The 138,597-nt window shown below is 56.4% G+C and overlaps 5 protein-coding genes across 5 annotated transcripts; 2 read left to right on the top strand and 3 right to left on the bottom strand.

The window, feature by feature from the left end:
• Positions 1-16,142: 16,142 nt before the first annotated feature.
• On the bottom strand, positions 16,143-17,594 carry LOC130476175 (avidin-related protein 4/5-like). Its single transcript, XM_056848053.1, has 4 exons — positions 17,484-17,594; positions 16,922-17,150; positions 16,598-16,718; positions 16,143-16,186 (listed from the first exon to the last, which is right to left on the bottom strand). The coding sequence occupies exons 1-4, from the start codon at positions 17,592-17,594 to the stop codon at positions 16,153-16,155; spliced, it is 495 nt and encodes a 164-aa protein (XP_056704031.1). The 3' UTR covers positions 16,143-16,152.
• Positions 17,595-23,088: 5,494 nt separating this feature from the next.
• GBA2 (glucosylceramidase beta 2) lies at positions 23,089-52,604 on the bottom strand. Its single transcript, XM_056848051.1, has 17 exons — positions 52,426-52,604; positions 52,155-52,246; positions 51,915-52,030; positions 51,573-51,791; positions 36,909-37,148; positions 34,449-34,551; positions 34,211-34,364; positions 30,774-30,899; positions 29,903-30,078; positions 29,633-29,737; positions 28,242-28,349; positions 27,487-27,638; positions 27,047-27,153; positions 24,042-24,184; positions 23,821-23,936; positions 23,396-23,587; positions 23,089-23,307 (listed from the first exon to the last, which is right to left on the bottom strand). Exons 1-17 carry the CDS (start codon positions 52,602-52,604, stop codon positions 23,089-23,091), a joined length of 2,547 nt encoding a protein of 848 aa, XP_056704029.1.
• Positions 52,605-52,898: 294 nt separating this feature from the next.
• On the top strand, positions 52,899-65,236 carry RGP1 (RGP1 homolog, RAB6A GEF complex partner 1). Its single transcript, XM_056848652.1, has 8 exons — positions 52,899-53,014; positions 54,557-54,693; positions 56,682-56,765; positions 60,055-60,204; positions 60,284-60,433; positions 62,543-62,670; positions 62,772-62,949; positions 65,007-65,236. The coding sequence occupies exons 1-8, from the start codon at positions 52,899-52,901 to the stop codon at positions 65,234-65,236; spliced, it is 1,173 nt and encodes a 390-aa protein (XP_056704630.1).
• A 1,139-nt stretch (positions 65,237-66,375) lies between these two features.
• On the bottom strand, positions 66,376-68,055 carry MSMP (microseminoprotein, prostate associated). Its single transcript, XM_056849110.1, has 4 exons — positions 67,941-68,055; positions 67,564-67,672; positions 66,702-66,711; positions 66,376-66,528 (listed from the first exon to the last, which is right to left on the bottom strand). Exons 1-4 carry the CDS (start codon positions 68,053-68,055, stop codon positions 66,376-66,378), a joined length of 387 nt encoding a protein of 128 aa, XP_056705088.1.
• Positions 68,056-75,862: 7,807 nt separating this feature from the next.
• On the top strand, positions 75,863-130,796 carry NPR2 (natriuretic peptide receptor 2). The gene is made up of 24 exons (XM_056849109.1): positions 75,863-76,341; positions 76,738-76,897; positions 94,071-95,421; positions 115,526-115,728; positions 115,948-116,061; positions 121,397-121,532; positions 121,937-122,031; positions 122,549-122,678; positions 123,182-123,266; positions 124,013-124,133; positions 124,333-124,407; positions 124,499-124,576; positions 124,875-124,979; positions 125,215-125,286; positions 125,610-125,769; positions 126,000-126,155; positions 127,536-127,704; positions 128,694-128,840; positions 128,963-129,086; positions 129,746-129,814; positions 129,908-130,082; positions 130,179-130,277; positions 130,420-130,511; positions 130,737-130,796. Exons 1-24 carry the CDS (start codon positions 75,863-75,865, stop codon positions 130,794-130,796), a joined length of 4,455 nt encoding a protein of 1,484 aa, XP_056705087.1.
• The last annotated feature ends 7,801 nt before the right edge of the window (positions 130,797-138,597 follow it).

Below are 138,597 nucleotides of genomic sequence, written 5' to 3'. Positions count from 1 at the left end.
AGTCCCATCGCTCCTGCAGATGATGTAGAGGGGGAGGGGAACCCCGACATTGCCTCCTGGGCACACGCCCTCCGTACCACTTGGCCCTGGCTCGTTAGCAACCTCGACCGGGCCAAACGTAAATACAAAGCGCAAGCTGACAAACATCGCTCCCCCGGGGGTGATCTGCAAGTGGGTGCTTTGGTTTACCTTTCCACCAAAAATCTCCGTTCCACCCAACCGTGCCATAAGCTCAGTGCTAAATACATTGGCCCTTTCCCCATCACCCGGGTCATAAACCCTGTCACGGTGGAACTGGCTCTCCCCAAATCCTTGAGGCGTGTGCATCCTGTTTTCCACATTAGCCTCCTCAAACCCCATGTTGCTTCTCCACAGTGGCATCCGGACCCACCTCCTGCGCAACCCATCATGGTGGGGGGGGAGGAACACTTCGAAGTCTCCAAGATCCTTGACTCCCGTGTTCACCATGGCAACCTGCAATATTTAGTCCGTTGGAAACATTTCCCCCCTGCCTATGACGAATGGGTGCGCGCACGGGATGTCTCCGCCCCCGACCTCGTCGACGCCTTTCACATTGCTTACCCAGATAGGCCAGCCCCCTTGCGAACTGGGAGGGGGCCTTGAGGGGAGCAGAATGTCAGGCTGCTATCTCGGTTTCGTTATTGCCTCTGTCTCTGCGCTGTATTGTCTGCCCCCCAAGGTCGCATACCTAGGCCTGGGAACTCAGCTCCTGGGAAACTGTATTCAGCCTGTGCGTGTAATCTCCCGCCTTTCCTGCCTTATAATATCTCCCAGCTAGTGAGTCTCTCATAGCTGTCATTTTATTCGTTTGCACTGTATGCCTATTTGACCAGTAAAAGCCATCTGTTTGGACTCTATCTGACTTTGTGGTGATTTCTGGTTCTGTGGGCCAAGGGCTGACAGGTTCCCATCTCCGAGTCTTTCTTAAACTCCCTTCGGGCACAATGCCTAATGGAACGCTCCGCTCAAACCCTGCCTCCCGATATAATCGAACAAGGAGGTTGTTGGTACAAAGACTCGAAATTGTAAGTGCCCAAAACACTCCGAAAAGAAGTCTTACATTTGGCTCATGGAGTAAAAACAGCTGGACACTTTGGGTTCCTAAAGACCCTTCACCTGTTGCGCAGGCAGTTCTGGTGGGGGGGAATGCGCTCTGACATTGACTCTTTCATTCGCAGCTGTCCTGTTTGCGCCACGGTCAAACGTTCTCAAGGCAAACCTCCAGGACTACTGCAACCACTTGAAACACCCAGCAAACCTTGGGAAGTGATTGCTATGGATTTTATGACGGATCTCCCTCTCAGCGGGGGAAAAACTGTGTTATGGGTTATCACTGACTTATTTTCTAAGCAAATACATTTGGTTCCATGTGCGGGGATCCCCTCCGCTCAGAAGTTGGCCCGCCTCTTCGTGTCACATGTCTTTAGACTACATTCGTTTCCGCGCAAGATAATCTGCGACCGCGGAAGTAGTTTCTTTGCTAAGTTTTTGGAAAGCTTTTCTTAAATTGATGGGGGTGGAACAAGGGTTGTCTAGTGCATACCATCCCCAAACGGATGGTCAAACCGAACGTGTCAATGCTGTACTTGAATGTTATTTGCGCTGTTATGTCAATTACCACCAAGATGACTGGGTAGAACTGTTGCCTTTTGCAGAATATGCCTACAATAATGCTGTACATCAATCCACAGGTTTCAGCCCGTTTTATGCGGTGTATGGACAGGACTTCGGTCCTATCTCCCCTGTAGAAGGGTCAGAGGGGGAGGGGGATGCCGACATTGCCTCATGGGCTCACACCCTCCGTACAACATGGCCCTGGCTGATTAGCAATCTGGACCAAGCCAAGCGCAAATACAAAGCGCAGGCTGACAAGCATCGTTCCCCAAATATGGACCTACAAGTGGGTGACCTGGTATACCTTTCCACCAAAAACCTGCGCTCCACCCGTCCTTGCCATAAGCTCAGTGCTAGATACATCGGCCCATTTCCCATCACCCGCCTCATAAATCCCGTCACGGTGGAATTGTCTCTTCCCAAAACTCTGAGGCGTGTACACCCCGTTTTCCATGTCAGCCTTCTCAAGCCCCATGTTGCTTCCCCTCAATGGCACCCGGAGCCCAAAATCCTGGATTCCCGCATACACCATGGGGCCTTGCAATACCTGATCCGCTGGAAACACTTCCCCCCTGCCTATGACGAGTGGGTTCGCGCGCGGGATGTCTCCGCCCCCAAACTCGTCAGCACCTTTCACGATGCCTACCCGGACAAACCAGCCCCCTTGCCGGATGGGAGGGGGACTTAAGGGGAGCAGGATGTCAGGCTGTTATCTCGGTTTAGATGTTTCCTTTTGTTTCTCTGCTGCACCGTCCAGACTCAAGGACGGCTACACATACCAAAGCCTGGGAACGCCACTCCTGGGAAATAATGCTCTGTTTATGCTTTGTAATCTCCCGCCGTTTCTCTGCCTTATATTTCCAAATAACGGGCAAGACAAGCCATAGCTGTCATCTTTCTTTCAATGCACTGTATTGCCTATTTGACCAGTAAAGCCATCTGCTTGGAACCTGATTGTCTCTGTGGTGATTTCTGGTTCGATGGGTCAAGAGCTCACACCGCATCAGTACGATGTAGTTCAGCTATAACGTCCCGTACGAGCTCGGGGTCGTCAGCCGCTGTTCCTAAGGGAAGGGACCAAGGATGGAATCCTTCCAGGGCTCCTAGCAGGAACCCACCACCCGTGGCGCAGATCCGCTCTCACCCGAGCAAACCGCACGGGGCTGCAGCCACGGGTAGGTAACTCGGAGAGCACCGTTCTAGCTCCAATCCGAGTGGCAGGTGAACCCTCCAGGGCTCTAGCCTGACAGATGAGAGAGGTGAGATTGCTGTATTAATGTAAGCACTTGTTCCATTGAAAACCAAAAGCCACACCAGGAGACTTAGTAGTCCAAAAGAGTTGGTTTAATGGTATCACAGGCAAGCAGAGCTTAGAAGTCCAAAGACAGCAATGGGGGGAAATGGCATGCACTTGATAATATAAAAACATTAGAAAAAAGCGTTTAGCAATACAGTCTCATGAGATCACTTTCAACAGTCTAGAGGCACCACAGCTCCCACGGGCACCTGCTAGCTTCAAAGGGAACAGGAATGCAGTATTGGGAAAACAGTCCTTGAACAGTCAGGGAAGGAAAGTCTGTGAGAAAACGAAACTATCTGAGACACAGCGAGTAGGCCTGACAGCAGCGTCTGGAGTGAAGTTTATATTACTGGAATCCAACGAGGTACTGAAGCCTGACATAATGGCAGCAGAACTATGGCACAGTCCGTTGTGCGATGGGGGGGCAACAAGTCACAGTCCGTCCCCTCAAATACATCCGCAAAGTCACTGTACTCTGGGGGTAGCGTGTGTGCCTCCAACGCGGCAGCATTCCCCCCTCGCTTTTGGGTAAGTTGTCTCGGCCGTGCATCTCACACTGGGGAGCTCCAAATACCACCCGCCTTTGATCCCAATCAATGCTCAGGTTGTGCCCCGCCAGCCAGTTGCTACCGAGAACCACCGGATAGGAAATCTTAGAGACCACTGTGAAATGGATCTGTTCCCAGTGGTCTCCCACCCCCAACAACTCCTTGCGAGTGCGCAAATGGACCGGACCCCCCCCCCGCAGATCACTCCCATCCATCTGATGGAAATGTAAAGGCTGGTCCAGTTCTCGAATCCCAATTTTCAGGTGTTCTACCACAGCCTGATCAATCAAGGTCCGGGAACACCCGGAACCCAGGATAGCCACCACAGCCACCGGTTCCCCTCCGTGGGGACTCCGTAACACAACAGGTAGTAGCAGCGTATCTCCCTGGTCACTCACCCTACTTGGAGCTGGTCTGGTTTCTTCCGAGGGTGCCCTCCGTGCCGGTTCTCTCACAGAAGGCCGTCCTCGTTTTTTGCCGGCGAGGAATTTCTGGAGCGATCCCGAGGGCTAAGGCTGCTTGGATCATCTGTCGTTTCTGCATGTAGGGCTGCCATCCCGCGCCGGGTAGCAGTCCCCTCCGCTCTTCTCCGATCCAGGGTCCCCGTTGGGGTGCTCTCCCGCTCCCTGGGCGCTCAGGTACTTGACGACTCCGCCGATGAGCTGGTGCATTTCGCTGCGAAATGGCTTATCTTCCCGCACTGGAGACATGCTCCTTCCTTGAAACGGCGTGCCTTTTCCAGGCTGAAGGCCCCGCGGTTCCTTCCCTCACGCCGTGGTTCTGTCGCATTATCCCCCTTGGCGGGAGACGCGGGGGATACCTTTGATGAACGATCCTTGGCAAACTGGAGGGTTAGCTTACGGTTCTCCACCAAGGCCGCCAGTTTGATCCAGTCCTCAACCGCCTCTGGATCTCCCAGGGTTAAACAGCCGTCCAGCACTTCCCAACGCAATCCTTCGCGGAAGTGCTGGACCTTAGTGGCCTCACTCCATTCCCTTATCTTGCAGGATAGGGATCAAAACTCCTGAGCGTACTCACTTACAGAGCGGGGCCCTTGTTTCAAACGACGCATGGCAATCTTTGCCTTCTCCCCACTGTGGGGATCCTCAAAACGGCGCCGCAATGCAGACATAAATTCCGGCAGGGATTTCAAAACCCTGGGCATAGTCTCTGTCGCCGTTACTGCCCACTCCACCGCCTCCTTCTCCAGTAGGCTGATCACGTATCTAACCTGGTCCTCCTCCGAAGGAAAGGTTTCCCCTTGATCCTTCATGAACCCGGACACGTGAAGTAGAAAGTGGGGTAGCTGAATGCTGGATCTGTCAAAGGACACTTTCAGATCCCTGGCGGTAGGGCGCCTGGGTGAGGATGCCTCTCTCCCGGTGGGTGGTTCCACGACGGCTCTGGGTTGCTGTGAGGGCTTTCTGAGCTCTCTCACTGCCCCCAAAACCGCAGCCAAGTCCTTCCACAGAGCGTCCAGCTGCGCCTGCATGTCCCGGTTCTGTAGAACCAACGTCTGGTTCTGTCCACGTAGCAGGGCAACTTCCTCTGTGGTGATGGTGACTAGGGTGACCAGAGTCTGAGCAATCAAGGGTCCTTCCCCCCCCCCTTCTCCAGGAACGGCCTCCTGGTTTCGCTCTCCCCCTTCTCTGTACCAAGCGGTTAGCGGACCCCGGTAAAATCCGCCCCATGGTTCAGATGCCGCCCTTCCGTTGGTCCCGATTCTCCGTTGTTGCTCGGCTTGCATAGGCAAGGAGGACCACGCCGGGCGCTGCTCCGGGGTTATGGCAGGCCCTGACGTGATCATGGTATCTTGTGAACATGTGCAGAATTAATTCCATATAGAGCTTAAACACATCATACACATACAGAGGTTTGTGTAATGTATAATGAAAGTCTGTGTCATGCTGACAGGCAACTCTGTGTCATGCTGACAGGCTAGCTCAAGGTTAGCTCTAATCAAAGCTAACTACTAAAGTTACTCTGGCTTGCCCTTGAAGGGGCAGCGTGAAAGTCATCTTTCTGACTTAGCTGCCAGATGTCAGAATCTTAAATGGCCTTTTCAAGGTCTTAAGATATCTTAATGTACTAAGAGTGCATTAATAGTTGGAATTGTGCTTAAAATATAGCCTAAAGGCATTATAAGTTCTCTCAAGATAAGAGTAATATGCTTCCTTGTTCTACTGTAATCTTGCCAGATGCAAACCTGCTAACTAATGTAAACAAAACACTTTGCAAAGTGACAGTGTCAGCTATAATTGTGTTCTGTTAGTTATATAGTTAAACGTTGTGCTACAGATTTCTAAGTAGTCTCATTTAATGCGTATAGTCCTAACGAAGAGGATGGTATAGAAATTAAATATGTAACTTGATCATGTAACTCAGAAATGAGTATTTATACTTTAGGCACAGAGGACTGAAAGAAAAGGAAATCCATATAAGGACATAAGACAGGAGCAGAAGCCACTAAGCTCCTGGTATCGGATAAGAAAGGGGAATAAAGGTACCCTTTTGAAGACTAAGGAAGAGGGGAAAAGGAACACTCTTCACTCTTAATGGGTCTAGAAAAAGTATAAATAACAGCCACAGTCCAGCTGGCACTTTAGAGTTCTATGGCTGGCAGACTGCAGCTGTCTGGCGTAGTACCTCCATCTCAAAAGGCTTGAGATGTAAAACATTGAAACTCTGTTCTTGCGTGGACAGTAGTTATCAGAGATATCTTGAATTATCAAGATCTGGATATTTCAACATATCTTACTTACAGTCTTCTTGTGAGACTGCTCTATTCCTAGAAGAGGATAGAGACCCTTAGAATTCCTATTCTTTGAATGGGAATCTAAGTGCAGTGATCTTTCCATGTATTGGAACACTGAGAGTCCATCAGATTTATGGATTCTTACAGACTAAGCCTATTTGGCTTACCAATGCTAAGAAGCATCCTGAATACAGGGCTAATAGCTAGACCTCTGAGATTGTGTCAGAACGTCCTCTACTTAACAGAGGGACTTCTGAACCTCCTCAGAGCAAGAGACCAGAGAAGGGAAAGGAGACTTTCTGTACTCTGTGAGATATGCACAATGCACAGACACAGATTGGCACAGTCAAAGAGACTGTAAACAGCTTTAAGCTAACACATAGTATTTATATATTCAGCATTGCTGTCTAAAACTAGAAAGAGCATGCATAGCATGTACATACACAATGCCTGATCTTAATGATGATCAGTTAAGAATATTAATAGAAGTCTTTAAAGGACTCCAGGTGACACAGATGACACAGCAAGGTATAGTGTGTCTTCTGTACAGAAATGTTATGATGTTTTGAATGATTTAAGTTAGGATGCTTCTAACCAAATCTTTCTCCAAAGAATTAACCATATTTTGACAGGATTTCTGTAACCTTATATTCTGAATGAAGGTGCATTGCACTAAGGATACTTTATGAGTATATTCTGACTAAGATACTCCTTTATGGAGGCATAGAGAATGTGAATGATTACTTGTTACATAAACATGTTTAAGACTAATGATGTCTATCCTTATATGATATTTTAAGGCTTTGCAACCAGAAAGCATATATTGTATAATGTAAATAAATGTGTTTTTTATATATACTTCTACTCTTGTCCATTATTATAAATTTATTGGCGTGTTCAAGAGATGTCCTAGAAGCAATAACAAGTTTCTAGGAACCGTTGATTCCGGTCTAGTAGTGTCTCGCTGAATAGATAACTCCATTTCTCAGTAAATGGTACATTCTAAGAGTGTAGGCACTTAACGGCCCGAACCGCGACAGGGTCGCTGCTTCCAGGTCAAAATCAATGAGGGAGGTTGCCCCCCTTCTGTCGCTCTGATGGAGAGACATACTAGTACTAACTATCTGCTAACACAAAAATAAAAAAGAGAGTTAAGGACATTCTAACCTACTGTCAGGCTTCAGTACCTCTTTGCATTCCAGTAATATAAACTTCACTCCAGACGCTGCAGAGAGTTTAAAGTTTTATTTAAGAAAATGTGAACGGGATCGGTAAATCTTACAAACATCAGGTTAGAATGCCGAGGCAAAGGATATCGGCTAACTATATAGAGAACACACAAAAGAATTGATTACACGTAGGCTTTGAAATGTAAAAACATCAGGTTTCTTTGAAGCTCCTAGAGGTGCCAGGATTCTGGCAGAACTGACAACGAGAGAACCGATAGCTGTTTTATAACGGGAAGGCTTTGAAGTGGAGGTGTTACAATCTCCAGCCTACGTCCCCTTTCCCATGAGATCGTGAGGAGGGGGGAAAGAACACGGAGCGTGTTCATCCCGGGTCCGACTGGGTGTCCTCGCTGACACATTAGCAGCTTTTAATTCGTGTTGTGCTCAAGCTGTATTCCTACGTGCTCTTCAATAAACGTTTACTTGCTTCATACTTTCCTGTCTGAGCAAGCGACTTATTGGGATTGCCGAGGGCAGCTGAAGAACCTCACAGTAACAGCCTCTGAATCCCAAATAGGACCTCTCAGAGCTGGAAAAAGGACAGCAGAGAGCAACCCAGGTGGCCAAGGAGGTTGGAGCCCCTTCCCCGTGCGGAAAAGCGGGAGAGCCTGGGACTAGAGGGAGTGGCTACAGGGAGATTTTTCTCCCTCTCCCATCATATGAGACCTCGGGGGCACCCAATGGCGTTGATGGGCAAGAAGGTCAGGAAAGAGAAAGGGAGATGCCCAGTGGTGGAACTCACTGCCAGGTGGAGGTGGTGGTAGTTGCAAGCACAGGTGTTTTGTGAAAAGAGCGTTTGGCAGACTCCTGGAAGTTGATCAGAGGCTAGTAGCCATGGTGAACCTCCATGTTCAGAGGCAATCAACCTCAATCCCAGTGCCAGGGGGCAGGATGCTGCCTGGCTTCCTTTGCACCCCCTCCTTCCAGGCCAGGGGGCAGCTCTTGTCCAGGCTGACTGCCCCTCACCTCTATGGGGCGATGTTTTATCACCAGCCACCTTAAAGGTGGCGGCCAAGACCTCTGTGTCACAGCCGTCTTCTGCCAGCCCAGACAGACAGAAGCTGACGGCCACTTCACACACTCCCGGCCTGGGAGGGCCGCTGCAGGCTCCCTTGGGCGAAGTGGATCATCTCGATCCCGTTCAGAATGGGGTGGAATCGGCCTTCTCTTGGGGAGGGGAGGAGGTTTTCAGAGTCTCCGCTGCGCTAAAACCAGCATCCAAACCAGAGCATGTCTGAAAGAATTTCTCAGCAAAGAACTTTGCAACGGTGTCAGTTCCTGAGCGTTCAGAGGCTCAGTCTCCAGAGTCAATGACTGGAGAGCTACTTTAAACAGGTGAGCCAGGTGCAAACTCGATGCCGCAACAGTAGCAGCCAGGTAGGATTTCTCTGCCACCATTGCTGCCCCCTTAGAGGCTGTCACCATGTTCTCTGGCAGCAAATCCCCCACTTCCATCGCTTGCTGTGTGTGAGAGATCCCCCTCTCTGAGTTTGCTTCTCCAAATCAGTTGCTCAGACGTTGATACAGAAACAATCGATTTATTGAAGCCTTCAGGAGATGAGACAGGCACAGGTAGAAAGTTGCAAGTGAGGGGCTATACGGGTTTACAGAATATATTGACTCCAGGGCACTGGGGCACTGGGGTTCACACTTATTGTTATGGGAAGTTACAAGCTTGGCATAATACAAAACATCAGACAGATCCCAGGAAGTCTGGGCGGCTATCACACTTCCAAGGCCGCATCGGCCTGAGGGAGTACTGGCAGGAAGAACAGCGGGGGGGGGAAGATACATGGGCCATCAGGCCTGGCGCCTGAGACCAGAAGGTGTGAACTGCTTTTACGAGTTCACTGATAACACAGCAGGTGATGGAAAGCAGAGACACAAAGACAGAGACCCTCACATTCTGCCCCCCTTAAGGCCCCCCCCCGGGGTCCCCGAGAGGACGAGGCTTATCGGGATAAGCAAGGTGGAATTCCCGGACTAAGCGAGGAGCCGCCATGTGGGGTGCGGCCACCCATTCGTCATGAGCGGAGCCAAGGTTTTTCCAGCGAACAAAGTAAAACAGTTTCCCTTTCTTCCATTTGGAGTCTAAAACCTTGGATATTTCCAAATGGGTGTCCCCTCCTACTACGGTAGGAATCTCGTGTGCGGGAGGGGGGTGGAACTGGGGGGCTGCCACATAGGGTTTGAGGAGGCTTATATGAAAGACTGGATGGACTCCTTTCAGAGTTTTTGGGAGGTCCAGTTCCACAGTAACCTCGTTGATTACTCTGGTAATGGGGAAAGGTCCCACATAACGGTCGCTCAGTTTTTTGCAGGGGCGAAGAGAGCGGAGGTTTTTGGTGGACAGATAGACTTGCTCCCCCACCTTGAGTTCCCATCCCGGAGACCGGTGTTTGTCTGCTTGTTCCTTGTACTTGCTTTTTGCCCTTTCCAGATTTTTGAGCAACCATGGCCAGGTGGATTTAACCACCTGAATCCACTCCTGAAGGTCAGGGGTAGACTGGAGCTCTGGCGAGACGGGGGCAGAACCGAAAGGGCCGAAATCCGTCCCGTATATAACTTGGAAGGGACTAAAGCCGGTAGAGGAATGAGGCGCATTGTTATACGCATATTCGGCAAATGGCAGCAGGTCGACCCAGTCGTCCTGGTGGAAATTTACATAGCAACGCAAATAACATTCTACCACCGCATTTACTCGTTCTGTTTGACCATCCGTTTGGGGGTGATAGGCGGAAGAAAGGCCCTGCTCTTCCACTCCCATTAACTTTAGGAAGGCCCGCCAGAATTTGGCAACAAACTGGACCCCCCGGTCGGAGAGGACCTTCCTCGGGATCGAGTGTAGCCTGAGGACGTGTGTGATGAACAGTTTAGCTAAGCCCTGGGCTGAAGGAAGGCCTGCACATGGAACGAAGTGAACCTGTTTGGAAAAGAGGTCTGTGATAACCCAAAGAACCGTTTTTCCCCGACTCGGAGGTAGGTCGGTGATAAAATCCATGGCGATGACTTCCCAGGGACGGGAGGGGCTCTCAAGCGGTTTGAGAAGCCCTGGGGGTTTTCCCATCCGTTTCTTGGCTGTGGCGCAGGTGGGGCAGCTGCGCACATACAACTCTACATCAGATCTCATACCGGGCCACCAGAATTGTCTTCGAACCAGGTGAAGCGTTTTTATGAAACCAAAATGACCCGCTAGCCTGGCACCATGTACAAGTCCCAATACTTCCTTGCGAAGAGAGGAGGGGACGTACAGTTTCCCCCCTTGCACCCACCAAGTGTTGGTACGTTCCAGACCAGTGGGGAGGAGATGATGCTCCTCCTCCTGCAAGGAGGCGTCCCGGAGTCGCTGTTGGAAGGCTTCCGGGATGCCTTTGAGTGTAGGGGGGGTCTCCGGTGGTCGGGCTTGGGACCGGGTGGTGACGGCTAAGCTAGGAACTTCCCCTCGCTGCTCGGGAGTGAACAGGGAGTCGACTGGGCGATCGAAATCGTTGCGATACTGGGGAAGTCGTGACAAAGCGTCGGCTAGGGCATTTTCTTTGCCAGGGACATGTCTGAGAGTGAACCGGAACTTAGCGAAAAATTGGGCCCACCGAACCTGTTTGGCATTGAGTTTTCTAGCCCCCTTGAGGGCCTCAAGATTCTTGTGATCGGTACACACTTCGAATGGCAGTTCGGCCCCTTCCAAGAAGTGTCGCCATATGGTAAGGGCATGTTTGACCGCTGCTGCCTCCTTCTCCCAAATGGCCCAGTTGATTTCAGACTGGGAAAACTTCTTGGAGAAGTAGGCGCATGGTCTCAACCGTCCCCCCTCATCCCTCTGCAATAGGGCCCCGCCCATGGCTACATCCGAGGCATCCACTTGCACCACAAAAGGCTTGGTGCAATCTGGGTGAGCCAAAACGGGTTCGGATGAAAAAAGTAGCTTCAAACGTTCAAAAGCTAGCTGGCACTGGGGGGACCATTGCAAACGGGCTGAGGGAAGCGCGGCGCTAGCCCCCTTGTCCTTGGTACGCAACAGGGCAGTGAGGGGAAGCGCAACTTGGGCAAAGTTAGGAATGAAGTTCCGGTAAAAATTGGCAAACCCCAAAAACTGCTGAAGTTGGCGGCGGGTAGTGGGGGGTTCCCAGTCCCGCACTGCCTGGACCTTGGCGGGGTCCATTTCCAACCCTTGGTGGGAGATCACATACCCCAGAAATGTAATGGAGGGTTGGTGGAATTCACATTTGGACACCTTAGCATACAGTTTGTGCTCCCGCAGCCGCTGGAGCACCTCTCGCACTAGGCGCACATGGTCTTCCATGGTTTCAGAGTAAATAAGGATGTCATCGAGAAATACCACCACCCCCCGAAACAGCAAATCATGCAAAACCTCATTAATTAATTGCATAAAGACACTCGGAGCCCCCGAAAGTCCGAACGGCATGACTAGGTACTCAAACATCCCAAAACAACTGGAGAAGGCCGTTTTGGGTTCGTCTCCTTCTTTGATGCGAATGCGGTGGTAGGCTTCTACCAAGTCCAGTTTGGTGAAGATTCGGCCCTCCTTTAATTGTGCTAGAAGGTCAGGAATAAGAGGGAGGGGGTAAGCATTAGACTGGGTGACTGCGTTCAGTCTGCGAAAGTCAATACACAGTCTTAAATCTCCCGTCTTTTTCTTTACAAAGAAAGCTGGGGCTGAATAAGGAGCCTTGGAGGGGCGTATGAAACCCCTCGCCAGATTGACATCCAGATAGTCTCGCAACACTGTCTTTTCACTAGGGCTCATGGGGTAAACCTTTCCCTTAGACAGTTTGCCTTCCCCTACAATCTCGATGGCACAGTCCGTTTCTCTGTGGGGAGGCAGTTCGTCGCACTCTCTAACATCAAAAACATCAGTAAATTGCGAGTACTCAGAGGGTAATTGAGGAGAGACTGGGGCGGGGGACCCTACCAGTGCGGCGGCTGGAGTCCTGAGTACCCGTTCCTTGTCATGCAACCCACAGGGGTTTTCGGGGAAGGAAAGCACCCGTTTAACCCAATCAATGGAGGGATTGTGCCCCCTTAACCAGTTCATCCCTAACACCACAGGGGTTACAATAGGGGCGATAGTGAAATACAACCGTTCCCAATGTTCCCCCACGGACATAATCACGGCTGCAGTTCTGTGGGTCACCGGGCCCCGTTTAAAGTCACTCCCGTCCATTTGGGAAAAACGGAGGGGTCCCGGAAGCCGCTTGCGCCGGACACCCAACTTCTTGGCAGTTTCCTCATTTATCATGGTGCGGGCACACCCCGAGTCGACCAACGCGGGGACCTCTAACGGGGGACCCCCTTTGGGTAGGGACAGATGGACACGCACAAATACATTGTCCTCTTGGGCGCTTACCATCGGTGGAGCTCCTTGCACAACGATAGGGACGGTCTGCTGCGGAGCCCCCTCTACAGCAGACCGACGGCGTTTTTTGCCGGCTGTTCCCACTCTTCCTCCTCGCTGGAAGAGGGGGACGGGGTAGTGGCCTCCGGGGAGCCGTCCGAATCAAAGACGGTATTTGTAATCCGGGACCCCGATGGGACCGTAGAGTCGGATGCCCCATCCTGGGGACGTGCGTGGAGAGCGGAGGGTGCGCCGGAGCGCCGGCTCAGTGGTCCACTTCTGCGGCGAGGCTGGCTGTCGGCGGCCGGTTTCGTCGGCTCGGCCTGGGTTTGGCGGGGAGGGGTCGGACGGCCTGAGCGAGAGGGGCATTGCGATGCAAAGTGACCCTTTCCCCCGCAGATCAGGCAGACGCCGGCCTCGAACCGCTTGCGGCGTTCCGCGGCCGAGAGGACCCCGCCACCCCCTTGCCGGAGTTCCCGGCCACGGTCACCCCGGGGCCTGGGGTCTCGCCCAATCCGTTGCTTGGACAAGTTCAGGAGTTGTTTGCGATTCTCGATGTCAGCAGCATGGCGAACCCAACCTTCCACATCCGGGGGGTTCCCTTGCATGAAGGCCCAATGTTGGAGGTCTGGGTTGAGACCCTCCCTGAAACATTGTACCAAGGTAGCCTCACTCCAGTCCAGAATTCGGCTAGCCAGTGACTGGAACTCACTTGCATACTGCGCCACCGACTTAGTCCCTTGGCGCAGTTGCATCAGGGAGGCTTTAGCCCGCTCACCTAGAGTCGGGTCCTCAAAACGGTTTCGGAGTGCTACCATGAACTCGTCCAGGGTTCGCAGCACCGGCGAGCGGAGTTCATACTGCAACACCATCCAGGCAGCCGCCTCCCCTTGCAGTAAGGAAGCCACGTACTGCACCCGGGACTCCTCAGAAACGAAGGTTCGGCCTTGTTCCCGCATAAAAATGTCTACTTGGACCATAAAAAAGGTCAACTGGTCTCCCGACCCGTCATACGTGACTTTCAGGTCCCGACGGGCCGGGGGGGCAGGGGTTGCGGGCGGAACTACTGGCGCCCCGTCTGGGGGAGCACCGGCTGGAGGTTGCAATTTCAGCGCATCTAGGGTCGTGGCCATCTCACCCATTACGCGTTGCATGATCTCCATCTGTTCCTGCATAGCCCGGCGGTCTTCCTGCCACTGCTTTCGTTCTTCCTCCATGAGGGCCTCTTTGCGGGCCGGGTCCCCTTCGAGTCCCGTGCTGGGGAAGGCCAACCGGCGATCCTTCGCCGCAGTCCGCGAGAGCGACCAGCCCTTGGGAGAGTCCAGCCAATAAGTGAGCCCCCGGGGACGTCCGTCCCGATCTTGGTCGGGGGCGCGACCCTTCGGTTTCTTTGGCTTGGCTCCCTCCTCTTTAGGGTCCGGCTTCTCCGGCTCGTCCGGTTCCTTGGGGGCATCGGGGTTAGGGGTGGTGTCCTCGTCGGCTGACATTCTGTCCAAAGCGGTACAGCTGCAGTCCGAGAGGCAAGGACTTGCAACTTAATGTGAGAGATCCCCCTCTCTGAGTTTGCTTCTCCAAATCAGTTGCTCAGACGTTGATACAGAAACAATCGATTTATTGAAGCCTTCAGGAGATGAGACAGGCACAGGTAGAAAGTTGCAAGTGAGGGGCTATACGGGTTTACAGAATATATTGACTCCAGGGCACTGGGGCACTGGGGTTCACACTTATTGTTATGGGAAGTTACAAGCTTGGCATAATACAAAACATCAGACAGATCCCAGGAAGTCTGGGCGGCTATCACACTTCCAAGGCCGCATCGGCCTGAGGGAGTACTGGCAGGAAGAACAGCGGGGGGGGGAAGATACATGGGCCATCAGGCCTGGCGCCTGAGACCAGAAGGTGTGAACTGCTTTTACGAGTTCACTGATAACACAGCAGGTGATGGAAAGCAGAGACACAAAGACAGAGACCCTCACACTGTGTAAAGAAGTGCTTCCTTTTGTCCCTACTGATTCTGCTGCGCACCAGCTTCATCGGATGCCCTCCAGTTCTGGCATTTGGGTAGAGAGAAATTTGTCGACTCTCTCCGCCCTGTGCATAATTTTATAAACCTCTTTCCTTCCCTGGAGATCAGACGTGGGGGGGCTTGGTGGCTGTCTCCCATGCCATAACTGGGAAACCCAGACCCCCCCCCCCTCGGGCTCCCTTCTCCAAAGGAAACCAGCCCCAGCCGGGCTGCCCCTGGAAAGTCTCCGTGCCCGAGGGCAAGCGGGGGGGCACTTCGCAATCTCAAGAGGAAGGGGCGGTGTCAAGTTCCTCCCAGGTGAACTCCAAGCAGAAAAGAGATGGGTGTCAGTGGGGCTGGAGAACGGTCCGGGTGGCCACTGTGCAGGGGCTGAGTGGGACCCATCTCCCTGGGCGGCAGGTCTGGGCCCCTCATTGTCCATCTCCAGGAGCCATTTGAGGACAGTTTCGTTTAGGGCTGCATTTGACTGATACAGCTTTTATTATTGGCTGCCCCAACTGGAGTTTAAGCTGTGACTTTTGATGGGTTTTATCATTGTGTTTATTGAGGGCTTTTTTGCAATGCTTTATTTATATCGTAAGCTGCCTTGAGTTCTGCAAGCAAGAAACGTGGCTAATAAATAGTTTACATAAACAACACTTCACAGGAGCAGAAACCCAACACCAGCCCCTCCCCCACAAAAAGCCCAGGGGGAGGCTCCAATTTTTCACCAGAAAGATACACACCTCGATGACTATATTGTTCTATAATGCATGTGGTTTTATCATGTTTTAACTCGTTTTTATATGTATTTTTTGGGTTTGTTTGTTGTAAACGGGAGAGGTGATGTAATGTCTCTTTAAGTAGCGGCCTTCTTCCAGCACACCTGTAGAGTATGTATTACCTTAATGATGTTCGGGCACCCGGTGGTTGTAGTTGGTTGCTTGCTGGCTGATTCCCTTTGGTAGCCTTCTGTGTTGAGGCTTTCGGAGATGCCAATAAAGTAAGTTGTTTTCTTTGTGGGACACCTGATTATGTTGTGAATACCTTGGAGGCCTTTATTTGAGGTCAGAACATTACAGCAGCCCCGTGAATTTGCCCTGCAGGCTGGAATAGATGGGGGGGGGCACCTGGATGCTGGCCTCTTCCTCCCCCCCCCCCTTGGAGGCCCTGTCTTCTCCCTATCTTTAAAACAGGCCCCCCACAAACGGAGCTCCCCCCCCCCCACTGGCTGGCTGGGCCCAAGAGGAAGAAAGAGGAGAAGAGATCAGGTCTGGAAGTGCTTTATTGGTCAAGGGGGGGGGGGGTGGCGGCTTCCCGGCTCCTCTCACTTGACTCGCATGAAGACGTTCTTGCCGACCCTGCGGAGAAGCACAGAGGGGTCCGGGGGCTCAGCTGGCCAGCTCAGAGGCCCTCAGAGAACCAGGGAGGACACACCTCCTCTTCTGGCCCGAGGAGGCCCACTGCCCCACCCCACCCCTCAGGCACAGGGGTTGGGGGTCCCTCTATCCTTGGCGGAGGCCCCTTTCCCCAGCAGACATCAGTCCTCCAGGATAGCGGGATGTGGAGTCCTTGGGGGGTGGGGGGTAGGAAGAGCTCCTGCTGAGGAGGCCGTCAGCGCCCCCCCCCCCAAGGGACCCTCTCGGGCGTGGTGGGCAGAGGGCAGCCGGGTTCTGCCAGCGCCTCTTGCTCCGCGGCCGAAAGACCCCCGCCCGCCGGCCAGGCTCCCGGCCCCGCCTGCCGAGCCCCCCGCCCCCCCCCTCGGTCCTTACAGGGTGGCCTTCCAGTCTTCGGCCCGCGAGGCCACCTTCTTGCGCAGCAGCCAGAGGGTCTCCAGGGTCTCCTCGCCCTGCTCGTCGACGAAGCACTGGCCCACGAAGGCCGTCGTCGAGTCTGCGGGGAGGGGAGGGGAGGGGGCGAGCAGCGGTTGGCCACTTTCGCTTCGGGTCTGCGGGCCCAGGCGCCGCGGGTGTAGAGGGCTTCTTTCCCCGCTGAGCCCCCAGCTCCTGCGACCCTCCCCCCCCCGGAGTTCCAAGGAGAGGTCGGCATAAAAGAGGGCACCGGCACCCCCCTCCCCCCCCCCTGGGGCTACCTACCGGAGAACCGCCAGTGGACGGTGAAGGCGAAGGTGGGCTGGGCGGCCCGGGCGGGGTGGTGCTGCGCGCCCTGCAGGGGCGACTCGGTGATGGCCCCGTTGGCGTCGCTCACGGCCGTCAGGTAGGAGCCCGAGAAGACGCCCGCCTCGTTGGCGGCCGAGAGGACCATGCGGGAGCCCAGCTCGTTCACCCACATCCCGGCCAGGTGGCACGGCGGCGGCGGGGGCTGCTGCGGGGGGGGGACACACGGGGGGCGGCGTCAGAGGGCGGCGCGGGCCCGGAGCCCGGTCCGGCTGCGGGAGACCAGGCTCCTGCCGTGCCCGGGGGCGGGGGGGGCTGCCTGGGGACAGGGCGGCCCCCACAACCCCCGGCTTCACCGCGCCCAGCAGCATCTCCCCCCCCCCCAAGGGCTGCGAAAGACCGGCTGACTCGGCCTCCGACGGGACGGGGCGCCTGCCCTCCTCGCCCCGCTCTGTGGCAGGCCGGTCACAACTCAGAGTCACAACCGCCCTGCCAGGTGGGCCTTCCGAGGGGGAGAGCCGGCGTGCCCGGCGGGCCCTACCTGGCTCTTGGCCTGGTCGGCCACCGACGGGGCGTCGGCCGCGGCCGAGGCGAGCAGCAGGGCGGCCAGCAGGGCCCAGGCTGGCGACGGGAGGAGGGGCAGAGGTGCCATGCTGCCGCGGGCTGGTGGGGCTGCTGGGGCTGCTGGGCGCTCGCCCCCCTCTTATAGGCAGGCCCGGCGGCTGGTTGCGCAAGGCTCCCCCCCCCCCCGGCCCGGCCCGGCCGGCTCGCCCTTTCCAGGAATGGGATGCCCCCTCCGGGCGCTCTTCCCCAAAGCGGGCGGGCTGGGCAGCCTTCCGGGCAGTCGGCTGGCAAAGCGCCCCCCCCCACCCGCCGGGAGAGGGCCTGGAGCCTGGGCGCCAGCTCTGTGGGCAGCCGGGAGCCGCGCGCCCCCCTGCCCGCCTGCCTGCGCCCCGCCGAGGGCGAGGGCCGCGGCGCCCTCTGCTCGCCAAGCCCCCGCAGCCAGGGAGGCGGCCGCGAGTCAGCCCATCTTGGCGCTCCCCGGGGCCAGCGCCCGCCGCCGGGCTGGAGCGCCTCCGAAGCTGGCGGGGCCGGGGACAGGAGGGCGGAAAGCGCGCCCCAGTGGCAGAGCACTGCTGGCCACTCCTGGGGGATGGGGGGGTTTCAGGAGGAGGGACCCCCGGAGGCTGTTGGCCACGGCCTGCCTCCTGGACCCCCGCGGCCCACTCCCACCCCACCCAGCCAGCGCCGGCCCTGCCTGGCTTCTCAGCTGGGAGGAGGTGGGGCAAGCGTGCGCCCTCCGCACTTGTATTCCCAGCGATGTATGAAGAGTTTGGAAACGTTATAAAAACTACGGTTCACACTTTGTTTGGCCCCTTTAGCTGTGAAGACGTCTTCCAACCATTTATAAGCCTACCGCACTTTGTATTCCCAGCGATGTATTAAGAGTTTGAAAATGTTATAAAAAGCATCGCTTTAAAAGGGGTTTTGGATACTACGGCTTATAAATGGTTGGAAAACGTCTTCACAGCTAAAGGGGGCAAACAAAGTGTGAACGGTATTTTTTATAACGTTTTCAAACTCTTAATACATCGCTGGGAATACAAGCGCAGTAACCCCTCCTTTTAAAGCGTTGTTTTTTATAACGTTTTCAAACTCTTAATACATCGCTGGGAATACATAGAAAGTGCGAACAGTATTTTTAAAAATGCTTTCAAACTCTGAATACATCGCTGGGAATACAAGTGCGGTAACCCCTCCTTTTAAAGCGTTGTTTATTATAACGTTTTCAAACTCTTAATACATCGCTGGAAATACAAAGTGCGGTAACTCCCCAGGTCAGGGCAGAGGCGGGATCCGAGGCCACCACATTATGCTGGGGGTGGCGGGAGAGGGCAGAGAGGGCTTTCCCTCCCCCTGCCCAGATGCTGCAGCTGGGGGCACCCGGGGAGGCTGGTTCAGGGTGGGCAAAAGGGGAAATACTTCTCTCCTCCAGGAGAGGTGCAGAGGGCTGCGTGGTCGTCTGTGGCAGGAGGGCGAGATTGGAGTCCAGGAACACCTTGTGTGTGTGTGTGTTAAGTGCCGTCAAGTCGCTTCCGACTCATGGCGACCCTATGAATGAAAGTCCTCCAAAATGTCCTATCTTTGACAGCCTTGCTCAGATCTTGCAAATTGAAGGCTGTGGCTTCCTTTATTGAGTCAATCCATCTCTTGTTGGGTCTTCCTCTTTTCCTGCTGCCCTCAACTTTTCCTATCATGACGGTCTTTTCCAGTGACTCTTGTCGTCTCATGACGTGACCAAAATACGACAGCCTCAGTTTAGTCATTTTAGCTTCTAGGGTCAGTTCAGGCTTGATTTGATCTATAACCCACTGATTTGTTTTTTTGGCAGGAACACCTTAGCGACCAATAAGATTCGCCAGGTGTGACCTTTCCTGAGTCCAAACTCCCTTCCTCAGATACAAGCTGGAATCTAGCCGTTTTACTCAGGGAGCCATTCACAGGTGGAATTCGCTGCCAGAGAAGGCCACAGGCATGAAAGATGGCTTGAAAAGGGGCATGGGCAGAAGGGAACCTCCACCTTCAGAGGCAGTCAGCCTCTGAAACCCAGTGCCAGGAGGCGGCAGCATCAGGGGAAGGCCTCGGCCTCCGTGCCCTGTTTGTTTGGCCCTCCAGGGGAACTGGTTGGCCACTGTGTGAGAAGGCAGGATGCTGGACTTGAGGGACCCTCACTGGTCTGACCCCGCAGGGCTCTTCGTGCGTCCTTAGGGCAGTCATCGCGATGGAGGGAAGTGAGCAGTGGGGTCTCCCACAGATCAGTGTTGGGGCCGGCACTCTTTCCTTTCTTCACAAATGATCTGGAACTGGGGGTGAGCTGTGCAGCGGCCCAGGTTGCAGGCAACACCCGGTTATTCGGGATGATGAAAACCTCAACAGGTTGATCTATCAGCGTTTGGTGAGCTGGCACCAGTGTGGCAAATGAAGTTCACTGTTGGGAAGTGAAAGGTGATGCAACAAAATCCCAGCTTTAAATCTCTGCTGACCCAATATTGAGTTGGCTGAGACAAAGGAGATTTGGGGTTGTTTTGGAGAGCTCCGTGAACACGTCAACCCAGCCTGCTGCAGCGGTGGGAAAGGGGCTCCAGGCTGGGGGTTATTAGGAAAGGGACTGGAAATGAAGCAGCCAATAAGATGATGCCTTTGTAGGGATCTCTGGTGCAGCCTCATTTGGAATACTGTGCACAGTTTTGGTCTCTGGCCGTTACCGCACTAGGTATTCCCAGCGATGTATCAAGAGTTTGGAAATGTTATAAAAAACATCGCTTTAAAAGGGGTTTTGGATACTACGGCTAAAAAATGGTTGGAAGACATCTTCACAGCTAAAGGGGCCAAAGTGCAAACAGTATTTTTTATAACAGTTTCCAAGCTCTTAATACATTGCTGGGAATACCTAGTGCGGTAACTGTCAGGGTCATGACTGGGTTCTCCCTGACTTGGCAAATGTGTAACTTACGTTGCTCTGAGTGATGTCAAGCAGCCAGGCTCTTGTCATGAGTTAGGCCTCGCGCTCATTAGTGCTGCTTAATAGTTTCATTTTCATGTACCGTACAAACAGCGCAGTCCCTTATCCTCCCTCCCTGCCCCGACCTTGGGCTCTAATGAGCCCCACAGTGTTATGGCTAATCAATTGTCCCATCTCCCTGGGCGGTGGGTCCGGGCCCCTCATTGTCCATCTCCAGGAGCCATTTGAGGACAGTTTCGTTTAGGGCTGCATTTGACTGATACAGCTTTTAGTATTGGCTGTCCCAACTGGAGTTTAAGTTGTGACTTTTGATGGGTTTTATCATTGTGTTCATTGAGGGCTTTTTTGCAATGCTTTATTTATATCGTAAGCTGCCTTGAGTTCTGCAAGCAAGAAACGTGGCTAATAAATGGTTTAAATAAACAACACTTCACAGGAGCAGAAACCCCACACCAGCCCCCGCCCCCAGAAAAGGCCCAGGGGGAGGCTCCAATTCTCCCTGGTTGGCCATTACTGGTCCACAGTACTTGTGCATCCAGCCCATAACATCCATCCAAAGTATCACCTGGAGACCTGACGGGAGGAACCCTGCCCCCCGGCCCCCACTCTTCCTCCTTGGCAACAGAGCCATGAGAGTTCAGGCTGGGTGTGTGCGTGTGTGCGCTGTGCTTGATAGCGACTGGCAAGCTGAAGCCCTGTCCAGCTCAGGCACTGAAGCCACACACACACACCCCCATTCCAGCCTGGCTTCTTTCTTTGGGGAATGCCTAGGCCGCCTCTCCAGGCGGCTTGTGTTGCCTCGCCATGGCTGCACAGGCCAGCCCCTTTCCCCAGTGGTCCCTGGCTGCCTTCCAGTGAGACAGGATCTTGCGAAGCAGCAGCTTCTCCCTCTGCTCTGGCCCGGCTGCCCCACGCTGGGCTGCCTGTTCCACGCTGCACAGGTTCACAGCGCCCACCCCAGGGCCCGCTCGGCTCAGCCCAGGCTTGGAAAGAGGCTGGCTGAGAGGCCGGCTTGCCCTGTCCTCTGAGCCCCAGTGGGACCCTGCCCGAGGCCAGCCTTGCAGTGGCCCTCTGCTGCCTTCCCTGCCCGAGGTCCCCCCCCCCACCTTCTCAGCCTGGAGAGGTGGTGGAGGAGGAAGAGATTCTGGGCAACCTTTCCTGTCCTGCGCTTGGGGCTGTTTGTGCTGGCAGGGCCTCCAGGCCTGGCTGGCAGCCAACCCCGGCTCCCAACCCCTGTGAGAACGCGGGCAGTTCTTGCCTAACCCTGGGCTTTTGGAAGCAGACGGAATTTTTTTTTCTTCCATTCTTGGGCAGGAACACGGGCACGGCCCACTGTCCTCCCCATGGCACCAGGGCCCGCGCCCAACCTGGCTGGTGGAGCCAGCATGCTCCCCCCTCCCCAATTGGGCTGAGGAAGAGCAACACGGCTGGTTGGCCCCTGGCAAAAGTTCTGCCGCCAAACACAGCCGCAGGCTGGGGGAAGGGGCCTGCCAGTGAGGAAGGGCTAAGGGGGCAGTTGTGTGTGTGTCTATGTGTGTGTGGGGGAGGATTCACAGTCCAGAAAGGGAGCCTTTTCACCCTCCTCTACAATTATAAGGACTGGGGCCACCCACACGACATTCACAAGCAAGGGACACAGGTCAGACACACGTCTGCACACCACTCGAGCTCTTGGAGGACTCTCTGCCACAAGACCCAGCAGGTGCCACTCCCTGATGGGGATGAGACCCTGCAGCTCAGGGCCCCCCCCTGTTCAGAGACAGTGGCCTGGGGGGGAGCAGTTGGCGGAGGCTCCTTGGCCCCCTGTTGCAGAGAAGGCGGCCCCCGAGGCGGCCTGCCTGTGCTTGCTGGGGCCTGAGTAGGCGAAGACAGCCCCGGGTACAGCACCAGCAGAGGGGGGGGAGAAGCCCCCCAGCCAGCCACACAGAGAAGCTCCTCCACCAATTGTTCATTTATTTTAAATTAAAATGAATCCACATCTAAAAAGAACTCCGGAGCAAACCAGATTGTGCAGGGCTTGATTGACATCGAGTGCAAGTCAAGGAGGGGTGTGTGTGTGTTGTGGGGGGGGGAGAGTATTGGGAGCAGCAGAAAAGCCCCCCCCCCCACTTACTTATGCAGGGCTGGGGTTTTTTTTTGTGGGGGAGAGAGAAATGAAAGCAAACATGTGCTGCAGGCTGAGAGGCTGTGGGGGGGGGGCAGGGAACTCAGGGGTCCTTCATATGCGCCAGTTCCTTCTGAGGTTGGCCAGCCATGCAGCAGCAGCAGCCCCCTTGCCACACACCCCCAGAGGAAACGCTGAGCCATGCAGCAGCCCGTCCTTCCCTCCTTGGACAAATGGCACCAGAGGCAGGAGACAGACAGTCATGCAGCAGTCCAAGCGGAAGAGCGCTCCCCCCCAACTCGGAGACAGGGCACTCAGGCAGGCTACAGCCAGGTGGGCCAGGAAAGGGGGGGAGGGGCTTCTCCTGGCCCTGTGCCCCAGCCGCTTTCCTGGCCTCTGTGCTCCAGACGCCCTCCCCGTGCCCTCAGGACAGTGCCCAGGCAGCTGCTGAAAGGAGGCCTCTGGAAACGGCACCGCCGACTCTCCGAGCAGGACGGGGGGGGGGACGGGACCCCCAGCTCAGGAGCCGGCGGAGTTGAGCGGGGCAGGGGCCCCCTGCGCAGCCCTGCGCTCCAAAGCCAGCTGCATGCTCCAGATGCTGAGGGGACGCATGTAGGCCAGGGAGCGGAAGAGCTTCTTCTGGCAGTAGGCCTCGGGCGTCTGGAAGGCCATGCCCAGCTGCTCCCAGACGGTGCGGTAGCAGCCCTCGGCTGTGCGGAAGCCCTCCTCCACCAGGCCCTGCAGCGGGTGGGAAAGACAGTCAGCACCCGCCCTGCCCATGGGGCACCCCAGCCCGCCCCACAGCCCCTACCCGCCCCAGACCCACCTCCTGGATCATGGTGGCGGCCAGCGCATACACCACCCCGACCCACACTTCGTCGGACTGCACGCTGGAGGTGTCCGGCACCCCGGAAGGACGCATGCCGTTCACCGCGCCCATAGTCCCTTGCGAGAAGCCCATGACGTTCATCTCAAAGATGGTCTTCAGAGCACTCAGCACATGGTCCCGGGGGAAAACCTGCGGGGGGGCGGGGAGAGGGAGAAGAAGGGAGACTTCAGGACAAGCTGGCCTCCTCTGCCCAAATGGAGGCCAGCCCTCACGGGATACTCCCCAATGCCTCTGCTGTGGCTTGGGGGATGGGGAAGCAGAACATTCCTCCCCCAATGAAGACTCCTCTCCTCCGGAGCCGCTCCAGCTCCCAGGAAGGCCTTCCGGGGAAAACTCCCACCCCAACCCACCCCGTCCCTCACCTCGGTCGTCCCCTCGCCCAGGCCGCTTGCCCGGAGGAACCACTGCCCGGCCAGCTGATCCGACATGACACTGCTGGAGGAGGCCCGCTGGCTGCTGTCGTAGTTGTAGTATTTCCCTGGGTGCGAGGGGAGAGCCCGTGAGACGGCGGCCCGTGGCCCCCTGGCCACACCCACCTTTCCCAACCAGGAGCACCCCCTGCCCACCCCCAGGGGGGATGTACCATTCCAGAGCAGCCGTTCAAAGGCCTCGGTGCCCCTGGCCAGGATGGCCGCGTACTTCTGCCGGACCTCTCCCTCGCCCAGGACCTCAGCCATCCGACACATCATGCAGACGGCAGCCAGCCACAGGCCGCCACAGTAGGCACTGCCAATGCACAAGAGGAGGACCACCACGTTGGCAGTGGCAGATGGCTCCAGGCAGCCCCCCCCCCGCTGCCCTCTGGAGGAAATGTTTTCTGTGGGAGGGGGAGGCCCACAAAGGGGTCACCAGCGCAAACTAAAGCGAAGGGGTCTTTTTCGGTGGGTGCCTGGGCTCCTTCCTCCTGAGCCACGCAGAGAGAGAACAGCTCACCAGGAGATGTTCTTGCCAGGCCGGGGGAAGCTCTATCGAAGACGTGGGCTCCCATCTCGGTACACCCCCGAAGGGGGGGCTTCTTGAGCCAGGAGCCACAGCCCACCCTTCTTCTACAGGCCAGCGTTAGCCCTGCCCTTGCCACAGTCAGCCAAGGTCCCTCCTCACCCTTCCCTCGGGGGCGTGCATTCTTTGCCTAGTGTGAAAGACTGTGTGTGTGTCGGGGGGGGGGCACAGAGCAGGGCCTTCATGGGGGTAGTGCCACACTTTGTCCAGACACCCCACAGGAGGAAGCTCACCCCCCTTGCAAAGGCATCCTCGAAGTAGCCTGCTCAGGTCAGCTGTGGTTGTGGGTGTGCCGGGGGGTGCGCACTACTTTTGGCTTGAGGGGCCACGATGCTTCGTTTTAAGCTCTGGTGCGGAGACCAGTGTGTCAGCTGCAGCTTTAAGCGGCACGGTCCTTACAGCGCTTGTCAGTGGTCGTTGCAGTTAATACACACCTAACGAGGACGCGCACACACACACACACACACACACCCCTTTGAGCCCACACGCTGGCCTACCGAGGCCGGTCTTGCTTGCTCTCCTGCCTTTTCCAGCCTGCAGCACCTCTGCAGTTCTGAGAGAGGTTGGCAGGTGGCACTGCAAAACGGCAGCCACCGGGCAGGGCCAAATTATGAAAGCAGAACTTGGTGAGCTGCTTACAAGGAGGGGCTTTAAAGGGCTTAAATGCATGAATGCACCCCAGTATAACCTGAACAGAGTTATGCAACAAAATTGAAATTGTCACAGAGGACACAATCCAGCAGACGTCAGCTGCGAGTAAATCCTATTGAAACGGGGCGTCAATGAGTAATCACGGCCACATCCCATGATCCTGCCTTCACCCGGCCCTCTCAAAATCAACACATACATTCCCGTTGCTGGGTGCCTCCCAGCACATACAGGGTGGAGCCCCTTCCTGTTGCTGAAAGTGAGGCGGCCCCCTTCCGCGTCCAGCAGGGAGGGAGGGAACAGCCGGCAGGACCGAAGGGGCCGGCCTTCTGCCACGGCTCTGCCCTTCCCCCACTGCCCTTTGCCCCACTGATTTTCCCTTTCCAGCTTCTCTGTCCCAGGCTGAAGGGGGTTGAAGAGACGGTGCTTCTGAGAAAAGGGCTCTTCCCGACCCTCAGCAAAGCCCCCCCCCCCCCAGTATCCTGGACCAAGGCCAGCCCGAGAGACACAGGCGGGGGCAGCACCCACGCTCTCCAGCCCTCTTCCTCAGGCTGGATGAGGAAAACATGGAGGGGGGGATGACGACGGGGTGTGTGTGCACATGTCATCTTTCGGGCCACGAAGCCTCCGGAGATCCCGGGCTGAGGAGATGTTTTGCTGGCCTTTCCTGGAGTCATTTTGGCTGGTCTTCCTCAGGGGTGTTCCAGGAGTTTTGCTCTGGGATTTCTGCTGGTCCCCCCTCACCCCCCACTGCTCTTTCCCCACCCTTCTCTCTGAGCCAGCCCTTGACCGAGCCTCTATGGCTGCCGGCCGGCCAACTGCTACTTCCTGCTGGTCAGTGGCCTGAGGCGAGGGAGTCTATGATCCAACCCTAGGGGCTCTCTCTATGAGTCCTTGGCCCTCCCCGCACCTCCAAGGGTGTTTGAGACTGATTGGAGGGTCTCCGGGGGGTCTGCCTGCCGGACAGGTCAATCCCAGCCAGAAAAATTCACCCATCCTTGCCTGCGGGGTGGGGTGGGGGAGTAGCTGTTTCTTACTTCACCCCCACCAAATCTTGCTCCTCCCTGCCCTGCCATTTAAACGCACTCCTGATTCCCAGCTTTTGCTCACCCCAGACACACTCCACCCCCCTGACGGAGGGCAATGGTGGTGGTGGGCTGTTTACCTTCCCAACTAATCATAAAGCAAAGCAACAGGTGTGTGTGGGGGGGGCAACTCATGCCAGCCCTAGCCCTGCTAGACACCTCACCATTCCCATCTTCACCCCACAGACACCAAAAGGGAGACAACAAGAACCTTCCTAAAGAACCGCGGGGGGGGGGGGCTGCTTCAAGGCCACACAAACAGCTCAGGGTCTGCTCCATTGCAAACTGGCTCACGCCTGCCAGGACACCAAACTGCTCGGCTGCATCTTTGCCAGTGGGCACAAGACCAAGAAGAAGCAGCCGAAGAGCTGGAGGGAAAGTGGGCGCAGGTTCTTTCCCACCGCATCAGCAGAGGGGATCCCGCCTTTTGCCACCCAAGAACGGCCCGTGCGGCTTGGCCACGGCCAGAAGGGTAGGGCAGTTCCCAGAGGGAGGGAAAGGGGTGTGTGTGTCCCCCCCCTCCACACACACACACACACACACACACACACACACACACACACACACACACACACACACAACCAGTGTTCCAGGAAGAGGTGACAAGGCACTGGAGCAGCCTCCGGCACAGCCCATTTATCCCCAGAGTGAGCTCCACTCTGACCAAGGTCGCCGGAAGCCTCCTCGGGAAAACCAGCCCTTGCGGCCCAACGGCCCCGTGCGTCCAGCCGAGGGCTCCCCGCGCCACACACTGCCCAGCAGTCCCCTCGGCTGCTCCCAGGGGTGGCAAGAGGGGCAGTCCCCCAGGGCTCCAGCCAGGGGCCTCAAGGGCAGCAGGGGCAGCGCCTGCCCTCACCTGGCGCCCGTCGCCACCCAGCCATCATACGTCTGGTCAGCAAAGCCGGAGTTCTCGATCAGACCATCCCCGTCCGTGTCAAACCGGAGCTCTGACTCCATCACAGCCTGTGGGAGGGAGAGGAGGGGCCGTGGCTCAGGGGAGGGGGCCTCTCCATGGCACGCAGAAGGTCCCGGGGGGTCCAATCCTCAGCAGCATCGCCAGTTGGAAAGGCCAGGCAGGAGGGGATGCGAATAGACCCTTTTCTCTGCCTGAGACCCAGGAGAGCTGCTGCCGATATGGGTAGACAAGACTGACCTGGATGGACCGAGGGGGGGGGGGGCGACTCAGCACGAGGCAGCCTCGGGTGGTCAGGAGGGAGGCGGAGCAGACCAGTGGGTTCCAGGCTCCCTGAGGCAACCCGTCCCTCGTGCCCCCTCCCCCCTATGGCACATCTGTACCTGGCAGATGGGCCACATGTCCCGCAGGTAGGCCGAGTCCTGCATGAGGTGGTAGTTCCGAAAGACCTGCAGCACAAACTTCAGGTTCAAATCCTTCCAGTCCGCCGTGTCGTGGATGAGGTAGGCGTTCACTCGCTGCCACGGCTCATCATCTGGCAAAGGAGGGGGCAGGATCAGAGCGAGATCCTCTTGCCCCCCCCCCCCGCCCCCGGGAGGGAAACGGGAGCTCCCAGGCAGCACAGGCACACTGGCTCCCTGCCCCTCTCCAGGGGCCGGGGGTCCACCTGCTCCTTGGACTGGGGCGAAGGCTCACAGGACGGGCTCAGCAAACAGCCTTTCCAGCAGTCTCTCCCTCCATCCCCTCTACAGGCCTCCAAGCCCCACATGTGTCCCAGGCACAAATCAGCAGCCCTCCGCCCCGGGCCAGGAAGGCAGCTAGGCTGCATGAGTGACCCCAGCCACAGCTTCCCCAGCCTCTGGGAACTGCCTCAGAGGGGAAACCAAGCAGGTGGCAAAAAGGGGCTCGTGCCGTTCCGAGACCAGAGGGAGACCGAGGGCATGGCAGCGAGGGACGATCCTGCCAGCACCCAAGAGTCCTGGAAAGATTCCTCCTGGAAGAAGAAACCAAGAAGTGCCAAACTCTCCAGTCTCCCCTCTGCTCTGGTTGCAAACCGCACCTGCTGTACCACGCAGGGGGTCCCCCGGCCGCACTGGACTGCACTTGGTCCCCCTGGGATCTGCCCCCGCAGCCTTACCCGGATCTCCGATGTCATGAGGCACCATGTTGCCCAGCTTGACCTGGGCCATCTGCCCGTGCATCAGGTACATCCGTGGCTGGGGGTCCTCGTCCTGCACGGCAGCGGCTGGGAAGCACCGGAGGGAAAGCGTGAGAGAGGCTGGGGCGGAGGGGAGGTGCCAGCACCCTCTCCCCCTCCGAGGCTGCTGTGAAGCCCCACCTGGACCGACAACCAGAAGGCTGCCAGCTGGACCAGATGCAGAACTGCGCTGAGGTCACATCACATGAACACATCAAGCTGCCATATACTGAACCAGACCCCCATGGGTCCATCCAAGTCAGTATTGTCTACTCAGACTGGCAGCGGCACTCCAAGGTCTCAGGCAGAGGTCTTTCATATCACCTACTTGCCTGGTCCCTTTAACTGGAGATGCTGTGGATTGAACCTGGGACTTTCTGCATGCCAAGCAGATGCTTTGCCACTGAGCCACGGCCCCTCCTCTAAGCTTGGTCAGCTTAGCAGAGGCAAGAAGACGACACCAGAGACCCACGCAAGCTCAGCAGGCGGGGCCGTGCCAACACCCTCTGCCCACCTGCCAAAGCAACAAGAGCCCGAGACTTCCATTCCAGGCCCAAAGCAGTCCCAAGGGGTGAAGGCGCCAATGAAGGGGTGGGCAGCGACCGTGCGTGGAGGAATGAGGGGCTGCTGAGGCCGAGAGAAGGCTGAATGTGCGGGGGACGGGCACTGCCCCATGTGCTCTGGGGTGGCTGGAACAGGGAAGCGGGACTCCCTGTAGCCTCAGAAGGCAGCTATAAAAGCAGAGGAGACCTCTGGGCATCTGGGCGCCTGGCACACCCAACTCAGGGAAGCAGTCTGGCTTGATGGGAACAAGGAAGGTGCTCGGACAACCCTGGATATGACTGCCCCACTGAAAAAGAAATGGGGGGAAATGAGAAACCAAAACGCAGGGAGGGGCCTCTGGGCCAGGGGGCTCCTCTGCAGGCCCAGGGGGCCACAAAGAAGGCACAGCTCAGGACAGGCAGAACTCTTTGGTGGATCTATGGTAGGCGCCGTTCCTAAGACAAGGAGCCAAGGAAACAGCTCTTGAGGCTCCAGAAGAACTGAGAGTGCTGGGGCCGGAGGGGGGCAGGAGGCTGCAGAGAGGACGGAAGCCGACGGCTGGCTCACCCCTTTGCCACTCACCCCTCTCGACAAACAAGGCACAGTGGTCAGTTGCTCTGCCAGAGAAGCAGTTTAGGTTTTTTGCTTCGGGGTGCGTTTTTTGTCCCTGTCATTCCCTTTTTGGGGAGACCCCCCCCGCGATCGTTTTGCTTGGTTCCACCCAGAACTACCCAGCCCATGTTTCCTGGCGGGGAGGACGGACCCAGGTGACCCTAACCCTAACCCACCCATGTCGTACTGCAGGCTGAGTTCCAGCTTGGGCCACAGCATGGCCAGGGCAAAGGAGGCGTAGAAGTGGACATCGTAAGTGTTGTACATCCGGTATTCCTGACCTGGGGAGCGGCAGAGGAAAGGCAGTTAGTGGGGGGGGGGGGGGAGAGAGGGTGGGTTAGAGAGGGGCTCCCCTTCTGGGAAATGCGGCCGGAGCTCCGTCACCTCCTCTCTCGGCTGCCCCCATTGGGTCTGATGCGGGCCCAGCCCACGACTCCGCCATTTACCTTCCAGGTAGGCAAACCTGCCATACTCGCTCAGGAGGGGAAGGTACTGGGAGAGGCCTGGCCGGGTGGCCAGGGAGGCTGCGTCCTCCGGCAGCAGCTGCAGCCACACGGTCCCTCCGTCGGCCAGGAAGTACAGCTCGTTGAAGAGGGCGGACTTGTACCATGGGGGCAGCTCGCTGGATGGGTGAGAGAGGCACTCAATCACATGCCCTCGTGTCCTGGGAGGGCCTCCACCGGACCTGCCACCCCCCTTGGGATTCTGGCTTCCATCAAGTGTGTGTGCGTGTGTGTGTGGGGGGGTCTGCACCCGGTCCAAAGTGCTGCAGTTCAGCTCCCAGAAACCCAAAGACACAGAGGTGGCGTGGGGGAGGCTGCCCAGGGAGTCTTGGCAAAGGCAGAGCAGCTCCATGTAACGGCTGCCGAGCCAGGAGGGACTGTGACTTGTGGGGGGGGGGGACCTGCTGCACACAGAGAAGGCCCCCAGGCCAAGCCCAGCCAGAGACCTCAGCAAGCAGACACGGGGGAGGGAGTCAGCACAAGCCCCTCTTCACAGGAGGAGGGCAGGGCTGCCGCCAGGGAGCCTTCAAGGGAGAGCGGACTCCTCTCCCAGCAACCAGGCACAAACAAACGCCCCAGGAAACTTTTTGCTCTGTGGCAACCTAACGTTTCCCAGGTTGGCCTGGGACTAGCAGTGCAGATTTTGTGGGGTTCCAGAAAGCCCCCCACCCCATGCAAGAACATAACAAGTGAACAGAGCTGCCCTGGCTCACGGCGGCCCACAAAGGCAACCACAGCCGTCTTCCAGCTCTGCCCCCTTGGAGGGGGACGGGGGCATGGCCAGGGGGCCGCTCAGAAGGGGCCCCAGCGGTACCTGTCCTCCAAGATGGGTCTCTGCCAGGCCTCAATCTTCTCTTCCCACTCCTCATAGTGTGTGAGCAGGTAGTGGGAGAGGGCCGGCCCGGCCTCCCCGTCGCTGCCGAAGAACTGCGTGTACCGCCTGCGGGGGGGGGGGGGAGCAAAACAAGCCTCCAGAGCTGGCCACAGAGAGGGGCTCAGCACCACACAGCACCACCTTGGCGGGGGTGGGGGGAGGAAAAGGTGAGAGAAGGTTTGATCTCACTTTTGGGAGAAGTGGAGGAGAGGGGGCACCGGAGGGACCCTCAGAGGCAGTCTTTGGGAGCCCCCCTCCCCCAGTGCCCCAAAGCAGGAGGAGAAAGCTGTATACCCTCCTCTCTGGAAACACACCAAGCCTGGCCAGCCTTCCTATCTGAGGCATGGTCACCGGGGGGGGGGGGGCAGCTCACCATCTGCCTGACCCCCATGCATGACTGCAGGGGCGGAGAGCAGATTCTGCATGCGAAGGCCACCTCCCCAAAGGGAGGGGCGCTCGGGGGGGGGCTGTTTGCTTCACAGCAGCTCAACCTTGCTGCTTAACAGCCAGAGAGGTGGGCGAAGGGCCGGTCCGGTCCGTCCACGCTCTCACTCCATCAAGAGCCCCCTGGACTGGCGCATATGAAGACTGCGGAGGATTCTGCCCCTGCCTGGAGACTGTACCCTGGGCTCGCGGGCACACACTTCTGGGCAAGAGCACACTGACAGACAGCTAATTTACAGGCCAGCATTTTCTGTTTAATGCCCCCTCCCTAAATCAGGTGTCTGAACTACGGAGAAGTGGTCCGTTCTACTCTCCACTCTCTGCTGCTGGGCAGCACTTCCAAGGCTCCCTAAGGTGTGTTTGCAGCACACGGATGCCCGGGAGGGGGGGAGGAGGCTGCCTCCACCCAAGGCTGGTGGGAGGTTGGCGTGTCAACTGGGGGGGGGGGTGCCTGGCTATGGCAGGAAGCACTGTGGGGCCAAGAGCATCTGAAACAGTGGCTGCCTTAGGTTTTAGGTGGCGAGCGGCAGCCAAAGTCATGCCACGCAGGGGGGTCCACAAGAGAGGGGAGGGGCTCTGGGATCTCCTGTGGCAGGCTGTTGCCAGCTTCCAGCGCACCTCAAAAAAAATGACCTGGCCGCAGTGACCCGGTCTGCAAACGCATCCGGTTTAGATTGCTGTCATGCGCTTCGCATAGGGCTGCCTCTGGAAACTCTTCAAAAACCTCAGCTGGCCAAGAATGCAGCAGCCGGGCGACTCAAAGATCCACACTAGCTGCCCGTTTGTTTCCAGGCACAAGCCAAAGTGTGGTGAAGGCCCTCGATGGCTTGTGGCCAGGGCACCTGAGGAATGCCTCCGCCTGCCTGCCTGCCTGCCAGTTCAGATGCAGTTCCTAGGCCCCGCTCTCCGGGCCCCCACCTGCAGAGGTGACTAGAAACAGGGCTTTCTCAGTGGTGGCCCCCGTGGAATACCCTCTCCCTTGAGGCTCACCCGGCACCCACATTACCATCTTCTAGGTGCCAGGCCGAAATATTTCTTTCCCCCCAGGCTTTTAAGGGAGAGGGTTCATCTTTTTAAAGCTGCTCTAAGGGGTGCTCCCAGCCTGAGGACACCATTTCCTGCCACCCACGCTGGCTGTTGAGGCTGGCTTTAATCTTGACTCGGGAAGGTGGGCACCCCCTCGGGCCAGAAAAAGAACAGACTAGAACTGAGTCCAGTACGGAGCTCTCCTGCGGTGTAGGAGGGGTCCTTTGTGTGGGACGCCCAGTAGGACCCATCCCCAATGAGAGGGTCATTCCCAATGATAAAAGGGTCAAAGAATAAGCGGAACAGGTGAGGCCCCTCGGGGACACGTTCTCAGGAAAGATTATCCCAAGTCTGCTAGGCAGACGGCGGCATGCTGGAGGGGGCCCCAGAAAGATACCCAGAGAGCTGCCCCTAATGGGAAGGGCTCGCTTCACTGATTCCCCCTGGACAGTTAGTGTCCACCCCCCACCCACCCCCCTGCACTCCCTGCCTCTGGGGGAAGCAGCCCCTCTGCTGCGTGTGCGTGTGTGTGTGTGGGGGGGAGAGAATGGTTCTCTGCTGCCCTCTTGTGGCTCCGGTCTGGAAGGGAAAGTTCTACGTGGGACTCCCTTTCCCTCCCTGCCCTCGGAGATCTCTATCCCGTCTAAAGGAGGGAGGGGGAGGAACGCACCGCCCAAAAGAGGAGCAGCGAGCCGTCTTGTGAGGGGTGGGGGAGGGGGGGAAAGCACCCTCCCTCACGAGGCTCATGCCCAGCAGCTGAAGCGAGTGGGAGCCCCCCACCCACCCGCCAGCCTAGCAAGGAGGCCCCTCCCTCTGGCAGCTCTCGGGCACTTATGGAGCCCCACAGTCCTGGAGTCCACATGCCCTGCACCAGGCCTTCCAGCAGAGTCCCTGGAGAAGCACATGCAAGCCTCCAAGTGTGCGTGTGTGTGTGTGTGGGGGCTGTTGTTTCAATAACAATCCCCCCCCCCCCTCTGTAAGGGGCCACTAGACTTGTGTTCAGTTCTGCTGCCTCTGCTCCTCCTCCCTTGGACTTTGACCCGGGCTTCTTGCTCGGCTCCTTCTACTTTCTGCTCCTGGGAGGGAGGGAAGGGCCCCTTCCGCACCTGAGAGCAGCAGCAGTAGCGCCTAATGGTGCCACCGGGAGTGAGCAAGGACCTTTGTGCCCCACTGCTGTTGGGAGGGGGGCTGTCCTGCTGGCTTCTTCTAGGGGGATGGAGAAGGAGGGCTTGGGGGACCAGAACGTCTCCAGCTGCCGGCAGCCCGGACCTTGGCACTGCAGAAGGGGGGGTTATCAGTGGATTGTGCCAAGTCCCCAATTGGCTCTGTACTGCTGAAGGGGGGGGGCACCATGCAGAACAGCCCAAGGTAGGGATGACTCCGGGGGAGAACCGGCTGGCTGCCAAGATCTGGAGGCCAGCTCCCGGAAGAGAAAGAACTGGAAGGGTCTCCTATGTCCTGCTCTGGCAGAGCACCCTTGGGTGGGGTGTCCCACAAAGCCTTGGCCTAGCCTGGACACAGGACAGGCTCCCGGGGGTACAGGGGGCATCCCCCGCCCTAGAGAAAAGGAACAGGTGGGGGACACAGAGGAGTGGGTAGAGCCTCACAATCCTCAGCATCCCTCTTGGGGTGGTCAAAGGGGACCCTTCCTCTTTTTCCGGAAAAAAAAGCCAGTTGGATCCACCCCAGAAGTCTGCATAAAACCTCCAGCTCAGAGGCCTGATCCTGGCCCGCAGCCCCCACTTGAACCCCTGGGCTCATGGGCCAAGCCTTCTGCAAGGAATGCCAGGCTGAGCCAGCACTAAGTAACTCCCTGCCGGGGTGCATGTGTGCGTGCATGTGTGTTTGTGTGCTTGGGGGCAGCAGCAGCAGTAGAGAACCCAGCCCACTGCAAGATAGGCACTCACCTGTGGTGCTCCCGCTCTTTGGATCCAAAGCGAACGAGAGGCATGTCCCAGGCCAAGCCAAACTCCAGCTTCCCTTGCCCGTGCGCTGGCACCGTGCAGCTGGCACACACGGCTGCTGCACAAGCCGTCCCCTTCTCTGTAGGCTTGCTTTTCCCTGCAAGGCAGAGAGCACCAATCGGAGACCTGAGCCTCTGCCCCCCCCCCCAGTGCACGGCCCTCCTGGGGGACTGGGGCTTACCTGGCGGAGATGCCAGCTTGCCATCTGCCAGGAGGTCATCCCACACTTCTTGCCCAGTGCCAGTAGGGTTGAACGTTGTCAAGTGGGTAACTGTGGTGCCCACCTAGAGATGGGAGTGAGAGCAACAGATCAACTCCTGCCTGCGGTCAGAGACCAAACTCCCAAGGGCACTCCCACATGCAGTGCACGCGGACACTGAGGGGGCACAAGGAGCAGACACCCCCCCACACACACACTCACGGACTACCCCAACCTGCCGTGTCAGGCAGAGCACAAAGAGAAGAAAGCAAAAGGGGGGGGATCAAAGTATGTGAGAGACTGGAATGGGACAGGTGCGCCGGGGCGGGGGGTTCCATCCACCCCCTCTTGGTGGAAAGGAAGTGGAAGAAGGCCACAGCCTGATTCTTCCAACTCAGCTGTCCAAACAGAAGCCGGAGCAGGAACTAGAATCATAGAGTTGGAAGAGACCACCAGGGTCATCTAGTCCAACCCCCTGCACAATGAAGGAAATTCACAACTACCTCCCCCCTCACACCCCCAGTGACCAGAAGAGGCCAAGATGCCCTCCCTCTCATCATCTGCCAAAGGTCACAGAATCAGCATTGCTGACAGATGGCCATCTAACCTCTTCTTAAAAACCTCCAGGGAAGGAGAGCTTACCACCTCTCAAGGAAGCCTGTTCCACTGAGGAACAGCTCTAAATGTTAGAAAATTCTTCCTAATGTCTAGATGGAAGCTCTTTCGATTTAACTTCAACCCATTGTTTCTGGTCCGACCTTCTTGCAATAGAAAACAACTTGGCACCCTCCTCTATATGACAGCCCCTCAAGTACTTGAAGATGGTTATCAAATCCCCTCTCAGTCTTCTCCTCTTCAGGCTAAACATACCCAGCTCCTTCAACCTTTCCTCATAGGACTTGGTCTCCAGACCCCTCACCATCTTTGCTGCCCTCCTCTGGACACGTTCCAACTTGTCTACATCCTTCTTAAATTGTGCCCCAAACTGAACACGATACTCTAGGTGAGGTCTAACCAGAGCAGAGTAAAGCGATACCGTCATTTCGCGTGATCTGGACACTATACTTCTGTTGATGCAGCCCAAGACCGCATTTGCCTTTTTAACTACCACATCACGCTGCTGGCTCATGTTCAGTGTTTGGTCTACTAAGACCCCAAGATCCTTTTCACACACACTACTGCTCAGACATGACTCCCCCATCCTATAATTATGCCTTTGATTTTTCCTACCTAAATGCAGAACTTTACATATCTGTTAAAATGCATTTTATTGGTTTTAGACCAATTCTCCAGCCTGTCAAGATCATTCTGTATCCTGGCTCTGTCTTCTACTGTATTTGCTACCCCTCCCAATTTAGTATCATCTGCAAATTTAATAAGCGTCCCCTCTATTCCTTCATCTAAATCATTTATAAAGATTTTGAGCAACAAAGGGCCCAGCACAGATCCCTGAGGAACTCCACTAGTCACTTCTCTCCAAGTGGATGAGGAACCATTAACTAGCACTCTCTGGGTGTGATCTGTCAACCAGCTGCAGATCCACCTAACAGCAACAGGGTCTAAACCACATTTTCCCAGTTTGTCAACAAGAATATTATGCCGAATCTTATTAAAAGCCTTACTGAAATCCAGATAAACTATGTCTACAGCATTCTCCTGATCCAGCAAGGTAGTAACTTTCTCAAAAAAGGAGATAAGATTAGTCTAACATGACTTGTTCTTGAGAAATCCGTGCTGGCTCTTGGTGATCAGATCCATCCTTTCTAAATGCTCAAGGACCGACTGATGATTTGTTTGAAAAGTTTCCCCGGTACAGAAGTCAAGTTGATGGGTCGGTAATTACCCAGATCCTCCTTTTTCCCCTTCTTGAACATGGGGACAACATTTGCCCGCCTGCAGTCTTCTGGCACCTCACCTGTTCTACACAGACCTGACCCCATCACAGGGACAAAAAGGCAGCGAACTGGGGGAGACCTCCCCCTCCCAAGCAGACCCCCACCCCCTGCTCAGCAAGGACCAGGACGCAGCCCGGCTCCCAGGTGCAGCAAGGAGACTCTACTCAGCTTCCCAAGCAAGCCTCATGCACCCCAGATGCTTCGGATGGCTCCCCTGCCTTTGGGAGGCGGCAGCCCTTGGACGGCCCACCTAGCTGGCTGCTCCAGACAGTCTCCTGGACTGGAGAGGCCAGGTGGCAGAGCCTGCTGTTGGGAGTATAAAGATGCAGGAGGGGAGAATGATTTCCCATGCCACTTTGGGTGCCCACTGATGTAGGGCACCCGTTCACCATCACCCCTCGGCCAGACTCCACCTGGGTGTAGGTCCCTGGGTGCAGGTTACCTGCCCCACAGTGCTCAGGGGGTTCCTCCGCACCCTCCCTGGCAGGGCGACAGGGGCACAGCTGAGGGGCTGCAGTCCCCACCTGGGCCTGGCCCCACCTCGTACCTTCTCCCGGGCGGAGATCGCCAGAGTGTAGGAGTTGACCGGGAGGCAGTGATGCAGCAGCACCCCCTGGACGCAGTGGCCGTCTCTCTCCAGGCTGAAGGGCTCGTTCCAGTGGCCCCCGGCCCAGTCCTCCTTGGTTTCCATGCCGTTCCGAAAGGTGAACATGATGGAGATGTCCAGGTCCTCATTACTGTTATTCTCCACCTCCCAGACAAAGGCCCCCACAGGCAGGCTGGTATCCTGGGCATAGGGCAGAGAGAGAAGGAAGAGTCAGGGCCTAACACAGGGCAGGCAGATTGGTGGGGGGCATGCCACTCTACGCCAGCCACCGAGGCCTTTGGAAAGGGAAAGGGGGACCAAGAGGAGAGGCCGTGGGCCCACGCAACAGAACGGGCAGCCTGGGAGCTGCCAACCAGGCTCAAGACAGATGCCTCACAGGACGGCGCTGGAGGAGTACTCGGATGGGAGACCGCCTCGGAAACCCCAGGCCGCTAAGTAGAGGCAGCCGATGGCCAACCACCTCTGGACATCCCTTGCCTGGAAAACCCTCCAGGGGCTCAGCACTTTTCACCCCCACCACAGAAACCAATCTCTCCCTCTCAAGCAAGACTTCCAGCTGGGTGCCAGCACTTGCCCTATCGAGAACTACTAGCCACAGCAGGAGACGTAGTTGTCCAAAGCAGTTGGTTTAATGGTAACAAAGGCAAACAGAGCATAGAGCCCAAGACAGCAATGGAGGGAACTGGCATGCACTTGATAATATAAAAGCATTGAAAAAAGCACTCAGCAGTACAGTCTCATGAGATTATTTCGAACACATTACAAACAGTACAGAGGCGCCGCTGCTCCCATGGACATCTGCAAGCTTCAAAGGGAACAGGAACGGGGTTTTGGGAAAACAGTCCTTGAAGGAGAGTCTGTGAGAAAACGAAACTGAGACACAGGCCTGACATTCTGCTCTCCTTAGGGCCCCCTCTCGTTCTGCAAGGGGGACGGTTTATGGGGGTAGGTGGTGTGGAAGGCGTGCACTAAGTGTGGGGCTGAGACATCTCGTGCACGAACCCATTCATCGTAGGCAGGGGGGAAGTGTTTCCAACGAACCAGGTACAGCAGAGAGCCGTGACGTACACGAGAGTCCAGGATCTTTGACACTTCAAAATGCTCCTCCCCCCCCCCACCATCACAGGCTGCTCAGGAGGCGGTTCCGGGTACCAATCTGAGGAGGCAACATGAGGCTTGAGGAGACTGACATGGAAGACAGGGTGGATACGCCTCAAGGTTTTAGGAAGAGTCAGTTCCACAGTGACGGGGTTAATTATTCGGCCAACAGGTTATGGCCCCACGTACTTGGCACTGAGCTTATCACATGGTCGGGTGGACCGCAGATTCTTGGTGGAAAAGTACACTAAGTCACCAACCTGAAAGTCTTTGCTGGGAGAGCGATGCTTATCTGCTTGAGCTTTATATTTGCGTTTGGCCCTGTCTAAGTTCTTTACTAGCCAGGGCCAGGTGGTGTGGATAGCTCGAGTCCAAGAGGCCACATCAACATTTCCCTCCTCCCCCGTCATATCTACATGACCAATAGGACCAAAATCCTGACCATACACAGCATAGAAAGGACTAAAGCCTGTAGACTGATGCACAGCATTATTGTAAGCATATTCAGCAAAAGGCAATAGTTCAACCCAACCATCTTGGTGATAATTGACATAACGTAAATAACACTCCAATACAGCATTTACACGTTCAGTTTGCCCATCCGTTTGGGGGTGATAAGCACTAGACAAACCCTGTTCCACCCCCACCAACTTGAGAAAGGTTTTCCAAAATTTAGTTACGTAGGTACTTCCGCGGTCGCAAATTATCTTACGTGGAAAGGAATGTAGACGGAAAACATGTGACACAAAAAGGCGGGCCATCTTGAGGGCGGAGGGTATACCCGCACACGGAACCAAATGTACCTGTTTGGAAAACAAGTCAGTAATAACCCATAGCACAGTTTTCCCTTCACTGAGTGGGAGGTAGGTCATGAAATTCATGGCAATCACTTCCCAGGGTCTGGTGGGAATTTCCAGTGGTTGTAACAGTCCCAGGGGTTTACCTTGGGAACGTTTGACAGTGGCACAAATGGGACAGCTGCGAACAAAGGAATCTACATCAGTATGCATGCCCGCCCACCAAAACTGCCTGCGCAATAAGTGAAGGGTTTTTAGGAAACCAAAGTGTCCTGCCATTTTAGCTCCATGGGCCGATTGCAGGATCTCTCTCAGAAGTATCTTAGGCATGTACAATTTCGAGTCTTTGTACCAACAACCACCCCGTTCTAGCAGGCCTGAAGGTAGTGCCTGAGCAGAGTGCTCGGCTAGGCACTGAGTACGAAGGGAGTCCAGGAAGGAGTCGGGCAAGATCACCTCCCCTGCAGAGGGTGAAACAGGAGCCGTCGGCGGTGGCGACCGGGTGGCCCGGGTGATGTGGAGCGCTAGGTGGCGCAGGTGGGCCTGGGGAGGGTGTTGGTTCCCTTTGGACAGATGCTCTGCTGTCCGCTGCTTGGGTTTGGGACTGGAGCAGAGTTTGGGACCGTGTTTTTACAGATAGAACTGGTAGAGCTCCCTGTGAGGGTCTGGATGCTTGGCCTTTGGTAGGCCTTTGCCTTGTATGCTTCCCCCCCCCCCCCTGGGCTCGTAAAAGCAGTCCAGGTCTCTTGACTTTCCTTGGTTCAGGCGCAGCGTCTGATGGGCCCCAGGTTGGAATGTCTCTCCCCTCTTCCCACGTCCCTCCCTTGCTCTTACTGACTCCCTTCCACCACTGTGGCCTTGGTGGGTAGATAGTACTAACAAGCTCTGAGTTCTTTGATGTTTTGTACCATGCACAATTATCTCGTAGATTCCCATAATACACGTTTGACATCTGCTTCCCTGTAGGGGTTATAATTCTGTCTTTGTGAATCTGGATTCACTTGCAACTTTACCAGTGTAAGGCCTGTACTTCTCTGAAGCTTCCAATAAAGTTTCTTGTTTCTGCATGACCGTCTGAGCAAGTGATTTTATGGAGTTTGCACAGGGAGGTTGGGAACCCTCACATTAAGTTGCAAGTCTACCGCCTCGTTGACCTGCTCCTGTACCGTTCCTGGACAGCTATGGCAGGCAACGGGGATGACAATGGCAAGCCAGACGACGGCAACAAGGAGGACAACGCTGTACCCAAAAAGCCTGACCTACCCCCTTCGGAAGGGAAGTCGACTGGGAAGACGCCCAGTGGAACTGACTCAGGGTTAGGTTTGGGTGCAAAGTCCATGCAAACTCGCTTGGAGAGCTGGCTGGAATCTCCCTGGCATTGGTCGCTCCCGAAGAGCGACGCGCAGTCAAGACGGACGGTGGTTCACGGGTTGGGGCTCGAGGACGATCCCGCCTGAAAGGAAGCCCTGCTACTTCACCAGATGGATGAGGAGCGGCAGCGCTGGCAGACAGAGTGCCAGGATTTACTGGACAGGATGGATACCATGCAAGCAGTGATGCTGGACATGGCCCAAGCCATGGACGAACTGAGGGTTCAGACTCCACCCGTGGCTCCGCCGGACGGAGGACAACAGCCACCCGTGGCCCCCGCACCTCCCATCCGTCCCACTCCACCGGCCCGTCAAGATTTGAAAATCACGTATGACGGGTCGAGTGACCAGCTGACGTTTTTTATGGTGCAAGTGGACATTTTTATGCGTGAACAGGCCCGGATGTTTACCTCGGAAGACTCCCGGATCCAATACGTGGCGTCCCTCCTACAAGGTGAGGGGGCCGCCTGGATGGTACAGCAGTATGAGCTCCGCTCCCCGGTCTTGCGAAGTCTCGATGACTTCATGGTCGCCCTTCGACACCGTTTCGAGGACCCGCATTTGGGTGAGAGAGCAAAAACTGCCTTACAACAACTGCGCCAAGGGACTAAATCTGTCACGCAGTATGCAAGCGAATTTCAGCCGCTCTCGAGTCGAATTTTGGATTGGAGTGAAGCTACCAGGGTGCAATGTTTCCGCGAAGGTTTGAACCCGGAATTGCAACACTGGGCTTTCATGCAAGGTAACCCTCCTGATGTGGAAGGGTGGGTCCGTCACGCCGCGGACATCGGAAACCGAAAGCAACTGTTGCTCCTGTCCCGACAACGCACCGGACGGGAGACCAAGACCCGTGGAGACAAGCCCGGCGGTCCGAGGGACTCTCGTCCCCCCTCGGGGGGAGGACCCTCCGCGACCGAACGCCGTAAACGCTTTGAGAGCGGGGTCTGTCTCGTTTGCGGGGGGAAAGGACATTTTGCTTCTCAATGCCCTTCACGACCCGGACGTCCGGGACCGTCTCGTCTGGCAACGGCCGAACCTGAGAAGCCCCCTCCCGAGGGGCAACCTCGCCGCCGGAGCGGCGCACCAAGCCGACGGTGCACACCCTCGGCCTTGCATGCACGCGCCAAAGTCGAAGCCTCGGGCTCTCCTGGCCCATCGGGGCCACGGATTACAAATGAAGCCTTTGACTCATCGGAGTCACGGGTTACAAATACCGCAGCTGCTTCCTCCAGTGAGGAGGAAGACTGGGAACTGCCAGCAAAAAACGCCGTCGGTCTGCTGTAAAGGGGGCTCCTCAGCAGACCGCCCCGAACGTTGTGCAAGGAGCTCCATTGATGGTAAGCGCTCAGGAAGACAATGTTTATGTAAAAGTCAATCTCTCGCTGCCCAAAGGGGGGCCCACATTAGAATTTACGGCCCTAGTTGACTCGGGTTGTGCCTGCACCCTGATAAGCGAAGAGACTGCCTGACAATTGCGCATTAAGCGAAAGCGGCTACCTGAACCCATCTGTTTTGCCCAGATGGATGGCAGTGACTTTAAAAAAGGACCTGTAACTCACCGCACTGCCGCGGTCGTCATGGCTATAGGGGAGCATTGGGAACGGCTTTATTTTACCATTGCCCCCATCACCGCGCCCGTTGTGTTAGGGATGAATTGGTTGCTGGGGCACAATCCCTCCATAGACTGGGTTGAGCGGACGCTCACCTTTCCCCGCAACCCATGTGAACTTCATGATAAAGACCGAGTACTGCACACTCCTGCAGCCGCCCTCGTAGGGGCCCCTTCTATCGAGCTTCCACTGCCCCAGCTTCCCAAAGAGTATTCCCAGTTTGCCGATGTGTTTGATGTGCGGGAATGCGACGAACTACCCCCCCACCGGGAAACGGACTGTGCTATCGAGATAGTGGGGGACGGCAAATTGTCCAAGGGGAAGGTCTACCCCATGAGTCCTAATGAAAAGGCGGTGTTGCGAGACTATTTGGACACCAATTTGGCACGGGGCTTTATCCGCCCGTCTAAGGCTCCATACTCAGCTCCCGCCTTCTTTGTCAAGAAAAAGACGGGAGACTTAAGGCTGTGTATTGATTTCCGTAGACTGAATGCTGTCACTCAGTCTAATGCATACCCCCTCCCTCTCATTCCAGACCTTCTCGCACAATTGAAAGAGGGCCGAATCTTCACCAAATTGGATTTGGTGGAGGCTTACCACCGAGTCCGCATACGAGAAGGGGACGAACCAAAGACTGCCTTCTCCAGTTGTTTTGGAATGTTTGAGTACTTAGTGATGCCGTTCGGACTTTTGGGGGCTCCGAGTGTGTTCATGCAATTAATTAATGAAGTGCTTCATGATTTGTTGTTCCGCGGGTAGGTGGTTTTCTTGGACGACATCCTCATTTATACGAAAACCATGGAAGAGCACGTATAACTGGTACGCGAGGTGCTGCAGCGGCTGCGCGAGCACAAACTGTTTGCTAAGGTTTCTAAATGTGATTTCCATCAACCCTCCATCACCTTCCTGGGGTATGTGATTTCCCATCAAGGCTTAGAGATGGATCCCGAGAAGGTTCGGGCGGTAATGGAGTGGGACCCCCCCACCACGCGCAGACATTTACAGCAGTTTTTGGGCTTTGCTAACTTTTACCAAAACTTCATCCCTAATTTTGCCCAGGTAGCGCTCCCTCTTACTTCACTCCTGCGCACAAAAGGGAAAGGGGCGGGAGCCGCCTTGCCCTCTGCTCGGTTGCAATGGACTTCGGACTGCCAACAAGCTTTTAATACGCTCAAGCTGCTTTTCTCGTCCGAACCCGTTCTTGCGCACCCTGATTGTGAAAAACCTTTCGTGGTCCAGGTCGATGCCTCTGACGTCGCCATGGGGGGGGGGGGGCTCTCTTGCAACGGGACGAGAACGGTCGGCTGAAACCTTGTGCCTATTTTTCTAAAAAATTCTCCCAATCTGAAATCAACTGGGCCATTTGGGAGAAAGAAGCCGCTGCTGTTAAACATGCCCTCACCATTTGGAGGCATTTTCTGGAAGGGGCAGAGATCCCTTTTGAGGTTTGCAGCGATCACAAGAATCTAGAGGCTTTAAAGGGGGCTAGAAAGCTCACCGCGAAACAAATTCGTTGGGCACAGTTTTTTGCCAAATTCCGCCTTGTCCTGAAACATGTGCCAGGGAAGGACAATGCGTTAGCGGATGCTCTTTCTAGGCTCCCCCAATACCGCAATGACTTTGACCGGCCGGTGGATTCCCTGTTTACCCCTGAACAGAGAGGCGAAGTCTTGGGACTCGCAGTAACCACCCGGTCCCAGTCCCACCGCCAGGATGTTCCCCTCCTCAAGGGAATCCCGGAGGCCTTCCAACAGCGGCTCCGGGACGCTTCTCTGAGGGAGGCGGATCAGCAGGCGCTCCCCGCACATCTCGACCAACAGGGCTCCTTGTGGTTGCAGGGAGGTAAGCTTTATGTCCCCGAGGTACTCCGAAAAGAGGTGCTGGGACTAGTTCACGGGGCCAAACTTGCGGGGCATTTTGGGTTTGTAAAGACTTTGCATTTATTGTGGCGTCAATTTTGGTGGCCAGGTATGAGGGCCGATGTGGAGTTGTAGGTGCGCAGCTGCCCTGTTTGCGCCACGGCCAAAAAACGGATGGGAAAGCCTCCCGGACTCTTAAAGCCTCTGGAGACCCCGACCATGCCCTGGGAAGTGATCGCCATGGATTTTATCACGGATTTGCCCCCAAGTCGGGGAAAAACTGTATTGTGGGTGATAACAGACTTATTCTCCAAACAGGTTCATTTTGTTCCTTGTACGGGACTACCATCGGCCCAGAAGTTGGCTAAACTGTTTATTAATCACGTGCTGAAGCATCATTCGATTCCGAGGAAGGTCCTCTCTGACAGAGGGGCTCAGTTCGTGGCCAAATTCTGGAGGGCCTTCCTGAAAGTCATGGGGGTGGAAGAGCAAGGACTCTCTTCAGCCTACCACCCCCAGACCGATGGTCAGACCGAACGTGTCAATGCTGTAGTAGAATGCTACCTAAGGTGTTATGTCAATTACCACCAGGACGATTGGGTAGACCTACTGCCTTTTGCTGAATATGCCTACAATAACGCCCCCCATTCCTCCACAGGTTTTAGTCCTTTTCACGTGGTTTATGGAAAGGACTTTAGACCCTTTGGTTCTCCTAACATCACTCCTGAACTTGAGGGGGTGCAGGAGGTTCAGGATTGGATTCAAGTAGTGCAGACCACTTGGCCCTGGCTGCAAAAGAACCTGGAAAGGGCCAAGCGCAAGTACAAAGACCAGGCCGATAAACATCGGTCTCCGGGGTGGGAACTCAAGGTGGGAGGGCAGGTTTACCTTTCCACAAAAAACCTACGATCACTTCGGCCTTGTAAAAAGCTTAGTGACAAGTATGTAGGACCTTTCCCCATCACCCGGGTGATCAATTACGTCACGGTAGAGTTGGAACTTCCCAAGTCTCTTCGAGGGGTGCATCCGGTGTTCCATATCAGCCTACTTAAGCCGTACGTCGCTGCCCCTCAGTTCCACCCCTTCCCTAAATCTGAAGTTCCTACAGTTGTGGGAGGGGAATCGCATCTTGAAGTTTCTAAAGTGTTGGACTCTAAACTGAAAAAGGGAAAACTGTTCTATTTGGTCCGCTGGAAGCACCTGGGGTCCGGCCAGGATGAGTGGGTGGCCGCCCCCCATGTGGCGGCTCCCCGTCTGGTTCGAGAGTTTCACTCTGCCTATCCTGACAAGCCTCGTCCTCCCGGACTCGGGGGAGGGGGGCCTTAAGGGGGGCAGAATGTGAGGGTCTGGATGCTTGGCCTTTGGTAGGCCTTTGCCTTGTATGCTTCCCCCCCCCCCCGGACTCGTAAAAGCAGTCCAGGTCTCTTGACTTTCCTTGGTTCAGGCGCAGCGTCTGACGGGCCCCAGGTTGGAATGTCTCTCCCCTCTTCCCACGTCCCTCCCTTGCTCTTACTGACTCCCTTCCACCACTGTGGCCTTGGTGGGTAGATAGTACTAACAAGCTCTGAGTTCTTTGATGTTTTGTACCATGCACAATTATCTCATAGATTCCCATAATACACGTTTGACATCTGCTTCCCTGTAGGGGTTATAATTCTGTCTTTGTGAATCTGGATTCACTTGCAACTTTACCAGTGTAAGGCCTGTACTTCTCTGAAGCTTCCAATAAAGTTTCTTGTTTCTGCATGACCGTCTGAGCAAGTGATTTTATGGAGTTTGCACAGGGAGGTTGGGAACCCTCACACTCCCCTGTGTGCTGGGGTGAATAAAGAGTCCGTAGGACGGTCGATTTTCACTGGATATTGGGGAAGCCTGGAAAGAGCATCAGCTAGCACCTTTTGCTTTCCAGGTATGTGTTTGAGCACAAAACGGAACTGAGTGAAGAAGTCAGCCCAACGTTGTTGTTTTGCGGACAGTTTGTGGGTCCCCGTGAGGGCTTCTAGATTTTTGTGATCGGTCCAGACTTCAAAGGGGACTCTGGAACCTTCCAAAAATTGCCGCCACGTAGTGAGGGCATGATGGACGGCTGCAGCTTCTTTTTCCCAAATGGGCCAGTTTAGTTGAGAGTGTGCAAATTTCTTAGAAAAATAAGCACAGGGGCGAAGAAGACCGTCGGGTCCCCTTTGCAAAAGAGCCCCCCCTATGGCTACGTCCGACACATCAACTTGCACAAGAAACATGCGGTTTGGATCGGGGTGTTGCAGCACAGGTTCAGAAGTGAAAAGCTGCTTGAGAGTTACAAAGGCAGTTTGGCATTGATCAGTCCAATGTACCTTGGCGGTGGGCAACGTAGCAGACCCCCCTTTACCTTTAGTTTCAAGGAGGTCAGCGATCGGTAGGGCCACCTGAGCAAAGCTGGTAATGAAACCACGGTAAAAGTTGGCAAAGCCGAGAAACTGCTGCACCTGCTTGCGGGTGGAGGGAGGAGCCCAATCAAGTACAGATTGAATCTTAGTAGGGTCCATGGTGAGGCCCCGATGTGAAACTATGTATCCCAAGAAAGTCAATTGTTCCTGGTGGAACTCACACTTAGACAACTTAGCGTAGAGCTGATTGCTCCTGAGACGTTGCAACACTTCTCTGACCAGAGCAATATGTTCATCCATGGTATTAGAGTAAATAAGGATATCATCAAGATAAACCACCATGCCCCGATATAATAAATCATGGAGGATCTCATTAATGAGTTGCATGAAGACCCCAGGGGCCCCTTTTAACCCGAAAGGCATCACTAGAAATTCGTACATTCCGAAGCAGCTCGAGAAGGCTGTGAGGGGTTCATCCCCATCCCGAATTCGGACCCGGTAATAAGCTTCAACCAAGTCCAGTTTAGTAAAAATGCGCCCCTCTCTTAGTTGTGCTATGATGTCCGAGATCAACGGTATGGGGTAGGCGTTGGTTTGGGTGACTGCGTTGAGTTTTCGAAAGTCAATGCATAAGCGCAAGTCACCCGTCTTTTTACGTACAAAGAAAGCAGGGGCTGAGTTGGGGGCGGTTGACGGTCGAATGAACCCTCGAGCAAGATTTTTATCTAAAAAGTCTCGTAGCACGGCGCATTCGGAAACGCTCATAGGGTAAATCTTGCTTTTAGTCAGTTTACAGTCTCCCACTACCTCAATCGCACAGTCTGTGGTGCGGTGAGGGGGTAAGGCATCGCATTCTTTTACATCAAAAACGTCCTCAAAGTCTCGGTATACCTCGGGCAAAGGGGTCGGCAGTAGAGCATCGGAGGTTAAGGCTGAGGCGGGTGGAAGTACAACCGCGACCTCACGTCGATGCCGTTCACATCCAGGGTTGGTAAACGTAATAGTGTCAGCTTCTCAGTCTATGGAGGGACTGTGTCCTTTGAGCCAGTTGATCCCCAAAACGACTTCGGACAGTCTATTTGCTCCCAATGGGATCCGATACCCATCACCACCCCCCGTGTGCGACGGTCGACCGCCCCCCCCCTTAAAATGGCTACCGTCCATTTGGGCAAATTGGACGGGAGCCGGTAGCTCTTCAGACTTGACTTCTAGGGCTGCGAACGTGGCCTCATTGATTAAAGAGTGCCGGCAGCCGGAATCTATGAGCGCCTTGACACGCAACTGGGGGCTCTTTTTATAGTGTTGTAACACTACGTCCACATAAACAGTGTTTTCGACTTCACTCATCATGACAGGAGCCTTGGGCTTTGCAGGAGATTCCGCAGGGGTCTGTGGGGACGCTCCACTCACCACAGACCGTATCCGTTTTTTGACAGGTCAAGAGGCGATTCCAGATTTAGAGCTATGGAATTCCATTGATGATCTTCGTCGGAAGGAGAGCTGTCCCCCACTGGGGCACTTGTAATCCGGGACCCTACGGGGTCGATGGGTGCAGAGAGACTAGACGATTCTCCGACGTGAAGTGCAGAGGGTGTGGGTCGTCCTGGCGCTGCGCTGCAGGTGGCCGCGGTGCCTCTGCGTTGAGGTCGTCCCCGAGCTCGAGGCGGTACGCTTGGTCGAGTGGGTTCTGGACGTTGAGGGCAAGCCGCTGCAAAGTGGCCCATAACACCGCAAACGAGACAGGCTCCTCTCTGGAATCGGGACTCGTGATCCAGTGGGAGTAGGGTTGGTCTCCGCGGGTTGGGAGTCGAAGGTTTGGTGGGAGGTTTTTGCCCGCCTTTCTCCTTGGTCCTATTTCAGACTAGTGAAACGAATCGTCGGCGGCTTTCTACTTCCTCGGCCAGTAAAATCCAGTCCTCAAGGGTATCTGGGTCGCCTCGCATATAAGACCAGTTCAAAATGTCTGGGTGGCAAGGCTTCTCGAAAGTAGTGGATAAGGGTAGCTTCAGGCCAGTCCACTACCTTACTCGCGAGTCGTTGGAATTTGTCTGCAAATTCCCGAACTGGAGAGGAGCCTTGCCTGAGTTGTAAAAGTTCCGCTTTGGCTCTCTCTCCCATGAAGGGATTTTCAAAGCGCCGTCGCAAGGCGAACATAAAATTGTCGAGGGAGCGAATGGAGCAGGACCGCGTATCAAACTGGAGAATCATCCAGTCGGCCGCTTTTTCCGTTAACAGAGAGGCAACGAAATGGACGCGGCTATCTTCGGTAGGGAAGAATTGTCTTTGCTCCCTCATATAACTATCCACATGATGCAAAAAACGGGGTAAGGTTTCAACAGAGCCGTCATAAGTAACCTTCAGTTTCGACGGCTTCCATGGCATTGGGGGTACAGGCGGGTATCCAGGAACTGGGGCTCCTGGTAACCCCGGTGCACCCGGTGGCACCGGTAAAGCAGGTGCAACAGGAACTCTGCCGGGCGCTGCGGGGCCTCCGCCCAGAACTATGGGTCCTCCACCAGGAGCGACGGGGCCCCCGCCAGGAGCTGCGGGGCCTCTGTCAGGAGGAACCACCGGCGCAGCTGGTTGCTGCGGCGGTTGTTGTGGCAGCTGTTGTGGAGGCTGCTGCAGTGTCACGGGAGCGGGGGCAATGGGCGAAGCTTGAGCACGTTGTAACTGGTCGTTGTCCCTGAGTACTAAGGTCAGTTGATCCTGCAAGTGCGCCACCTGCTCCATAAGGCCCAGATTTTGGTTACGTAGCAAAAATACCTCGTCGCCAGCCTGGCGGGACTGGCTGACCCGTAAATTAGTGGCCCAGAGAGACTCACCACCATATAAGTCCTCCTCGTCGGAATTGTCTGGTCTCTCGGGCAAAGTCCCCGCCAACCTGCGGGAGCGTTGAACGATACGCGACGGGACGAAAGACGGGGAGAACAGGGGTAATTCATAGCCCCCGGGCAGTCGGGGGCAGGCACCGCTCCGCGCCCGTTCGGCGGCCAAGCGTTCTCTCTCCTCCTGCTCAGCCCGAGCTTTTGCCGCTTCAGCCGCTGTCTGTGCTTGCTCCTCCGCTCTTTTGAGCTCCGTCAGGGCCTGGTCGGCTTTCAGTTTGGCAGTCAGTGCCGTGGTAACGAGTGGAAGGGCCTCCTGTTCCAAAGTGTAGAGGAGCTCAGCGCGATCTGCCAGATCCAACATCGGCTGGATCTGTACCGCCAAGGCCGCTGCATCATGCCGAAGTCGGGGGTGAGATGTTTCGTGAATTCAGCCATTGAAATAGTGGCCGCAGTGTGGCCCTGGAAGAGGGCAGCCACCCAGGCGGCCACCGCTTTCACTTCCGCTCGGCAGAGCTCGGGGGGTGGTGTGACCGGGGTCGCCATGTCGGCAGAACGGATCGGGGCCGCGGTCAGAGTTGTTTGCATTTCACAGGCAGTAAGTCCGGCCAACAGGCTAGTCAGCAATTGTAAATCCTCAGCCGCCAACCGAGCATCTTCCACCAACCAGTCAAGGGTATGGAGGTCTTGGCTGGCGCTGGTATCCCCAACGTCAGATGTCCAGGGGACCGTCGCGGCTAGAGAACGCCACTGAGCACGAACAAGTCCAGTCAGGCGATTAACTTCCGCATCAGTTCGATGTAGCTCAGCTATAACGTCCCGTATGAGTTCGGGGTCGTCAGTCGCTGTTCCCAACGGAAGGGACCACGGATGGAAGCCTTCCAGGGCTTCTAGCAGGAACCCGTCACCCGGGGAACAGATCCGCCGGGTCCGGGCGAACCACACGGGGCTCCAGCCACGGGTAGATCACTCGGAGAGCACCGTCCCTGCTCCAATCCGAGTGGCAGGCGAACCCTCCGGGGCTCCAGCCTGACAGGTGAAAGAAATGATTGCTGTCTTAATGTCAGCACTTGCCCTATCGAGAACCACTAGCCACAGCAGGAGACGTAGTTGTCCAAAGCAGTTGGTTTAATGGTAACAAAGGCAAACAGAGCATAGAGAACCCAAGACAGCAATGGAGGGAACTGGCATGCACTTGATAATATAAAAGCATTGAAAAAAGCACTCAGCAGTACAGTCTCATGAGATTATTTCGAACACATTACAAACAGTACAGAGGCGCCGCTGCTCCCACGGACATCTGCAAGCTTCAAAGGGAACAGGAATGGGGTTTGGGGAAAACAGTCCTTGAAGGAGAGTCTGTGAGAAAACGAAACTATCTGAGACACAGGCCTGACACTGGGCCAGGAGCCCAGCTGCCCGGAGCGCCAGACTGTCTGGAGTTCCGGCTGCCCCCTACAGCTTGCGTGGCAACCGTCAACAGAAAGCCTGGCACGGGACTCTGGCACAGCACAAGGCTGCTCACATGCCACCAAGCAGAACTGTCTGTGCTGTGCCAGAGATGGTTGTTCCGTCGGCAGCACCTGAAGCCCCGTGCGAATACAAGTTTTATGCACCTGTTAACAGGTTTGCCTGCTGAGCGGTCATGAATGTGACTGCCATGTGTAGCTGACTCAAGAACCCTGTAACGAGATACAACCCTGTGTAAGAAACACGGGAAACCACACCTTGCCTCGGCCATCACGCAGCCCTCTGAGCACTGCTGATGACGTTCTGCCGGGGGTTTCCAGAGCCTCTGCCCACTTGCCCAACTGCAGGCTTGCGCTCCCAGGGGGAAGGGGCCCTGGGGCCGCCTTGGCAGGACCAGGTCTCAGACTCCAAGGGGGTGGTCCGCCAGGCGAGGGGTGCCCAGCAAGACCCCACCCGCAAGTCAGGAGGCCCCTTCCTGCAGGGCAGCATTTAGGGGAATGCGAAGAAGAGTTGGCTGTTATATGTCGACGTTCTCTACCACTTAAGGAAGAATCAAACCGGCTTATAATCACCTTCCCTCCCCCTGCCCACAACAGACACCCTGTGAGGTAGGTGGGGCTGAGAGAGCTCTAGGAGAGCTGTGACTAGCACAAGGTCGCCCAGCTGGCTTTGTGTGTAGGAGCGGGGAAACCAACCCAGTTCACCAGATTAGCATCTGCTGCTGATGTGGAGGAGTGGGGGATCAAGCCTGGTTTTCCAGATTAGAGTCCACCGCTCTAAACTGCTACACCACGCTGGCTCTGCTGCTTAGCACCACAGAAAAAGATGCAAACCCAAGCAGATCCAGGAAGTTAAGTCAGGCACACAGACTGCCCAAGGGTGGCACCTGCCAAGAAACCAGCGCGGTTTGGCTCTCCACCAGCCGCCGCCGGCCGGCTTCTCCCCAGGACCTCCGAGAACAGGTCGAGCAGCAAGCCGCTCCTGCTGCCGCCAGTCCCCTCTGGCTACGATTCTCGTCCTTCCTGCCTGGGACTCCTTACTAAGCAGAGGAGGCAGGTGGCACAGCCCCGGGCGGGCTTTGGGAGCTCTGGCAGCGGCGGCTCCACCCTGCCCCTCCCTCTTTCCTGGAGAGAGCCCGCGAAAGAAGAAGGGGAAGAAAAAGAAGCCGAGCCAGCCGGTGAGAGAGGCCTGGCAGCAGCCCCGGCTCACCCGGTAGTCGTGAGGGATGATGGGGGCAACCTGCCGGCACGTCAGCACCACGTCCTGCCCGGGCAGCTGGTAGACGGTCCAGGCCCGCGGGTAGAGGGCATGGTAGAAGGCGTAGTGGCCGCAGAAGCCCCAGTTCCAGCCCTGCAGGCTGCCCGGGCGCTCCACCGACAGCACCTGCTGGTACACCGTCCGGCCCTTCCGGCGCAGGCAGACTGTGAACTGGGGGGGGGGGGAAGAGCAGGGTGAGAGAGGGCGCCCCTCCAAGATCCCCCCACTCTGAGGCAGATGGGGGGTGGAGAGGGCTGCCCAGGGCCCCCCCCCCCCGCCCCGTGGGGCACCCACCTGGTCGGCCACCACCGCCTGGTAGTGGTAGAGGCCCGGGTTCAGCTGCCAGCGGCAGAAGTGGCCCTGCCAGCCGCGGGTGATGGTGCCGCCCCCGAAACCCCCCAGCGGGCAGCCTGCGGGCGGGGGGGGGATGGAGGGAGAGAGAAGGCGGCTGGTTAGGAGGAGGGGGAGGGGGGGAGGGAGGCAGCCCACCCCCTCCCCAGGGAGGCCCCCTCCCCTCCCCCCCGGGGGGCTGACCGTAGATCTGGCGCAGGGGCTCCGGGTTGAAGGGGTCGATGACGGGGCGCCGCTTCTCCACGCGCGTCTTGCGGTACCACCACCTGAAGTACCTGGATCGGGGCCGGCCCGGGGTGGGGGGGAGGGGGAGGGGGAGAGAAGAGAGGCAGGGGTGGGGGCCGCAACGTCAGCCGACCCCGGTCCCAGGCCGGGCCGGGCCGGGCCGGCCCCCCCCCACGCGCCCCGCCCTCCCCCCCCCTCCCTCTGAGCATGCACAGAGCGCTGCGCTCACCGCACGGCCAGGCCGAGGTGCTTGAAGACGTTGGCCGTGGAGACGTCGCCGGCGCGGAAGGGCTGCCTCTTCTCGGCGAAGCGGTGGGCCAGGCACAGGCGCCAGCCGGCCGACGGCACGCCCCGGCCCCCCGACCCGCCCTCGTAGCCCCCCATCAGGGCCCCCCCCGCCGCGCACATCGCCGCCCCCCCCCCGCACGGCGGCACAGCGGAGACGAGAGAACAGCACAGCGCAGCGCAGCACAGCGCCGCACACTGAGGGGAGGGGGGGGGCGGGGCGGGGCGCCAGGGGGCGGGGCCTCCGCCTGCCTGCCCGCCTGCCTGCCTGCGCGCGCCTCCCCCGCCCGCCCGCCGAGTCCCCGTGGGGGCGGGGCCTGGAAGAGCCCCGAGTGCTGGCGCGCGCGCGCCGGAAGTGGCCGCGGAGGCCCCGCCCCCGCCCCCTGCCCCTGCCCCTGCCCCTCCCCCGCGCGCGCCATGATCGAGGTGTGCGCGGCGCTGTCGCGGGGCCCGGCCTTCCTGGCCGGGGAGGCGCTGGAGTGCCTCGTCACCCTCCGCAACCCGCGGCCCCCCGACGCCACCCCCGACGCCAGGTGCGCCTCTCGGCCCCGGCGGGCGGGGACGCGCCCCACCGCCCCGGCCCACCTCGCAGGGCCGTTGTGGCCGCCGGGGGGAGGGGCAGGGCTGCTGCGCAAGGCGGCCCCACGGACCCCCGGCAGGAGAGCCCCCACCCCAGCCGCTGCACCCCTTCCAAAGGGCGCGGGGGGGCCACCTGCTGCAGGAGCCCCCCCTCCCTCCCTCCCTCCCAAGGCCAGCGGATGGGTCCCGAGTCCTCCATGGGCCACGCGTGGCTCTCCCGCTCAAGGGGGTGGGCGCGTGGGCGGGCGAGACGCTCCCCCTGCTGGGTGGGCGCGGGCGTGCTGCTGGCCCCTTGGGCCACCAGCGCCTGTGGTGCGTCGCCCCCCCCCCCCATTCTCACCGGCTGGGGGCAAAGGGTGGCCGAGCACTCGCCAGCTGCCCACCTGGGCCTCAGGGGGAGACTGGGCTGAGCAGTGAGTGTGTGTGCGGAAGGGATCGGGGGGGGGGGGTCCTAGTAGACCAAACACTGAACATGAGCCAGCAGTGTGATGCGCTAGCTAAAAAGGCAAATGCGGTCTTGGGCTGCATCAACCGAAGTATAGAGTCCAGATCACACAAAGTGATGGTATCGCTTTACTCTGCCCTGGTTAGACCTCAGCTAGAGTATCGTGTTCAGTTCTGGGCACCACAATTTAAGAAGGATGTAGACAAGCTGGAATGTGTCCAGAGGAGGGCAACCAAGATGGTGAGGGGTCTGGAGACCAAGTCCTATGAGGGAAGGTTGAAGGAGCTGGGTATGTTTAGCCTGAAGAGGAGAAGACTGAGAGGGGATTTGATAACCATCTTCAAGTACTTGAAGGGCTGTCATGTAGAGGAGGGTGCCGAGTTGTTTTCTATTGCAAGAAGGTCGGACCAGAAACAATGGGTTGAAGTTAAATCGAAAGAGCTTCCATCTAGACATTAGGAAGAACTTTCTAACAGAGCGGTTCCTCAGTGGAACAGGCTTCCTCGGGAGGTGGTGGGCTCTCCTTCCCTGGAGGTTTTTAAGGAGAGGCTCGATGGCCATCTGTCAGCAATGTTGATTCTATGACCTTAGGCAGATGATGAGAGGGAGGGCATCGTGGCCATCTTCTGGGCATGGAGTAGGGGTCATTGGGGGGAGGTAGTTGTGAGTTTTCTGCATTGTGCAGGGGGTTGGACTTGATGGCCCTGGTGGTCCCTTCCAACTCTATGATTCTAAGGGGAGGCATTGCTGGAAAAGGGATGCCCCAATCCCAGGCCTGCCTGCCTGCCAGGAAGTCAGGCTGGCTGACCCACTTGTGCTGGCCAGAGGGCGGGGCAGCCTTTGAAGGCCAAGCCAGGGAGCCCAGGGCTGCAGGAGGCAGCTGCCTGTTTCCTGGCCTTGTTGGGGGGGGGGTGGCGGCACCTCAGAGGAGAAAGTGGCAGCCTTTCTGAGCACCCAGGTGGCCGCCCTTCAGCTGTGGGGAGTGGGTTGCCCTCCTGCCTTCCAGCCCAGCCCCTTCTCACAGTCCCTTCTGCTTTCTTGCCCCCCCCAGTGAGATGCTGGCGTGGGCGAGCGCCCAGATCCACTGCCAGTTCCACGCCAGTGAAAGCCGAGTGGCCCTCCCCCCGCCAGACAACAGCCGCCATGACGTGCAAGCCGAGAGTGAGACTGTCTTTGTCCCCAACAGAGGTGAGCGGCCCCACCCCCCGGCTGAGATGGGGGGGCAGGGCTGAGTGGGGGAGGAAGGCTTGCTTGGGAATGAGTGGGGCTGGGCACGCCTGACAGATGCCGATGTTTCCTGTTTGCGCCTCACTGTCTAAGAGGCCCATTAGCCAACTATTAAATGAACATTCTTGATCGTAGTCCTAAAAATAATAATCCTGTTCTTAATGCCCTAACGATGGAAATAATATCATGCCAACGGAGGCTGGAATGGGAAGGTGCCCAGGCCTTTCGCATTCTTGCTGCTGAGCTATTCAAGGCCGAGATCTGCCCGCTGGCTGCGTCTTCCCCCCTCCCCCCATGGCAGTGGTTGAGAGCGGTGGCAACATAACAATTTCTCGGTTACACTGGGACCGTTCGAGCCCCCCGGGGAAGGACGGGACTGGAGAGGAAGCACCCCCCCTCAAAGGAGCGCTCCTTTTTGCGAGCGTGGGTGTTTTGGGAGGAGGCCACGTCGCCCGTTCTGCAGTTGCCGTGGCCTCTTGGTTTATGTCAGAGTAGGCCCTGGTGAGGGTGGGGTGTGACGAGAGGGGAAACCCTGCAGTTGGCTCCTGGCCTGTCGCAGTGTGTTCTCTCCGTCGGGTCCTGGCTACGCAGCTCTTTCCCCTGAAAAGCTGCTTCAGAGGGAGAGCTCAGCTGCACAGAGTGTGGACTTTGCTCTCACGGGGGGGGGGCTGTTCGTGCTCGGTGCCAGCCCCACGGTCCAGAGGTGCACTCCTGACAGACCAGGTGCCAGCCCTGTGTGCTCAATGCCAGCCCCGTGCTCCAAAGTCCTCTTTCCAAGGGCTTGCCCCACCCCCCTGTGGGCCTCCCTGCCCACGCTGAGTCCACAGGTCTGGGGCCGTGGGACAGCATCCTGGGCCACGCAACCTCCCTGCTGGGATGTGTTGTGCCCCGGCAGGTGTTTATGAAGAAGGTGGGGCCCTTATTAGCTGCCCTGGAGGGGGCTTGGCTGGCATTCCCTGTCTTCCCACCTCTTGGTTGGCTTCCAGAGCCGGCTCTGGCTGTGGGGGCAGGGCTGCGCCAAGTGGGATGGGGGCTTCTGGAACCTTCAGTGCAGCCCTATGGGCGGTGCCACAATTTTGCCAGCATAACTTCAGGATCGCTTCAGGGAGGGGTGCCCCTCCTGTGCCCCTGCTTGTTCACCAGCCGTCTTTAAACACAGCCAGGTGGGCTCCGTAGGGCTCTGAGGACTCCACGTGCCCTGGTGAGAGCCTGCATGGCTTAAAGGCACCTCGGGAACCAGGAGAGGAGGGACATCAGAGAGTCCAGCTCTGTGGGGTGGGGGGAGGGATGAGGCTTCCCCAAATCCACCTTTAGTCACCACATCCCCCACCCTTGCCTTGTTGTCGAGCAGGCCGTACTTGCCTCTGGGGTGGAGGTTGGCCTGGCCCATGGGGCAGCCATTTTGTGGCTGGTCCTGCCTCCCACGGCAGCCATTTTGGGGTGGCTGTCAGGACCCCTCCCCACCATTCCAGAATTGCCCATGGGCTCAGCGTGGGTTCAGACTTGAAAGGCTTCAACCAGAAAGCCAGTAGCCAGCGAAGGAGGCTTTTTGCCCGAGCCTCCACCTCGACCAGCCAGCGGCACTGGCCGCTTCAACCAGGGCTGCCTGAAGTCTCTGAACACGCTTCAGAGCCATCCATATTCCCGTCCTCTGCTCTGGGCGCAGCCAAAGCGTGGTGGGTGACTGTGGCGGAATGGCCAGATGGAGCTCCCCCCCACCCCGACACACCATGCATGTGACTCGAGAAAAAGGATACCGGGCATGTCCAGCACCCCCACCCCCCTGTGGGAGAGGCACTTGGTGCCCTAGAGGTTGATGGCTAGCCTTTGTGGGGCAGGCATGCCGGGTGGGGGGGCGCTTCGGGATGGAACTCCCTGGCAGCCACAAGCTAGGGTGGTGAGGGGCGCTGGCAGAGGGCACTGTATCCATGGCACTCCTCTCTCTGCAGGTGAGCGGGGCCAGTGCATCCTGTCGACGCCTCCCAAGATCCTCTTCTGTGACTTGCGGCTGGATCCTGGCGAGTCCAAAACCTGTGAGCACCATCTCCCCCTCCCCTATTTTTGGGGGTGGGAGAGGGGAGCCATAAGGGCTGGGCTGGGAGCTGCTCAGCTGGGCGCCAGGGAGCAAGCGGGGCGTTCTCGTGCCGGGGCCAGTGCCGTATTCAGGCGCTGCGTGAGAGGCAGCTGGCCTGCGGTTCCAGCACTTGCCGGAGGGGCCCTGGGAAGCAGAGGCTGAAATTTTTAATATTGGGGCAGTTTTATGTTGGGGCAGTATGATTTTATCATGAGTTGCATTGAGAGCTCAATTAAGAAAGATTTTGTCGAAGGCTTTCACGGTCAGAGTTCATTGGTTCTTGTAGGTTATCCGGGCTGTGTGAAAGAAAATAGGAAAGAAAATACCAAGACCACGGTCACACAGCCTGGATAACCTACAAGAACCTAAGAAAGATTTTCCCAAAGAAATAAAATGAATATTGTCGAAGGCTTTCACGGTCAGAGTTCATTGGTTCTTGTAGGTTATCCGGGCTGTGTAACCGTGGTCTTTGCAGTCACTCCCACCCAAATTCCAGTGGAAGACATCATTGCAAATGTAGAATCTGCCATTCGTAATCTACCTGAAGAAGATGCTGAGGAAATAAGAGGAGAGACAGCAAGAATTCTACGAAAAGCAAAGCCCCCTGCTAGCAATATAACACGCAAGGAGAGAAACGCCATCAAGACCCTCAATGCAGATCCAGAAATCATTATTCTACCAGCTGACAAAGGCAATGCCACAGTGATCATGAAAACAGAAGAATACAAAAAGAAGATTGAGGAACTTCTGGACCCTGCCACATACAAAAAACTGAAACGAGATCCAACTTGCAAAATTACCAGGAAAACTAGCATTCTGATCAAGAATTCCACTCTTCATCCCGACACACACAGAAAACTATGCAAGACTGAAGCACAACCACCACGATTATATGGACTACCTAAAATTCATAAGGATTCCGTTCCACTCCGACCCATCGTGAGTGCCATTGGTTCCCCAACATTTGAATTAGCTAAATATTTGACCACCCTCCTACAGGACCACATTGGAAAAACCACTTCTTACATCAAAGATTCAACTCACTTCATCAACAAAATCAGTCCGTTAAGACTCAATCCAAAGGATATATTAATCAGTTTTGATGTTGTATCCCTCTTTACCAAGGTTCCAGTAAAAGACACAATCTCATTGATTAACCAGATTTTTCCAGAAGATATAACAGCCTTATTTCACCATTGTTTGACAACAAGTTATTTCCTATGGGATCAAGAATTTTATGAACAGATTGATGGAGTAGCTATGGGAAGTCCACTCAGTCCAGTAATAGCAAACTTTTACATGGAATATTTTGAAAAGACAGCATTAGAATCAGCACCTTACAAACCTACAGTCTGGTTCAGGTTCGTAGATGATACATTTACCATTTGGAGCCATGGTGAAGAAAAATTAATGGACTTTCTAAACCATCTTAATAATATCCATCCAAACATTCAGTTTACCATGGAAAAGGAAATTGAGGGTAAACTCCCATTTCTTGATACCCTTGTCATCCGTAAAACAAACCTTCAGTTAGGTCACAAGGTCTACCGGAAACCAACTCACACAGATCGCTACTTACACAAAAACTCCAACCACCACCCCCGACAGAAAAGAGGAATAATCAAAACATTAATGGACCGTGCAAGACGGATCTGTGAACCACAGTTTCTCAAGGAAGAAACTAATCATCTAAATCACGCACTGCTAGCAAACGGCTACTCCAAGAATGAAATCAGAAGGGCCATTAAACCAAACAAAAATCAGAAAACTCAAGAAAAACAGTCTCCCATAGGAAAGGTATTCTTGCCATTTATTAAAGGAGTCACTGATAGGATGGAGAAACTTTTGAGAAAACATAACCTACAAACAGTGTTTAAACCCACCAAGAAAATACAACAAATGCTACGATCAGCAAAAGACAAAAGAGACCCCCTCACCTCTGCAGGAGTATATCGTATACCTTGCAGCTGTGGAGAAGTTTACATCGGGACCACAAAACGCAGCATACAAACAAGGATAAAAGAACATGAAAGATACTGCAGACTTGGCCAACCTGAGAAATCAGCAGTGGCTGAACATGGACTGACACAAACAGGACACAGGGTCTTATTCCAAGACACTGAAAGACTGGACAATTCTACCAACTATTTTGTCAGATTGCACAGAGAAGCCATTGAAATTCATAAACATCAGCACAACTTTAACAGAAAAGAGGAGAGTTTAAGAATGAATAAGGCTTGGCTTCCTGCCCTGAAAAACCTCCAGACAAAGACAACATTCAACAATAGCCATACAGATTAGCTTTGGATTACACACATTAACAGATCACTTCAGGATACAATGGTTCCATATTAACATACCATACCCTCATTAGCACATTATCTTGATACTTACAGGACAATACTTTTGCAGGACAATATTCAGCTCAAACCCAACCCCTTTCTGACTATATATTACTCTTCCTACACCCTTGACACTGAGAGACACTGTCCTTCAGTGTTACTACTCTGAAGATGCCTGCCACAGTTGCTGGCGAAACGTCAGGAAAGAAAATTCCAAGACCACGGTTACACAGCCCGGATAACCTACAAGAACCAAATAAAATGAATGTAGCGCTGATGTATGAATTCGGCCCATGGGAAGACAGAGAGAGCGCTGTGATAAAGGGGAGCAACCCCCCCCCCCGTCCCCCTGCCCTATATGCAATGCTGATTCTATGAACTTAGGCGGTTCCTGAGAGGGAGGGCATCTTGGCCATCTTCTGGGCACTGGGGGTGTTTGGGGGGGAGGTAGTTGTGAATTTCCTGCATTGTGCAGGGGGTTGGACTAGATGACCCTGGTGGTCCCTTCCCAACTCTATGATTCTATGTAGCCTTGTCATTTCAATATCTGTATCCCACCTTTCCTTCTGAGGAAAGTGTTCTGAAAGTCCCGTTCCCACCCGCTGTCTTCAGACTTGTGGGGGAACACCACACCAAGAGAGCCCCGCTGGGTCAGGCCTGGCACCTTCTTTGGCACAGGGGCCCAACAGCTGCTGCTGACGGCGCCGAGGCCACCTCCTCGCACTGGCATCCAGAGGTGGGGGTTTCCTTTAGTCACCGTGGCCAGCAGCTTCCTCTCGGGTGCAGAGAGTCACTGCTGAGCGCCGTTTGGCTTGCTGGAAGACCTCCCGGCACACACGTTTTGCCCCCTCCCTCTCAAAGCCCCGAGAGCTCATCCCTGGGGGGCATCTGGCCTTTCTCCCCTAGACTCCTACTGTGAGACGCTGCCGGTGGACGGGCCGCCCTCCTTCCGGGGCCAGGCGGTGAAGTATGTCTACAAGCTGACCATCGGCTGCCAGCGGGTCAATTCGCCCATCAAGCTTCTGCGCGTCCCCTTCCGCGTGCTGGTGCTTCATGGTAACTCTGGCTCGCCTCTGGGGCCTGGGGGGCTGCCTGCCCAGGCCGGAGCCTGCTGATGCCGGTCCTTTCTCTGCAGGACTCCAGGACTACCAGTTCCCGCAGGACGAGGCGGTGGCCCCCTCCAACCCCTTCCTGGAGGAGGACGAAGAAGGGGCCAAGAAGGACTCCCGGCTGGCGGACTTGGCCTCGGAGCTGCTGATGGCGGCCACGTCACGGCGCAGCCTGCGTAGGTCCTTCCCTGGCACAGACGCTCTCTTGTTTCCCAAACCCAGCTGTGGGGGGCGGGGGAGTGGGTGGCTGACCCGAGGGCCCCTTCTGCGTCCCCCAGTTCTTCCCCTGCCTGGCCGACAACTTCCTTTTTCAAACGGCGGAGGTATAGCTACGAGGGGCTCGGCCATACTCGACTGAATGTTGACCACAGGCAAGAGATGGGCGATGAGGTGAAGGTGGTGGGGACCTTAGGGGGACGTGACCACGTCCTCCTAGAATTCCTTTTGCTTTGGGGGTCCAAGGAAGTTCGTAGCCACATGCGTGTCTGTTAGATTTTAGTAGGGCAGGTTTTAATGAACCCAGAGGCACAATGAGAGTAATTCCATGGGCGAGACTGCTGGAAGGGAAAGGAGCAAGGGGAGGGGGGGCTCTCCTAAAACAGGAGCGCTTGCAAGCTCAAGCCCTCACTATTCCAACAAGAAGGAAACATGGTCGGGGATCTAAGAAGACAATGTGGATGAACAGAGAACTCCATGGTGAGCTAAGGGAGGAAAAGGAAATGTTCAAGAAATGGAGGCTAGGACATCCCTCTAAAGAAGAGTATCTGTGGGTTGCTGGGCACTGTAGGTCAGCCATCAGAGAGGCCAAAGCTCACAGTGAGCTGCTGCTGGCCAGGGAGGCTCGCTACAACAAGAAAAGCTTCTTCAGATATGTCAGGAGCAAACGCAAGGGAAAAGTGGCCACAGGCCCACTGTGGGGTGAAAATGGAGAAACTTGGGAATGTTTAGTCTGGAGAAGAGGTGGTTGAGGGGGGACAGGATTGCTCTCTTGACGTATTTGAAGGGCTGTCACTTAAAGGAGGGCAGAGAGCTGTTCCTGTTGGCAGCAGAGGACAGGACTTGCAATAATTGGTTTAAATTACAGGAGGAAAGGTACTGGCTGGGTAATAGGGGGAAATGTTTTATGGTAAGAGTTGTTCAACAGTGGAACCAGCCGCCTGGGGGGGGGTTAGCTCCCCCTTCTCTGCAGGTCTTCAAGCAGCAGCGGGACAAACCCTTGTCAGGGAAGCTCTAGGCTGACCCTGGATTGAGCAGGGGGTTGGGCCAGCATGGCCAGCATGGCCCCTTCCAGCTCTATGATTCTGTGATTTCCCCATGCTTAAGCTGGCTGCCAGTTTCTTTCTGAGCAAAGTTCAGAGGGCTGTTGCTGCCTTTTTTTAAAGCCCCCAGTTGCACTGGGGGCCAGCAGGACTTCAGTTTCCATGTGAACCTCTGAATGCCTTATTCCACCTTCAGCAGCAAAGTGGGTAGATGCCGGGATCAAGGTGTTTTCGGGGGGGAAGCCTCCAGGCTTTGAAACACCTCCCCCCCCCCATGCATGTTCATTAGGCACTTTGTTTTCCTTTAGGCACCTGCTAAAACATGTTTTGCTCTGACCTGGATGGCCCAGGCTAGCCTGATCTTATCAGATCTCAGAAGCTAAACAGGATCGGCCTTGGTGAGCACTTAGATGGGAGACCACCGAGGAAGTCCAGGGTTGCTACGCAGAGGCAGGCAATGGCAAAGCCACCACTGCACGTCTCTTGCCTGGAAAACCCCACGAGGTTGCTGTAAATGAGCTGCGACGTGATGGCCCCGTCCACCACTCAAAATATGTTTATTCTTTGGGCAGCTCTAATTTTGGTTTGTGTCCCTTTACTGCCAGTTTTTGGGTTATTCTGTTTGATTATCATGTTTTCAATTTTGGTTTCTTTCTATATTTATGCCTCACTTTTCTATGCAGTGGGGATCCAAAGTGGATTACAACATAATTCTGTCTTCCTCTCTGTTTTGTCCTTGCACCAACCCTGCGAGGTAGCTTATGCCAGTGGTTCTCAAACTTTTTTCGCCGCGGCACCCTTGTTGGGCTAAAACGTTTTCGCAGCACAGCTACCCTTAAAGCGGTTTGAATACTTAGGCTGAGAGAGAGTGACTGGCCCAGGGTCCCCCAGTGAGCGTCCCTGGCAGAGGGGGGATGGGAAGCTGCCAGACCCTCGTCCAGCACAGTGACCACTACCCCACCCTGGCTGTCTTGGTTGTGATGAAGATGGGCTCCCCCCCCCCCCGACCTCTCTCTATGTCCACAGACCTGTACAACATCAGCAATTCCCGGGGCAAGGTGGCTTCCTTTTGCATCTTCAAGACTGTCTACAAGATTGGGGAGGACGTTGTTGGGACATTCGACTTCTCTGCGGGGGACATCCCGTGCTTGCAGGTGAGGCTCCTCCCACCCCACCCCGGGGCTGGGGCTTTCGCAGTGGCCGAGCGGTGTGGGGCTCACCGGTCCTCGTGGCTTCTGCTGTGCCCCTTGGCTAGTACTCGGTGAACCTGCAGACAGAGGAGCGAGTCCAGGAAGCCTTCCAGCGGCGGCGCGGACAGCCGGTCTCCTACGGGACCCACGCCCGCCACCAGGAGTCCTGCCTGCACACCTCCCAAACCAGCTTCAGCCTGCCCATTCCGCTCAGCTCTGCACCGGGATTCAGCACCAATATTGGTGAGTTGCTGGCCCTTCTTTCTGCTGGCGTGCCCAAGGGCGGGGGCCCCTCCCGTTCCCAGTCCTTCAGGCTTGACTCCAGGCCGGGATTTGTGCGGGCTCAGTGCCTGGAAGGGAAGGAAGGTCGCTCATTCCCAGGCCCAGACTGGACCCCTTCCCTGGGAGCAGAAGGAGGCACAGAATAATGATGTCATTCTGCGCATCGCAGGGGGCCGGCCAAGCTGGGTTGGCGCTTCCTCCTTGCCTAGCCTGCCTATGGGGTGGGGGTGGGGGCTTGTGCCAAGATGTCAGGAGAGGTAATTGCCCCGGATCCTGTTCAGAGGTCTGAACCACTGCTGGTGGGAGGGTTATTCTCACCAGCCGAGTCGCCTTGGAGACCTCAACGGGGTCTCCGCAGAGGGGGCCGCTTATCTGCTGGGGCACAGCAGTTCTCTGCGAGTTCTGTGTGCCGCCCCCCCCCCCCTTGCGCCAGCAAAACAGACAGAAACCTTCATCGAGTTAATGGTCTTTATTGGGAAAAAGACACAGCTCTTTCTTTAGGCAAAAGAATAAGAAATAAATACAGGTACAGACTATGTGAACCGAAAGACAGCATGCAAAGAAAAGAACACGTCTCCTAACATTTCTCAAGCAGAATTGATTATACGAGCTTTTAATGAGATTTCAAATAACTTTCAGAATGCTTTAGAAAGCTTTAGAAACACACAAACACACACAGTCGCACTGTTATCTTTAAAAAATCATAATTTTATAAATGATTATTCTACAGCTAAGTGGTTGGTTCTCAGTATGAGTCTTTGAAATCATACACAGGTGTGCTGAGATGATATATGATCATGCTTGTTAACTACTCAAGCAAGATTAAAAAGGCTACATTTAGCACTTTACTAGTCACTAAAAAGCGATAATCCTACTTTTTCTTCAACTTGATTGGCTGTCAAAGATATACAAAGTCCTTTTCCTGACTGGCCGGTGAACTTTCTGCCGTGGCTATGAGAACAGGCGTGTCTAGCGTGTCTGTCCCGACAGAGAAGGGCCTTTCCCATCCCTTGGACAGACGGACAGAAGGAGTGAACTTGGGGGCTGGGAGCAAACAAGGCCTGGGAGGGTTGCCAACTACAGGCTGAGAAATTCCTGGAGATTTGGAGAGGGAGCGCAGCAGGGGTGTGATGCCATAGAGCCCCACCCTCTGAAGCGGCCGTTTCCTCCAGGGAAAGAGATCTCTCTAGCCTGGAGCTCAGTTTCGCTTCTGGGAGAACTCCAGGCCCCACCTGGAGGTTGGCAACCCCAAGGCCTGAGCTCTTCTGCTGTGCCCTGAGCCAGAGAGCCGCTGGAGCTGAGGGTCACCGGCAGGCGCCCATCTCCTCTGTCTGGAGGCAGCAAGAACAGGCGGGCACCACCTTCCTCCTCTCTGCCCTTCAACCTGGCGCCTTCAGAATAGCCCCTGGAGATAATTCTGCCAGCTGCTCCTGCCCCGGGCGGGGAAGCTCCTTGCTTGGCAGCCCTCCACCCGTCAGCTCTTCTGAGCATGGGGAGCCAGGAGCGGTTTTGCGCTGGGCAGCTCCCATGCTTCGCTGATGGCTGCGGGGGGACCGCCAGGACCCCACCCCCGTCACTACTGGGGGCCCTCCCTCATCCCCTCCGGAGAGATTCCCCACCGTCCTTATGCTACATCCCCCCCCCCACCAGTGCAAAGCGGCAGTCAAGGAAGGTCCCTGGGCTTTAGCCGCGGTGGGGGGGAGGCTGCTGCGGGGGAGTGGAGGCTGCTGGGGGGGAGGGGCTGTGGCTCAGCAGCAGAGCCTCTGCTTGGCATGCAGAAGGTGCCCGGTTCAATCTCCGGCAGCATCTCCAGTTAAAAGAGGCAGGTGGTAGGTGATGGGAAAGACCTGTCTCTGCCTGAGATCCTGGAGAGCCGCCGGCAGTGGTCTGAGAGGTCAGGGCTGGCCTGGATGGATGGAGGGCCTGGCTCAAGACAGAGGTCTGCCTGTGGCCAGGTGGGTGCGTCTGCGGTCAAGGCTGGTCTTAGGCAGACCCTCACCCTAACCCTTCCTCTCCAGTGACCCTGAAGTGGCGACTGCGCTTTGAGTTTGTGACGGCCCGGGAAGCGGCGGAGGAGCTGCGTGGGGGGGCCTCCGGGGGCCAAGCAGGAGCCGTCAGCTGGACGGGGGTGGAGCAGATGGACGTGGACACCTTCAGCTGGGACCTGCCCATCAAAGTGCTGCCCACCAACCCCCTCCTGGCCTCGTACGTCTCCCAGTTCCCCAGCACCAATACCCTCACCATCTGACCACTGGGGGGGGGCCTCCTGCGGACCCCATGGCTCGGCCTTGTACTGCTCAAGGCTCCAGTGGCAGAGAGCCCGAAGAGGGAGGGAGCGGGAAGCCGCCCCTTCCTGCTGCCCTGTGCCCCCCCCAGCTGGCATATGCCTAGCGAGAAGGTGGCGCTGCCTTCTGTGTGCCCTTCCAAAGGGGGCCTGGACATCACTCCTCCCCGGCCCCAGACCTATTTCCTGCCCTTCTGGAAAGGGCTGCCTTTGGCTTGGGAGAAGAAGCGAGGGGCCGTGTGTGTGTGCACACGTGCGTGCGTGCTTGAGTGTGTTTCTCAATAAAATCTTGACCTGGAAAATCTTGGCCTGGGCCAGCCTCTCCTTTGCAGCCTGGGCACAGGCCTTGCTTGTCTCCAGTGGGGAGGAGGGGGGGCTGGGGTGGTAGGGGCGAAGGTTTGGGGCCTGCCTGAGAGGGCCTTCCCAGCACCACCTGGAGCCTCCCCTGCTTCGGCCTGGTCTTCACACACGCGGACCCCCTGGAGCCGTCGATCGGGTCTTCCTTTCTCGAGGGTGGAGCCAGGTCTACGGGAGTGTTGGCCTGGGGGTGACTCCTGGCCGGCCGGCCGGCTCCCTCACCGTGGGCTGCTGTCCTGCCTTTCTCCACGGTTATTGGGGTCAAGGAGCCCAGTCACGAGGCCACAGGTGCCCCTAAACTCACAGGCCAGAGTGGTGGAGGTGTGGGCAGGGGATGAGGGCTTTGCTGGAAACCTCGATGCAGCCCCCTCCCCTCACCAGCCCCAGCAGAGTGGTAGTGTGCTGAGGGTCCCTCCTTGGCAGAGTGAGTTTGGAAGCAAGCTCGGGCCTGGGACTCCCCCCCCCCCGCTGACTTGGGGTCAAGCCAGCCCCCATGCAGCTGGCTCAGCCTCTGGGCGGGGCAGAGGGCGGGATTCCCCTTGAGCCTTTAATGAACCCCCCCAACAGCCCCCCCCCAGCTGGAGGAGAGCATCTGTCCTGGAGCCTCAGCTTGGCACCTCCGGAGGAGGAGGAGGAGGCAGCCGCTGGTAGTGGGGGGCTCCTCTGAGGCAGGTGGCTGGCGAGTGGCTCTCTTTTGCATGGGGCAGTGGGGGGGGGGCGGACGGCCTATCTGGCTGCTCGCTGCGTCATTCTGGGTGGTCTGCCGAGCCCCATTCATGCTCCTCCGGGCGTTGGGCGCAAGGCAGGCGTGGGCGAGCTTTCTGCACCAGCGAGACCTCGCAGGTCTGGAAGTGGTAGTGAAGTTGGCACCAGTCGGGGAAGTCCAAGGGGCGCGACATCTTGTGTGTGGAAGGAGGAGAGGGGGGTGCTGGGGAGGGAGGAGGGCTGGACCCAGGGCTCTGCCCGGCCCCTCTTCAGGTAGAGACAGCCTGTCGTCGTCGTCCCCCCCCCCCGAGCCTGACAGGGAAATCAGGGCATGGACTTCCTGGGCCTGTGCCTGGCCAGAACCTACACGATCATGCCTGATGACAGCGAGAAGCAGTGGGCCCTGTGGAGGCCAGGGCCCTCACGCCCCCCAAGGCCTTTTGGGGGGGCGGGTGCTCTCTTTCCCTGACCCCTCCAGCTTTTCTGGCTGGTGTGGCCATAACTTCCAGCGCTGTCCTGTCCTGCCGGCAGCCAGCCTCCACATTGCTTGCTGAGGGTGCGGCCCAGGTCAGTCTGCCCACACTTCTGTCCCTCCCCAGCATTCACCCCCCTCCCCCAATTTCTTTATTTCTTTTAAACATATTCTGCTTTCACAGCCGTTCAGGTTTTTCAAGAGGCTTAAATTGAAAGCAGAAATTACAAAAAGAAATCAAACAGGTTTAAAAATCAGCACAGCTACCCCAGTCAATAAGCCTCCAACGTGGGCTCTGTAGTGGTATGGGGGCAAAGGGAGCACCTTAATCTACTACTCTTGTCTGAAGTCCGGAGATGGTCCTTGTTCTGAGGATGGGGGCCAGAGCGGAAACCTGAGCCCCCGGATTAAATGGCTCACACCTTCACGCTCTGGTTCTGCCTTTAGTTACCTGGCAGCAGGTGAGTTTAAGCCAGGCATGATCGTGTAGGTTCTGGCCAGGCCAGGACCACGCAAGTTGACAGCCATTGCTGTTCCCCCTCGGGTGTGGGCTGCGATTCAGTGGTGGAGCCTCTGCTTTGCACACAGAAAGCCCCAGCTCAACCCCGGCGTCTCCAGCTAGAAAGGACCATGCAGGAGGTGACATGAAAGGCCTCCTCCCGGGACCTCGAAGAGCTGCTGCCAGGCATTCCTGATACACTTCCTGTGGATTGCTGATTGTTTGCATGAATCTCCCCCCCCCTGCGCACCCACTCACGTGTCACAGCAGCCCACGCCAAAGGGGTGCAGGCAGCCGCAGTTCAAGCACTGGGCATCTCGCCAGGCCTCCCAGGGAGCAAAATGCATCCCTTTGTAGAGGCAGGGAGCTGGAAGGAGGGAGTAGGGCTGTCAGGAGCAAAATAAGGCTGGTGGGGGGGCTCCCACAACTGCCCCCCCACCCCCACCCTTGGGCCCCCGCATCAGAGCTGGCGTTTCTGCTGCAGGCCGGCTGGCTGGTTTCTGGCCTCCCTCTGGTTTGCGCCAGTCCGTGGGTCTGTCAGCTGCTTTCTCAGCCAGCAACCCTGCAAGGTTGGGCTGCCATCACCCCCCCTCCCCAGCTCCAGGCTTTGGCACCCTCTCCCCCAGCCCCCTCACCTTGTGCCTGGAAAAAGCAAGCCGGCTGGGTCCCTGCAAACGGGGCCAGGAGGAAGAGCAGCAGGCAGGCCCTGCGAGAGGCTCTCGGCCCCACCTGGCACCCCTCCGCAGTCATCAGGGCTGCTCCTCCCCTCGGAGGCTCGTGCTCAGTGGTCTCCCCAAGCCCCACAAGGCTTTATAGAGGGGGCCTGCACCCTCTGGCCCCTTGGCAAAGCTACAGAGCTCATTTCCGAACTGGAGGCAGGGAAACGAGGTGTGACCTTGAGTTTAACAAGCTGCGAAAAGCTGATTCACGCCCTCCAGGAATGGCTCCAGTTGGACTCTCCAGAGGGTGCTCTGCTGGGCACGGAGGTTGGCACCGCTCCTGTGCCTGGCCCAGGTTGGGGCTCCCCAGCCTCTGGGCCACCACCCACCCTGCCCCTCCGGCCAGCTGCCTTCCCCTCCTGAGGGCTAGCGAGGCAGGGTGGCTTTAGGGGGACCAGAGGGCACCACCCTACATGCTCCGGGGGCCCTCGAGCAACCTGCCCACTGGGCATGGACGCAACATTTTGGATCCTGCCCCTCCAAGCCAGTCAACAGGCAGTTGGGACTACGAGGCTGTCAGATTAAAGTCTGGTAGCACCTGAAGCACCCTCCGAGCTGTCAGGAGAGGCTGCTGCCGACGGAGAGGCTCATTGCAGGGCCCGGGCTGAGGGCCAGAGACTCCCTGCCCACGACACCCGGAGTCCAGCTGAGCCCACAGACACTTTGGTTTTCAGCAGGGGCCACAAACACGCCTGGAAGCCACCTAGCAGGGCCCAAGACCTTAGCAGGGCTAAAAGTAGCCACACGTTCTGTCAGAAGTGTGTGTGTGTGGCGGGGGGGAGAGATGCAGCTCCATCAACTCTACATCCAGCAAAGTGGGGCTCTTCCTGGCTCCCAGAGAACACAAGTATCGGAGGATAAAGCGATTGCTGAAAAACTAAATGAATTCTTCTCATCTGTCTTCACTGTTTAAGATACAGGGCAGATTCCTTCTCCTGAACAGAGATTTTGGAGAGGGGAAAATGATGTCGTGAGCAGCAGGGATCTAGATACTGAACGGACACAGATCCCGGCTGAGTTGGTAACAGAGGCAGAGGCGGGGCAGTCTGTCGGAGTCAGACGTTCCCGCTCCTCTCATGATTAACGATGAGGAGAGTCAGCCGGCAAGTATAGAAGATTCACCCCCACAGATAGGCTTGGGGAAAGATTACGCAAAGACTTAGCTACCCGTCGCAAGAAGGCACGGGAGTATAGACGGACACAAAGCCCTGAATACTGAGATGAGCCAGGCTAGGTAATTGACGAGGCTAATGAGCACGCTACCGGAGGGTCATATAATCCCAGGCTGTTGAAAGGTTTCTCCGTGGAAGCAACAATTCAGTTTCTGGACTGCTTCGCATCCCCTTCGGCTCCTGACCCTTTCTCCGGCTTGAATTCCTGGCACTCTGACCCTCGGCTTGATTAACGACTCTTCTTCTGGACACGTTTGTACTCCTGTTTTGATCTCCACTAACTCGACCTTGGACCGCACGACTACCCAGCCTCCTAGCCCCGCCCGGGACCTGACAAATGAGGAACTGAGGCAAATAGTGGTAACAAGGCAGGAAGTCCTAGAACATCTAGACAAACTGCAAACTAACAAGTCACAGGGACCAGATGGTATTCATCCTAGAGTTCTTCAAGAACTCAAATGGGAAATTGCTGAACTTCAAACAAAGATATGTAATATGTCCCTTCGATCAGCCTCTATACCAGAGGACTGGAGAATGGCCAATGTAACACCCATTTATAAAAAAGGTTCCAGGGGGGACCCAGGAAATTACAGGCCAGTTAGCTTAACGTCTGTTCCGGGTATATTAGTGGAAAGCATTATTAAAGATAGAATTGTCAAGCATATAGAAGGGCAATGTCTGCTGGGCAAAACCCAACATGGCTTCTGTAAGGGTAGGCCCTGTCTCACTAACCTATTAGAGTTTTTTGAAAGCGTCAATAAGCATGTGGACAGGAATGAGCGTGTGGATATTGTGTATTTGGATTTCCAAAAAGGTTTTGACAGAGTCCCCCACCAAAGACTGCTAAGCAAACTTCATAGTCAAGGGATAAGAGGACAAGTCCTCTTATGGATTGAGAGCTGGCTGAAAAATAGGAAGCAGAGAGTAGGAATCAATGGTCAGTTCATCTGTGTGGCTTCTATGCAGTCCCACATTGGGATAGCGCAGGCCAGCCACGGATAAGATGTATCAGCTTCTAGAGAAATCTAAAAGGAGAATGCTCCCCCTCCCCTTGGGGCATGCATCTGCCCGCGCACCAGTCACATGACCCAGGAAATTTCACAATAAGCCTAGAGGTCATAAAGGGCCTAGGGTGTCACCTGCCGACCATAACAAGGCCAAACAAACATGACTAGAAGGTCCTGTGTACTTTTTAGACCAGTTGTCTACTTTCCACTCTGCCTGGGTCACTGTTACCAATGATGTTTGGGTGTTAAAGATAATAAAGGTTATTACCCCCTTATCGAGCCCCTGGCCGTTCCACATCATCAGTTGTAGAACCACTTTTGGCAGAGGTGGATATTCTTCTTTTGAAAGGGGCCATTTCGGAGGTCCCAACTCCAGACCAAGCTTATGGGTTTTACTCTCGCTTTTTTCTGGTAGATAAGAGGGGGGGGGAGCGTCCGATACTGGACCTTCAAGAGCTGAATAAGTTTGTACAAACCAGGAAGTTTTGCATGCTTTCCTTACCAGAAGTTCTCCCCCTTCTGGACGAGAATATGTGGTTCGTGGTATTAGATTTACGCGATGCCTATTTTCATATTGCGATTCATGCAGACTGTAGACAGTATTTGAGATTTCAGTACAATGGCAAATGCTACCAATGTAATGTGTTACCCTTTGGCCTGTCTACCACCCCTAGAACATTTACCAAATGTCTTGCAGTAGTGGTTGCCCATCTTGCGCTTCAGGGCTGTGTAATCTTTCCCTACCTTGATGACTGGTTGGTGGTAGGGACATCACAGTCGAGCCTAGTTACTCACCTTGAGGTAATTCTGGAAACCTTCAACAATCTGGGTCTACTGGTTAACTTTTCAAAATCAAAGCTAGTTCCTTCCCAGGTTCAGGAATTTATTGGGGCTCGTCTGGACGCTACCAAGGCCAGAGCATTCCTTCCCACACAAAGAGCACGTGCCATTCAGGCTATGGTCCTACGGTTCACTGGGAACAGGTTACAGATTGCTCTCAAGATACAGAAATTGTTAGACCTTATGGCCTCTACCACGGCTGTGGTGGAGTTTGCGCATTTGGATATGCACCCTCTGCAAAATTGGTTCCTTTGGGCCTTTAAACTCAATGTGGACTCTCAATATAAACGTCTGTCCATTCCTAGGTGCGTAATTCACTCTCTTCAATGGTGGTCTAATGACACCAACCTTCTATCCTGCTTACCCTTCCATTCCCCCTCACCAGAGGTACATCTTTTCACTAATGTATCCCTTTCAGGATGGGGAGCTCACTGTGGTAATCTCAGGGCTCAAGGCACATGGTCTACATCTGAGTCTAAGTTGCACATAAACCTGCTCGAGCTTCGCGATATACGCCTTGCTCTGTCTTCCTTTTCAGGTCATCTGGAGGGACATCACGTTCATATTGCCACAGACAACTCCACCGCCCAACACTATCTGAACAAGCAGGGCGACGTACGGTCAATTTCGCTTTGCAGGGAAGCCACCAGCATCTGGGAGTGGGCCATAGAGCATCAAGTGACACTGGTAGCGATACATATCGCAGGCACAAGCAACACTTTGGCAGACGTTCTGAGTCGTCATCTAAATCAAACGCACGAAATCATTCTACATGCCCACATCCTTCAACACCTGTTCCACACATGGGGACACCCACAGATCGATCTGTTTGCCAAACATCTCAATTCTGTGTGTCCACAGTTCTACTCAAGGGCAGGGGCGAGCCCAGGCTCCCTGGGAGATGCCTTTCAGACGACATGGAACGGGGCCCTATCTGTTCTTACTGTTCCCTCTACTTCAGAAAGTGGTTGCCAAGCTCAGTCACGATCGCACCAATGCCATAGTAATCACACCATTTTGGCCCAGGAGGTCATGGTTTGCGGTGCTCATGTCCCTTGCCCAGGGGGAGTTCATTCACCTTCCCAAGGACCCTTCCCATGTCCCCCCAGATATCCAACTAGCAGCATGGAGGGTTCGCCCCTAGGGCAGTATTCAGACAGAGTAGCTAGAGTTCTTCTGCACTCCTTTAAGTGTTCCACCCGCAGTTCATATAATGCCAAGTGGAAGCGTTTTACTAACTGGGCAACAATTAAAATGTTATCTCCTTTTACATGCCCGTTATCCTCTGTTTTGGATTATTTAATCTCCTTTAAAGACGATGGTTTATCCAATTCCTCCATTAAAGTACATTTAGCCGCTATTTCGGCTTTTCACTGTAACGTTGAGTCGTTCTCAGTTTTTTCAACCTGTTCAGCAATGACCTGGAGTTGCGGTTAAACAGTGAAGTAGCCAAGTTTGCAGATGACACCAAATTATTTAGGGTGGTTAAAACAAAATTGGACTGTGAAGAGCTCCAGAAGGATCTCTGCATACGGGAAGAATGGGCATTAAAATGGCAAATGAGATTCAATGTAAGTGTAAAGTGATGCATATTGGGACAAAAAATCCCAATTTCACATATACACTGATGGGATCTGTGCTGGCAGTGACAGACCAAGAAAGGGATCTTGGGGTGGTAGTGGATAGCTCAATGAAGATGTCAACCCAGTGTGCGGCTGCTGTAAAAAAGGCAAATTCCATGCTGGCTATAATTAGATGAGGAATAGAGAATAAAACTGCTGATATCATACTGCCCTTGTACAAATCTGTGGTGAGGCCACACTTGGAATACTGTGTACAGTTCTGGTCACCACACCTAAAAAAGGATATTACAGAGCTTGAGAAGGTGCAGAAAAGGGCAACCAAAATGATTAAGGGACTAGAGCAACTGTCCTATGGGGAGCGGTTAAGACGCTCATGGCTGTTTAGCTTGGAAAGAAGGTGGCTGAGGGGAGACATGATAGAGGTCTATAAAATTATGCATGGTTTGGAGAGAGTGGACAGGGAGAAGTTTTTCTCCCTCTCCCATAATACTAGAACACGGGGTCATCTGCTAAAGCTGGAGGGTGAGAGATTCAAAACAGATAAAAGGAAGTATTTTTTCACACAACGCATAGTTAAATTGTGGAACTCCCTGCCCCAGGATGTGGTGATGGCTGCCAGCTTGGAGGGCTTTAAGAGGGGAGTGGACATATTCATGGAGGAGAGGGGTATTCATGGCTGTTAGTTAGAATGGATACTAGTCATGCTGCATACCTATTCTCTCTAGTATCAGAGGAGCATGCCTATTATTTTGGGTGCGGTGGAACACAGGCAGGATGGTGCTGCTGCACTCCTCTTGTTGGTGGCTTCCTGGAGGCACCTGATTGGCCACTGTGTGAACAGACTGCTGGACTTGATGGGCCTTGGTCTGATCCAGCAGGGCCTTTCTTATGCTCTTATGTTCTTACAAGTAATTTAACCTCATCTTGCTATTGGAGCCAGCCGGAGTCTCCGGCAGAGGCCCGTGAGGCGCGGGGGCCGCAGCCTAGGCCCACCTCACCTCTGGTGGGGCCACAAAGAGCAAGGCTGTCAGCTAAGGCTTCCTGGCTTTCGGCCTCTGCCCATCCCCCCCGGCATCTACACCTCAATGGAGACCTGCCCAGCTAATAGTTAGTGTGTTACCAGGTCCTGCGGAACAATGCCTGGGAGCCCTGGCAATCACCTAGCTATTTCACGCATTAGTTTCATGTATGGTTTTTCCCGTGAGTAGTTACCGGCTGTTACCTTCTGTATTGTTTCCTTATACCTAAGCCATCAAGACAACTCTGCCTCAACTTGGCCCTTTTGTATTATGTCCTGAAACTAATCCATCCTATTGTATGTATCCTTTAAATGTACTGGTGTTTCCCCATGTCTGCATTCTAGCCTTATGTCTCAATGGATCTACTGAACTTGCTGGCTTTCTTAGATAACACCTTTTAACTTGCGATTATGTCTGGAGTAAAGTTCCTTATGAGAGAAATGCAACGAGGTGCTGGAGTCTCACAGTAGGCTAGAATCCCTCTTCTTTATTATTTTTGTACTAGTAAATAGTTAAGGAGTAGGATGTCCGCACGATCCACTAACCCATTCCTCGTGGATGAAGACCTCCGCCAGAAGTACTGGCATGGGGCAACCCACCTTACTGGGGAGAACCGGGGAGAAGCAAGTCCGCGACGGCACCCGGCCGAGTTCGCTAGTTTCCCTGAAATGTTGGAGTGGAGCTCCTTGCCTGCACAGACTGAGCTGCGAGACAGGACAGGGGGCGCCCGACGGCCAGCAACAGCACCCGACCTCGGCATTTTTTATCGAGGACCGCTTACCGCCCTATACGAAGAGGAGCAGAGCCGGGAAGGGGTTGCTACGGAATGGATTAATGAACCCCCGACCATCCGCACTCTGATCACCCCAGTCCCCGATGCCAGAGAAGACGTCGTCCTGTTGCGAGAGCAAAATCAGGCGCTGTTCCTACAGAACCGGGACCTCCAGGCGCAGCTGCAAGCTCTACAGAGGGACATGACGGCAGTATTGGGGGTGGTGAGAGAGCTCAGACCCAACGCACGAACCACTACAGAGCCACCCCCCAGCGCAGTGATGCCACCGCCCATTCCTCCCAGGCGACCTGCAGCCCGGACCTGAAGGTGTCATTCGATGGATCCAGTGCCCAGCTACCACACTTGGTACTCCAGCTGTCTGGCTTCATGAAGGATCAAGGGGACACTTTCCCTTCGGAGGAAGCCCGGGTCCGGTATGTAATCAGCCTGCTAAAGAAGGAGGCGGTGGAATCGGCAGTGACGGCGACGGAGACTGAACCCGAGATCCTGGGATCCTTGAGGGCGTTTATGTCTGCCTTGCAACGCTGTTTTGCGGACCTTCATCAGGGAGAGAGGGCCAAGATTGCTATGCTTAGACTGAAGCAAGGAACCCGCTCGGTCATGGAATACGCCCAAGAATTCCAGTCCCTCTCCTGCAAAATCCGGGAGTGGAACGAAGCTACCAAGGTCCAACATTTCCGCAAAGGACTGCGTTGGGATGTGCTGGATGGCTGCCTGACTTTAGGCAACACGGAGACTGTCGATGAGTGGATCAGACTGGCGGCCCAGGTGGAGAACCGCAAGCAAACGCTCCAGTTCTCAAGGGATCGCCTAACCAAGGAGTCCTCCCGAGCCCCCTTCAAGGGAGCCACCACGGCAGAACCTCGGCGGGAAGGGAAGAGCCGCGGGGGATTCTCCGAGGAGAAAGCGCGCCGCTTTAAGGAGGGAGCCTGTCTAAAGTGCAGCAAGATGGGCCACTTCGTAGCGAGTTGCCCCAACGGATCGACGGAATCTCCCGGGACCAGAACGCCCCAGGGACGTGGATCTACCCTGGCTTGGATCCCGGAGCAGAGGAGTACGGAGGGGGCGACCTGCTGACGCGGGGCAGCTGCCCTACACGCAGACCCGGTGCCTACTTCGTTCGACCACGACCAGTGCTGTTTGTCCAGGGACTCATCACGAGCAAAAAACGGGGTGAGCCTTCTGTGAAAGTACCGGCATGGAAGGCTACCTCAAATGACTCTAATCCGGTCCCAGATAGGGTGAATGACCAGGGAGACACCCTTTTACTGCCCGTTGTATTACGGAACCCCCGGGGAGGGGAGCCAGTTGCTGTTGTCACAATCCTGGACTCTGGTTGTTCCCGGACTTTGATAGCTCAGGAAGTAATAGACCGCCTGAGGGTTGGGACTAGAGAACTGGAACAACCTTTACAATTCCATCAAATGGATGGGAGTGAACTGCAGGGGGGTCCCGTCCATTTGCGCTCCCGCAAGGTGTTGTTGGGGGTGGGAGACCACTGGGAACAGATCCACTTTACGGTGGTACCTAAGGTTTCTTACCCAGTAGTTCTGGGTAGCAACTGGTTGGCGGGACACAACCCTAGCATCAACTGGGAAATGAGACGGGTGGTGTTTGGAGCTCCCCAATGTGAAAGACACTGCAGGGAGAGCTTGCCCGGAGGGGAAGGGGGGGACGCTGCGACAGTTGAGGTGACAACGCTGCCCCCCGAGTATAGAGACTTTGCGGACGTATTCGAGGGGAAGGACTGTGATTTGCTGCCCCCTCACTGCACAACGGACTGTGCTATCAAACTGACAAAGGACATTAAGCCATCCAAAGCCCGGGTCTATCCCATGAGTCCCCAGGAGAAAGTTGTCATGCAGGAGTTCCTCAACAAGAACTTAGCCCAGGGATTCATATGGTCGTCCAAGGCTGCATTTTCGTCGCCCTGCTTCTTTGTGAAGAAGAAGGGGACCTCGGATCTCAGATTGTGTGTGGACTTTAGGGGACTCAATGCTATTACCGAGACTAATGCTTACCCTATTCCCCTTATCCCCAATCTCCTCAGTCAACTCTAGGAGGGCAGGGTGTTTTCTAAACTTGACCTGGCAGAAGCTTACTACCGGGTTTGGATTAAGGAGGGGGATTAGGCGAAGACCGCTTTCTCATGTTGCTATGGTTTGTTCGAATTTATGGTCATGCCATTCGGATTGTCGGGGCCCCCGTCGTGCTTCATGCATCTTATCAATGAGATTTTACATGACTTACTGTTTAAGGGGGTAATTGTTTATCTTGATGATATCCTGATCTACTCCAGGGACCCGGATGAACACCGGGAGTTGGTGAGGGAAGTCTTGTGCCGCTTGCAAGAGCACCATTTGTATGCTAAACTTTTGAAGTGTGCTTTCAACCAGAACCAACTGTCTTTTCTCGGGTATGTCATGTCCCCCGAAGGTTTGATCATGGACCCCGAGAAGGTTCAGGCGGTCCGGGAATGGGAACCCCCCAGGACTCACAAGCAGGTCCAGCAGTTCTTGGGGTTCGCTAATTTTTACTGCAATTTCATCCCGGACTTTGCCAAGGTTGCCCTGCCCATTATGGACCTGCTTAAGACGAAAGGCAAGGGGCAGGCGGCTACTGCTGCTCATTATCAAGTGCCTTGGGAATACTTGGCCCCGGTTAGTGAAGCATTTGGAACAGGCGAAGGAAAGGTACAAAGCGCAGGCGGATAAACACAGAACACCCCAATGGGACCTTAGGGTTGGGGAAAAGGTTTATCTCTCCACAAAAAATCTCAGGTCCTTACGTATCAAAAGTATGTGGAACCGTTCCCAATCTCCCGGGTTATCAATGAGGTCACCGTAGAGTTGTATCTTCCTAAAACCTTACAGGGGGTACACCCAGTGTTCCACGTGAGTTTGTTGAAACCCTTTGTTCCGGCCCCCGAATGGCACCCCAAACCCGCTGCGGCAACCCCAATCATGGTTCAAGGGGAACAGCATTTCGAAATCTCCAAGGTCTTAGATTTGAGGGCATGGAGAGGCCAGCTGGAATACCTCGTGCACTGGAAACACCTGAACTCTAGCCATGACGAATGGGTGTCCGCTGTACACGTGAATGCCCCCACCCTGATAGCTGAATTCCACCGTAATAATCCCACCAGACCGAGAGATCCGGGGGAGGGGTCTTTGGGGAGGCGAAATGTCAGCTAAGGCTTCCTGGCTTTCAGCCTCTGCCCATCCCCCCTGGCATCTACACCTCAATGGAGACCTGCCCGGCTAATCGTTAGTATGTTACCAGGTCCCGTGGAACAATGCCTGGGAGCCCTGGCAATCACCTAGCTATTTCACGCATTAGTTTCATGTATGGTTTTTCCCGTGAGTAGTTACCGGCTGTTACCTTCTGTATTTTTTCCTTATACCTAAGCCATCAAGACAACTCTGCCTCAACTCGGCCCTTTTGTATTATGTCCTGAAACTAATCCATCCTATTGTATGTATCCTTTAAATGTACTGGTGTTTCCCCATGTCTGCATTCTAGCCTTATGTCTCAATGGACCTACTGAACTCCCTGGCTTTCTTAAATAAAACTTTTTAACTCGCGATTATGTCTGGAGTAAAGTTCCTTATGAGAGAAATGCAACGAGGTGCTGGAGTCTCACAGAGGCCCTCCTGGGTGGAAGGTCTGAACAGGGGCCTGAGGTCCTGGCAGCGCCCCAGCCCCAGGCAATGGAGAAGGGTTGGAGGCAGGTGTGAACAGGCTGAGACTGAAAGAGGTCTGGGGAGTTGTTGTAGGGAGCTCAGTGAAAACATTGACCCGGTGTGTAGCAGTAGTGAAAAGGCAAACTCCATATGCTAGGGAGTATTGGGAAGCAATTGTAAATGAAATGGTCACTATTGTAATGCCCTTAGACAGAGCCATGATGTGGCTTCATCTGCAGTACTGTGTGTGCAGTTCTGGTCGCTTTCTCCAAGAGGACCTTGCATAGCGCGGAAAAGTGCAGATGAAGGCAACTGAGATGATTAGGGGGTTGGAGCCCCTGCCCCATGAGGAAAGGCGGGAGGGGCTGGGACTCTTCCATTTAGAATCATAGAATCATAGAGTTGGAAGGGACCACCAGGGCCATCAAGTCCAACCCCCTGCACAATGCAGGAAATTCATAACTACCTCCCCCCTCCACACCCCTAGTGACCAGATGATGGCCAAGATGCCCTCCCTCTCATCATCTGCCTAAGGTCACAGAATCAGCATTGCTGACAGATGGCCATCTAACCTCTTCTTAAAAACCTCCAGGGAAGGAGAGCTTGCCACCTCCCGAGGAAGCTGTTCCACTGAGGAACCGCTCTAACTGTTAGAAAATTCTTCCTAATGTCTAGACGGAAACTCTTTTGATTTAATTTCAACCTGTTGGTTCTGGTCTGACCTTCTTGAGCAACAGAAAACAACTTGGCACCCTCCTCTATGTGACAGCCCTTCAGGTACTTGAAGATGGTTATCATATCCCCTCAGTCTTCTCCTCTTCAGGCTAAACATACCCAGCTCCTTCAACCTTTCCTCATAGGACTTGGTCTCCAGACCCCTCACCATCTTTGTTGCCCTCCTCTGGACACGTTCCAGCTTGTCTACATCTTTCTTAAATTGTGGTGCCCAAAACTGAACACAGTACTCTAGTTGAGGTCTAACCAGAGCAGAGTAAAGCGATACCATCACTTCGCGTGATCTGGATACTATACTTCTGTTGATACAGCCCAAGACTGCATTTGCCTTTATAGTTACAGCATCACACTCCTGACTCATGTTCAGTGTTTGGTCTACTAAGACTCCAAGATCCTTTTCACACACACTACTGCTCAGACAAGTCTCCCCCAACCTATAATTATGCATTTGATTTTTCCTACCTAAATGCAGAACTTTACATTTGTCTTTGTTGAAGTGCATTTTATTAGTTCTAGCCCATTTCTCCAGCCTATCAAGATCATCTTGTATCCTGGGTATGTCTTCTACTGTATTTGCTACCCCTCCCAATTTAGTATCATCTGCAAATTTAATAAGCATCCCCTCTATTCCTTCATCCAAATCATTTATAAAGATGTTGAACAACACAGGGCCCAGCAAAGATCCCTGAGGAACTCCACTAGTCACTTCTCTCCAAGTGGACGAGGAACCATTAACTAGCACTCTTTGGGTACGATCTGTCAACCAGTTGCAGATCCATCTAACAATAATAGGATCTAACCCACATTTTCCCAATTTGTCAACTTGAATACTATGTGGAACCTTATCAAAAGCCTTACTGAAATCTAGATAAATTATGTCTACAGCATTCCCCTGATCCAGCAAGGTAGTAACTTTCTCAAAAAAGGAGATATGATTAGTCTCACATGACTTATTCTTGAGAAACCCATGCTGGCTCTTAGTGATCAGATCCATCCTTTCTAAATGCTCAAGGACGGACTGTTTGATGATTTGTTCAAACACTTTTCCTGGTATAGAAGTTAAGCTGATGGGTCGGTAGTTACCTAGATCCTCCTTTTTCCCGCCTCCAATCTTCTGGCACCTCACCTGTTTGCCAAGACTTAAAAAAAATAATGGACAGAGGTTCCGAAATTACATCTGCAAGTTTTTTGAGTACCCTTGGGTGCAGTTCATCTGGCCCAGAGGATTTAGAAAACAGCCAAATAAGGGAGGGGTGTGATAAAGCAGGGTGGGTGGGTAGGGGAGAAAGTAAATAAAGGGAGCTTCCCTCACCCATAATGTGAGGGCTTGGGGGCACCCAATGAAATTGTTGAGAAATACATTAATGACAGACCAAAGGAAATCTGTTTTTACTCGACAAGTAACTCAACCGTGAAATCCCCCACCCCACCCCCCACCAGAGAAGGCAGCCAGTGGCCACAAACACCGAAGGGCTTCAAGAGGGGCTTCAAGGCAGACTCATGGAGGGAGCCGCCAGTCCTCGGCCGCTGCATGTCACGGTGACCGAATGGAGCCTCAGCATACAAAGGTATACAAGCATGCAGCCCCCCCCCCTCAGATGATAAGGGCGTAGGGGAGTGGGGGCAAGTGGCTGCACTTCTTTGGGCAAGAGGGGAAACCCAGGGTGTTTCTCCACTGGGATTACAACGGCCCCCGCAGAAGGCCTTTGATGGCTCTGATAGCAGAGGCAAGATGCACAAATGCCTGCGAGAAAAGGCTGCTGCCCTTTGTACTTCCAGTGGAGAAACTCCCTCCCCACCCCCCTCTTGCTCAGAGATGCACATCTGCCTGCCCTGACGCTCCGCATAGAGAGGTTGGGGAAAGAAGGCCTTTAAAACTGTGGCCGCCTTATTTGCTTTTCTACTGACCATTCTGAGGAAAGGCTCTGGGCTCAACGGCTTTTGCGTGCCGTTCTGTGTCATAGTAGCTGGTCCTAATAAAAGGTATGATACAAACCATGGTTTGCTTTTGGATGATAATTTTGGACTGGACGGGCTGCAAAGAACTGTGGTCTCTCTGAGATCAAAGCACGAGGCATTCTTGTGCCTTGGTTTTCCTGGGTGGGTTCAGAGAGCTTTGAACAATGCAATTTTTTGGATTAGTGCAGCACGGTTTAGGAGGAGAAGAGGGACACATGAGTGGCCAAGAAAGGGTGGGGGCTCCAAACGCCAGCCCAGTTTTGACAGAATCCAGGGTGCAGGCTTACAGCAGGGAGACCCCGGCCCTGCTGGCAGGAGGCTGTGGGGTGCAGCGAAAGTATCTGGCTAGAGCGGGCGGGGGGGCCTCGATCTCCAAGGCCCGGGCCGGGTCGGCAGCTGCAACAGCACAAGAAGCAAACAGGATGCCAGCCTGGCACCGGGCAGCACGAGCCCCCCTTTGCCAGGGAAATGCGGAGAGAGTTGGTTTAGGCACGGTGCTTGGCTCTGGTGGTCAGCACGGGGGGGCGGGTGTTCTCTCTAAACAGCAAAAAATCCAAGTGCTGCTTATTTTGGAACTGGGGGGTGGGCTGGCTTTCCAGCACTTGCCTGGGCCTATGTCCAGCCCCTGCCCATGGAAGTCCCGTGTGTGGCTCCTGGATGCCCCTCCATGTGTCCCCTCTTACTGCAACATTTAAAATGGGAGAAAAATATTATACCAGCAAAAAAAACACCTACAGAGTTAAAAACAAAAACAAAAACCCCAGCTATGAAACACAAAGATTAACAGCCGAGAGACAAAAGACAGAACAGTTTCAGAGGGGAGCCAGCTTGGTCTGCAGTAGAACAGCTAAACTCGAGTCCAGGAGCGCCTGAGAGACCCACAAGCCTTTCAAGTGCAAGCTTCCGAGAGTCAAAGGTCCCCGGCGAAGGGAGGGTTGACTCTCGAAAGCTCCTACCCCCCAAAACCTGGTTGGTCTCTAAAGGTGCTCCTGGAAAAGACAGAACAGCTGACAGTCTGCCGGCCCGGCAGGCAACCGGCACCAGGCGCTCTTTGGATGACATTGTGACATTTAATTCAACTAGCAGCCTTCAAGCAGCGGCTGGACGAACACTGGTCAGGGATGCACTAGGCTGATCTTGTGTTGAGCAGGGGGGGTGGGACTCCACGGCCTGTCTGGCCCCTTCCAACTCTATGATGCTATGAATTATGGCATCTGGGTTGTGGCAAATGTGAGCAAATTTATCTGCAAAACTCATTGTTTTCATCATCCATGTCCTCCAGGGCCTGGGTTAGAAGCCCCTTCACAACTGGGAAAAGGGCTGGGCTGTGGCTCAGTGGCAGAGCATCCGCTCGGCATGCAGAAGATCCCAAGTTCAATCCCCGGCCTCTCCAGTAAGGACCAGGCTGCAGGCGATGTGAAAGACTTCAGCCCAAAACCCTGGAGAGCTGCTGCCAGTCTGAGCAGACAATACTGACCTTGATGAACCAAACGTCTGATTCATTATAAGGCAGCTTTGTGTGTGCATGTGTGTTCGCATGATGGAGCAGACACGAGGGTGGCGAACTGAGCTTGCTCCACCACTGTCTTGCACTTGTGTTTGGTCGCAGATGCTTCCTGGACTTCACACCTGGGAAGAGAGTGGTCAGGAGGAACAAGCAGTCATGTGGTTGCCACGGAGGCACGGTGTGGCCTCCTCCTCCTGCAGTGGGCCAGAGCTCCCAGTGGTGTGTGTGTGTGTGAGGGAGCCCAGCCAGCGGTCAGTGAGGAAGAGATGCAAGGCGGCCAGCAGAGCTCAGCTGCGGGCTCGCCCGGCTCACCCACTCCTCTCTGGCACTGCAGAAGAGCCAGAGAAGAACGTGGGGGGGGGGGGGTGTCTGAAGAACACAGGCTGCCAGGCAAAGGAGGGTGAGCTGCTTTCGTTGCCCTTTGGGGAGGCTGGACAGAGCCTCCCAGGGCAACCTCTGGCTGGCTGGCTTTGGGGGACCCCAAGTCGTTGGGAAGGAAAGTTTCCAGTTGGGAGTGCAGCTTCCCGAGTCTCTCCCCACCTTGCATTTACTTGCCAAGCACCCACCCTTCCTTTCCCCCCACCAAAGCACTGCATGGAGAGACTGATGGGCTGTGTGTGTTTGTGCAGGGCACGGAGGCCCCTCTTGGCTGAGGAAGGAGCTGCCGGGCAGGATTCTGCTTCACTCTGGCCTCTTGGGGACTGATTTGCCTTCTCTGTGTGGAATACTTTTTTCCGTGCTCATCACGGGGGGAGGGGGTGATTAAAAATGTGCCTAGGCTTACTGGCACATGCAGGTGAGCAGCAATACAGCCCCTCAGGCAGACCCCCTGCAAATGGCCCAGACCCCCCACCCCGCTTGGGCAAAGTGCTCAAAAGAGAACCAGCCACACTTTGCACACACCCTCCCTACGGACAGGTCTGGGCCTTTTGTGCTTGTGGCAAGAGGACTGTTTGATCCATTCGCCATAATAAGCCCTTTGCTGTCCAGACAGTGGCTGGTGGGCGGGGGGGGGGGGGGAGCAGCCGGCCACCCTGTGTGGGATGTGTGTGCAAACAGGCCAAGGGCAAGTTGGAGCAGCCATTTCCATATGCATTGTTTCCAACTCCAGGGTGGGAAATGCCTGCAGATTTGGGGGTGAGCCTGGGGAGGGTGTGGTTTGGGGAGGGGAGGGACCTCAGCAGAATAGGACGTCACAGGACCCATCCTATAAAGCAGCCATTTCCTCCAGGGCCTCTGATCTCTGCAGTCTACAGATCCGTTGTCATTCCAGGAGATCTCAAGGCCTTGCCTGGAGGATGGCAACCCTGTTTCCTAACTATTTCTAGGCAAAAACTGCAACTGATCTTGGCGTGTTGGGCAACATAGCCTGGCCCTTCCTACTGGGGATCATTCGAGGTAGGAAACTTTGCCCGGCAGGTCCCTTGCTGCCACGGGGGCGTTCAATGTAGTGCTTCACTCCATCGTGGAGGTATTAGGTTTTTGAGTGGTCACGTTGCTTGCCATGTTTGTCATCCTGAAGTATCTTCAGAAACAAGCTCTCAAACTACATGCCTTGGAAAAGAAGGACCACCAGACATCCCACAACAAAGCCTGAGAACGGCGTTGTAATTTGTGAAACCTTGCTTCTGATGACGACTCAGTTTCGGCAGCGGCAGCGGGGAATGTTGTGCACTCCCTGCCTCCCAGCCTGAATGGATGTAGTGCCAGAGTAACACCGTGAGCAAGTCCCATGAGGCACACAGCAGAAGATGTGGGAGCACTGCCAAGTTTTATGTCTCACGGGGAGCCCTGCAGCGGTGAGCACAGCAGAGGATCCTGGGACGACAACCCCAGCAACTGCCTGCAAGGAAAGCATGTTGGGAGAAATCAGGGCGTGCGTGCCAGCGGGACGGCAGCAAGTAAGCCACACCAGGCAAGAGGACAAAGATGCCTCTCCCTGTATTGGCTTTTTACATGAGACGCCCTCACTGACCATTAACACAATTCAGAGGGACGTTAAGCGCCCGCCCTCCGCTGACAGCCTGGAGCCTCTGCTTCAGTGCTCCCCCTTTGTCCCCAAAGCTTCCCCAAAATATATGACTCAGCTTCATATCTCCAGTTTGGTCATCCTGAATTATAATTCAATCCAACACATCCCTTCCTGGTGCCGTTTAGTCCACTTCTATCGTTTCCTCCTGATTCCTCTCAAGCATTCCTTTATCCCCTGTCGTAATCTTTTGTTTCCTGAAAAGAACCCATTTCATGCCATGGGCCAAAAACAGTATAAGTAGCCTGGCTGTAGAGCCAGAGAAAGAGAGTCTGTGGTCATGGATAGCAGCTGAACTGCAAGAGAGGCTCCCCCCCCACCCCCACCCCGCTGGATCTCTCCTCCTTCCATCCGTCTCCGCAGAATAGGACGGGTGATCTTTGCTCTACCTCTGGATCAACCCCCCCCAAATCTCCAATCTGCTACCCCCCCTCCATTTTCCACACCTTTAGATCTGATTAACTCCTGCTGCAAATTGGAGGAGCTCTGCTGAATGTTTGGTTGCTGTTGCTGTATTTGTTGGGATAAGGGACGTGTGTGTGCTTTGGTTTAGTACTGCTAGTATTTCCTTAGGACATGCCCCCCCCCATGATTATACCCAAAGCCCCTCAATAAACTCCGTTTTCCTTTTAAATAAAGTCTCTTGTCACCCTTTCCCTACTATAAAGGCTTTGCTGCTCACAAGGTCCCAGTGTGGGGTTGTGCTCTACACAAACATATAAGCTAATTCCCTATGTTAATCTGAATGCTTGTTCATGTGTTTGGGGGGATGTAGTAACAGCTAGCTGGGAAAGCCGCTTAGCGGCAGTGGAGGAGGATCCTGGAGAGGCAGCGGCCAAGACCCTCCCAGCTCTGGGGGCAGCAGGAGAACAGGCTGTGCGGCACGCTGGGGAAGAGGCAGGAATGGGCGGGGGAGAACTCTCTTCCCCTCTGCTGGCTCGCTGCGTGCATTTGATCCTTCCCAGGGTGGCATCCATGATTCCCGTGAGGTGGGGGAGGCTGAGACCGTGTGGCTGGGCCCAAGGGCAGCCAGCAAATGGCGCAGTGGCAGAGTGGACAGTTGCAGGCAGGCCTCAGCGGCCCTGGCCCCACTCTGTCACCACCTCCACCACACTGGAGCTGTGCTCCTGAGGTGTGTTCCTCTTGCTCTTCAGTAGACCTGAGCGCATGCCCACTCGTGGCCCAGAGGGAGCTCCTGGTCCCTTCACTGCTTTGAAACAGCCGCCAGGCATTTCTCCAGGGGGTCATATTCCCCATGAGGACTCCCTCCCCCCAAAACGAACATTTGAACTATTTCCCAAATAATTCAGTCCTTCTAAAGAGTTGCCAGTGGATTTTTGTTATGCATTTATTTTTGCTACGTTGGCAATGCATCTGTTTGGAAAACAGAACATTTGGAAGCAGAATTTATAAACTGCAAAGCTATTTGGAAGGGGCAGGATATTTTCACCGGATATCATCTCCTGGCGATGCTGGAGAGAGATGACAGGAGGCTCAATTCACACCCAGCAGAAGCAGCAGGGCGTCCCTTGTCAGGATCCGGCTGATTCCTCAAATGGGTCCTGGAAAGGATAAAACCGAACGTGCAGCTGGGAGATCTGTGGGCTGGCCGACTTGCCTTGTCTCCAGCCCTCATAGCCGCTTGGGCAGAGGGCTCCTCTGGAGCAGGCCTGGGGTGTGGCGGGAGAGGGGGGGGGCTGACTGACCCCTCCCTTCAGCACTCTTGTCCTGACCAGTGGGGAGGGGCTAGAGCATGCAGGCAGCAGCTGCGTCTCGGGCTTTGCATGAAGAAGGTCCTGGGATCAACCCCGGGTGCAACCTCCTCCCGGGAAAGGCCCCCCTCGGCCTGAGACTCTGGAGAGCAGATAAAACACAGCGAGGTTCTGAGTGGGCGGAAGGCAGCTTCCTCTGCTGGAGCCAGCGTGTCTCCCCTGCAGGCCAAGCAGCAGCCCCCGGAGAGCAGCAGCCGCTGACCTCCGGGAGAAGGTAGCCTCCCTGCTGCGCCGCAGCGGCTAGCCCCACTCACAGCCTCCCGTTGGTGAGCCCCACCGAGGCCGCAGCTAGCCAGCCGGAGCTTTCTGGACTGCAGCCAGACTCTGCCCTGGTTGCCCCTCACAGAACCACTTTGACCCGTGGGTCTGGCAGGCCCCGGGCCATCTGCACTACTGCCCCAGGGCCTCAGCCACCTGCACACAGGCCGCAGGGGCCCTCTTCAGTGCCCAGTGGCTGCCTGAGAGCAGAGGCAGCCCCTGTGCCACCCTCGGGCTGGGTCGAGGGGCCTTTCACCGGGAGGGTCTCCTCCAGACTGCAGTGGCTCTGCACAATGGGGTCATCTGGACGTCTCGCTCCCAAGATTCCCCTGGCTTGGCTGCAATTTCCCCCAAAGCTGCTTTGCTGTGATCTTTCGTACCCAAAGTGGGCTTAGGAACAGGGAGAGTGGAAAGTTGGGGGTTTCTGCCCTTTCCCCGCCCCCTCATGCATGCTGCCTCAACCACTGGCAGGCTTTGGGCCTGCAAATTTGCAAAGATCAGTCGTAGATGTATTGCTGTTCCAATGGGGATGGGGGCAGAGGAATCTCTGAAGGTTAGCTACTGGGCAGCAGCAGTAGTAGTGGAAGGTGACACTGGCGGAGGATCTTTCGTAGACAACGGCAGTGCCACTACGGCTAACCCTGGTTAGTGCCACTACGGCTAACTGCGCAGAAGAAGGCACTGGTAAACCACTTCTGACCAACCTTTACATTGAAAATCCTATGATGAGACAATCCAAAATGAAAAAAGATATAGTGCTGGAAGATGGGACCCCCAGGTCGGATGACACTCAATCTGCTACTGGGGTAGAGCAGAGGACAAGTACGAGTAGCTCTGTTCTTAATGATGCGATTGGACTAAAGCCGAAAGGACGTTCAGTGGTTGACATGAATAGATGCAAAAGGAAAGTCCGAAGCTGTTCGACGCATATAATAGGAACATGGACTGTGAGAAGCATGAATCAGGGTAAGCTTGAAATTGTTAAACAAGAAATGGAACGTATGGACATTTCAGTCCTGGGAGTAAGTGAATTACAGTGGACTGGATTAGGACATTTTCAATCAGAAAATTACAAAGTGTTTTAGTCAGGGAATGACAAAAAGAGAAGAAACGGAGTTGCTTTAATAGTGAGGCAAGATGTAGCAAAGGCAGTCAGGAACTATAATGCAAAGTCTGACCGAATACTATCTATCAGACTTCAGAGAAAGCCTATCAACATAAGCATCATTCAAGTTTATGTCCCAACTACAGATGCTGATGAGGAAGAAATTGAAAGTTTTTATGCCAGTGTTCAGGAAGAAATTGATCACACACCTGAACAAGATATGCTGATAATCATAGGTGATTGGAATGCAAAAGTAGGAAACAAAGCAGAATCAAATGTTGTTGGCAAATTTGGGCTAGGAGCACGGAATGAAGCAGGAGAACGCCTCGTAGAATTCTGTGAAGACAACAATCTGTTCATTGCAAACACATGTTTCAGGCAACCAAATAGACGATTATATACATGGACATCACCAGACGGCCAGTATAGAAATAAAATAGATTATATAATTGGAAGCAGAAGATGGAGAAGCTCTATTCTCTCAGCCAAAACAAGACCAGGAGCCGACTGCAGTACCAATCATGAATTGTTAATATCGAAAATCAAGATAAAGCTTAAGAAAAACCCCAAAACATTCATAGCACCAAAATACAATCTGAGCAATATTCCGGAAGAGTTTAAAGACCATGTAAGGAACAGATTTGCATTACTGAGTTAAAGTGAATGTAAACCTGAAGAACTATGCGTGGAAACTAGAGATATTATCAAGGAAGAATGTGCAAAGACTATTCCTGTAGCCAAAAGAAAAGAAAAACTCGATGGATGTCTGAGGAAACTCTTAAAATTGCCAGAGATAGACGAGAAGCAAAAGTAGAAGGTGACAGAAATAGAATCAAAAGTCTAAGTGCAACGTTCCAGCGACTCGCACTTAGAGACAAAGAGACCTATTATAATAACCAGTGTAAAGAAACAGAAGAGAACAACAAAAAAGGAAGAACAAGAGATCTGTTCCACAAGATCCAAGAAATCAAAGGGAAATTTAAAGCACGGTTAGGCATGCTGAAAGATCAGCATGGAAATACATGAACTGAACAGGACAAAATAAAGAAAAGGTGGGAACAATACGCTGAAGAACTATACAGAAGAGATGAAAGGATAAAAGATTCTTTCCAAGAAGAATCTTTTGAAGAAGAACCTACAGTTTTAGAAAGTGAAGTGAAAGCTGCATTGAGAGCAATCGGGAGAAACAAATCTCCAGGAGCAGATGGGATATCAATAGAGCTATTCCAAGCCACAGAAACGGAGTCCATCAAAATCTTGACAAGAATATGCCAACAGATATGGAAAACAAAACAATGGCCCACAGACTGGAAACGATCCTTTACATTCCAATTCCCAAGAAAGGAGACATCAAAGATTGCAGCAACTATCGGACCATCGCATTAATTTCTCACGCAGGTAAAGTGATGCTCAAAATCTTACAGCAAAGGCTGTTACCATATATGGAACAAGAAATGCCTGATGTTCAAGCTGGTTTCAGAAAAGGAAGAGGCACTAGAGATCATATTGCAAACATACGCTGGTTACTGGAGCATATGAGAGAATTTCAGAAGAAAATCAGCTTGTGTTTCATCGATTACAGCAAAGCTTTTGACAGTGTGGATCATGAAAAGCTATGGCTGGTTTTAAAGGAAATGGGTGTGCCACTACATCTGATCGTTTTAATGCGCAACCTGTACTCTGGACAAGAGGCCACAGTTAGAACAGAATATGGAGAAATGGAATGGTTTCCAATTGGCAAAGGTGTCAGACAAGGATGTATTTTATCTCCCTATCTCTTCAATCTATATGCAGAACATATAATTAGGAAAGTTGGATTAGATTTAGATGAAGGTGGAGTGAAAATTGGAGGGAGGAACATTAATAATTTGAGATATGCCAATGACACTATGTTATTGGCAGAAAATAGTGAAGATTTGAAACAACTACTGCTGAAAGTTAAAAGAGAAAGTGCCAAAGCAGGACTGCAGCTGAACATCAAGAAAACAAAAGTAATGACTACAGGAGAATTACACAACTTTAAGGTTGACAATGAGGAAATTGAAATTGTTCAAGCCTTTCTATTCCTTGGCTCCACCATCAACCAAAAGGGAGACTGCAGCCAAGAAATTAGAAGGAGATTGAGACTGGGAAGGGCAGCCATGAAGGAGCTAGAAAAGATTTTGAAGTGTAAGGATGTGACTCTGGCCACCAAGACTAGATTAATTCATGCCATCGTATTCCCTATTACTATGTATGGGTGTGAAAGCTGGACAGTGAAGAAAGCTGATAGGAAGAAAATAGATTCCTTTGAAATGTGCTGTTGGAGGAGAGTGTTACGGATTCCGTGGACTGCCAAAAAATCACAAAAATCAGTGGGTTATAGATCAAATCAAGTCTGAACTGATCCTAGAAGCTAAAATGACTAAACTGAGGCTATCGTATTTTGGACAAGAGTCACTGGAAAAGACAGTCATGCTAGGAAAAGTTGAGGGCAGCAGGAAAAGAGGAAGACCTAGCAAGAGATGGATTGACTCAATAAAGGAAGCCACAGCCTTCAATTTGCAAGATCTGAGCAAGGCTGTTGGAGATAGGACATTTTGGAGAACTTTCATTTATAGGGATGCCATGAGTCGGAAGCGACTTGACGGCACTTAACACACACACAAACAGCAGAGGCCCACCTGGGAGGGCAGAGTCTAATGGAGCCAAAGGTGCGGGGATACCAATGCCCCAAAGCTTGGGCAATAAGAAGAAAGAGCTTGAGGTTATTTGTTTATTTGTTAATCTTATATCTCTCTCCCCCCCCCCCCCCAGCAATGCTGGGCTTCTGATGCAGCCAGAGGGATATGATTTAGTAGGCATTACAGAAACTTGGTGGGATGATTCCCATGACCAGAATGTAGTTGTGGACGGATAAGAGTTGTTCAAGAAAAAACGAAAGGGTCAAAGAGGTGGCGGTGTCATGCTGTATGTAATGCAAGGTTTTACTTGTCAAGAAATAATTTAGGAGGAGGGTGACAGCTCAGTGGGAAGTATCTGGGTGAGGATCAGGGAAGGAATCCAAGCAACATGCCCTGGCGGTTATGGGTGACTTCAACTTCCCTGATGTGTGCCGGGAGACAAACTCCACAAAGTTCCGACCTGCCTGGCTGAAAACTTCCTTTTTCAAATGGTGGAGGAAGCTACAAGGGGTTCAGGGGCAGCCCCCATGCAAAGGGCATTTCAGTAACCAGGGCAGGCCCCACAGTGGCCAGATCTTTCCTGCCCAGAAAAGGCCACAGCTGGCCAAAGGCCCTCCTGGCCACAGGTGACCCTGCAGTGGGCCTGGGTCCAAGAGGACCCCCAGACTAGGGACATGTTCCTTTGAGGGCCATGCAACCCAATCCAGAATGGGGGACACCTCCAACCTCCTGCCCCCCCCCCCCCCCGATCTCCAGGGATCACGCGTCCTGTTAATTTCCTCCCTGTCTCCCCAGCTGGTCCCACCCCCCACCGCCCTGGGAAAGAGGAGCCTTGGCGCAGACTTTGGCACCACCTCCCAGCTGATCAGCAGCCTGGGAGGACATCCCTGACCCCCCCCCCGCCCAGGGGTCTTTGATCAAGTTTGGGGGAGACAGATGAGCCCTTCCTCTCAGCCGACTTCGGAGGGCTGAGCCACCGCACCGGCAGAACAAGCCGGAAGCCTCGCCGCCGCGCCGCGCCGCGCGCTCATCCGCCGGGCAGGCAGCTCCGCGGCCCGGGACGCTGCATCCCCACTGCTCGCCACCAGAGGGCACCCTCGACACGCGGCGGGCCGGCGGGATTCCCGGGGCGGAGGCCGGGGGGGGGCGGAGGCCGGGGGGGGGCGGAGCGCCCTTCGGGGACCCGGCAAAGCCCCCCCCCCGCCGGCTGCTCCTCAAGGCGCTCCGGGACTCCCGCTCTGCTATGTCGAGGAAACAACCTTCCAGGTGCCACATTAAAAAACCCACAGCCGGACGACCAGCTGGCCCCCACCCCAAGGACGCCGGAGGGCTTCTTCGACGGGAATCGCTCCGGGAGCTGCGCCCCGCCCAGCAGCCCGCCTCCCCCCGGGGGGGGGGCAGCTGAGCTCGTGCACCGAGAAGGAGTCGTCTGCTCCGCCCGACCCTCGCCGCCGTGGGGCGCCTGCTTTGGAGCAGGAGGGGCCGCTGCGGGAGGGGGGCGCGTGCCGGCCGGCCCGTCCGCTCGCCCACGCCTCTCCCCGCAGGCCCCCGGCCCCGCTTCTGGCCGGCGAGGCAAGCGCCGGGGGGGGGGAGGGAGAGGGGGCCGGTCAGCCGGGGGTAGTCTCTGCGGGACCTCCAGGCCATGCGGGGCAGCCCCAGCAGGTTGGAGAAAGATTGGACAGAAACTAAGGAGCCCCCAGGAGGGGCACAAACCCACCACCATGCGGTGGGGAAGTGTGGGGGGGGAGACTCTTCTTCCCCAAGGCATTGAGCTTGGGGCAGATCAGCCCCATGGGAAGGGCCCTCCTTGTGAAAGCATCCCCCACATCCCAGGCACATCAGGGAGGGCAGAGTTTTAGGCTTAGAGGGAATCATTAAAGTAGGGGAGTTTTTGGGGGGGCGGGGGAATCCTGAGAATGTGTAACAGTCCGCTCTGCTGCAGGGTTAGGCCAGGCCTGAGCTGGGAGGGGGAGCCCTCCCACTGGCCCTTCTTGCTCCTCTGAAGCTGCTCCCCCCACTCCCACCCCAGGCCGGAAGAGACAAAAAGGCATCCTGGGGCTTGGAGCACACCGTCCCTGCAGGCGTGGACTCCCTGGCCATCTTTCTCCACATCTGAAAACCCGGGCTTCCTAGCCTTTCCTCGTGGGGAAGGTGCTCAAACCCCAAATGGTGGTGGGGGGAAGTGCCCTCAAGTCACAGCTGACGCATGGTGACCCTGTAGGGTTTTCAAGGCAAGAGACGTGGGGCTGGCCACTGCCTGCCCACCCACCCCCACCCCGCGTGGGCTGAGAGGGTTTGGAGGGAGAGCCGTGACTGGCCCCAAGGTCACCCAGCAGGCTGCATGTGGAGGAGCGGGGAAGAGAACCTGGTTCTCCAGATCAGAGTTTGATGCTCTTAATCACGACGCCACGCTGGTTCTCACCAAAGATCTAGATGGGGGCATTAGAATAGTGGCCATTTCATTTTCAGTCCCTTTCCTAATATCCCCAGCCTGGAGGAGTTTGCCCTTTCTCACTGCCGCAGCATGCTGGGTGGACACTTCCACTGAGCCACCTGCTGTGACCCCCAGGTCTCCTTCCCCATAAGCATAGAGTTGAAGTTGGGATTTTTTTTGTTCCAGTGTGCATCACTTTCCCCTTCTCAACACTGAGGTTCATTTGCGGCGGTGTTGCCCACACACCCAATTCTCCTGTAGCTCTTCACAATCTGCCTTGGTTTTCACCGCCTTTATTTTATGTATTTATTTTTCAATTTGTATCCTGCTTTATCTGAGCCAGAACTGGGCTCAGAGCGGCTCACATCACACGGTCCTTCCACAACGCGAGCCACGTTATCAATATACAATTTAGTAATTAAAACCACAATTCTAAATTAGAACTCTAAGATTCCTCCGGCGCCCAATTCAGTGACACAAAGGTCAGCATCCTGCCCGGAGGAGGGTCGGCCAGAACACCCCGATCCAGGGACAGGGGAGGGGGGCCAGCCCTCAACCATTGTGGCACAGCCCTCTAGTCTCCTCATTCATCCTGAGCATCCAAGGGAGGGGGGGGTGTTCTCTCAGTGACACCCCGAGGGTGGTCTCTGCCTTGAACCGCCTGCCGGTCAAGCCTCTTAGGTGTCCCCACCTCAAAGAGGGTTGAGGTCCTCCAGGTGGGGCCTGGGCATCTCCTGGTACACATGAACACATGAAGCTGCCTTCTTCTGAATCAGACCCTTGGTCCATCAAAGTCATATTGTCTACTTAGACGGGCAGCGGATCTCCAGGGTCTCAGGTAGGGGTCTTTCCCATCACCTCCTTGCCTAGTCCCTTTCACTGGAGATGCCGGGGACTGAACCTGGGACCTTCTGCATGCCAAGCAGATGCTCTGCCACTGAGCCAGTCCCTCCCCTATTATAAATGATCTCCTGAGGACAGAAAGATCCGTTTCCCTGGAGAAAGTGGCTGCTTTGCAGGGTGGACTCGATGGCTTTGTACCCTGCTGAGGTCTCCCTGCCCCAGGATGTGGTGATACTAGTCGTGATGCATCCCAATTCTCTCCAGGCTCAGAGGAGCAGGCCTATTATCTTGGGTGCGGTGGGACCCAGGCAGGAGGCTGCTGCTGCCGTCGCCTTGCTTGGGGGCTTCCGGGAGGCCCCTGGGGGTGAACAGACTGCTGGCCCTCCTGGGTCTGATCCACCCGGGCCTTTCCTGAGGCGCAGAGCGGGCAAGCCAGGCCTCCGCTTTCCAGCTCTCTCTCATGTCCCTGGTGGGGCAGGAAGGAGGTCTGGCGGACTGGCAGCGCCTCTCCAGACCACAGAGACCCGTCCCCACATGGCTTCTTCGGAGGATGGCCTGGATGGCGCTAGAGAACCCACGGAGCCCCCCCCCCCGCCTGCCCAAGCGAAGCCCCCCCGGCTCCACCCCCCCGCCCCCGTCTGCAGGACCTGCCCAGGCCGCGGCTGGCAGCCTTCGGCCTGGTGCCGAGCCCCGCAAGCGCTTCGGCGCGCCGGCCCCTGGCCCGTCGGGGTCGCCCCCGGCCGCCCTTCCCTTGGGCAGCGCCGCACAGGCCGCCTGCTGCGGAGCGCGCAGCCTGGGCGGTTCGTCCCGTCGCCTTGGGAGGGCTCGCGACCGGGCCGCCCACGGAGGCCGGACCCTCGCGGCAGGCCGGCTCCAGCCAGGGCGGGACCCGGCCTGCGGCGGCTTTGGGCAGCAGCGGCCAGGCGAGAGGGAGCTGGAGGCCGGCCCCGCGCCTGGGCGCGCGGCGTCGGAGGGAGGGAGGCAGCAGGGGGCGCTGCCCCTCCACCTCTGGCCAGGCGTCCGAGGGGGCGGGGGAGGCGGGCCGGGCCGGGCCGGGCCGGGCGGCCGAGGGGGCGGCCTCTCCTGGGCAGCGCGGCGCGGCGCAGCGCAGCGCAGCCGCCCTGCAGAAGCGCTCCCCTGCTTGCCGAGCGCGCCCGCCCACCCGCCCGGGAGCCGGAGAGCTGCGCAGAGGCCCCGCCGCGATCCGCCCCCCCGTCCGAGGCGGCGCCGCCATGGGGCGGCCCCCGCTGCTGGCCGTGGCGCTGGCCGGCCTGGCCGTGGCGGCGGCGTGGGGCGCGCGGGCGGGCGGCGAGGGGGCCAACGGCAGCGGCGGCACGGAGGTGCGGCTGGCGGCGGTGCTGCCGCAGCACAACGTGGGCTACGCGTGGGCCTGGCCGCGCGTGGCGCCGGCGCTGGGGCTGGCGCTGGAGGCGCTGGAGCCGGCGCTGCGGGCGGGCGGCCTGTCGGTGCGCACCCTCTTCGCCACGTCCGAGCTGGACGGCGCGTGCTCCGAGTACGTGGCGCCGCTGCAGGCCGTGGACCTGAAGCTCTACCACGACCCCGACGTGCTGCTGGGCCCGGGCTGCGTGTACCCGGCCGCCGCCGTGGGCCGCTTCGCCGCGCACTGGCGCCTGCCGCTGCTCACGGCGGGCGCCGTGGCGTCGGGCTTCGGCCGCAAGCACGAGGGCTTCCGCACGCTCGTGCGCCTCGGGCCCTCCGCCGCCCAGCTGGGCGCCCTGGCCGCGCGCCTCCACGCCGCCTTCAACTGGAGCGCGCGCGCCGCCCTGCTCTACGCCGACCGCAAGACCGACGACCGGCCCTTCTACTTCACCATCGAGGGCGTCTACGAGGAGCTGCACGAGGCCGCCAACCTCACCGTCCGCTACCACATCTACGCGCCCCCCCGACACGCCCCGGCCGGCGCCCCGGGCGGCGGCCAGGAAGAAGGCGGCGGGCCCGACACCGCCGTCCAGTTCATCAAGGCCAACGGGCGAGGTGGGTCTCGCGGCCCAGGCGCGCCGGGGCGGGGCTCCGGGGCGGGGGGCCAGCCCGCCAGCCGCGCCTCGCCTCGCCGGGCCGCCCAGCCCTCTCCCCAGGCCGCGTCCCTGCGCCCCACCCCTCCCGGCCGGCCGGCCGGCCCGAGGGTGGCGGCGCAGAGGGGCGGCAGCCCTCGAGGGCTCGGCGGCGGCTGCTCCGTGGGGGGCGGCCCGGCGGCGGGGTCCCGAGGGAGGGAGGGAGGGAGGGAGGGGGGCGCGGGGCGGGGCCGTCCTGCCCGGCTCCCCGAATCCACCTGGGACCAGCAGAGCCCCTGCCTCGCTCCTCCGCCAGACGGGGGGGGGTCTCCCGTCACTCGCCGCCCCCCGAAAGAGCATCCGCCTAGTGTGGGCTTGGGGAGCGGTGCAGGTCGAGCCCCCCGTGGGATCTCCCCCCCCCCAGCCGCTGAGCACCCGCGGAGAACGGCTGGCGGGCCCTGCCGCCCTCCCCGGGGCCGTGTTCCGGTGGGCGGTGGGCCGGGCCTGGGGCTCCGCGTGGAGGGGGGGAGAGCGCCAGACTGCGGCGAGCCCCCACCCCCCACCCCCAAGCCGGGTGGCGTCTGCGGTGCGGGGTGCGGGGGTCCCCCGAGAGCAGGGGGGCCTCGCGCCCGTCTGGAGCCCCCGCCCCACCTGGAGGGCGGCTGTTCAGAGGCGGGGCTGCGGGGCGACGGGGCCAGGCAGCCCGAATGCCCGCAATGGCCGCGCCCGCCCCCCCCCCCCCGGCATTGGACGTCTCCCGGCCCAGGGCGGCGGCGGCGGCGGCGGCTGGGAGGCAGGAGGGGCGGCCGCCCGCTTCTCTCCCGGAGGCCCCGGCGGAGAGGTCCCGCCGCCCCCCTGGCCGGCCCGGCCCGGCCTGCAGACTGGCCCCGTACACCGCAGGCTGCAGGGGGGGGGGCTTTCCCTCCAAGCTGTGTGGTGCTGGTGGGTGCGGGGGGGGGCACTCTGGGCTGTGAGCAGATCCACTGCAGGAGAGATGCAGTGACTGTGGGTGGGTGGGGGTCTTCTGAGGCCCCTGTCAGCTCTGGCGGGCCCCTCCTTGGTGCCGAGAGCCCCCAGGGCAGCTTCAGCTGACCTGCTGCAAGGCCTTTTGTTAGCCCCACCCCCACCCCCCAGGCTGCCTCCCTTTGCAAGGGAGCCCTACTTCAGCTTCCCCCGCCCCAGCAATGCTGTGGGGGTTACCACACTTGTATGCCCAGCAATGTATTAAGAGTTTGAAAATGTTATAGAAAATATTGTTCGCACTTTCTCTGTATTCCCTCTGATGGATTAAGAGTTTGAAAACGTTATAAAAAATACCGTTCGCACTTTGTTTGGCCCCTTTAGCTGTGAAGACGTCTTCCAACCATTTAGAAGCCGTGGTATCCCCAAACCCTTTCAAAGCGAAGTTTTTTATAACATTTTCAAACTCTTAATATGGCGCTGGGAATACAGAGTGCTATCTCTGCCTTTCCAGGGGCTGACAGCCCCACAGCTGTTAACCGTGTGCCTCCCTCCCCCCCCCCTCCTGGTTGTCTGGGAAAGCGTCACCATCCACAGATGGGGGCCGGGCTGCTGCGGTCCCTGTGGCGCAAGGGACAGGAGAAGCCCTTCCTCACACTGCCCTGCTGTCTGCTCCCAGGCCCAATTACATCACAAAACCATTTAAATCAACCCCCTCTCCCAAACATACATCATTAAAACAATTTTTAAAAGAGTCAAAATACATACAAAATGTAATACATACACTTAGGAAAGAGGGTGTCACTGAGGGAATGCCAACTAAACAAAACAAAAAAATCCTTGCCCGCTGGCAGAAGATGGCATCAGAAGGGGACCTCCCTGGGGAGCCAGTTCCAGAGCTTTGGGGCCCGTGACCGAGAAGGCCCCTCCCCCTGGGTTGCCGCCTGCCTAATCTCGGAAGGTGGGGGCACCCAAAGCTTCAGCCTCTAAAAGTGACCACAGTGGTCGGGTGGGTTCATGGGAACAGGTATTACACACACCCCCTCTACCCTACGCCGCCACCCCACCATATCTCTTTTAGAGGGTTTTTTGTCAAACAAAGTGACAGGCGAAAGAAATAACTCCCCTGCCAACTTCTATGAGACACTTAAATTTTCCTCCATGAGTCATTAAACATAACTGCAATTTTTAAAAGCCCTTTTTGATAGCCACTTTAAGAAAACATGAAAGGCAGAACATATATTATCTAAGCAAATAACTTAATCCCATCCAAATATGAACGTTCAGATGAGTCAGAGGCTAAACTGAATTTGGCATCCAGGAACCTAAGCAGAGCCCTGCTGGGTCAGACCAGTGAAGGGCCATCGAGTCCGGCGTCCTGCCTCATGCAGCGGCCAGCCAGTTCCTCTGGAGAGTTAACAAGCAAGGCATAGAGGCCGAGGCCTTCCCCTCATATTGCCTCCTGGCATTGGTGGAATGCAGAGGTTGACTGCTTCTGAACGTGGAGGTTCCATTTAGTCCCCATGGCATAAGAACATCCGAAGAGAGCCCTGCTGGATCAGGCCAGCGAGGGTCCATCCAGTCCAGCATCCCATCTCACACAGCGGCCAACCAGTTCCTCTGGAGGTCCAGCAACAGGGCGCAGAGGCCGAGGCCTTCCCCTGATGCTGCCTCCTGGCCCTGGGACTCACCACAAATCTCTCTGGCCTCCTTTTAAAGCCATTTGCACCATTACATTTTGCCACCTGAAGAAAAACTGGCTCCGTACATTTCTTATTTCCTGGTCGCGATGCTCACGGCCTCTGACGGGGTCTCCCAAGTGCCCTGCGGGTTTGTAGCCGCATGGAGGAGAGCTTCCCCCCCCCCCCAGCTGCCTTTCTGTTATATCCATCCCCTTCGCCTTGTCTTGGAACTGTGCTGGGGGAGTTGCTGGTCTGATCACTTGAGCAATTGTGGGGCGGGGGGAGACTGAGTTCTTTGTACGGCAGGTAGAGGTTGGCTTGTTCCTGGGCATGAGGCCAGGGGAACAGCTCAGCTGGGGGTGGGAGTGGGGGGTCACTGGGCAGGAACGCCTGTGTTCTTTGAGGAGTTTCTTGCACATTTTTTTAAACAATGGGAAGGATCCTTTCGTAGGGTTAGTGCCATCAGCCTTAAGAAAATACTTTTATTAATTTATTTCACTTGCGCCCTGCCTTCCTCTTGTAGTGGGGATGCAAAGGGGGCCAGCCCCCACCTTCCTCTCCTCCATTGCATCCTCACCACAGCTAGATTCGAAATCAGCAGCACCTTAGAGACCAACAAGATTTTCGGGGGATCTCCAGTTAAAGGGACCAGGCAAGCTTCATGTGTTCATGTGATCCGGGTAACCACCGACCAGTCAGTTTGATGTCTATACCAGGAAAAGTTTTAGAATAAATCATCAAACAGTTGGTTCTTGAGCATTTAGAAAGGATGGATCTGATCACTAAGAGCCAGCACGGGTTTCTCAAGAACAAGTCATGTCAGACTAACCTCTCCTCTTCTTTTGAGAAAGTCACTATCTTGATGGAACAGGGGAATGCTGTAGATATAGTTTATCTTTATTTCAGTAAGGCTCTTGATAAAGTTCCACATAATATTCTTGTTGACAAGTTGGTAAAATGTAATTTAGATTCTCTTACTGTTAGGTGGATCTGTAACTTCTTGACAGATCATACCCAAAGAAGAGGAGTCGGTTTTTATATGCCGACTTTCTCTACCACTTAAGGGAGACTCAAACCGGCTTACAATCACCTTCCCTTCCCCTCCTCACAACAGACACCCTGTGAGGTAGGCGAAGCTGAGAGAGCTCTAAGAGAGCTGTGACTAGCCTAGGGTCACCCATCTGACTTCATGTGGAGGAGTGGGGAAACCAACCCAGTTCATCAGATTAGCATCCGCCGCTCATGTGGAGGAGTGGGGGAATCAAACCCGGTTCTCCAGATCAGAATCCACCGCTCCAAACTGCCGCTCTTAACCACTACACCACGCTGGCTTGTTAATGGTTCCTCATCCACTTGGAGAGGAGTGATCAGTAGAGTGCCTCAGGGGTCTGTCCTGAGACGTGTGCTGCTTAACAGCTTTATAAATGATTTGGATGAAGGAATATTAAACTTGCAAATGATACTCAATTGGGAGGGGTAGTGAATACAGTAGAAGACATAGTCAGGATACAGGATGATTTTCTTTGGAGGGTTTTAAGCAGGGGCTAGATGGCCACCTGACGGCAAGGCCAATTCTGTGAACCAAGGCAGATCATGAGAGGAAGGGCAGGAAGGGATGAGTCAGCATTTGGCTCTCGTGGCCCTTACATGCTCAAGGTAATGTTGATCACCACTGCGGTGACAATAAGCAATTTTCTTCCAGGCCAAATTGGCTAGGGATCCTGGTTTTTTTTTTTTTTTTTTGCCATCTTCTGGGCATGGAGCATGGGGGTCACTGGATGTGGGGTGTGGGGTTGCGAGGCAGTTGTGAATTTCCTGCATTGTGTAGGGGTTGGACTAGATGACCCGGATGGTCCTTTCCAACCCTATGATTCATCAGAACTCAGAGGTTCAGAGCTTTGACTCTCAAAAGCTCCTACCCTGAATATCTTGTTCTCTAAGGTGCTGCTGGACTTGAATCCAGCTCTCCTGCTTTAGACCAACCCGGCTGGCCCCCTGAAACTATCTTAAATAAAAGTGTTGCTCTGGCCCACCCTTCTCTGTGTTTTTTTGGGTGGGGGTGTACCTGGATCCAGTGTGGGGCAGGGGCGTGTGCCCTTTACCCACTTTGACTGCGGTGTGACTTGGCAGTGGAAGGGCCCTCGGCTGCGGTGTTGGGGGGGTCTCTCTCCGTCAGGCTGTCTTGGAGGTTCCGCTAGTTGGAAGTGCATCTGGCAGAGCTTCGCAGGGAGCGCGCGGAACAGAGTGGCGTGCTCCATCCTGATTGCGCGACTCCCGTCTTTGTTGGCGGTGTGCTTGTTTTTGGGCCCAGTTCAGAGGGGGGAGCGGGTTCTGACCCTGACACCTCCCTGGCTGCCCTAGTGGCATTCTGGTTGAGCCGCTAACCTTTCTGCCCAAGATGTGATTAAGGAGAGGCCTGCTTAGTGGTGATGCCACAGCTGTGAAACACCCTGCTGGACCCATTGCAAACAGGGGGAAAACGTGGCTTTTTCAGAGGGTGCTGTGGGGCCTGGGATCTTCTCGTGACATCTGCGTATGCCTTCGAGACCTTGTTGGGATGGGAAGGAAGGCCTAAAAGATTTGGAGACCCAAACAGCTGCTGGGAATAAACAAACTGAGCAGATAGTCCATGCGGGCTCAGCTCCACGGCCCTTCTCCACACACACACCCTCCTGCATTCTTGTCTGTAGCTTTCAGGAAAGAGAGAGAGAGAGAGAGCCCGTGGCCCCTTTCCCACTCCCTCCATGCACGGGAAATTTGATCTTTCGGCTTCAGCCTTTGACAACCAAAGATTCAGCCACAGCAGCTGTCGCACTTGGGAAGTACCAGGCAGGCTGCAGGCCGCTTCCCAAAGGTGTCTCAAGCGTCCTGTGTGTGAATCCGACCCTTGGTCCCTCAGGGCCTCCTCCGGCTGGCAGCAGCCCTCCCGCCCGCCAAAGGAGCATCTTTCACAGCACCTGCGAGCTGAGCCTCTGGACTGGTGAGGTTGCCAAGGACTGAGAAGATGATCCTGCTGAGTCCAACTCTTGAGGGCACGTCGCCTGCTCCCTGATCCTGTAACTGAACTCGGGACCTGTCATGAGCACAGCTGCCCTGCCCCAAAGCACCACGCTGCATTCTGTTGAGTTAGCCCTTTTGTGGATCAACGTGACTACCGTCTCCACTGCCGGCAGCAGCTCTCCGTCATCTCAGAGGTCTTTCCCATCCCTGAATCCCTGATTCTATAAGCTGGGGGGGGGGGGCATTGATGGGGGGCATTCTGCACGTGATGGAAAGAAGGCTGTGCCACTGAGCCGGGGCCCCTCCCTCCCCAGGGCACTTGGAGCTAGCTGGTCTTGAGGACAAACCTTGCTCCGCCCAGGCAGCACCCGTCCGCCCCGCTCCATGCCCGTAGGTGGCCGTAGGGAGCCTTTTGCAGGGCCAGGTGAGGTGAGGTGCCTGCTCTTTGGCGCCTCCGCTTGGATCTGTCTCCTGGCCTTTAACCTGGTGTATGTGTGTGGGGGGCCCTGACCTGGATGGCCCAGGCTAGCCTGATCTCGTCAGATCTCAGAAGCTAAGCAGGGTCAGCCCTGGTTAGTATTTGGATGGGAGACCACCAAGGAATACCAGGGTTGCTGTGCAGAGGCACTGGCAAACCACCTCTGTTAGTCTCCTGCCATGAAAACCCCAAAAGGGGTTGCCATAAGTCGGCTGTGACTTGAAGGCACTTTACACACACACACACACACACACGTGTGTGGGGGGGGGGGTCGATCAGGGACTCCAGCTGGGGAAAATACACACCTCTGCTTTCCTTTCCCCCTACAGGGATAGAAGCAATGGGGAGTTGTGGGGGCATGGTGCAGGGGGGGGCCTTCCCCAGTGCCATGGCCCCAATCCAGTGAGCTCTCCCTCCTCCCATGGCTGCTTTTAATGAGAATATGATTGCCGATGGCCGGGAGGGGGTCCTCCCCTCCTGTTTGGACTTCCCTCCGAGGGACTAAGAGCCTTGCAGGGGATGATTGGTCCTGTTAACATGACACAGCGGGGGTGGGGTGGGGGCTGACTGCAGTGGCACTGGGGCTGTGTGTACATTAAACCCTTCCCTGCATGCTGTTTTATTGACCAAAATCTCCTCCCCCCTTCCCAGCTCTGCTCATCTACTTATGCCCATGGGAGAAAAATGCACTCCTCTTTGCGATTTCTTTCTCCCTGGGGCCATTCAGTGTGTGTGGGGGTGGGTGGGTGGACTGGGTTAGGGTCAGGAGAGTGGAAAACTGCAGTGCTGGAGCCCAGCTGCTGGGCTCCAGTCAAACAAGCAGCCCCTTGAGCAGCCATCTGGGATTCTGAAAGAAGGTGCCAGGAGGTAGAGCTGCTGCAAAACACAGCCTTTGGGGAGAGAAATCTGGGAAGCTTTCGTGCCTGGCAAGGGTGCAGAGAAACACACACACACAAACACACAGTGACCTGGGCATGCCTTGTGGGGGTGGAGGTGGGTGTAGTACTTTTTCAGCCTCTGAGCGGGGGCCACATCAAATGCTCCTGTATTCTGAACAGATTTTTCTCTCCTGCTGTTCATATTCACTATTCTGAATTTCAGATCTTGCTTTTTACTAGTTGGATGTTCTGCCAGGTTTCAGATTTTTTTCTCACCAAAAATCAACACTAGATTCTTCAAATGACCAGATTTACAAATGCCAGAGTCTTCCTACTGGAGTGAACTTGGAGCCGACTTGAAATGGCTGCTCTCTGCATCCCCATTACGAGCCCACGTTGCTGCGGTGCTTTGTGCAGCTCCTAGCACCCTGCTGGCATTGGGTCTCAGAGCCACCCTCTGGCTCAGCCGCAAGGGAAGTCCGGCTTGTTTGGACCAGTCTGGGAAGGGGCTGGGGATCCATCAGTGTGCACATTTAGCTGTTCATTTTAAAATATTTATATGTCCATCTTTCTCCCAAGCAACTCAGGACTTGAGAGGTAACAACAGTATGCAGCCAATTAGATGTTAACAATGAACATTAAAAAACCAATATAGCCAGAGCGGGCATGCCACTCCCCTCCTGCAATCGCTCAGCTCCTGGTTACCACCAGCGAGGGGCACTTCGTGGCCACAGGGCCTCACATCTGCGGGGGCCACCTCGCCTGCCACCCTCCTCTTTGGCAGCTCTGCCTGGCTGAGCCGAGCCTTCTGAAGCAGGAGCAGCAGCTGCCCACTCGCGTGCCCTTCTGCCATCCCACAGAACACGCAAAACCGAAATGTTTGGGAGGGGATTTTAATAAAGGGATTAGAACTGCCATGTCCTGGTACCCTGCAGGAGGAAGGTTTTATAAGGGAATCGGATAATCGTTTATTGCAATGTTAGTTCCGTGTGTCTTCCTGCTTTTACTGCATTGACTCAAACTATTTACTTAAAATGTATAAAAGCTATCCTAGTTCATTCTCATGACTTTTTTTCATCATAACAAAGGATATCTAAAACGGAGGTCCACCACTTTCATACACATGACTCTCTTAGACCCCAACCAATGGCACCCCCCCATCACTGAACCAGGTCCTCACTTCTGAATTTAATTGGGCATTCCCGCCATTTTCAGATGCTCGGCATCCAGGCCCCCCAGGCACATTAAACATCGTAACAGAACTGGAAGGAACCTCAAGAGAAATCTAGTCTGACCCCCTGTACAATGCAGGAAATTCACAGCTACCTCCTCCCACTCCACCCCAGTGACCCCCTACTCCATGCCCAGAAGATGGCAAAAAAACAAAAACCCCACCCCAAACCCTCCTCCAGGATCCCTGGCCAAACTGGCCTGGAGGAAAATTGCTTCCTGACCCTAAAGTGGTGATCAGCATTTCCCTGGGCAGGTAAGAAGGGCACGAGAGCCAAACACGCAACGCTTCCTGCCCTCCCTCTCGTGATCTGCCTAAGGTCATAGAACCAGCATTGCTGACAGATGGCCATCTAGCCTCTGCTTAAAAACCTCCAGGGAAGGAGAGCCCACCACCTCCCAAGAAAGCCTGCTCCACTGAGGAACCACTCATAATGTCAGGAAGAGCCAGCGTGGTGTCGTGGTTAAGAGCGGCAGACTCTAATCTGGAGAACCACTCGGTTCTCCACTCCTCCTCCACATAAAGCCTGCTGGGAGACTGGGCTAGTTGCAGTTCTCTCCAAACTCTCTCAGCCCCACCTACCTCACAAGGTGCTTGTTGTGGGGGAGGGGAAGAGAAGGTGATTGTAAGATGGTTTGAGACTCCTTTTGGTAGAGAAAAGTAGGGTATAAAAACCAACTCTTCTTCTTCTTCTTTGCCGAAAACTCTTTGGATTTAATTTCAGCCCGATGGTTCTGGTCTGACCTTCTGAGGCAACAGAAAACAACTTGGCACCCTCCTTTATGTGACAGCCCTTCAGGTACTTGAAGGTGGTTCTCATAGCCTCTCTCAGTCTTCTCCTCTCCAGGCTGAACATCCTGAGCTCCTTCAACCTTCCCTCCCGTGTATCTGTGGCAATTTCACTGTCCTACTTAGTAGCCGTTGCTGGTTGTCTTTTCTTCCAGGAGCCTGCCTGGTCCTTGTAAAAAGCCACCCAAACGAGAGGTTTTTCTGGTAACGAATAGGGAGGGGCCGTGGTGGCTCAGTGGCAGAGCATCTGCTTGGCGTGCTGAAGGTCCCGGGTTCAGTCCCCGACGGCCTCTCCAGTTAAAAGAAACGGGCAGGGGGGGATGCGGAGGGCCTTGCTCTGCCGGAGACCACTGCCCGTCTGAGTGGACAGGACTGGCTGGGATGGGCGAAGGGTCCCATTCAGAAAGGAAGCAGCTTCGAGGGTCCCGCTCTCTCTTCCCTCCTTCCCACCCACCCTGTGCTTCCTGAGGTGGGCTGGTGGTTGTTTTTAAACCACTCGCTGAACTAGGAGGACCCGACTTCTGTCTTCTCCAGGACTGCTTCAGAAAGCTCAAGCGGAAGGACTTTATATCCTGCCTTTCTGCCCGTACCAGGGGGCCCCCAGGGCAGCTAATGATTTAAAAACATAGGTGATAAAATTAAATTAAGAAACACCATAATAAAAACATAGAAAAACATACATCGTTAAAACAGCATTTAAAAGAGCTTAAAAACAATCTTAAAGTATCTACAAAACTGGTAAAATATGAACAAAACATTGATTAGGAAGGAGGGACCGTTGAGGGCTTGCCAAGCAAAACAAAAGCGTCTTCACCCGCTGGCAAAGATGGCAACAGAAGGGGACAGATGAATCTCCCTCGCTTTAGTGCCATGACCAAGAAGGCCCTCTCCTGGGTTGCCCCCCACCTAATCTCAGAAGGCGGGGGGGGGGGGCGGGCACCTGAACACGACCTCCAAAGGTGATGCTGAAGGTTGGGCAGGTTCCAGAGAGAGTAGGTGGTCCTTCAGGTGTGTTGGTCCCATGCCTGCAAGCCAGGTATGCCTGACACTCAGCGAAAAGGCCAGAGAGACAAGACTCCCCGAGGCAGGTGCCTTGCTGGTCCCCCCTCCCCACCTGAGAGAGCTTTGCTCTTTCGCCTGTCTGGAATCCGGCTCCTTCCACCCAGGACAGCAGACTGGTGGACTTCCATGCCCCCTCCCACATGGGATCTCCCCATGGCATTTGCTCACTTGGGGGGGGCAGGTGAGGCCAGTGCAGCTCTGGCATCAGCAGCACCCCTTTCCCTCCCTGCACAAGAGCCAAGACATCCCTGCACATCCCCCCCACCCCCGCAAAGAGGGCTGGTGGTTCTCCCTCTGGACACATTCAGGCTTTTTGGGGGGGGTTGGCTGCTGCTGGTGAGGCTGGGAGGCCTCTCTTTCCAGTCCTGGCTACCCACTAGCGGGTGTGCAGAGACAGTGGGCAGATGGTGCTCCGTGGAGAGGGCCGTGGCATCCGAGGCAGTGCCTGTCTTGGAGACTGGAGGGGGGGTCTCCACGGGGCGAGCCTTGGAGTGTGGCTAGCAGCATGGGGGGGGGGAGGGAACTGAAGCCCCGGCTGGGGGAGGCCTGCCTCCCTCTCCTCTGGAGCCTCTGCTGCAGTCCGTGTCCCTGGCCATGCGGCCTGGCTGAGGTTCTGGGAGGCCAGCAAGTGGGAGTTGGCTGCGGCCCCGGGACGCCTGTCGTGGGCGGGCGAGTGGTGCCAGGGACGGAGCCGCCCCCTCTTTCCGGTAACCGGAGCTGCTCTTCGCGCCCCTCTGTTTCCAGTGAGGCAGCCAGGCGGGCAGGCAGGCAGCAGAAGGTGCTGGAATCCAGGAACCTGCACATTCTTTCAGCACAACCACAAACCCAAACATGTTTTCGTGCCGTTTCTGGCCCAGCGTCCTGAGGCAGCAGGGCTCTCCCCACAGCTCGTGCACAGCTCCACGTCCTGCCTGGCCCCCTTTCTCTCCAGCCCTGCATGGGGGAAGCCCCCTTGATACAGTCCTTTGCAGAGTCGGAGGGCCAGTGTGTGCAAAAAGAGGCTGCGGGGGGGGGGGGCGGCACTCTCTGGACCCTTTGGAATCTGGGCATGGCGAGGAGTCCAGCCGGCCGTGGGCGGGGGTGCAGAGGCCGCCCGGAATTGTGCTGCTGCAGGGAACAGCCGGCCAGAGACCCTTCCCCCGGGGGCTTCCCAGCATTCGGCTCAGGGGCCCTTTTGCAGTTTTCCGGGGGGGGGGTGTCGCCCCAGCGGCAGGGTCAGTGGTGGTTGTTTTTGTGGAGGGGGGCCTTCTCAGGGCCAGGGTGCCCTGCGGCCTGGGAGTCAGTCCTGGCCGTGGTGAATGATCCCGCGTGACCTTTGCAATGGGAACCAGCTGTGGGAGCCCCTCCTGGGAACCTGGACCAGCAGAGCCGGCTGGCTTGGGGGGGAGGGTAAGAAGGAGTTCTTGCGAGTCTCTGTTTCCTCCCACGAAAATGTGGCACCCCTGAATCAGCTTGGTGTGGTGGTTGGAGTGCGTTGGACTAGGACCTGGAACGGGTCCAGAGGAGGGCAGCTAAGATGGTGAGGAATCTGGAGACCAAGTCCTACGAACAAAAGGCTGAAGGAGCTGGGTATGTTTAGCCTGCAGAGGAGAAGACTGAGAGGGGATATGATCACCATCTTCAAGAGAGCCAGTGTGGTGGAGAGCCAGTGTGGTGTGGTGGTTAAGAGCGGTGGTTTGGAGCGGTGGACTCGGATCTGGAGAACCGGGTTTGATTCCCCACTCCTCCACATGAGTGGCGGAGGCTAATCTGGAGAATCGGGTTGGTTTCCCCGCTCCTTACACATGAGGCAATCTGGGTGACCTTGAACTAGTCACAGCTCTCTCAGCCCCACCTACCACACAGGGTGTCTGTTGTGGGGAGGGGAAGGGAAGGAGATTGTAAGCCGGTTTGATTCTGCCTTAAATGGCAGAGAAAGTCAGCATATAAAAACCAACTCTTATTCTACTTGAAGGGCTGTCATATAGAGGAGGGTGCTGAAATGTTTTCTGTTGCCCCAGAAGGTCGGACCAGAACCAACAGGTTGAAATTAAATCCAAATAGGTTTCAGCTAAACATTAGGAAGAACTTTCCAACAGTCAGAGTGGTTCCTCAGTGGAGGCGGTGGGCTCTCCTTCCCTGGAGGTTTTTAAGCAGAGGCTAGAAGGCCATCTGTCAGCAATGCTGCTTCTATGACCTTAGGCAAATCATGAGAGGGAGGGCAGGAAGGGTTGCATCAGTGCTTGGCTCTCGTGGCCCTTTCTTGCATTCCCAGGGTAATGCCGATCGCCACTGGTCAGGAAGCAATTTTCCTTCAGGCCTGATTGGCCAGGGATCCTGGAGGGCTGTTGTTGTTATTGCCATCTTCTGGGTGTGGAGTAGGGGGTCATTGGGAGTGTGGAGGGAAGTGGTTGTGAATTTCCTACATTGTGTGTGTGGGGGGTGAACTGGATGCGGAGAAAATTGCATTTCTGTTATCTGATATTGATGCATCTGCATCATATAGAGTCTCTTTCTTTGCTCTTGCAGCAAAGAAAATAAAGTTTAATGTGGCATTGGAAGGATCAACTACGTATCTTTTAAACTGAAACGTTTTAGTATATCCCATTATCTATTTTAATATTTTATTTGTTAATCCACTGTATTATTTATTTGTTTTAGAAAATTGTGATAGTCAGTGGCTAATAGATGACCCTGGTGGTCCCTTCCAAGTCCATGATTCTATGATTCAGTCCTAACCCCCCAGCACTTGGGGGGGGTGTCTACTGGAGCAGTGCACGGGGGGGGGGGGGATGGATCAGCTACAAAGACCCGACATGGAACGATCCTCTGCAGGGAAGCAGGTGTGGGGAACGTGGTCCCAGCTGCCCCTGAGGCCTTTTGATGGCTCAGCTGTCTCACAAGGAAAGCAGGAAGAGCCTCACTCACTCAACCCCCCCTTTCCAAACAAGGAGTCCTACCTGCAGGCCTGAGGGGAAGGGGGCTGTTGCCCTGGTGCTGGGGGAGGTTAATATTCAAATTATTTGCAGCCATTAAAACATTCAGAAGAAAACCAGATGATATAAAAACAAAAAACACCTCCCCCCAAGATGCCTGCAGACTCCATCAAAAGCCCTGACAAACAAACCAGCCCTGCAGTGTCTCCTGAAGATCTTCAGCAGGAGCTTTCTCCTCACCTCCTGAGGGAGTCCGTTCCACAGGGTGGGCGTCTCCATGGAACAGGCCCGGGCTCTGAACAATGCCAGGCTGGCCACCCTCAACAGGAGCACATCTGGCAGCCCGAAGACCCTACTTGGCGCCCTGGCACCTGCGGGAGGAGGCAGTCCGGGATCAGCCCTCCCCACCCCCGGCCCGGAAGGGCTTTTGATTCCAGGAGCAGCACCTTGAGTTGAGCTTGGCCAGCCAACGCCGCTGCTTCCGGAGAGGCTTCCAGGGGCTCCCCCCGACCGGCCTGGGGCTCCTGAACTCTGGACCGGCCGCGGTTTCTGTGCTGTCTTTGAGGGAAGCCCAACGTAGAGGGCGTGACCACGAGCTGAGAGATTATGGAAAGAGGCTTCTGCCCGGCCAGGCTGGCTGCGTGGACGGAGGGAGCGGGTCAAACACACGCAGCTGCCAGGAGGCCCTCTTGCCCACGACTCCAACCCGGCAGCCAGGCTGAGCAGCTCCAGGTGCTTCAACCCCCCCCCCCCCCCACACACACACAGAGGCCGGCTCTATCCGCACCAGACCAGGAGCGAAACCCTGAAACATCCCCCTTCCAGACCAGCAACACCTCTGTGGTCTGGATCTAGTACCAACAAAAGAAAACCGGGTTAGGGGTGGGGGGACAGACAAGCAGACTAGGTGTCCATCAGAAAAGGCCCCTCCCTGCAGAGCCATCTGGCTCGCTGCCGCCAGGCGCCCACCCAGGAGCCCCCTGGCCTTGGACAACTCTTGGACAGGTCAGGATTAGGGCCCCCAGCTGTAATGGGCAACTCACAGCTGCTGGAAGCACTGACTAGAAAGCAGCCTATTAAAGTGGGGGGGGCGCAGTGGCAAAGTCCAGCTTGATTTGCAGTGTAGCGGTTATTCTGGACTGATGCCCGCCTCGTGTGTTTTGTTGTACGAGCCCCGATCCCTGACAACTCACTCCACTAGCCACTGGCTGCGGAAACACTGTGTGCGCGCGCGCAAGAGAGAGAGAAAGAGAGCGAGCTGCGGCACACCAGGCAAAAAGCACGTGGATTTTCAGGCGCATTTTCTAGCTGAATGAAGACAGCAGAGAGAGGCAGATGAGGGGACTGTTCTGAGAATGGAGAGACGCCCCGGCAGACCAGCTGACCGGTCCGGAGCCGGGAGATGGGAAGACACAAGAGGTGACCTGCGCTCGCAAAGCATCTGGTTCCTGATGTGTCATTCAGAAGCACAGGATCGGTGCAAGATGAGGACCAGAGACCACCACCTGGCTGGAGAGCTCTGAGCGCCAGAGGGCCCTTCCCAGGGATGCGCCCTTCATTGGCAAAGCATCTGGTATAAATCACAGAACCATAGAGTTGGAAGGGGCCATACAGGCTATCTAGTCGAACCCCCTGCTCAGTGCAGGATCAGCCTACAGCATCCCTGGCAAGTGCTTGTCCAGCCGCTGCTTAAAGAGTTTGCCAGTGAGGGGGAGCTCACCACCTCCGAAGGTAGCCCATTCCACTGTCAAACAACTCTTATTGTAATCCTTCCCCAATATCCAGCCGGTACCTTTCCTCCTGCAATTTAAACCCATTCTTACGAGTCCTGTCCTCCAATAGGAACAGGTCCCTGCCCACCTCTACGTGACAGCCCTTCAAATACTTAAAAGGAGCAATCATGCCCCTCCTCAACCTCTTCTTCTCCAGGCTGAACGTACCCAACTACACAGGGCTTGGTCTCCAGGCCCCTGATCATCCTCGTCACGCCTCTGCAACCACACAATTCTGTCCACATCCTTTTGGAAGTGGGGCCTCCAGAACTGCACACAATGCTCCAGGTGTGGTCTGACCAATGCAGTGTACAACGGAATGATGACATCTTGCGATTTGGATGTTATGCCTCTGTTGATGCACCCCAAGATCGCATTAGCCTTTTTTGTTGCTGCACCATACCGGCTGCTCATATTTAACTCACAGTCCACTCGTATCCCAAGATCTTGTTCACATACATTGCTACCCAGAAGTGTATCCCCCTTCCAGTATGCATGTCCCTCATTCTGTTACCCAGATGTAGAACTCAGCACTTATCCTTGTTGAATTGTATCTCGTTCACATCTGCCCACTTTTCCAGTGTGTTCAGATCTCGTTGAATTCTATCTCCATCTTCTGGGGTGTTTGCTGCTCTTCCCAATTTTGTGTCATCTGCAGATTTAATAAGTGCTCCCTCCACACCCTCATCCGGATCATTTACAAAAATATTGAAAAGTACCGGGCCCAGAACCGAGCCCTGTGGCACACACACACCCACTGGACACCTCCCTCCATTCAGATGAAATGCCATTGACAACTACTCTGAGTGGTTCTCCAACCAGTTCCCTATCCACCTAACTATCCTAGAGTCTAGTCCACAGTCCTCCAGTTTACCCATCAGAACATCACGGGGAACCCTGTCAAAAGCTTTACTGAAATCCAGGTAAACAACATTGACAGAATTCCCTTGATCCAGCAAGCTTGTTACTCGATCAAAGAAGGAAACGAGGTTGGTCTGGCAGGACCTGTTGGGGACGAATCCGTGCTGACTTCCCTGGATCACCAAGCTGTCTTTCAGATGCTCGCAGATTGATCCCTTTAATATCTGCTCCAGTATCTTCCCTCGGAATGAGGTCAAACTGGCTGGCCTGTTGTTTCCTGGGTCATCCTTCCTCCCACTTTTGAAAAATGGGATAATGTTCGCCCTCCTCCAATCTTGTGGCAAGTCAAATCTCTCTTCAGGAAATAAGCTGCTTGCATACTTCAAACATTTCGATTTGAAGAAAAGGGACTAAGGATCCTCTTAGACGTGGCTTACAGGAGCCCTTGGGTGTGCACCATCTCGACCCAGAAGTATTCACGAAAGAACAAAGAACCACAAATGGACCAAGTGCTTCCAGAAATTCAGGCTGCCATGATAGTTTGTTTTATTTATTTATTGTTGAATTTATATTCTGCCTCTGCCAGAAATAGATGGATGAGTATTGGCCACAACATAGAAGGTCAGAGGCAGGGGAATGTAGGTCACATGGAGGGAAAATATGGTTTAAGGGCATCTGCTTTAAGGACGGCCCCTTAGTCCTTGGATAGAGTCATCAATCTTTTTTTTATTTCTTGTATGATATTCTATAGAACTAAAAAAAAAAAATGGCGAAACTTGTATTAATCCCAAAAACAGTTTATTTGGAATAGACTCAAACAGATAAGGGCACAGGAAGGGGAAAAAAACCCAAACTGCCCAGTGGAGAAAGATATGGTTTGAAGAGACAAACCCTCCAGTATCACAACCTATAAATAAAAGCAAGTCTACAAAGTAAGATAAAATCAGTTTGGTTTATATCTTCTGGGCACAGAGTAGAGGTCACTGGGGGGGTGGGGGTGGGGAGGTAGTTGTGAATTTCCTGCATCATGCAGGGGGTTGGACTAGATGACCCTGGTGTTCCCTTCCAACCCTACGATTCTATGATACCTAATAGGCATTTGAAAATGTTCCATGTGTAATGTTTCATGTTAACTCGTAATATTTTTCATATCTTTAATGTTAATTCAAAGTTACTATATTAGTAGTATTATTCCAATGTAACTATTGTATGAGGAGCCCCCCCCCCCCGTGGCGTAGAGTGGTCAGCTGCAGTACTGCAGTCCAAGCTCTGCTCAGGGTTTGAGTTCGATCCCGACAGAAGTTGGTTTCAGGTAGCCGGCTCAAGGTTTACTCCCATCCTTCCAAGGTCGGTGAAATGAGTACTCAGCTTGCTGGGGACAAACCACCTTGTAAACACAGTCTGCCTAGTAAACATAGGGATGTGACGTCACCCCATGGTACAGGGGACTACCTTTACTTTTAACTGTTGTATTAGAGCTGGAGTGGTGTAGAAGAAGAAGAAGAGTTGGTTTTTATTCCTTTTTCTCTACCAAAAGGCATCTCCAAGTGGCTGACAATCTCTTTCCCTTCCTCTCCCCACAACAGACATCAGGTGAGGCAGGTGGGGCTGAGAGAGTTCGGAGAGATGCGTGACTAGCCCAAGGTCACCCAGCAGGCTTCATGTGGAAGAGTGGGGTAACCGACCCGATTCACCAGATTAGAGTCCGACGCTCTTAATCAGTACACCATGCCTGGCTCTCGCTGTAGTGGTTAAGGTGTTGGATTAAGATCTGGGAAACCCAGGTTCAAATCCCCGCTCTTGTCGTGGAAGTTGGCTGGTGATCTTGGCCCCATTCACACACTCTCAGCCTCAACCCTGGCAAGTATTTCGATAGGAGACCACCAAGGAATACCAGGGTCCCTATGAAGAGGGAAGCGATGGCAAACCACCTCCCAGTGTCTCTTGCCAAGTTGGGATTGCCAAAGGTCGGCTACAACTTTCCGGCAAAAAACAACACTATTGTGTTGTTAAATGTTTCAATGGATAGGCAGTTGATTTGTTACGTAGTGTAAATCCTGTAGAATGGCTTAAAATTATAAATAAAAAATATTTTCTTAAAAACAAATTTCCTTATAAGCTTTCTTGTCCCTGAAGGCTCGCCTTCCGCCCCAGAGACTGGCTCCTGCGCGCCCTCCGTTTTCCCTGAGGCAGTTTGGGTGGGTGGGGGGAATGCCTGGGAAAGAGCCACTGTTGGAGCCGAGGAACACGCTGGGATGCTGGTTTCAAATTGATTGGGGACTGTAGCCTCCACTGCTGTGCCTCGCTTGCCGAAACTGGGATCCTGCATCATTTAATGTGTCTTGTAAACACATGCTTTGCTTCAGTTCTGTTGGTCAGACTTCTGGTTGGTCCTACAGCCCAAATCCTACCCCACTGTTTATTGAATGTCCCATCCTGTCGATTGTGTTGTCCCGCTCTGCACGATCCGCCTGTAGTCCCCGTGAGAAAGGCCGACTATCAATGGCACAATTAAATAAAACGTATAAATAAATGTGTGAGGCCTGCAGACCCCCCCCCCCCCGCCCCACTCCGGGTCCACGGAGGATAGTCTCTCTCTCGGTGGCTGCTAGCCATGGTGAGGCAGGATGCTGGACTCGATGGATCCTCCCTGCTGTGATCTAGCCGGGCTCTTCTGATGCTCTTAAGATGGGAGGTGGGTGCAGATGGGAAATGGGGGGTGGGGCTAAGTGGTGAAGCAAAATCTGTGGCGTTCGGTTGCCAGACGCTGGCATCATCCGGCATCCTCTTTCCTGTATTTTTGGTGCTGAGCGGAGACAGTTTTATTTAGGTGAACACTGCTGGGGGCAGGGGGAGAATTTCTGTATTCACTACTACATTTGATGATGCTGCTGCTTGTTGTGTTTCTTATTTTGATATTTAACTAGTTATTTTAACATTAGCCCTCCTTTCTACACATATTCAGTATAGCTGATGTAATACATTTAAAGCAGACTATAAGGAAATAAACGAGAAAAGGCCTCCCTCCCTCCCTCTCTCTCACCGCTTATCGGGGTCCTCCCCCATCAAGCCATCAATGCCCATCCCCCATCACCAGCTGCACTGGCCAGGAAAACCACTCGCTGGTTTTAAAAACGGCCCTTTTGTCTGGCCCAAACCTGTTGCTCACCGTCACCTTGCTTGGGTGCCCTTCTTTTTGGACAGTGGCTACTCGGCCCATTCCCCCCACCCCACATTGCCTGTCTTCTTGGCCTCTGGTTCTGTTTTGAGACTGATAGGTATAAAAGGCAGAATAATGGCCAACTTTGCCTGGAATATATGGTTCAAGATAACAGAGCACCTTGGAATAGGAAGGACAGATTACGCAGGAGTAAAATTACTAGAGTGTATGTGCAAATGCACAGTACGCACTCCACCACTAGTATGAGCAATGCAAAATGACATGTAGTACAGACGAACAGTCTTTCCACAACTGAGCATGCACAAACAAGTTGGAAACCATGAGAAAGAGAACAAGATTCTGGGTGCACACTTGTTTTGTTATTTTCACAAAGTCTTCCTCAGAGAACACAAAACCGTTAGACTATAGAGCATATTGAAAGGCTCTGTATCTTTGTGGTAATTCATGATGGCAGAGCTCTGTGTGGGCGTGACGTGCTGTCAAGTCGCTTCCAACTTACGGTGACCCTGTGAATTCGTGACCTCCAGAGCTTCCTCTCATTAACAGCCTTGCTCAGGTCCTGCAAACGGAGCTAGTAGAGAGAGTAAAAGCGAAAGTCAAGAGTTGTGCTGGATTGGAAGGGACTGCATAACAATCTGAATAATAATATTACGAAAAACTGATTTATTATAATAATAAGTACCTTAAAAGCATAGAAGTAGACAGCAGTAATTAGACCAGGATATTTTGTTGCTGTTGTTCTTACATGACAGAGAGGGTTATTGTATTTGTATTCCCAGCGATGTATTAAGAGTTTGAAAATGTTATAAAAAATACTGTTTGCACTTTGTTTGGCCCCTTTAGCTGTGAAGATGTCTTCCAACCATTTTTAAGCAGTGGTAGCCAAAAACCCTTTTAAAGCGATGTTTTTTATAACATTTTCAAACTCTTATCACATTGCTGGGAATACAAAGCGCGGTAACCCCCAGAGTGTGCATTCACAGTGGGAAGAAGCAGCCGGTGTGGACATTTCCATATGTTGCTTTGTTCGTATTATTGATGGACAGTGTACCTTGGATTTGCAAATACATGCTGGTAATTTTACTCATGTGTAATCTGTTCTGTCGGCTTTAGTCTGGTTGGATCATTAAGAAGAGCCCTATTCGAACTTATCCTGCTCTTCCCCAATAGCTAAACTGGACAATAAAGAAAGCTGACAGGAAGAACATTTTTTCCTTTGAAATGTGGCTGTTTTTTGTACCTGACCCTCCGGTGGCCACTGGTGTGGTTTGTCCTCAGTTGTCTACATCTGTGGGCCGCTAGAGATGTTGCACCAGATCCTGCGCCTGGCCCAGTGTGAGAGCATGACCAACGGGGACTACGTCTTCTTCTACGTGGACGTTTTTGGGGAGAGCCTGCAGGCCGAGGGGCATCGCGAGGCAGCCAAGCCCTGGCAGAACAAGGAGAGCCGAGACCCAAGCGGCCTCCAAGAAGCCTTCCAGGTAAGACCACCGTGGTACAAGAAGGAGGGGAGGTGCTTACAGAGGAGAACCCCCCCCCCCAAATCTTGTTGCCCTCCCTGGGCTTTCCTAGGGCCTCCGTGGGAACAGCATGCCGGACCTGCTGTGGTCCAAAAGGGCCCTCCTGTTGCTGCCGGGGTGGGTGGTGGGTGGGCTGGGCCTCGGGTGTGACCCTGCAACCTCGTCCTCTCCTCCTTTTAGACGGTGCTGGTGATCACGTACCATGAGCCCCAAACGCCCGAATACCGGCATTTCCAGAACCAGCTGATCCTGCGTGCCCGGGCAGAGTTTGGCGTGGAGCTCAATGACTCGCTGGTAATGCCTCTCCTGCCCGCCTGCGGGCCGCCTCCCCCTGCTTTCCGGCACTGTGGGGGCCTCTGGTGGGAAGTGGCAGGAGGGAGAGAAGCCAGCAGTCTGGGGCAAAACTCCTTTCCCTCCCTGCCACTGGGGGCCTTCCTCGCAACACAGGTTGCCAGGGGTGGGGGGATGGGGGGCTCCAGCCGGGGCTGCCTCGATGCCTCTGGGTGAACAATTGACATGTGATCCTGCGCGGGGGGGCTGGCTCCTCACTGGTGGGTTTCTCCTTCCCAGCTGGCTTTCTTCAGTCCTTTCCTGTGTGTGTTTAGGCCTGAGCATCCTGTCCGGTGCCTGCGTGTGTCTAGAGACTCCCGATCCCGAAGGGATGGATGTGCTCGCTCTCCCTCGCTCTCTCTCTCTCTCTCTCTCTCTGGGTTCCTGGGCTGCCTTTGCAGAGAGTGGCTGGTGCTCTGGGGCCTGTGGAGGGGGGGAGGGGAGCAGACCCCCACCCTGTCTCTGCATGCATGCAACCCCAGTTTCGCTGATGGGTGGGGGCTGCAGGCGGAGGGCCCCTGTTCTCGCTTTGGGTGACGCTCGGTCAGTTTCTGCTCCTGGGACAGGCAGGATTTGTTGCTAGGAGCTTCGCCCTTGTGGGACCTGGACCTGGACTGCTGTGGCGCATTTTCTGTGGGGCTGCTGCTGCGGTTGAGGGCCTGACGTGACCGGGGCAGCTGGACTGCGGGTTGACGCAAGCTGTGCAGAAGACGTCAACCTGGCTCTCCCGCAATACCCTTTCTGGGCCTGGCTCAGCGTCAACAGAGCTTGAGCCCTGGACAGTGCGTCACCCTCCCGGCCCTGGGCCCTGCTTCCGGGGCCCCCGCCTTGCCTGCTTCCCCGGGCCGCCTGATCCTGCTGGGGCCACCCCGCCCCCCCGGGCGGGAGAGAGGATTCCTCTAGCTGTCGGTTTGCAACGCCCGCTGCAGCAGGAGGCCAGGCTGACCCCCCCTGCCCCCCTCCTGCCAATTCAGAGGGGTCCAGGTCCAGCAAGGGCTGGCAGTCTTGGTGGCTCGTGTTGCCTCCTGTCCAATGTTGCTGCTTTGGTGATCCGGCCAGTTTTTCTTCCTCCGCCCTCTCTGCGCTGGAAAGCAGAGTCCGCCGGCCCCGTGGCTTGGAGTGGTCAGAAGAGCGAGGGCTGACTTGTGGGGTAGGTCGGGGGGTGATGTGCTCCCCCCCATTCTCGTAGAGTCCAATGAGAGCAATGTGGGGAAGGAGCTTGCTTTATTGGCCAAGAAGTCATAACTGGGTGAGCCAGGATCCAGACAAAACAGCTCCGTGATCCTGTCACCCCGAGGCAGGGCAAATGCAAGAGGTTTTATAGACTTTTGATATTCCAATACAACAATTATACATTTTCTTAACATCCACTGCTAGCTTGTCAACGCAACATCATTAGTTTCTACAGCGCCTGCGTGAGCCTTGCTACATTAATGAATGGAGCCTGTTTCCTTGAGGAGGCTCACAGTGTCCTTTGTAGAACATAAGAACATAAGAAAGGCCCTGCTGGATCAGACCCAGGCCCATCAAGTCCAGCAGTCTGTTCACACAGGGGCCAACCAGGTCCTCCAGGAAGCCCACAAACAAGACAACTGCAGCAGCACCATCCTGCCTGTCTTCCACAGCACCTGATATAATGGGTATGCTCCTCTGATCCTGGAGAGAATAGGTGTGCAGCATGACTAATATCCATTCTAACTAACAGCCATGAATACCCCTCTCCTCCATGAATATGTCCACTCCCCTCTTAAAGCCCTCCAAGCTGGCAGCCATCACCACATCCTGGGGCAGGGAGTTCCACAATTTAACTATGCGTTGTGTGAAAAAAAATACTTCCTTTTATCTGTTTTGAATCTCTCACCCTCCAGTTTAAGCAGATGACCCAGTGTTCTAGTATTATGGGAGAGGGAGAAAAACCTCTCCCTGTCCACTCTCTCCAAGCCATGCATAATTTTATAGACCTCTATCATGTCTCCCCTCAGCCACCTTCTTTCCAAGCTAAACAGCCCTAAGTGTCTTAACCGCTCCCCATAGGACAGTTGCTCTAGTCCCTTAATCATTTTGGTTGCTCTTTTCTGCACCTTCTCAAGCTCTGTAATATCCTTTTTTAGGTGTGGTGACCAGAACTGTAGGGTGAAGCGAAAGTTACTGAAGGGGGGGGGGGGACGCCAGAGCGTTCCTTATCAGTCATTGGCATGTGTGTGTGTGTGCGCGTTCTTCGGTGCTGACTTGAAGTGTATGCAAGAGAAAGGAAAGGGGGTGCTACTGGGAAGTGGCTTCTGTGGTTTTGCTTGTAAGCAGCTTATGCTTGTAGCTTGCGTGTATGTCTGAATGTGATGCAGGTATGATTACACAATCAGGCACAACAGGGGCTAAGTGACAGATCCTCTTACTGCCGGGAGAAACCGCTTCTCTGCTTAGGGCGAGGCGCTCCATCCTGTTCGCCTGAGGCGAGGCGAGGGCTGCTCTGGGGTCCTCAGAGAGAGGGCCGCTCTGGGAGGGGGTGGGCTCTCTCCTGCCCTGTGGGGGGGGGGCTTCGAGTTCTGCCTGGGCCTGCTTGCTGTGCTGACCCGCCGGCTGAGCCAGGCCCTCTTGGGGTTGCGTTTTTGGCCCTTGCTGAGACCCAGGCCATCCTCCTGTTGGTGCGCACGGCCCCTCTGGGGTCCAGCCACACCAGCACCAGATGGGCTTGGGGAGGGGGGGCAGGGAGCCCGCAGGCAGGCGGGCAGGCGCCAGCTGTGCCTCTGGATCGTTCCCCAGGCTGGCCGCTCAAGCCGTCGCTGCCTGCAGGGGGGAAGGGAGGGGGTGCCTGCAGCCACGGGGGAGTCATCTGGCACAAAGAAAGGGACTTGCAAGGAGGAGCAGATGGGTGTGTGTGTGCGTGCCCCAGGGTGAGCCCCTGCCCCTCAGGCTCCTCTTAGAGGGTCCCTCCTGAAGTGGGGTTGGGATTGACACCGGGAGACAGACGCCAAATGGTCTGCGGTTGGCCCGTGTCGCTCTCTGCCCCCAGCCGCCCACAATGCGGGGTTCCATTCACAGGACCTGCAGTCGCCCGATTGACTTGGGGGCCTGTTTCTCTGTCCCAAGAGCGAGCTGAGGCCCACGGGGGGGGGGGGGGCTCCGAGGTGGGATCCTGCCCATTCGCCAAGGAGCGGAGCCCCACCCGTACCCACAAGGGCTCAGCAAGACTCCCTTGTCCAGAGGCAGAACAGCAGCTGCTTCGGGGCTTCCCAAAACCACCTGCCTGGCCTCTCTCGGAAGGACGGCGCTTGTGCCATCCCGACAGGGCACCTCTTTGGCCTTGGGCAGTGCTGTAAGCCGGCTGCCAGGTCCAGGGGGCCGAGGGCTGCCCGCCGCCAGGTGGTGGCCGGAGTTCTCCTGCTGTTACAGCTGAGCTCCAGGCTACAGAGGTCAGTTCCCTTGGAGAGAATGGCCGCTTTGGCAATTGGACTCTATGGCATTATACCCCCACTGAGGTCCCTCCCCTCCCCAAACACCCAGCATGGTGCAGTGGTTAAGAGCGGTGGTTTCAAGCGGTGGACTCTGATCTGGAGAACCGGGTTCGATTCCCCGCTCCTCCACATGAGCGGCGGAGGCGAGTCTGGTGAACTGGGTTTTATTCCCCGCTCCTCCTCCACACGAAGCCAGCTGGGTGACCCTGGGCCCGGTCACAGCTCTTTCCCAGCTCTCTCAGGGTGCCTGTTGTGGGGAGGGGAAGGGGATTGTCAGCTGGTTTGATTCTCCCTTAAGTGGTAGAGAAAATTGGCGTATAAAACCCGACTCTTCTTCTTCTTGTTCTTCTTCTTCCTTGGGTCCAACCCCCCAATCTCCAGGTATTTCCCAGCTTGGAGCTGGCAGCCCTGACGGGGCCCCTGGCCTTCTGCTGGGACTGGCAGCTGCCCTCCCTCGCCCTCTTCCACGGTGGGCTCTGTGCCCCCTCTGCCCTCCTTCTTGTGCTGCAGGGCTCCTTGCCTAGCCGGCCTGGACTGGCCCCCGTCCTTCCTTATCCTGCACCCAGCTGGACACTCTGGCCTAGGAGTGCCCCCCCAGCCCCAAGTTCTCCTGTGGGGGGGAGGGGGGGAACTCTGCAAGCGTGTGACCAGTGAGAGGGCTGTAACAAGGACCGGGGGGGGGGGTGTTGCGGCAGAGGGCAGCCCGGCCGGTGGGACTTGTGATGTGGGAAAGGAAGTTGGGCCTGTGATAGGGATCGGCTGTCTGCCCAGGGGAGGCTGGGAGTGGGGTGGGGACACAAGATATCCCCAGTTGCATGGGGTGGGGGGAGTGTAAGAGAGGAGAAATGTCCTCCCTTTCCTGAACCTTCCAGAAAGGTGGATTGGGGCCATCAGTGCCGCCCCTGCCCCGCATGTGGGAGGGGGGCCCTGGGTCTTCTCAGTAATCAGCCGGAGTTAGTGTCACGCAGGGGGGCTGGCCTTGGTCGGAATTTGGAGGGGCGGCCATCAAGGAGTCGTCCAGGGTCTCTGCGCAGAGGCAGGCAGAGGCACCCTGGAAATCCGTAGCCATAAGTCGACTGCAACTTGATGGGGAAAAGTGGGGGGGGGTGTTTCAGACATGGACCCAAGGAGACCCCTTCTGAGTCATGAAGCTTGCTGGGTGCCCTGGGTCCTGTCTATCTCTTGCAGCCTAAACTACCTCATAGGGTTGTTGTGAGGATAAAATGGGGTATCCCTCATGAGTTTCTTGGAGGAAAGCAGAGCCTAGAGATGAGAAATCTGCTGGCTTCAGACAAAGGCCACCAAATGCCTTTCCCCAGACAGACCAGTTGTGGAAGGCTCTGTCGCCAGGTGTTGTGTTGGCATCAAAGGTGAAGGGGAATGGGGAGGGAGACCCAGAGGAGGGGCTTGTTGCCATGGTAGCCCAAAGCCACAGGTGGGTTCTTCCCAGTGCACTTGAAGGGTGGTGGGGACGGTCCGCAAGGGTCCAGCCCGTGATTCATGTTTCCTGGAGGGGCTGCCAGAGCTGAGTTTGCCCAGTGTGGGGTGACTGCCAGGCCCCTGGGAACGAGACCCCTTGGGGTATACAGACTTGCCATCTGGCCCCTGCCAGGGTAGGAGAGAAGCCGGTGGCCTGGATCCACCCGTGACCCTTCTGGCTACCAGGAGGTTTGTGGTGGGTCTTTGCTCCTCGGTGCTCCCCCAGCCCAGGTGGGCCTTAGTGCTGACCCCTGGGGGCAATCTCCCAAGTACAAGGTAGAGGCTGGCAATAGGGTGGGGCAGGGCAGGGCAGGTGGGGGTGGGAGAGCCCCCTGACCTCTCTCTCTCCCCCCATCCCACTTTGGCAGAAGAACCTGGTGGCTGGCTGCTTCCACGACGGGCTGCTCCTGTATGTTGCTGCGCTGAACGAGACGCTGCTTGAAGGCGGGACCAAGCGTGACACCAACCGCATCCTCCAGAAGATGAAGGGCAGGAAATTCCAGGGTATTGCATGCCAGGGGGAGGGGGAAGAACAGGCGGGGGCAGACTGGGTTGCCCCACAGTTGGGAGGGGGCTGCTGGGGTGTACCCGCCGGAAACTGCCAGGCCTGGAAGAAGCTGGAGAGGGTGGAATAGGGCTGCCAGGCACCCCCTCTCCTCAGCTGGTCGGCGGGCAGAGGAGTGAATTGTCGGGGGTTTGCCCGCCACCACCGGGCACCTGGCAACCCTAGGGTGGAAGTGGGCTGGCTTGATAGGGGAGCGGCTGCATGTGTGTGTGGGGGGGTCCCCGGAGCCTGGCCTGGGGGGAACCGGCTCCAGCTGCTTCTCACCTCTGACGCACGCACGGCAGCTGGCGCCAGGGGCCTCCTAGAAATGCTGCGCTTCTCCTGCCCCCTCCCCCCCGGCCAGGCGTGACAGGGACGGTCAGTATGGACAGCAACAATGATCGAGAGACGGACTTCGACGTGTGGGCCATGGCGAACGTGGAGACCGGAGAATACCAGGTAGGGAGGGAGGGCAAGGGGCCAGCCCGGGGAAGGGGGCGGAGGAGGGGTCCCCAAATAGCCCTGCAGGAAACCCGGGGCTTGAGGGGGGTTCAGAGGGGAGAGGCCTGGACCCCCCCCCCCATCTGTACTGGAAGTTGGGTGGAAGCAGCAGCACACAAGGGGGAGAGGCCTGGGGCCTGAATCCGGCCCTCTGTAGAAACGGGGAGGGGAGGGGGAGATTCACTGTCAGCAGAGCTAGTGGCCGATACGAGCAGAGAAGGCTTTAAAAGGGGGGTGAGGCGGATTCATGGGGAGAGAGAGGCCCCTCCGTGGCCACCCACCCTGGGGACGAAAGAGAACCTCCTTGTCCAGAGGCAGCCTCTGAATCCCAGCACCAGGAGGTCAGGCCTCAGGGGGACGCCTCGGCCCCTGTGCCCCCTTGGGCCCGCTGGAGGAACCGGTTGGCCCCTATATGAGAAGGCAGGATGCTGGACTTGAGGGGCCCTCCCTGACCGGTTGCTCTTCCTCCCCACAGGTGGTGGGTCATTACGTGGGGTCCGAGAAGCAAATCAACTGGCTGGGGCCCATCCACTGGAAGAAGGGGGCGCCCCCTCTCGACAACCCACCCTGCGTCTTTGAGGTGGATGACCCCTCCTGTGACAAAAGTGGGTCTCCAGGCTGCCCGTGCCTATCCCCTAACCCTAACCCTGCGTATAAGTGGGTGGGGGGCAAGCAGCCCACGCCTTATCCAGCTGACACCTCAGCCCCTTCCTGGGTGAGGCTGGAGCTTCCGAGCAGGCTGTTTCCACCGTCTGGTCTCCGTCCCATGCTGCCCATCCTGAGTTTCCTCCCGACCCCTTCCGAGTGACCCCCTGCTGCTTCCAGCTGGCTGCAGGCGTTTGTCTCCAGGAGAAGTCAGAGGATGATGTGTGGCTGGCCTGCTGTGCCCTGGGGGGAGGCATGGGTGTGGTGCCCTACTGCATGCAGCCCAGGAGGCGGGGCAGCCCCCCCCCCCAGGGGGAAGGTTTCTGCAGAGGACTTTGCCAGCTCTGCAGAGATCTGTGTCCCCCCCCTCCCCAGATTGCCAGGACCTGAATGGGGGTTGAGGCTGTGCTCTCTCAAGGATGCCCCCTTCCTCCCCCCCAAACACTGCTGCCTCCTCTTGCAGCTCCGTTCTCCACCTTGGCCATTGTGGCACTGGGAGCCGGGCTCACCTTTATCATGTTTGGAGTCTCCAGCTTCCTGATCTTCAGGTGAGTGAGCCCCCCTCCCCCACGCAGAGCACCAACTGGGGAGACATGTGGGGGTGGGGGCTGTGCCCGGCTGGCCGATCGTGGGTGCTGCGGCTCAGCTGTGCAGTCCTCTCTCGGGCTCCTACCCCCCAGCGTGCGCCCAGGGACTCAGGGCAGCAGACATCATAGAATCATAGAGTTGGAAGGGTCCACCAGGGTCATCTAGTCCAACCCCCTGCACAATGCAGGGAATCCACAACTACATCGCTGGCAGTGTCCGGGGCCCACATCCTGCCCTTCGCCCTCCCCTCCCGGGGCTTGGCCCTGAGGCTGCACCTCCATGATCAGAGGCAGGATACCTTTGAAAACCATCAGCTGAGGGCAAGCAGCAAGGGAGGGGCAGCAGGCCGGTGAGCTTCCCGGGTGCCTTTCTCCCCGCCTGGAAGACCCCTGTGGGGTGGAACCCTTGGAGACTCAGGCAAGGACCTGTGAGACGCTGGTCCAAATCCCTCCTCCGCCATTAAGTAGCCTGGGTGACCGTGGGCCAGCTGACCTAGCCTACCCCGTAAGGTTGTTGTGCAGATAAAACAGAGGAGGGAGACGTGTGCACCACCACGAGCGCCTGGGCGGAATGCAAGTGGGCTGGGCGGAGCTGGGGGGCCTCTGGGAAGCAGGATCCCGAGCTCGTGGCCCCGCCCAGGTCTGACCCGGGGCTGGCAGGCGGCTCGCGTGTGCTGAAGGCCGGCCGGGGGCCGCTCTCTCCGTAGGAAGCTGAGGCTGGAGAAGGAGCTGGCGAGCATGCTCTGGAGGATCCGCTGGGAGGAGCTGCAGTTTGGGAGCTCCGAGCGCTACCACAAGGGGGCAGGCAGCCGACTCACCCTCTCTCTGGTGAGGCCCTGGGGAGCCCCCGCCCCCCCTTCGGTCAAGGGGCGGCGGGGGCGGAGGGGGGGGGCTTCCCGTCCCTGGTGTCTCCAGACTGCTCTGCTCCACCCGTTGCGCCTGCCGGTGCCCCCCTCCCAGCTGCCAAGCTTTGTGTTCGAGTCATGACTGTTTCCTCCTCCCTCCCTCCCTTCCCCCCCCCCCACAGCGTGGTTCCAGTTATGGTTCTCTGATGACAGCACATGGCAAATACCAGATCTTTGCCAACACGGGCCTCTTCAAGGTGAGTGCCCCTCTGCCCCGGAGTGCAGCCCTTTGCAGCACTCTGCCCAGCCGGGCGTTGGCTGCTCTCTGACTCTGCCCCTCCCTTGCAGGGGAACGTGGTGGCCATCAAACACGTCAACAAGAAGCGGATTGACCTGACGAGGCAGGTGCTCTTCGAGCTCAAACACGTATGTACCGAGGGAGTGGGGAGAGGCCGCGTTGGAGGGCTTCGGGTGCCCGGCCCATGCTCCCGCTGGCGCAGAGCTCAGCTTGGCACAGCTGGCGTGGCGGGTGGCCTCCAGCAGAGCTGAGGGGGAATGAACCCAGGAGCCCCCTCCCAGGTCCCACGGGGACAATCTTTTGCCCTGCCTCTTCCTCCAAATCCCAGCCTGGTGCCAGCTTTGCCCTCCCCCTGCGTCAGTCACAGAAGGGCTGCCCCCCTGGCCCAGCAGAACTGAGAGGGGCTTTGCTTCTGCCCGGCTGCAGATACGAGACGTCCAGTTCAACCACCTGACGCGGTTCATCGGGGCCTGCATTGACCCCCCCAACATCTGCATTGTGACGGAATACTGCCCCCGAGGCAGCCTGCAGGTAAGGAAGGGGCTGCCGGGTGGGGGCCAGGCGGCTCCCCCACTCTCCACCCAGCGATGCTGCCGTGGGACTGGGCACTGGCAGGGGCTTGGAAGGGGGGCAGCCTAGGCGTGGGTGGCCATCCCAGGGTGGACGCTGGGGCCAGGGCATTCTCCACTAGGCTTGGGCATGGGTCCTTCCCCCCCCCCCCCGGGGTGATGCTACGTGGTCACGTGTCTCTCTCCCCCCCCCCCAGGACATTCTGGAGAACGAGAGCATCAACCTGGACTGGATGTTCCGCTACTCGCTCATCAACGACCTTGTCAAGGTGAGGGGCGGGAGGGGAGGGGGCCTTTGTGGAGAGCCGGCTTGCATGGCGAAGGGAGGGGAGGCCCAGTCCGGGACAGAGAGGGGCCACCCCTGGAGGCGTCTCCTGGCTTGGCCTTCCCCAGATGTGCTCATCCAGCCCTCGGAAGCAGCAGGAGAAGCCCTACAGTCGCTCCCTTGCTGGGCGGCTCAGGGGCTCTCCTTTCAGGCAACCGCCTCTCCACTTGGCGGCCCCAGTTGCTCTGGCCGTTGCCTGGTCCGTGGGCCTCCTCCCTTGCTCCCAAGGGCGTCCTCAGCAGCCTCCTCCTTGTCTGTCCGGCACAGGGCATGGCCTTTCTGCACAGCAGCACCATCGGGTACCACGGCAGCCTCAAGTCCTCCAACTGCGTGGTGGACAGCCGCTTTGTGCTCAAGATCACTGATTACGGGCTGGCCAGCTTCCGGCAGAGCAGCGAGGGGGAGGGCAGCCATTCCCTTTATGCCAGTGAGTGACCCGCCCGTCATGGTGCCACCCTCTGGCCCTGCTCATTCCCTTCCTCCCCCCAGAACGGGGAGCACCGGGTTGGCAGCGTTCAGCCTTGCCTTGGCTAACTAAGCCCCCGCTTTTGAAGTGGCCGTTCCCACGGCGTACCCCTGTGGGGGAAGCTGGACCTCCAGGATCTCCGTCCTTTGACCTTTGGCTCTCTCTCGGCTCCTTCTCCCCCCACCACCCAGAGAAACTGTGGACGGCCCCTGAGCTCCTCCAGAGTAGGCACCTGCCTCCTCCCGCCATGCAGAAAGCGGACGTGTACAGTTTTGGGATCATCCTCCAAGAGATTGCCCTGCGCAACGGGGCCTTCTACGTAGAGGGCATGGACCTCAGCCCCAAAGGTGAGGAGCCCCCTGAGTCAGGAGGAGGGGCCGTGGGTCAGTGGCAGAACACTGAACCCGCTTGGCACACAGAAGGTCCCAGCTTCCATCCCCAGCAGCATCTCCGGCTGAAAGGCCCTGTAATAGGCGCCGAGACCCCAGAGAGCTGCTGCCAATCTGGGTGGACCAGACGGACCTTGATGGACCACCGGTGGACAGACTCAGCAGAAGGCAGCTTTGTGTCTTCTGCACGTGTCCGCTTCCATGTACACTTAAGCTGCCTTAGCATTTGGGGAGGGGCTGTGGCTCAGTGGGAGGGCCTCTGCTTTGCATACAGAAAGTCCCTGGTTCAGTCCCCGGCTTCTCCAGTTAAAAGGACCAGGCAGTAGCCAACGGGAAAGACCTCCACCTAAGATGCTGGAGAGCTGCTGCCAGTCAGAGTAGGCGATGCTGACCTTGATGGACCCATGGCCTGACTCAGTATGAGGCAGCTCTATGTGTGTTTGTGTGTGAAGAGGCAGAGATGGTCCCAGCTGCACTTTGGGGGCCCACCTGGCTCATCTCTAGAGCGTGAGGGCAGGGAGGGGACCTTGGTGATCTGGGGAAGGGATCGCAGGTCTCCAGGAATTATTACAAACCCCCCACTGGGCAAGGGCCTCCCTGCAGTCACGTGGGCCTTGATTGGCTGTGTGGAGAGCCCATCTTCAGCAGGCAGCACAAACACCAGATGTGGGGGGGTGCCCCCCAGCCCAGACGTTCTTTGTCCAGCAGCCCAAGAACTGCTTTTGCCCATGACTGGGAAGTTGTCGGCCTGTGGTGTGGCACGCCGCGCATGCCCTGCCAGCCCTCATGGGACTGGCACCTGTCCCACCATCGGCACCTTCTTTATGCCTGTCCTGGGAGTGTGTGCCCCTTTGAAGCATGCCCACTTCACGGGAGAGGTGGGGAAGGGTCTGGGAGGCATGCGGTTCTGCCATGGAGCTGCCTGCCCTAAGCATTCGTCTAGTTTCACCTGCCTGGCCCTTGGGAGCAGTGGGGGGGGCGGGGGGGGGGAGAGATGGCCACTGCTTCTGCTGCTCCCTGGATGGGGGAACTCTGGGGAAAATCTCCCGGTGTGGCTGACCAGCGCCCCTGGATGGCCTTTGACACTGCCACTGCTGACCAAGTGACCACGCTCGCTCTGTGTCTGTCTTCCCAGCACCATGTCCCCCACCACCACCAGCACCAGGATGCTCATGTCATCCCCCCCCTCATTGTCTCAGTGGCCAGCCATGCACTCCATGCCCTGGCATGCATCCCCTGCCCCACCGTCTCACCACGGCCAGGCCAGTCTCCATTTCACCCGGTCCATGCGCTCACTTCACTCCTCTGCACCCCCATGCCCACCTCCCCCCACCACAGAGATTGTGCAGAAGGTGCGCAACAGCCAGAGGCCGCACTTCCGCCCCACCGTCGACACGCGGCAGCACAGCGAGGAGCTGGCGGTGCTGATGGAGCGCTGCTGGGCCCAAGAGCCGGCCGAGCGCCCTGACTTCGCCCAGATCAAGATCTTCATCCGGCGGTTCAACAAGTGGGTGCAGGAGGGGAGGGCTGGGGGGGGGGCTTACAGCTTTTCTCCTGGGAGCAGCAGTGTGTGTGTGTGTGGGGGGGGGGCATTGCTGCAAACGTAGCTGGACTTGGACACCCAGAGAGTGGCCTGGTCCTCCCCCCACCGGCCACCCAGCCTCAGGCCTCAGGCTCAACCTGCGGAAAGGGAGTTTTTTGGCCAGAGCGAGCACCCTTCTCCTGCCTCTGGCCGAGCGGAGCTCCCTGCCGGCTAGATGAGGCTGCCTTGGATACTGGGGAGACATCAAGGCACTTCCAGACCTTGGTCTGATTTGCAAATAAATACCTGCCAAGCACTGGGTACATGGTACCCCCCCCCACCCATGAGCAGGCACCCTTCTGGGCATTCGTGGGTACCCCGAACTCAGCCCTCCCACTTCACTGAAAAGCCCAGAATCCAGGGATGCTGTGCCCCCACCCCGACTTTGAGCACTTCAAGAATGCACTAGGGAGATGCACAAGAATGAACTTTGCGGGGGGGGGGGCTTGACCCCAACCAGCCCTTGGCTGAGGGGGTGAGGTGCCCTGTCAAGACAGCCAATCTGCTGTCACAGATCTATGCCAAGTACGGGTGCCCGTGCCCATTTCTGTGGGACCAGGCAAGAGGCACTCAGCTACCCTGGCCCTCCTCTGGTCTTCGTTTGCTTGTGCCAAAAGAGGAACAGGAGGGGTTCTGGCCTGGGAGGGGTCCAGTGGGGCAAAGGCCCTCCAAGAGGACAAGATCCCAGGCTGCGTGTGCATGTGTCGCGCCGTGGCAGCCCCTGGACATGGCCCTTGTAAGCTTCCAGTGGGGCTGTTGTCACGGTGAGGAAGAGGAGGGAGCCGCTGGACCAGGGGGAGGGGGGACTGAGCCTTGGCCGGGACCCTCAGGCAGTGTCGGCCCAAGAGGCCACTTCAGTTCTCAGGTGCATTCTCCTGCCCCCTTCCCCAAGCGCTCCTCCTTGTCCTCTGCAGGGAGGGCAGCACCAGCATCCTGGACAACCTGCTCTCCCGCATGGAGCAGTACGCCAACAACCTGGAGAAGCTGGTGGAGGAGCGTACCCAGGCCTACCTGGAGGAGAAGCGCAAGGCGGAGAACTTGCTCTACCAGATCCTGCCCCAGTGAGTAGCTGGTGGGGAGGGACAGACCCCCTTTTCCCCAAAGGGAGTGCCACACCCTCTTCCCACACTTGCGGGGGGTGGGGAAGGCGGCCCAGGTGACTCTCTGCCCTTGTCCTCAACAGCTCTGTGGCTGAGCAGCTGAAGCGCGGTGAGACGGTGCAGGCGGAGGCCTTTGACTGCGTCACCATCTACTTCAGCGACATCGTGGGCTTCACGTCCCTGTCGGCGGAGAGCACCCCCATGCAGGTAGCCGAAGAGCAGCAGCAGGGGGGGGGGAGGAGATCAGCCCTGCAGCGTCTGTCCTGGTCCTTGCATTCCTCCCCAGTGTAGCCCACACTGCCCTTCTGCCCTCCCAACAGCCGGTGGGGATTTGTGTCTTGTACAGCCCTCCTCCTCTCTTGTGCTGAAAAGACGCCAGTTCGTCACGGCACCTGGAGTCTGTGGTTGGCCACTTTCTTCCAGTGGCTCAAAGTGGCAAGTGGGACCGGTCTGTCTGAAGCAGCCCCAAGGCCACGCAGGCCCCTGTGGCCGTCTGGAGGCCTTTGGACAGAGGAGCTCCCCATCCGTCATCTGCGGGGGCGCTCAGAGGCCTCCCTCACAAGCGTGAGCTGGCCACCGTCCTGTGACCACTTGCATGTGAGGGGGAAACGGCCGCCATAGATCCAGCAGCACCAGTCCACATTTCAGAACTCCTCAAACACGAGAGCGCTTTCAGCACAGATCGGCCACTCTTTCTGCTGCAAATCACCTGGGCTGAGGAAGTGGGGGAGGCGCACCCGTGCGCGGATCGGCACCTGGCAGGCTGCTGTGAGCCAGGGACAGCTGGGGAAGGAAGCTGCAGGGCAGATGTTAGCCCAGGGCAGAGGCTGTTCTCCAAGCAAGTCACCTGCCTGTCCCCCCTACAGGTGGTGACCCTGCTCAATGACCTTTACACCTGCTTCGACGCCATCATCGACAACTTTGACGTCTACAAGGTGAGTGTGGAGGCCGGAGAGGGGCGGGCTCAGTCCCCGAGCGGCACTGAAGGGGAAGGGGCGGGGCTGAATCAGAGGCTGCCCCCCCCACAGGTGGAGACCATTGGCGATGCCTACATGGTGGTGTCGGGGCTGCCAGTCCGGAACGGCAAGCTGCATGCCCACGAGATTGTGCGCATGGCCCTCGCCCTGCTGGAGGCCGTGAAGACGTTCCGCATCCGGCACAGGCCGAACGAGCAACTGCACCTGCGGATCGGCATCCACTCTGGTGAGTGGCGGGGTGGGCGGGGCCAGGGAGGAAGCCCTCTGGGGCGGGTGGCCGTGGCAACGAGGGCTGCAGCTGCCTTCCTCTCCCTCCCTGCAGGGCCGGTGTGTGCTGGCGTGGTGGGCCTCAAGATGCCGCGGTATTGCCTCTTCGGGGACACGGTCAACACCGCCTCCCGCATGGAGTCCAGTGGCGAGGGTGAGACTTCCCACAGCCCGGCAGGGCTCTGTCCCCCCACCCTCTCTCCCCGGGGGCCTGCCTAGCCAGACCCCTCAGACCCTGACCCCCTCCCCCCTGCCAGCCGGGACTGGTTCCCCACCGCCTGCTTGGTTCGTTCCAGCCCTGAAGATCCATGTCTCGTCCTCCACTAAGGAGATCCTGGACGAGTTTGGCTGCTTCGAGCTGGAGCTGAGGGGAGACGTGGAGATGAAGGTGGGTTCTGCCCGGTGATCCACCTTGGAGGGGGAATGGGGAGTGGGCTTCCCCAGAGCTGGCCCCTTCCCTTGAGAGGGCAGCTTTCTGTGGCCTCTTGCTGTTCTTGGGGGGACTGGCTCTGCAGGGGGCAGCCCCCCTGGAGACCAGGATCCCACTTCGCTGGCTGGGAGAGGAAGGCAAGCATCCTGGCCCGGGGCTGACCTCCTTCTCCTCCCGTGGCAGGGCAAGGGGAAAATGCGAACCTTCTGGTTGCTGGGTGAGAAGGACAACGGTGTCATCTGATGTGGCTCCAACCCCTCCCGTGACTCCTCCCACTAAGGGTGCAAGGCCACGGCTGCTCCCAGCAAGAGTCGCAGCTGCATAGGAGCTTGCTTTGCCTTGGAGCAAGAAGTGTGTGTGTGAGAGAGAGAGAGAGAGACGGACAGCAGGGGCAGGAAGACCCCCCTGGCCGGAGAGGCCCCTGCTTGGCTGTGCCGAAGCAGGCGGGGCTGCCGGGCCCCCTCTCTGCCCCCATGACACCAGCAGCCCCCCACGTGCCAGCGAGGGCCCTGCAGCGTCCGGAGCAGGGCTGTGTCCTGTTTGCTCCTGGACCTGCTCCCCGGAGGGGCCTGGCTGGTTCCTGGCCCCTGCCCGTCCTGTCCCCCCCAGCTCAGCTGGCTGAGCCACCTGGTGACTCCTCCCTCCTTCCCTCCCTCCGTGTAAATATAGAAATGCAAACACAGGACAATATTTTGTGGAAATACAGACTTTTTAACCCAAAAGACTGGGCGGCCCTTGTGTTGGTGTGTGTGTGTTTTGTTGGGGGCGGGGAGGGCAGCAGGGTGCATGAAAGCAGGCGGCATGTGCCAACCCGCCAGGGCAGGGGCAGAGACGAGCTCTGCAAGGGCTGAAATGCCAGGCGAGCGCATGGGCTCCGTCTTTAGCCCTACCCATGGGAGCTGGCGAACAGGGGGCGGGGAGCGGGCATCTCTGGTAGCCCGTTCATTTTGTTAGAGCTGTGAGGAGTTCTCTGGGCGGTCAGGTGAGAGTTGGTCAAGGTTCTCTGTTGTAGGAGTAGTGAAGGAGGCGTTCTTCCTGAAGGGGGTGTCACCGGTCCGGATATTGGAGACCCCCTGGAGAGAGAAGGAGAAAGGCCAGAAGAGCTTCCCCCCTCCCGCCTCTCCTGTTGGGAGGGGAGTTTCCCCTCTCTGCCTACCTGAGAGGCAGCACGGTTGGTCAGTCGGTCGGTCATTGGGCCTGCTCTGGGACAGGGCCTCTCGCCAAGCGCTGGAGGCTGGGGGTCACCACCCGAGAGTTCCCCCCTTTCTGGCCGCAGCCACGGCCCTGCACAGTTGCATCCAGGAACGGGAGCTTTGAGCAGCAGGCCCAGACAAGTGGTGGGCGAAGGAGGGGGGAGTGGGGTGTCTCACTCACAGGCACCTGTCGGGCGTGTTCCAGCCAGAATGTCTGAGGCTGCTCCATCCGGTAGTCGTGGGGCTGCAGAGAGCAACAGGTGTGTGCCAGTTACAGCCTGGGCAGGGGGGTGGTTTGGCCGCAAAGGGTGGTCCAGCAGCACCCCGCTCAGTCCCACGCCAGTCGTCTCTCACCTTGGTGGGGGCAGGGGGCACAGAGAGGAAGCCCTCCTGACGATAGTCCCGGTGAGTGGTAGACAGGGACTCCATGGGGCCGCGGGGAGGGTCGACATCCTCCTTGAAGACCTCCTTGCTGCGCACAAGGAGAACAGCAGCAGCAGGGTTATTCGGGGAGCGGAAGACAGGGCCCCCCACCCCCTGGGGCTGGAGTCCTCAGGAATCCCTGAAGGCCGTGGGGCAAGCAGGAGATGGGGATGCTGTGCAGGCTGAGAAGCAGAATCCGGCAGGGCTCCCTCCTCTCCCAAAGAGCCTCCCTGGGGCAGTGGGATGCAGCACGACTGAATTGGCTCCAGGGAATGGGTAGGAAGGAAGCCCCCTCTCCCCACCCCCCAGAGAGAGCCAGCGCTACTGCCCTCGTGCGCCCTGGCACGCCGGAATTCGATCAGGTGGTTGTTGGGCCAGAGCAGGAAGAATGGGCCCTTCCCACTCTGCCTGGAGGCCCCCCCCCCCCACTCAGCCGCTCCTCTGACCAGCCGGCATCTTGGACCCTTCATGGTTCGTCCCCAACTACGCTCCAAAAGTTGGGCAGGGTTGTAGCTGAGACATCCCCCCCCCCCGCTCCCCTGGTCTCATGCACTCATTCCTTCACTGGGTAGGAAGCAGTCTGTGGCGGGGGGGGGGGGAGATAGAAGCCAGCCGTCCCCTATTCAGGGGAGAGCCTTTGGTGTGGGGCTTTGGAAAGACTGCGGCCAGCAGAGCACGTGTGTCTCTCAGTAGGCCCCTTGTCCGCAGGGCTGTGCCAACGCTCCCAAAGAAGTTTTTAAAAAAGGGGCCATGAGGCAAGACTTTCCTGGGGCCCGTCCCCTCCTGATGCCTGGGCTGGGGAATGGGTAAGGCCCATGGATGGCCAGCCAGAACCTTCTGGGCTGGGAAGGGGCCAGGAATTGCCCCCTGCCCCTGGGGGAGGAGGGGAGACGTGCGCTTACCTGTATTTCTGGTACAAGAGCCACTCCGTCATGGCCTCCCGCTGCCCTGGGAGAGAATGGCACGGCGAGGTCAGAGTGGATGGCCCACATGGGATGGGGGCCGGAGGGGGGGAGACAGGATGGGGGGAGCCCAAAGCCCAGGGACCCCATTCCCACAAGGCTGTGCTGGGGATGGGCGGGGGGGCTGCCGCTCTTGCTTGAAATTACAGGCGGGAAGGGGCCAGCTGGGGGAAGGGGCCAGTTGTTCAACAGTGGAACCCCCTCCCTGGCCGTCTTCAAGCAGCGGCTGGACATGCACTTGCTAAGGATGCTCTAGGCCCATCCTGCATTGAGCAGGGGGTGGGACTTGATGGCCCCTTCCAACTCTAGGATTCCAGAACCCTCCCCTCCTGCCCCACAGACAGCAGAGGGGCCTGCAGCCCCACTGCAGGGGCCGCTGGAGCGGAGAGTGCCACAGACGTTTGCCCCGGCAAGTTGCGTGGCTCTCTGGCTCCTCCTGTTAAAGCCCCTGGCTCCGGGTGGAAGGCGAGCAGCGTGGGAGGGCATCCGCTGCCCCTGAGGCGGATCGCCAGGTTTTTGCCCCTTGGCCGGCCTAGCAAATAAGGTCTCCCGAGGGGCTGGGCTGCCTCAGGAAGCTGCCCTGCCCCGTGACACCCTCCCTGCAGAGCGGCCTTGGCGGGGCTCAGGTGAGAACTGCAGCCGGAGCGTTATGGACACCCTCCCCTCACTTTGTGAAGGGCTGGTCCAAATCCCCCCCCCCCCAGTATGCTGGATCTCAAGGGTGACCATCTGGCCCACCCAGATGTTTGTGAAGCCAAGGATCCTGGACCCCGGCAGCTTGGAGGGGTCTGGGCACGCAGCCCGCTCGGTGGACCAAACCCCACAGCCCCCGGGGGTTGTGGCAGGACCAGGGCAGGAAAGCCAAAAGGGGAGGGGGGGCGGGGAGCCCACAGGCACCCCTGTTGCCCCTCCCTGCCCTTCCCGCGTGTCCCCAGAGCCGGGCCCCCGCCCCCACCTCTCCCGGGGAGCCCCGTCCTCCCGGGCCTGCGGAAGGAGTCGTGCATGGTGGTGCTGTCGGAGAGGCGGGCGAGGCAGCGGAGGGTGAGCAGCGCGGGGTGCCCGTGCCGGTAGTAGAAGCCCTCCGTGCCGGCCCCGGCCCTGGGCACGCGGTCCAGCTCGTTGGTGGCCCTCTGCAACGGCAAAGCGGGGGGGGGCTGTGGGGCAGGGCGGGCGGCAGGCCCGGCCCCCCCTTCCCCCTCGGGCAGCGGCAGGCGTGCGAGACGGCACCGGCACCCGGCCCGGCAAGAGCGGCGGGCGACCCCAAAGGCGCCCCGAAACCCTTGGCGGGGGCTGCGCCCGATGCGAGCCAGGGGCTGCTTTGGGGGCAGGTGCGCCCCCCCCGGCCCCCCGCCGCAGCACTCCTACGGCCTGACCGGCCCGTGCGAGGGCCCCGCGAGGTAGGCCCGCGCGATCCGCCCCCCCCCCTTGAGCCGCCGCCTTACCTCCTCCTGCCAGTTGCCCAGCAGGCAGTGCCCGCGGGCGGGGGGCTCCCGGGCGGGCGCGGGGCCGGGGGGCGCCTCCAGCAGCAGCGGCGGCGGCGGGGGGGCGGCCAAATCGGGGGCGGCCGAGGACCCCTCCGCCTCCCCCGCCCGCGGCGGCGGCGGCGGCTCCCACCTGCGGAGAAGAGGCGCTCAGCGACGCCCCCCGACGGGGAGGGAGGGGGGAGGGGGGAGGGAGGGAGGGAGGGAGGGGGGGGCCCCACCCGCGGCCCACCCGCCCCCCAGGAGAGGAGGGGCTGCCCTCCCCCCCCCGCTCACCCTTCCGCGCCCCCCTCGCCCGCCATCCCTCCGCCGGCGGCGTCCTCGTCTCCACGGAGACCCGGCGGGGGGGGTCCTGGGGGGGGCGGGCGCAGAGGCGGCCGGGCTCGCTCATTGGCCGGGAGGGGCCGCCGCTCCCCTCCCCTCCCCCTCTGCGGGGCGCGTGCACGAGAGGCGCGCTGCGATGCGCGCCCCCGCGACCAAGCCCCCCCCCCGCGCCACCCGCGGCCCCCTCCGCCCCGAGCCCCCTTGCAGGGACGGCGGCGGGGGTGGGGGGGCAGGCTGAGCCGATGGGGAGAGGAGGGAGCCCCTTCGCCCGCCCCACTGCAGGGACCGACGCTCCCCCCACCCCCAATCAACTCCCCCTCCAAGTGGAGGTGGGGGGCTGAACCCCACAGCACAGCCCGGAGGGGGCGGACCAGAACCACGGGGCGGAAAGGACACCAGCAGAGTTCCCTTCCCGACCTCAGGAAGCCCCCCCCCCGCACCACCCCCCGGCCCCCGGGTGGAACCAGTTTTCCTCGGGAGGGGGGGACAGCTCTCCTGCCCGCAGGTTTTTAAGCAAGAGGCTAGATGGCCACCTGTCAGCAAGGCTGATCCTGTGGCCTGAAGGCCGATGATGAGCGGGAGGGCCCCTTGGCCATCTTCTGGGGGGGGTGGGGTGGGGGGGAGGTCGCGGTGCATTTCCTGCATGGTGCAGATGACCCTGGCGGTCCCCTCCCCACTCGAGGAGTCTAAATGCCCACGGACCCGTCGCCACGGGCGCCATGCTTGGCCTCTCCTGCCCCCCCCCCGTCCGTGAGCCTGGGTGGGGTGCCGGCCTGCAGCTCCTTCCTCCGTGGCGGCGAGCGTGGGGTGAGGGGGGGGGGGCGCTTGACGCCTGGAGCTCTGGGCTGAGCCCGGAGGAGGCGGGCAGCCCCTTCCCAGAAGGAGGTCGCAGGTCACCCTTGGCATCGGTGGGGGAGCGAGGGGGCGGGGGCTGGCTGGGGTGCCTGCCCCCCCCCCAGGCGTGGGTTTCAGGTGGGTTATGGCAAGGGATCCTGGGGAGGAACCAAGAGAGGCATCATTGTGGGGAGGGGGCTGTATTCTGGGAGGCCAGAGTGGAGAGGAAGGGTCACGCCAGCAGCAGCGTGGGAGGCTCTTCCAGGCAATGGGATCATGGGCTGCTCTGGCTCTTGGGGAGGGGGCAGCCGTTCCCCAGGGGGGTCCTAGCATGCCCCTCTTGAGCTCAGGGGAGGCACAGGCCAGGGATGTTTCTGTGGACACAGAAAGACCCCCCCCCCCACCGCCACCGCCACTGCTGGGAACGAAGGAAGGCGGAGCAGCTCCCCCCCACCCGCAAGCTTTGGACAGGCTGGGGTCGGGCTTTGGACTTCACTTGCTCTTCAGGCCTGCAGCAAGCGGGGGCGGGGGGGGGCTCACTCTTTCCTGAGTTGTTTTCTTTTGAACTGCTGGCCTGGCTTTGTGGCATACCCCCCCCCACACACACACACACACAAACACACACTGGGGTCAGGAACTTTCCCAGCTTCTGCACAAATATACACTTCCTGGGTGGGGCAGCCTGGCTCCCCCCTCATCCCCTTTCTGTGGGAGGTAGACATGCACTGGGACACACACCCCCTCCCAACCACACAGACTTCCATCCAGCTTGGGAAAAGGCAACCCCCCTGCCGAGGCTGCCTGTGCCCCCCCCCCTTCCCCGGGCTTGTGGGCCTTTCCTCTCTGGGCAGTCATGGAAATCTTGAGGGTGGGGGGCAGAGGAAGTAAAGCTGCACTGAGCTATATCTGTCAAAGCAGGAACTAATGCCCACCTCCCCCCTTGCAGACCACTTGATGGGGGGGGGGGTCTGGAAAAGAGCAAGCCAAACAAAGAATTCCCTCCCCCCATTGCCCAGGGGCCAAGTTTAGCCTGGGAGGGGCCTGCTGGTTTCTGACAGCAGCTGATGCCTGTGAGCAGCTGAGGCCCCCCCCTTGGCTGCCCCCTCTCTATTGGGAATGTGAGTCGTCCCTAGTGAGTTTCCTGATTCACAGGGCGAACGCTCCCCCTCCACACGCACTCCCAGAGGCCGCCTCCTTGCCAGGCCTGTTCCAAGGTCATTGGCTCCCCCAGCCAAAGTCAACAAAGAGGAACGCCCCCGGCACGTGGCAGGCTACAAACAGCTGGCCGGCGGGGGGGGGGGGGAAGGGGCCCTGGAAATGCCTTCCAAGGCACGGATGACACCCGCCTCCAAGAATGCTTTCACCCTGCTTCTGGCTCTGGGCCGCTTTTGTGTGCGCACACAGGCCAGTGCTCAGGGGGACGATGCCCCTCTGGCCAGCGTGCAAGGAGGCTGTTGGCTTCCAGGGAAAACCTCTTGCCGCCAAAGGCCGGCTCGTTTGCTTAGCCATCGGCTTCCCCTTCTTTGTCCTGAATCTGCTTCCCATGAAGGACACGGAGTGCCTGAGAGCGCTCCAGCATTAGGGAAGAGGCAGGATGTACATCTGATTTAGCCCCTCTCCCCACAAAGCCTGTTTCTAGGCTTCTGTCTCTACAGGCCCTCCCTGAGCATTTGACGGAAGTACGTGGATACACAAAGCTGCCTTATGCTGAACCAGACCATCACGGTCAGTGTCGTCTACTCAGGCCGGCAGCGGCTCTCCAGTTTCTGAGGCAGAGAAGGGTCTTTTACATCACTTACTTGTCTGGTCCTTTTTAACTGGAGATGCTGGGGATTGATCCTGGGACCTTCTGCATGCCAAGCAGAGGCTCCTCCAGGTGCAGAGCTGTCTTAACCTGAGGCTCCACCAGATGCCCAGAGCGCAGCCCAGAATGATCTACCCCTCCTCTCGGTCCCCTTGCATTTTCCATTGGCCACGACATGTGCACCAAAGGGGCCGTTGATCAAGAGGGCCAGCAGTGACTGGAAGGGGGCTGGCATAAGGTCTGAGTTCACCTGTTGAATCCCAGTCACCAAACGTCCAGACAGGGTATTCTAAGAGGCTGGTTTATTTGGGAAGCATAAGGTGAGTAGCAGGAACTTACAGGGGAAGGTACGAGGACTCTACTGGGGGGAATACAGACAGGTTGGAACAGATACAGAAAACCAAAGGCACAGTTGGTTACCAGGCCGAGCCTGCTTCCCATGGTAGATTACAGTTATCACTCAAACGGAGAGACAGCAGTCATAACAAACTTCTGAGAAACAGAACCTTGAAGGCCAGCTGCCTGGAGCTCACATTCTGCCCCCCCAAGGCCCCCCCTCCCCTTCTCGTTCAATGGGGCGGGTTTATCTGGATAAGAGGCATGGAACTGACGTAGTAGGCGAGGGGCGGAGATATGACGATGCTTAACCCATTTGTCCTGGGCGGGGCTGAAATGCTTCCAACGGACTAGGTACTCCAGCCCCCCCCCCCCATGGATACGGGAGTCAAGAATCTTGGACACTTCGCAGTGTTCCTCCCCCCCCCCCCCACACCATTTCAGGAACTTCTGGGGGATTTTCTGGATGCCACTGAGGTGCTGGTACGTACTGTTTCAGTAAACTGACATGAAACACTGGATGGATTCTCTTTAACGTTTTAGGCAGTTGCAACTCCACCGTTACCTTGTTAATGATTCCAAGAAATAGGAAAAGGCCCGATGTACTTCTCACTTAGCTTTCTAGAGGGTCGCAGAGATTGCAGATTCTTGGTAGAGAGATAAACCAGATCACCCACCCTGAATGTC

The sequence above is a fragment of the Euleptes europaea genome, chromosome 4, assembly GCF_029931775.1.
Source record: "Euleptes europaea isolate rEulEur1 chromosome 4, rEulEur1.hap1, whole genome shotgun sequence".
NCBI classification, from domain to species: Eukaryota; Metazoa; Chordata; class Lepidosauria; order Squamata; family Sphaerodactylidae; genus Euleptes; species Euleptes europaea.
Note: the sequence above shows the minus strand (reverse complement) of the source record. Positions and strands in the feature narration are given on the sequence as shown.

Bases quoted from the DNA above. Each gene is read 5' to 3' on its own strand.
- LOC130476175 (XM_056848053.1), bottom strand. From the start codon at position 17,594: ATGGCACCTCTGCCCCTCCTCCCGTCGCCAGCCTGGGCCCTGCTGGCC. The intron at 16,719-16,921 runs GTAGGTAGCCCC...CCCTCCCCGCAG, and splicing joins CGTCCACTGGCGGTTCTCCG to ACTCGACGACGGCCTTCGTG. The intron at 16,187-16,597 runs GTAAGGACCGAG...GCTTCTCCGCAG, and splicing joins GAAGACTGGAAGGCCACCCT to GGTCGGCAAGAACGTCTTCA.
- GBA2 (XM_056848051.1), bottom strand. From the start codon at position 52,604: ATGTGCGCGGCGGGGGGGGCCCTGATGGGGGGCTACGAGGGCGGGTCG. The intron at 52,031-52,154 runs GTCAGCCCCCCG...CCCCGCCCGCAG, and splicing joins GCCCCTGCGCCAGATCTACG to GCTGCCCGCTGGGGGGTTTC. The intron at 27,639-28,241 runs GTAAGGCTGCGG...CTCCTTTGCCAG, and splicing joins TCATGACATCGGAGATCCGG to ATGATGAGCCGTGGCAGCGA.
- RGP1 (XM_056848652.1), top strand. From the start codon at position 52,899: ATGATCGAGGTGTGCGCGGCGCTGTCGCGGGGCCCGGCCTTCCTGGCC. The intron at 53,015-54,556 runs GTGCGCCTCTCG...TGCCCCCCCCAG, and splicing joins GACGCCACCCCCGACGCCAG to TGAGATGCTGGCGTGGGCGA. The intron at 60,205-60,283 runs GTAACTCTGGCT...CTTTCTCTGCAG, and splicing joins CCGCGTGCTGGTGCTTCATG to GACTCCAGGACTACCAGTTC.
- MSMP (XM_056849110.1), bottom strand. From the start codon at position 68,055: ATGACTGCGGAGGGGTGCCAGGTGGGGCCGAGAGCCTCTCGCAGGGCC. The intron at 67,673-67,940 runs GTGAGGGGGCTG...CCCTCCTTCCAG, and splicing joins TTGCTTTTTCCAGGCACAAG to CTCCCTGCCTCTACAAAGGG.
- NPR2 (XM_056849109.1), top strand. From the start codon at position 75,863: ATGGATGGGAGTGAACTGCAGGGGGGTCCCGTCCATTTGCGCTCCCGC. The intron at 122,679-123,181 runs GTGGGTCTCCAG...CTCCTCTTGCAG, and splicing joins TGACCCCTCCTGTGACAAAA to CTCCGTTCTCCACCTTGGCC. The intron at 124,577-124,874 runs GTATGTACCGAG...GCCCGGCTGCAG, and splicing joins TGCTCTTCGAGCTCAAACAC to ATACGAGACGTCCAGTTCAA.